General features: G+C 41.7%; 5 protein-coding genes across 7 annotated transcripts in view; 4 read left to right on the top strand and 1 right to left on the bottom strand.

Moving 5' to 3' along the window:
* The first annotated feature begins 9443 nt into the window (after positions 1 to 9443).
* LOC115812511 (integrin beta-1-like) lies at positions 9444 to 15486 on the top strand. Its single transcript, XM_030774988.1, has 13 exons — positions 9444 to 9630; positions 10060 to 10230; positions 10452 to 10696; positions 10932 to 11087; positions 11998 to 12093; positions 12562 to 12651; positions 12973 to 13113; positions 13223 to 13425; positions 13666 to 13907; positions 14000 to 14222; positions 14399 to 14625; positions 14813 to 14979; positions 15421 to 15486. The coding sequence occupies exons 1-13, from the start codon at positions 9456 to 9458 to the stop codon at positions 15484 to 15486; spliced, it is 2202 nt and encodes a 733-aa protein (XP_030630848.1). The 5' UTR covers positions 9444 to 9455.
* Positions 15487 to 28218: 12732 nt separating this feature from the next.
* epc1a (enhancer of polycomb 1a) lies at positions 28219 to 48414 on the top strand. Of its 2 annotated transcripts, XM_030775346.1 has the most exons (14): positions 28219 to 28401; positions 40248 to 40407; positions 41527 to 41672; positions 41785 to 41991; positions 42313 to 42461; positions 43479 to 43635; positions 43859 to 44017; positions 44211 to 44300; positions 44461 to 44609; positions 44822 to 45174; positions 47158 to 47267; positions 47426 to 47567; positions 47729 to 48089; positions 48186 to 48414. In XM_030775346.1, exons 1-14 carry the CDS (start codon positions 28249 to 28251, stop codon positions 48256 to 48258), a joined length of 2409 nt encoding a protein of 802 aa, XP_030631206.1. In that variant the 5' UTR covers positions 28219 to 28248; the 3' UTR covers positions 48259 to 48414. The 2 variants fall into 2 exon arrangements, with proteins under 2 accessions (XP_030631206.1, XP_030631207.1); XM_030775347.1 differs by lacking the exon at positions 48186 to 48414 and having other exon boundaries at positions 47729 to 48093.
* A 19329-nt stretch (positions 48415 to 67743) lies between these two features.
* kif5bb (kinesin family member 5B, b) lies at positions 67744 to 81376 on the top strand. Its single transcript, XM_030774987.1, has 25 exons — positions 67744 to 67869; positions 73410 to 73497; positions 73837 to 73910; positions 74095 to 74199; positions 74295 to 74343; positions 74632 to 74687; positions 75488 to 75575; positions 75695 to 75819; positions 75945 to 76049; positions 76178 to 76323; positions 76523 to 76671; positions 76873 to 77063; positions 77228 to 77296; positions 77397 to 77603; positions 77963 to 78106; positions 78344 to 78532; positions 78721 to 78838; positions 79213 to 79268; positions 79562 to 79671; positions 79762 to 79863; positions 79967 to 80027; positions 80120 to 80191; positions 80487 to 80591; positions 80880 to 81096; positions 81237 to 81376. The coding sequence occupies exons 1-25, from the start codon at positions 67744 to 67746 to the stop codon at positions 81374 to 81376; spliced, it is 2892 nt and encodes a 963-aa protein (XP_030630847.1).
* A 4317-nt stretch (positions 81377 to 85693) lies between these two features.
* arhgap12b (Rho GTPase activating protein 12b) lies at positions 85694 to 132615 on the top strand. Its single transcript, XM_030775745.1, has 18 exons — positions 85694 to 85999; positions 92450 to 93230; positions 119329 to 119589; positions 120604 to 120744; positions 121018 to 121098; positions 121886 to 122011; positions 123750 to 123824; positions 124388 to 124449; positions 124646 to 124727; positions 126408 to 126509; positions 126598 to 126696; positions 126847 to 126949; positions 127158 to 127277; positions 127582 to 127680; positions 127919 to 127996; positions 128157 to 128291; positions 128590 to 128695; positions 130590 to 132615. The coding sequence occupies exons 2-18, from the start codon at positions 92529 to 92531 to the stop codon at positions 130762 to 130764; spliced, it is 2547 nt and encodes an 848-aa protein (XP_030631605.1). The 5' UTR covers positions 85694 to 85999; positions 92450 to 92528; the 3' UTR covers positions 130765 to 132615.
* Positions 132616 to 143652: 11037 nt separating this feature from the next.
* Positions 143653 to 144179, bottom strand: part of zeb1b (zinc finger E-box binding homeobox 1b) — a 49946-nt gene continuing 49419 nt past the window's right edge. For both annotated transcript variants that reach the window (XM_030774356.1, XM_030774357.1), the window contains one exon: positions 143653 to 144179. This exon is cut by the window's right edge. In XM_030774356.1, coding sequence (XP_030630216.1) covers positions 143950 to 144179 — 230 coding nt within the window. In that variant the 3' untranslated portion in view covers positions 143653 to 143949.

The raw sequence follows: 144179 nt of genomic DNA, 5'->3' as shown, positions 1-144179 counted from the left end.
TTTACTCCTATTGTTTGAGTATTCACACTTTCAGTCTCTTTGAATAACCAATGTTACATTAAACATGACTGTCGTGTATTTTGCTCCAGTTAACAGCTGCTAATTCAATTTTCTCATGCATGACAAAGTTTGCAATAAAGGATTAGAGCATATTGTAAGAGGGTCAGTGGATCTTGTGAAGAGAAGCGTTTGTCTTTTACAAAGATAATTCATCAGCAGGCTGTGGATTTAGTCAGGTGTACCGAGCCCATTTTCAGAGGGCAAATATGTCTGCCTCTTGAAATCTGTGGTGGGTTATAACAAATGGCAAAAACTCAAAAATACACCTAACTAAAAGGTCTGTGTTACCTCCACACCCTCAGCATTAGTCACATAGATCCAAAGCCAAAGAACTTGTATTGTCATCCATGGTGTAAGTCTGGGCTGCTCATTGGGCTGATCTGTTGAGCTGCGGAAAGGGAAACAGAGGAAGGTGTTTTAGAGCAGGGTGGGAGAATTTACGTAATTGTGCAGATGGCAGGGATGGCAAAATGGGCTTTAATGATGGACAGAAGGTTAGCAGAGGTGGCATGGATTCGGCCTCAGGAACGTAGATGGAATTGGAGGCCAAGGCGGTTGAAAGACATTTGATTAAGGGTAGACCAGTGGGATGTGGAAACACAAATGATGCTATTTGTGGACGCAGGGCTGAGAAAGGCAGTAGCCATGTTGTATATTTTAGAGTTGTTTAAAGCACAGAAAGAGCCAATGAATATGAAGGAAGGGCAAGAGGTGTAGTGCTAGATGATAGGTTGATGGTTAGCGGTGAAGATGGAGACATGCTAGTGATGTCCAATTTGAAGGAAGAGAGAGTAGCTGCCATTCAGTTGAGGATAAAGGGCTTTTTAGCTCCTGCATAGGGATTGTGAGAGGCATTGTTGGAGGCAACTAGGATGCAGAGAGCTTTAAAGGGTGGTCATTGTGGATCCCCTATAGCATTTATGTGAATCTGGCCCCTGAAGTGGTTGCTAGGACACCAACCAGCTTTGAAGTGATCACATATGTAATTCATGACAGCTCTTGGCTCTACAGCTGCCATGGCAGACCCTGTCTCTCCATGACCATCATTAAGGATAGCGACAAGTTCCAGGGACAGCTCGTGGTTGTCCATCACTATATTGCACCCAGTCTCTCATTTTCCTCTTTTCTCCTTCTTCTTGCTCTTCAGAGTCTGAACAAATCGGTTGTGGACACAGCAGGAGGGGTGTTGGTATGGGTCTTTTTGGTTTGGTTTGTGCGTGTCTAGGCGTTTTTGTTTCCAGAAGAGTGGAAAAGTGCTAGATATCACATTCAGAATCAAATGCTTAAAATTCTCAGTTACTAAAAGAAGTCAGGGACAGTAGCTAAGTCAAATTGGGTAAAACGTTGGGGGGATGTGGGGGAAGGTCACCTGTCTAAAGAGCCTCGGGGCACCTGACCACGGATTTGTCCTCCGATGGTATGTTTCTCAGGCATGACTTTCCTAGCCTGTGGCGGTTTAGCAGCTGGAGGGTTGGGGGAGAGGACAGATTTAGAGAAACTAAGAAAGTGAGAGATAGGATAGAGAAAATAGATGGAAGGTACAGAAAAAAGGTGAGAGAGACACCAAGACGGCAAGTGAAGACGGGAAGAAATGTAGAGTGAGGAAGGGCATGAGAGTGTGAGAGAGTGAAACCAAGGAGTCAAGGAGAGGTGATAAAACAGGAGAAATGTGAAGAAGGGGGCGAGAAAAGAGAAGGCTCACTGTTCATCATCTTTAATTCAGACCTACCACATACACACAGTACAGAGCAGTGTAGTATACACTTCTTGTGCCCGTATACGTACTGTATGTGTATGCATGAATCCGTGTGGTGTGTGTGTGTGTGTGTGTGTGTGTGTGTGTGTGTGTGTGTGTGTGTGTGTGTGTGTGTGTGTGTGTGTGTGTGTGTGCGTGGCATGGAGACCACATTCTCATTTTGATTTTGGCACAAGTTTAACACATGTTGAGGTGAGCAATTCAGCATTGCCAGATGTACGATTATCGTATTTGTGCGATCATTTTGCCCTCTGTATGATGTACAATCAGTAATGCCAAAAGTGCCATAGTGTACGATAATTTGATCATTTTGTGACACTTAGTATTAGTAGTTGTAATCGGTCTAGGCTATCTCATTTAAATTTCCCAACATGATCAGGATAGATATTCACATGAGATCAGCCAAGGAATTACAGTATGCAATTTATTATACACTACAACACAGTGTCTTTACTTTTGTATTAACTTGCATAGCCCAGAATTCCTCTATGCTGTATAACCTTTTTAGTGTGCCACCCCAAGGTTTTCACTGGCCCCATCTGCCCCCCCCCCCCCCCCCCCCCCCCCCCCACTAAATATTCTGCAGGCACCACTGGTGTGTGTGTGTACGTGTGGGGGGGGGTGTTTCCGTTCTGAAATATATTCGTACTCTGCATTAAACATTAGACCACTAAACACTCAGCTGGAGTCATATTTGACATCAGACATTTGCACTGTGTTTCATCAGTCACATTAATGTGTAACAGTCTTTTAGGACCTCTTTTACATCTAGAAACTTCTCCCTGTGCGTGAGGGTTAGGTTCCAATGTCTCTAAGCAAGAAAGAAAGAGACAGGGTGTCTATTTCCTCTGTATTTCTATCCAGTCAATCTTTTTCTTTTTCCCAGTTCGCTCAGCAAAACAGATCACACTTGTATATACCATATAGAATGATGCTGGAATAATAAATAATGTTGAGTTAGTGTAAGTTTATTTAAATGTTTTAATCTCTTTCTCATTAACACTTTGCTGTGTTACTAGAAACAGTTTACCCACTGCTGACTTAATATCACACAGACAAAATGAGGATACTTTCAGTCCAGATGTCCAACAGTAGGAGTACAGAAAGATTTAACAAGATGAGTGATAGATAGCAAAGTGAGTCAGTCACTGAACCAGATTTTTCATTTATTTCAGTGTGTTTTTACAATGTTAGTTTTTGCTCATCACAAAAGAGATATTAAGACAGACCTTCACTAGAAAAATGACAAAGAAAGATTTATGGGAGAGGATTCTTATTTTTGTTCAGAAATATGCAGTCTTTTAAACCTGCTCTTTGAATTCCACTTGTCTGCACCCTTCTTGTGATTGTCAATTTCATGGCCGATTAATTGTTATTCTGTGTGTGTGTGTGTGTGTGTGTGTGTGTGTGTGTGTGTGTGTGTGTGTGTGTGTGTTTGTGTGTGTGTTTCTGTAACAGAGTCAGGGTAAGAAAGTAATGACTGAGGACAAGACTTGGCTGTCTGTTCCACAGGTCTGAAGCTCTGTGATAGCAGCTTCAGTCAGAAAGCTTATGAGTGTATGTTAATCTATGTGAGTGACGTGTAATGTAAAACACACTAAGAATGGCTGCTTAACCAGAGAAACAATGTACTGGACAAATACACAGCTCCTCCTCAAAGGTGTTGGTTACACATTTCATGTTACATACCCTTTTGGTTCATTAAGCCTTTGGATTCACAGATAATTCAGACCATAATACAGATGGTAAGTCAGATCATTCAGGACTACTGACATTTGTTGACTAATGCTCTCACATTCAGATGGTGGCAAGGCGAGAATGCCATGTTCTGGCTGTAATGCAAGTTAAGTATTCGAACATAATCCAACATAACAGGCCTGTAGCCTCATTCTGATGCTCTACTCTCTGTTCTGTTCATGCAGAAATGCTGTCTATGCAGCCAGTGACATTTAGCTCTTTGTTGTGCTGTGTTTAACTCAGAATGCCTGAACACAAAGTGATAGATCTCCTACCAGTACCAGGAGCCTCTGGGTCTCATCTGGAGGATTTCTACCATAAATTAGGTTTTAGAGTCCTGCCCAAAGTCAGTGTATAAGCACAGAGAACAATTTAAATGGGATGTAAATGTCAGACATTCAGATATACTGAGAGCCACCAGAGATTTACAAGAATAAAAACTGCTCATCACTCATTAGTCAACAGTACTGAATGTATCTAAGATATATATTTATTATGGACATTAAAGGCTGTTTTACACTGAAAAATCAGATTTAGGTGTTTGCCTTCTTATTCAGATATTCCCTCATCTTCCCTGCATACAAATATCCTCTCTCTCTCTCTCTCTCTCTCTCTCTCTTTCTCTCTCTCTCACACACACACACAGAAAGACTCTTCAGGTGTGAGGTGAAGTCACAGGTGTGAAAGCAGTGGAGACCCTGGAGAAAATGGGTTTTTGGGGGTTTTTTGGCAAATAAATAAATTAGTTGTTATGTAGCTTTAATGGATGTAAAATAACTCTCAGATGAATTCTGTGAGGCTACAGAAAACAATGACTGGGAAGCAACAGCTGCAAATTTGCTTGGCAGTGTTTTTAAATAAGTGTCTGCTTAAATGTAAATCTGAATTCTGTGCTATTTTCAAGGCTTCAGATGAAATATCAGTCAAAACAAAACAGGGATTTTAAATCTGCCGTCAGTCTCATTCCCAGATGAAAGCCTACATGTCAGCAAGTTGACATTCATAAAGCCTCTGTTTAAAAATGTTTAAAGCTGACGGGTCCATTTCATTTCAATATTTCAATCATAGCCTTTTGAAAACAGTGATTAATATAGTAATTAAATATATATATGTGTGTGTGTGTGTGTGTGTATACACACATGCATACATATATAAACACTAGTGGGGCAGATAGGCAAACCAATTGTGCATTTTATCATTTTATGACTAAAGCATAAAAGTTTTAGCATATAATCTACATACTCCAAGGTTTTAGTTCAGACATGGAGGCAATTTATATATACATATGTATGCCTCATCAGTTATGCAGAAAATCATGAACCTATTAAACAAGCGTTGTGGCTAGGCACACTTGTTAAAAGTTTTGGTATCATGAAAACTGATTCATTTACACTTCTCACACACAATGCGACAGTTTCCGTGGATAGGACATAAGGGGGATGTGCTAACGAAGCTCAGTTTTATCACTGCATTTATAAAAAAAAAAAATCCCAGAAGGTTTTTTTGTTTTTGTTTTTGTCTTTACTGCCTGTTTTCGCACTTATACTTATGAATGCTACAATGAGGATTTGAAGGTGTTGTTAGTGTGTGAGAGCCCCTTCCTGCTTTCAGTTAGATTTTAAGAACAAATGAATACCCTGTAATATGCTACATGGTTTTGGCCTCTAAAATGATCTGTTTAGAATATGGTGACATTCAGTTATATTAATTGCATCTAATGTCAGGTTCTATGATGACTCTTTATGTTTGTTGGTTTATATGTTTGTTTTTTGTTTTCTTTTCCCCTTCTAATTTGTTCTTTGTACTTCCATGTAATTTCATGTTCCAGTATGCACCTCACTTCCTTCACCACTAGAGGGCCAAGTAACCAGCTCGGTGTGTCATTATGCTGAAAAATGTCCCGTAAAATAAAATAATAAACAAGTGTATGAGTTTTGTCTTTGCTGTATTTTGCCTCTTCTCTCTGTAATTCATCTTTTTATTTTCATTGTCATCACTTCGGAATAAGAAGACAAAATGCTGATTACAAATAAGAGATACAGAAGACAGGATATGGTCACCCACTATACTATTTACAATCTGTACTTTTTGTAATCACTCTCTCTCTCTCTCTCTCTCTCTCTCTCTCAGCTTCTCAGCTCTGGACTGTATTCAGTTAGCTATTTCATCAAAAGAAAAAAAAAAAAAGAAAAAAACAGGAGGATACCTTTTTTTTTCATTCCCAGCATATCATTTTTCCTGTTCCTGTTCTACTGTTATCTCTACTGGAGAGGTGCTTCAGCACTACTGAGAACTCAGTGTGGAGTAAGTCTTTTAATTTAATGTTTGCTTTCCCAGCGTGCTGAGGTGCAAGACAAGTCTAGAATGGCCCAATGGTAAATCAGCCGGGTTTAATGGCAAAAATATCCTGTTTCACATTATTTTGGTAATATTTCTCATTAGAATTGTTGACCTCCATTTTTAAAACAAGTCGTCCATACTTAAACGAATGTTTGTTTGGCACAGCAGTCAGTCACATGACACACCATGGCTGAGGGCATGAGTTAGAATGTCAGCGATACCTCTGGCTGGGTTAGTTGATCCACGGGTCAGTCAGTCGAGTGTCCAGACTCTAGATTAAAAGCTGATTTTAAGAATCACAAACGTTGAGCCTTTTCAAAGGTTTAACTTAGCAAATGATGAACTAAGGACATGTGTTGCTTTGGACGGAAAAGAGACATGAGAAAAAAGTGAAAGAGACCTTTTATTTTCTGGATAAGTACAGCCATATGATTCAAAGTTATTTCTGTAATAATAAGAAACTGACTGCAACCTGGCTGGATATAGTCTGAGAAGACCTCCAGCTGGGTGCCTTCCTCCCTGTTACTGACAACATACAAAAAAAGAAACAAAACATCTATTGTATAAGTTCTCTCTCTTCACCCATGCATGTTCGGCGACACGCAACATAAATTCTGCCTAAGTACAGAAAATACAATTGCAGAATAACATTTCGTACTAGTCACTATTAAAATAATTAAGGACTTTTCAGAAGAACACCAAGGAGGAGGGAGGTGTGACCCAATACCAAGTAAACACTTTGCACCACTTCATCGGTTGAAAAACTCATGATGACTATCATTAGGCATGTTTGCTGAGCATAAAAGTGAGACAAGCAAGATCATAATAGATAAACTTGCATAAAAGTGAGACAAATAAGAAACTGAAACTTCTATGCAACAGGAAGGAAGCAAGGAGGGGAATAAAAGAGGAGGTGGAAGAGTGTTTCTTTCCTGTCTCTTGCTCTTCATACTGGAGTCAGCCCAGCATTTGAGGTCACTTAAGCACCTCTGTCCACTCTCTACTGGACTGGTTCTTCTCCTAAGAGAGGAGAACAGCAACTGTCCCTCTTCATCCTAAATCAGCACCACTTCCAGATTCTCCAGCATTAAGGTAAATGAGAAACTCACATCTCATTATTTCAGAGTCTGGTGTATTTGTTAATATTAACAGAAGTGTGAAGATGACAGAGGAGGTTGTGGTACTTCAGTTTTGATGTGAAACTTTGATATGACAGGAACAACAGCCACTCATTGGAGGTACAATTGTTTTACAATAGTTTAACATCAGAAACTTAATCTATAGCAGTATCTTTGTGGGTGCTGTGAGAGTGTTCTTGAGAAATGCAGTTCACTTTAGCTTTTTCATCAAAGAAAACCAGACATGTTATTACAGTTATTATATATATATATATATATATATCATTTTTCCTGTTCCTATTCTACCGTTATCCGTACTGGAGACATGTTTTTGTACCACTGAGAATTCAGTGTGGAATAACTCTTAATTTGATGTTTGCCTACCCATTGTTCTGAAGTGCAAGACAAATCTAGACTACAATAATGGTCAATCAGCCAGCTTTAATGGCAAATAAATCCTGTATCAAATCATTGTACTGACATTTCTCATCAGAACTGTTCACAGGGAAATGAGAAACTCACATCCCATATTTCAGAATCTGCCGTGCTTGTTAATATTTATGGAAATATGAAGAGGCGAGAGATTCTGATCATTCAAGTTTGACATAAAACTTTGACATGACTTTTGACAGGAAAGCGTGCTATCAGATCACTATAGACTGCAGTGTGTACCTTTTACATGCTCATTCACATGTTTCTGATGCCTCGTACTGCTTGTTATGGCTGTGCTAATATTGTGAGAGCTGTGTGTGAAGACTGTGATTCTGTGGGTTCTCTTCTGATTGCTGCTTTTCAAAAAACTTTGGCCAATCAGAAACAATTTTGCTGATTGCACACATTAAAGAGTTTCTTAAATCAGGTTCAAAGTGTTTCCGTCAAAGCCATGGCATAAATCTGTCTTTCTGTCAGATGGAGATGCTGATTCCACTGATTGTCTTACTTTGCTTCTGGGATAAAACTCAAGGCGATACTGGTAAGTCAGAGATCCAGAAAAAAAAAAAAAAAGCTGTTACACAGGAACAGAGGAACTGATGGAACTAAACACATGGCAGTGCCACTCATTCTGGTGTGGGCATTTGGTAGCCCATTAATGATTAACCTGAAGAATCACAACCTTTAGATCAACACAGAACAATCATAGCATTTCTTAGAATTTCATGGCACCCCTATTTCCTCCTGACAGACATTATCTGTGGAAAAACAGAACAATAGTATGAGAGATTCCCAAGGAGTTTGATGTTTTCAAGACTGTAATCCAACATGTGTAATGTATTCACAATCAAAAGCAAAAATCCAAAACAATTACGTTTCCATTTCATATCTGACATCATTTCATTAAAAGTATTTGTGAGTTATGCTTGAGTTTAGCAAAGTTAATACAACAAATAAAATGAAAAATGAAATATTGCAGCCAGCCATATGATTTAAAATATTATAAAAATGGTTATGTTCCACACTTAGAAAGGAATAAACAGTAAACTGACATTAAGTGGGACAGTTAGTTGGAAATGAACCAATTGGAAAAGCACTTAACAGTTATCGGTGGTGCAGGCTTTCAAAACATAGACTGTGACTAAAAACAAAATGTGTTCAAGATTAGATGTCACCACATTGAAAAATTATAGCGCATCCTTTCTGTAGACAGCCTGGTGGTACGATATAGAAAAACGGGTGATTTTGTCATATGTGAAATATATAGCCCCTGAGAATAACCACGGAAAGTAATAACATAAAAGGCTGATTCTGAATAATCTGAATAAAATATCAGATTTTACAGTGAGGCCTGAAAACAGAAATATCTCTCTCAACTGTTAAACCTATATGTGTACTTTGTCATACTTTGTTTAAAGTTTCAGTTCTTATCCGCAGTACTAATTTGACTGTGCTGTACAGTATAATGCATGTATAGCAGCAGGCCAGTGAAAATAAAATAGAAAGTGACCTGTCTGAGATAATTGTCTGTTTCCTGATCTTTTTTGGTACTGCTCTACTGTAATACAAAACTAGATGTGATAGAGAGAAAAAATTATCTTAGGCTTTTGTTTGTGTCAATGTAGCACCGAACAGAGGCTTATACCCGAGATGGTATTCATTCGCTGTCTGCCTCTTCCACCCATTCAGATGTATGCAAGAATGCCAATAGGTTCAGCTGAACTGATGACAGATTCTAGACCTCAGACATTTATTGGTTGTGTTTCTTCTCCAGATCACAAAGACGAGCTCTGCCTGGGTGAGAGAGTTAGCAGCTGTGGAGAGTGTCTAGCCAGAGGTCCGCACTGTGCGTGGTGTTCACATGAGGTTAGAAATTTGCCTCTTTTGACTCATTATGTTGTAGTAATCTGATGTATTCTTTTTTATGTCTGTTAATTAAACTAACTTTTTTTTTTTTTCAGAGTTTTGTAGGCCCAAGCGAGCAGACATGGAAACGTTGTGGCACTGCCAGCATGCTGTTGGAACAGGGTTGTCCAACCCATCACATCCAGAACCCCAGAGGTTCTGTGGAGCTGATCCAAAATAACAACATTACATCACACTCTCATCGACACCAGGGCCTAAAACACTCACACACTGGCATCACACAGCTTCAGCCTCAGAACATCCGTCTGCAGCTTCGGCCAGGTGTGTGTGTGTGTGTGTGCATCTGTGACCGTGTGCATATGAGAGAGAGAGACAGAGAGAGAGAGAGAGAGAGAGAGAGATGAAATACAGTTTCATTATTGCTGTTCAATACCAAATTCTCCCTGTGAGTGTTAGTAACTCATATTGTACTTCACTTTAAATAAAAACCTGTCACCATCTCGGAAATATTGCAGTTTATATGATTCTCACATAAACAAGTTAAGACTCTCCTGTTCCAATTATAATTCATATCATATCTGAGAGCTTGGAAAATATATGCAAGACATATTTATTGCAAGATATCTTCAAGCGCTGGTTTGATCAAATTTTCAGTTATATGGATAAACTACATTCCTTCTTTTTTTTCCTATCCAAACCTCAACTAGGAAAAGTTGTTTAACGTAACTGCTGTACTCTTGCTTTGTTCAGGTGAGCCTCAGATGTTCGAGGTGAAGTTTAAGCGAGTAGAGGATTACCCCATTGATCTGTATTACCTGATGGATCTGTCCTTCTCTATGGAAGATGACCTGGTCAATGTTAAAAAACTGGGCACTGATTTAATGGAAGAGATGAAGAACATCACAGGTGACTTCAGAATGGGTAAGGCTATGTCCTTCTGTATGTGTGTCCATGCATGAGTGTGATTTAGCAAACAATAACTGGAAACCCAGACTAAGTCATATTTTTTTTAGCAGCATCAGTTGAATTTAACATATGAAGCTCCTCTACAGTACTTCTTTTCTGTTATCAGGTGATATCTTGCGATTTCATCCACCCAAACTTTTTTGATGTAAAGCTCTTGTCTCTGTGTGTATCTGCAGGATTTGGGGCTTTTGTGGATAAGACAGTAATCCCCTATATCAGCACTACAGAGGAGATGCTTCAAAATCCCTGCAAAAGGACAGAGCCTATGCCCTGTGCCCCACCCTTCTCCTTTCAGAATGTTCTAAGCCTGACATGCAATGGCACTCTCTTCAGTCAGCTGGTAGGAGAGCAACGAATCTCAGGGAATCTGGATTCTCCTGAGGGAGGGTTGGACGCTCTCATGCAGGCAGCTGTGTGTGAGGTAAAAGTACTAGGGAGCAGGCAAGGAGGAGGATGTTGAATTGAAAAAAAAGGAAGGGAGTGGTTATGAAGCTTTTGTCTTCTCCAGGTTGTTTTCTGTTTTGGCCGGATGAAATCCAGCAGGTAGCTTCCTATGCCGTTGCTGTCCTATTTCATGCTGTACAGTACACTGGGTACACTCTCTCTCTCTCTCTCTCTCTCTCTCTCTTTGTCTTTTTCTCGCTACCTCATCTCAGGAGCACATTGGTTGGAGGAATGTGACTCGTCTGTTGGTGTTCTCCACAGACGCAGGTTTCCATTTTGCTGGGGATGGAAAACTGGGGGGGATTGTACTCCCTAATGATGGAAAATGTCACTTGGAGAATAACAGGTACACCATGGGAGACAGGCAGGTGAGATACTGTGACATATATAAACACAGTGATGTACCTTAAAATACTCTCACACTAATTAAATCTCCTCCAACTTTCATGAAGACTATTTTATAATAATCACACTCATCTGGTCCCTTAATCAGTCTTGTAGTTTGTCAGTCACACCACAACACCTTTGTATATGTTAAACACATTTGTCCTATAGAGAGGAACTGTGGAACACAATAATGTTACCCCATAGGCCAGTATATGTTCTGAATGAAAATAGAGGTATCTAATTTAATACTTGGTGCAGTTTCTTACTTTATATTGTTACTTTTCATTATTTGATGTACAGCACTACAGTACTATATAAATTGAGCTTGTGGTGGGAAGACATGTAGAATTTATTGAGACATTTCATTTTACCATTTCTCAACTCTCTTTTAGATGCAAACTGCACTATGCTATAATATACTACATGCGTTATCAGAGCCTTGTCTCCCCTCTTTAACAGAAAGGAGACTGTGACTACAGACCAAGTTTTAGAATTCAGGAAATTCAGCCTAATGCGCTTCAAATATATATAACAGATATAACTAATTTTTCACTGAGGTCAAGGGAGTGTCATTTCATACGCAGAGGACAGAAAAGCAGAGATTTTAACACATACTGACATTGAAATGATACAGCATGTGGTAGAGAGATCCTGGCAGACTACCATGAGCTTTAGACCGTGTTCCTGTAAGATCGCCCACCCAGGAATAATATGAAGTGTGATAGCGCCATGTCAGTCAGCACACATCTCTCTCTCTCTCTCTCTCTCTCTCTCTCTCTCTCTCTCTCTCTGCTCTCTGCTCTCGCTCCTCTCTGTTTTAAACAAAAAAGAACATTACATTCTAGATTTTTAGAGTGGATGTCGACACGTAAAGTTCTGTTTGTCCTTCAGGATTACCCATCCATCTCTCAGCTCGCTGAAAAACTGAGGGAGAAAAATATTCAAGTCATATTTACTGTCACCAGGGATGTGATACACCTGTATGAGGTCAGACTTTTTGTCAGCATTTGAGTTGTGCTATATTTATGTATGTTGCAATGAAGTCACTATGCATGCATGTAAACATGTAATCCTCTTACAGGGACATCTGCAGAGAGATGCACCACATCTGATCAGTGGTTATAGACTGAGCCTCTTCATCCATAATTTTTATCATTTGTTTAATTCTATCAGATTCAGCTCAGCTCTGAATCTACTTTGCCGTGTCTATAATGCAACATATCCGACAATTTTATTTTTTTTTTAATATACCAGATTTCCTCTTGATGTATTCCATGTGGAGGCTTTTTAGCATTTCCTGGTTGAACTTAAAAATGTGAAATGTTTACTGGTTTCTCTAAACTTATGAGGACTGATGATTCTCTAAACGTATTAAGACTGATGGTTTCTGTAAACTCTCTCTAAACTAATGGGGACTGATGATTCTCAGTGGTGGCCTTCTGCATAATTTGGCAGGGTCTGAAGGCTCTTCTCCCTAAGTCTACAGTAGGAACACTTTCAAACAACTCCCACAACGTCCGCCAGCTGATTGTGGAGGCCTATAATGTGAGGCAACATGCACACACACACACACACACACACACACACACACACACACACACATAGGGTCAAGTATTCAAATATATACCAAACAATTTTAGATGCAAGCAAAGTTATACACAAACAGAGAAAAACACTCTTACATTGTCTTATGTAAACATATGTACAAAGAACAACACATACAGCAGATGCTTGGTTACATGCTATACAAATGTACGTAGGGATACACATACGCTGTAGGAGGGACTGACCTTTCTGAGAGCTCTTTTCCTGTGTAGCGACACATTGTATGTCAAGAAGACGTTGTCAATTAATGTTTGACTCTAGGCCCTGACCTCTGAAGTTATCATGGACACCAGTGAACTTCCTGAAGGCTATGAAGTTTCCTTCAGCACTTTCTGTAAGGACCACATAGAGAGAAGTGGAGAGGAGGGAAAGAGGTGTTCCAATATCTCCATCGGAGACCAGGTAATGTGTGTATGTATGTTGTGTGTTACTGCTTTTTTTCAGGTGCAGTACTGAGCTGTCCCTCTAAAGGGGTTACCCTGAAAGTTTCTTCTCCTATGTTTGTGAACAGATTGTGTTTAAAGTGACGGTGTTAGCTCCTGCCTGTGTGTCCGGTACGGGACGTTCCCGGTTAGTGATCAGGCCCCAGGGGTACACTGAGGAGGTGGAGGTGGAGCTTTCAACCTTGTGCGAGTGCCCTTGCCAATCACACAGCATCCCAGAGAGTCCAGTCTGTAGTGACGGCAATGGTACACTGGAGTGTGGAGCCTGCAGGTCAGATGTTTACATCATCATCAACATAATGTCTCACATCTTCATACAGTGTACAGGCATAGACAGATGGATGGACGGATGCATGAACAGATGACTAAATGAATGAATAGATGAGTGACTGGATTCTAACAGATGCTTTAAGGACCACAATGAAAAAAGTTGTTAACTGTCGCAATAAAATTAGTCTGTGTTTATTGGTGGGGGTTTTTGGGTTTTGCTTTTTCTTTTTTTTTACTGTAGATGTAAGGAGGGACGTGCTGGCACATTTTGTGAGTGTCACTCAGATTTCTTCAGTCAGCTGTCAAAGAGAGACCTCTGTCGTCGTGATAACTTCTCAGAGGTCTGCAGCGGACATGGAGAATGTGTGTGTGGAAAGTGTATGTGTGGAAAGAGCCCTAAAAATATTGAACACATCTATTACGGGAGGTACTGTGAATGTGACAACTTCCGCTGTGACCAGTATCAGGGTCAAATCTGTGGAGGTGAGAACCTGAGACAAACTGATAAATCGCTATATATTTTTTGGACAGTTGATTAGTCAGACAGTAAATGTCTATATGTCTCTTTTCATCAGGGCGTGGTAATTGCGAGTGTGGAGTTTGTCAGTGTTTCCCAGGATTCACTGGGAGTAGATGTGAATGCTCACTTGCAATTGAACCATGTGTGTCAGAAAATGGCCTGGTATGTGCAGGCAGAGGGGTGTGTGAGTGTGGCATTTGCATCTGCGCAGACAAACGCTACCACGGCCCAACCTGCAGCATCTGCCCTTCCTGCCCAAACACATGCACCCAGCACAGGTAAGTGATATATGCCTGGCAGTCAAGCAGTCTTTCCTCCCATCCATCCATGCATCCATCCATGCATCCGTCCATCAAACCATCCAAACATCCATTCATTTGTACATTACAGTTCCGTTAGAGCACCTGAACATATGCATCTCCTCTCTCTCTTTCTCTCAATCCTTCCCCTCCAGGCAGTGTGTGCTATGTCGTGTGTTTAACCAGGAACTGTCAGAGGAGCAGTGTGAGCGAGAGTGTGGTCACATAAACATCACTTTGCTGCAGGAATCCAGACAGCTCCCTCAAGGCCTGAACCTTCAGCAGTGCAAAGAGAGAGATGCCGACCACTGCTGGGTTCATTTCACTTATCAGGAAATACAGAGAGGGAGCACAGTGTTCATCCACGCTGCTCTTAACAGAGGTGTCTCTTTAGCCCTGCGTGTCTTCTCCATTGCAATTTAGCAACGGAGACATGAGAAACCCCGGTCAATTGTTTCAATATTTAAGCTCTTACGGCAAGGTTTAAAACAACGCAGTGGTCATTTTACGACTGTTTACCTCATTACATTTTAATGTATTTCCAAATATGTCTTCCTCCTGTTTTTCAGAGTGCCCTTCAGGACCAGACATTGTGGTGATCACAGTGGTGTTGTCAGTTACTATAGTGATAGTGGGCGTGGCCCTGCTCCTGATGTGGAAGTTAATCACAACCATACAGGACCACAAAGAGTTCATCCGTTTTCAGAATGAGCTGGAGAAAGCACGTTGGGAGGCGGTAAGTACATGAACTTGCTAATAATTCTTTCTCAAAACGCACCAATAATCACAATATAATTTTGACAGAATCACTGACCGAATAATTGTGTATGTGTGTGATAACAATGTCACCTGTCACTCACTCATTTTAAGTTGGTTCACCTGCCAACAGGTAACCACAGTGTGCTGTGAAAATGCTATCTCAAATGCAGCAACACAAAAGTTAAATTGCTATGGTTTTTGTAAATAAAATGAAATGAGATGAATGTGGCATGAAAAACATACTCTTCTCATCATTAGCTCAGTAAGGAAAGAACAGCAGTGATACAACTAACCCTAACCTTAAACGGACAGTGAGATTTATTCCCATTAACAGTCTCTGAAGTGTTATGTGAAATATTAACAACATTAAGCTGGCAGCAATCTGTTTTTCTCTGGAAATATTCTGTGTCATTTGCAGGGAGACAACCCGATCTATCGGAGCGCTGTCACGATCACTCTCAATCCAAAGTACAAGGCTCAGTGACATACACCATGTCCCCAACCAGAAAGAGGGACAAGAGTTGGGAGCACACATTGTCATTCCTTGAATAAAGCTTCCATATCCTATTTTTTAAGTTTTGATAGCTTTTCTGATTTATGCCAAGGAGTCTCATTTTGGAATAAAGCACATTTCAATTGAGGACGACCGACATATATAATAATCAAAACACTTATCCATTGTTTCAGCTGCAAAACAGGCTGTCAGTCGGTGCAATTCTTCCCTAAAGTGGAGAGGGCACCTTGTCTTTGTTTGCAGACAGGACTGAAAAACTGAAACTGAGAGGACTGCATTGCCAGTACAAGCTAGTTCTAGTTTGACATACAGTTCAGTGCATGAGGAATTACTATTATACTCTGGGAAAAAAAAGGAAAATATATTCGGTCCAGATTTTCGTGAACGTACCAGTTATTCAATATGGTGGATCTTCAGATAGGTTTCAGTTGAAATTCTAAATTTTTACCTGGAACAAGAATACTGCAACAAAAAAACTGTTAAAAGCTGCATTGTTGCAGCTTGGTAAACAATATATATTATATCACCCTTAAGCATAATCAAATTCAAATTCAAACACAGACAGTAATGAAAGAAGTATACAGTGAAGCTAATTAACAAACAATGCAGAGAGTATACCACTGATTGTAATTAATGTGACTGCACCCCCAGTTTTTAGTCTGAGACAAGGTTGAGGGCATGTGAGATCAACAGCTTTCAGCTGCGAAGTGCTGAATTAATTTGCTTTCACAAGACATTTGTTGACATTTGGGTCAATTTAGAACAATTTGTTTTCATGCTTTTCCTAAAGTCCACTTTACATTTGCATTTTGTGTAAATGATTCAGTTTTGCAAAATATGCTAATGGCATTTTCATTTACCGTTAAACTGGCATGTCGCCTTTCAGAAGAGGTGGTAAAGCAGTTGAAATGTTTACTTCATACATCCAGAACACACAACACACACAGTGATTTCACAGTGCAATACTGCCCTCTAGAGTTTAGACATCAACCCAAACATTATGAAATGCTGTATTTTGTCAAGCAACCCATTTTAAATTATTTAGACCAGAATTTGCCATGAAAGTATAGGATAGTTTTATGATCTTGCCATTATCTGACAGCTAACTAACCACAGACTAACCACAGATAGTCTACACCCACTCATAATTCCTTAATCTTTAAGTCAGTGCTGAATACTGAAAGTATGTAAATTCTGCTGATCATCGCAAACGCTAAAGGAAACTGCTAAAGGAAGATTTAAAGACATCCAGAGCAATCACATAAGACCTCCACATTGTATTAACACAACACATTTAGGTGCATCATAAGGTTGTGTTTCCATCTGAAGCAGACTTAATTAATGTCTGCTTCTCAGTGCTCTCTTTGTAATGCTCAGCTCATGCTCATTTAACTATGATGCGTAGTATAGATGACAGTGATGTTAAGTTTTCATATATTTACATGAGTTATCAGTGATTCACTGTCCTGGTGTAAATCATATCCCTTGTTCATGTCAAAGACAACTGAATTACTACCCCCACACCCCCACCCACTCCACTATGTCCCAACAGACTTTTAAAGCAGGAGTTCCATCAGATATTCCATCACTTAATCCTGTACCAAAACAACGAGACATGGAGGGATAATATGAAAAGAAGGAGAGGACTGAGGGGAAAAGACATGAGGGGAGGGAGGAGGGTAAGAACTGTGCAAGGGACCCAGATAGGACATTACATAACACAGTAACAGTATTTCACTGTGTACAAGGTACACCCTAGACTCTAGCATTTAAACAACAGACCAAGGGAAAATGCACAAAATGGTGTGGAATCTGCACTGGTACATTTTGCATCTCTGGTCAGATCTATCAGATTTTATGCTTGCCGTTTAATAGCATCATCTGGATACATCCCTAGTGTGCTACCCGTCTCTCAGGTTATTTGTAAACACTGAACTCTTCAAGGGCTAGCTGCTGTGGCATTAGCACAGCATTTAGCCGCAGGTGAAAATGGGGTGCAGCTAAATCAGTCATTTTTGGGGTTTAAAACAGCATGAGTTTCGCTAAACCGGATAGGCTATACTATCAATTTATGTGAACAGAGCTGAAAAGAACGCAACATCGCACAATAATTACATATTCTCTAAATTTATAGGTCATTTCCTTGCCCCCTCAGTTCTCACAAATACATTATATATTATTAATATATAGCCTGCTAGTTTAAAAAGAATATACGTTTGTAACATTCTAAAACAATTTTGAGATTTTCAATAACTATACAAAATGGAATGTAAAATTCTGTCTTTCATCTTATGACATTGTGTCATTCACTTTTTTCTTTTTTTTTTCTAATGACCGCTGTGTGCGGGGGGGGGGGGGGGGGGGGGGGGGGGTGATCTGATTCGACTGAAAGAGCACCCATACTGCTGAAGAAAAAAAGAGAGTTTTGTTGTTCTGTCAGGGGCACGTCTGATTTTAGCCTGAATACTGATAATGAACAAAAACACAGGGCATCTCATATAGGCTACTGCGCTCCATGACGCGTCGGTTAATAGGTAATTGTTGTGTATGAGCAGTGGCATGCTTAGGGATGAGAAAGCATAAATCAATAACACAATATAACCTGCTCCCTGAATTTAAAGTTTATAAATGTAAGCTATTTAATCACACTTTTGCCTTCAGACTTACGTTAGAGTAGCCCACCTAACACTACACATAGTGAAAGATATTTAAGTTTTAAATATTAAATATATCTGGGTAGAGGCCGTGTTTGTATTGCTGCGGCCTAACTTTAAATATCAACTAAATCATGTGTACAGCAGGTTAAGATAAACCTCAGAAAAAGTGACATCTAGTGGCAGCTAGGTGATGTCTGAATGACACAGCAGTTGGGGCTAGCTCAATGCACAGGTGAGCTTTAAAATGTAGATTCCAAGGACAAAAGCAATCAAGTCTGAGATCTCACACTGAACACTCAAAAATTTGAAACATTAACAACTGTTAATTTCCCCTTGAATGGTGACACAATTTGTCATCAGTGCTATTCTCTCTCTCTCTCTCTCTCTCTCTCTCTCTCTCTCTCTGTATACTCGGTACCTCTGAGTTACTTTTAGATTACTTCAAAATCAAACACTGAAAAATACTGCACCTTATACTAAAAAATGGATGTACCCACAAAAATTTGAGTTCCACAAATATTCTTTTTTCTCTTTAAACATCTCAAAATATTTTCAATGCAAATAAAATGCATTTTGCATATTCAGCATTTACAGCTGGTCAAATCAAACTACACTCACAAAAACAGTACTGGCACAAACTAAAGATGTGTTGTGTGCATTCTACAACATGTTGGATGCTGTTTCTTTTGAGTAAGTTTTGGTTACTGCTGTTTTTTAATCAAAGGCCACATGGAGGACTTTGCTCTTATAATGGAAGAGGAGATTTTACTCAGAATGTTCATCTTCCATTTTCAATGTAAATAAAAAGGAATAAAAACTCCATTCTCCATAAATCATCATAAAAACAAAAAAACAAATATTAGTTAAGTCACCATCAACAAAACCGGCAACCTGGACTCCTGAGAGGAGTGACTTACTTTGACATACAGTAGAATATATTTGGCATTCAGAATTAGTCAAATCAAATTACCCTTACAAAAACATGCCGTCTACAGATGTCTCTTTTATTTAAGCTTTAAGTTTTGGTTATCATGAAAAAGGTTTCATAATTTTAAAATCCGTAATCCGTTACTACCCAACCCTATATAAATATGATTTTGGAGTATATATATATACTCCAAAATCAAGCTTTGAAACAAACATTGTATATATGTAAAGTGCTGTCGTTCTGACTATGTTCATGTTAACTTTGCACATAGAACATACTTTTACTGGAAAGAAACAAACAAACAAACAAAGAATATGTGATGCTGTAAAATGACAAATACTGTAAACATCTTTTATATCAGTCCTCCAGCAGATGTCCAATATGTACAATACTGAACTGTTGGGGTGCTATCAGCACTGCCTGAGAAGATCAAAGTATTAGAAATGTTGCCGATGAGAGCAGTATGAATGAACCAAGCAATCAAAGGCTATTTCACAGGGGGGCTCAGTGTCCACGTACCTCTTTGCACAAAGCACACAATAATATTGGGATTGCTGGACACGTAGTACACTTCAAGTAAAATACTTGGATCATTCAATCTATTCGTGATAGATTGCATCAGTTTCCAAGAGCGTGACATGAAACAGAACAGCTTTGTCCTCGTTGTGTTTTTAACTTAACAGTTTCTGTTTAGACATGTCTGCTCACACAACAACATCGACTACACTAAGTTTCGTACCCCTGCCTAGCAGATCTACCGTCTGTTTTCTACTTAGCTCACCAACCCCAGCGCTCTCTACAGGTGATTGGTGCCACTTGCCGTCCAATCAGAGTGCGTCTGATTGCCATTGCAAAGTTGTTAACCCCATATCAGACTACGTTTTTGACTCGGTCAGCTGTAACCAGTGGCCAGAGGCGCGTTAGGGTCCTTTAAATGACGACGGTTAACATTTATGGCAACGGATAAGAATATCTGTAACAATTGAGAAGCGATTAGACGGATAACGGGAAATATCAGCGAAGAAGTTGGACATATTTAACAATGACTCTGCTGCATGCCATTTGTTGCCTGTTAGCTATCAGCTCGAACCATGCAGTCGTCTTCTTATGGGTTGATAGCCTAGCTCGTCATGTTGAGCCCATTTGTCACCATCCACCATAGTGGTAAAATTGGTGAGTAGCCAGATCACATTTTCTTGCTTATGGCCTAATTTATGGAAAAGTTTGGATATGGTTTTATTTTCAAGTATTATTCGTTTTAGTCGGATTTATCTGATGTTTAGAGAAATAATCCCGTTAGCTTGCAATCTAAGGCTAACGTTAGCGAGTGAGCTAGCTTAGTGCAAAACCAATTCCGCCCATGGTGTCGCTTTAACCTTCGATTTCTTCACAAATGTTTGACCCAAAGTAATCAGTACTCGGATATCAGGTAAGTTGAAACTGACTCTGGTCATTTAAAACGGCATTAATTATTACATCCACATTAGTTGTTCTTTTGCTCTTAACTTAAATGTGCCATTCTAAGGTTTCTTGTATAGCAAAAACAGCTACTTTTTTCCGTGATATGAGGCTAACTTGTGTGGCTGGTCAGCTGAATAGCCGCAGCGCAAATTTGTGTACGTAGCACTTTTTCACTTCGTTTAAGTTTTGCTGCCTTCTCTCACGTTTTAATCAGTTTGCTTTAATATACTGCAGTGGGTTTTTTTTAATCACAGCTGGGACATTTTAACGACTTCGTACAGAATATAGGGAATATATTTTAATTATGAGATTTAAACTTAAACTAAGCCGACTGAGCTTGTGTTGCCATTTTATGTCAAAATATTTGCGGTTAATGTTTAATATCTATGTGTTGCAAAGCATCCATCGTAGACCGTACAACTTCCTCAATATCTGCTTTTAATCAGTGCGAAAGATGTGTTGGTCATCTTAAATCTAGTTCCTCCACTGTGGTTGTCAGACTTATGACAGTTTTGCTGTGGATTTATTTTTGGATGACTCCATTGTCTGGCTCTGATGTTCATTGGATCTATTTTGTGCTAAAGTCGACGGCATTATGGCGGTGTCGCTGTAGCAAGTTGATTCAGCTACATCCGGTACTTGTACTTTTGTCTCACATAATTAACACGAATTTTTAAAAAAAAATAATAAAAAAAAACGAACGTGAATATCAAATAGAGAGTGAGTTCTTTTGTTATTTGTACGTTACAGATGGAACGAGGGCCTTAATGTGTGGAGTCTTTGTTTAGGTGATTTCCCTGTTGGATAAATGTAACGGGATTGCCCCTTGGTCTAACCTCCCTCGCATTATCTAATTGCAGCTGATACAGTAGCTTTTTTAGAGGCGGGGCTGTTTCCTACTGTATCTATAACTACAGAAACGCATAATAAAAAATGAAATGTCATTGTAAACTGTGTAGTTAAAATTTAAATATACCGATCGAATCATCACAGAGAGCCGACTAATTAAAAGTAATTTGATCCGAATCGTCCTATAGACGTGATTCCCTCTATATTGTACAGTCTTCCGTGGCATTGGCAATGCCCTTTGCGTTAATCCTGAATCGTCCTCAGTATTGCCAGTAGAAATACGACATTTTTTTTACATTTTGGTTTAGATCGCTCTTATTTTGATGTAAGATAAGCTCCGATAGTCTTGACCAGTTGTCCTTCTGGCATAGTGTTAAGATTTTAAAAGACATGTCTGTTTGAAATCAGTGGAGCAGGCACAGTAATGAGTTAAGAGATGGTGGTTGTTCCTGTGGGGTGGGGGCTGTTAACACAATTACATCATTATAGCATCAAGTGAGTTACCTAATGGATCCCACAAATGCCTTCATCATTAAAATCCATTGTTGCTGTTTAGTCTGTAAACTTTGAAATAACCATCTTAGTGTATTCTTAATATTTGTGAAAAACGTAAACGTAATTTTATCATTAGCCTCACAAAAGACACTGCATGGTCTGATTTTTATTTTCCCTGGAAACAAAAATAATGTCTTTTGTTACGTGCATGTCACTGTCCCTAGTTTACCAAAATGACGTGAATGACTCAGTGTCTGGGTTGTCAGCATCGAGGCAGTGGACTACAATATCAACCTAGAGTCCACTGTGGTCATGAGGAGCAAGCTTGTCTGCATTTGCAGTAAACCTTGACTCCAGGCATCTAGTCAAAGGTCAAGAGTGTCTGTTTTCCAGATTGATTCACAATCAGTGTTCACTAATCCATTGCTAAAATTATAAAAGAAATAGCTGCCTGTTATGTAGTAAGGCTACCTAACATTTACCAGAAGACAAGCATGTAGGCTATATGAAATGGTATAGCCTAATCTTTTCAAAGATTTAATGCCACACATTTAATTGCTTAAGCACAAATCTGCTAAACGGAGCTGTGACAACTATGTAAAATTCCACCTCTCTGCAGTATTGTAAGCAAAACGCTGTGTCTGCAACTTGTGGCGGTCCAAACCTTTTGCATTTCTGTAGTAAGAATGGATAGTACAAGAGTGTTTTAAATTATTCAGAGCAACATAGTAGGCATAATGCTCAGCCTGTCTAACTACAGTGCTCAGTGGTGTTACTGAGTTCATTAGTAAGACTGAAATATCTCTACTCATGTATATACTGCTGTAAGCGAGCTCTTAAAGATTTTCACATATCCAGTGCAGTGTGTTTCTGACCGTCTGACACTGGTGCAGCAAGCATTGAATCTAGAGGTCCAGAGGTATTGCACAAGTGTCTCTCTCATTTTTTTCACAGATATATCCCCAAATCTTTTTAGAGAGAGAGAGAGAAAGAAAGACTGAAAATAATGGAGTTGACATATCTAAAGGTCATATCCAAATGTTAAAGCCACTCCAGCAAGGCCTCTAGCAGATCAGACAGTTTACACTGTAATCAGGCCTATGTGTGCCTGGTCCCTTGGAGCAGTTGGTTGTGTGAAGTATACCACATGATTCAGTCGTGACAAAGGAAGAAAACAGCCTTAACAATCACAACTTCAACTTAAGTGTATTTTACAAGCACTATGTAAATCTAACAGGAATCAGACATTGTTAGGTTTGTGTTTTCAAGATCACCTTATCTAAATTTCCAAAAACTCACACTTAACACAGCACAAAGTTGGACAAGATATGTAAGTGGTAAGCGGTCTCCTTACAAACTTCAAATTAAAGAAGGAGCTGAGTTTAGGCAGTCTGTGTATTTTTGGATATTACAAGTGAAGTGTATGTATCACATTAAAATATCCTAATTGGTAATCCACTAACTTTTGTGGAATGTGCGTTTGGTTGCTTTAACTTCCGAGCAGACTGATGTAATATTAGTATGGGTGTGATGTTTGAAGGCCATATCACCCAACCCTAGTCTTTTCCAAGGAACTAGCTGTTACACTGAACTACAGAATTTTGACCATGATCACCTGTGGTTGCCTGTAGCAGCCTCCTCCTAAATAAGAAATATTAGATGTAGTCATTCTTTTATCTGCTTTTATCACCAATCCGCGACAGCTGCGGATGCTCTCAACTCCATTCCATGCAAGAGAGCATACGTATGAAAATGTCTGGATGAGTGAAGCAGGCAAAACCAGCTCTGGTGGCACCGCCCTGTTTCTGTCTGTCTGTCTGTCTGTCTGTCTATCTGTGGCCTATGCTGCAGTGAATAGCCTGGTGAAACGTTAGCGGGGCCAGCTGGAGCCCTGCCCTGCCCTGGCCCGGCCTGGCCTCGCCCAGCCCTGCCTCAGAGGCAAAACCACAGCTCCAGCAATGAGCCGCACTTCTGCTCCGTCACCCATGACATGGCCTATTGCTCATTAACATCCAGCCGTTCCTCTCCTCTCCACCGCTTCCCTCCACTCTCTTACACCGCCTGAATTCATGGTCTCTCCTTTCCTCGATCTCTCCTTCTTCCAAGTGCAAGTAAGGATTTAAAAAAATAATAATATGTACAATAACATGATTCACTTTTATTTGGGGATTTTTTGTGACACCTTTGACTGTGGATAACACAGTGAATGTATGTCACTGTATGTTGCATTTTAAAGAAAATGAGTTTCTTAGCCAAAAGATATAAGCAAATGATAAAAAACAAAAAAAAAAACGAAGGAACCGACAAACAAAGGTAAGTGTAATAATGGCCTAGTTTGTGTGGTGTTGCACTCTTCCCCTCTAAATCCAGTGGAGTGTAATTCCACACAAAACTGGGCTTGGAGGGTTTAAATGTCACAGGAAATGAACCACCAGAATTCAGATTTATTTGTTGAGACATGGAAAAGCATTACCAAAATTGAAAACGAAGACGGACATTTCCACCCCATCTAGGTGAAGCTCAGAATCATGTGATTCAATGTTAAAATTTAGACTAGGCTTTATAGTATTTTCATCTCTTCTTTTGCCTCAAGCATTATTAATGCCATTATTGAATATCAGTATTTTGATCTAGGAATTAATTTAATAGATCTTGTGAAAGTATAACACAAAGAACGGTCCTTTTCAGAACTGCTTGGTGAAACGTGCACAAAAGAAATGGTTGAATATCCATTTGTGGATTGAAATTGTGCTTTGGATGTCAAACCTGTCTTGAACCTAGTTTAGTAATGGTATATTAAGAATTCATGGATGTCTGAAAGAAAACCCACAGACAGAACTGGACAAAGAAAGAATGGCTGTGTGTCAAGGAAATGTGTCACAGCCAGACAGGTCAAATAACTGTTTTTCACTAATCAGAATTTTATTCTGCCTGTCTTTTACAAACGCTGTGTTTCATTTAATCAAATAACTGTGTAAGACTTTGCCTCTGTTATTCAAGATGCCTCATGGTATATACACCTGTGTGATATGGTCTATGAATTGAGTTTGTTTTGAGGTTCAACTATAGAAATCATTAAGCAAATTGTCTTGAACTTCAAATAGTTAACTCAGAGTAAGTAGTACACCTCCTAACAGAAGAGCCCCATGGCTTTGTTTTGCTAGGAGAATGAAGCTGTAGGGCTCTTCTATTAGGAGGTGTACTACTTACTCTGAGTTAACTAACTCTGAATTTTCACTAAACCTGCTTTCTGGAATACCCCCCAGGTCTGTAAGCAATCTGCAGAGAGAGTTGTTTACTGTTTGTTGTCATTGCTAAATTACTAATGTAACATGAAGCTACAAAAGCTTACCTTTCCTTTGTTACGAAGGAGGGGTTGAAGTTTGGTTTAAAGATGCAAGGAATACAAATGGGTACCCAGTGCATCAAAAGCCTTGAATGCTCCCTTCTGATATTTCGCCTATATCCAGTCATTTTGCCTGACCATTTACATCCACTTTTCACTGTATCATTTTTTAGATAGGAGTCACAGTAATGTAAACAGTAATGTGCTTTAACACATGCCGTTTTATCTATAAATGTTTTGGTGATTTTTCTGGAGTGGGGTCATGTGTGAACACAAGATGGAATCAAAATGCCAGAAAAGTTGACCCAGCAATTATCTGGTACCAGACCTAGTAACGTTTCCTGAAAAGTTTCAGATATGTTTTTGAAGTGGTCTGCAGCTGTATGTGAGCAGCAGTCTACACAGCTGGTGTAGGCTCAGATTTAAAACAAACAAGAATGACAACAAAAGGATATGACAGTGTTGTATCCTGAGTGGCGTGTAAATTCTGAGTTATGAGGAACTCTGATCTGGGCATTTAGATGTAGGTGGCACATAACAAATATCAGATATATACTGAATATTATCAAAGTTAAAGGGGTGACATGCACCACGTGGTTCAAATACACACAGCAGTTGGTGATGTGTGCATCTCCCTTTTCTTAAATTTGTGATTTCATAAACCAGCACTTTTCATCGGGATTGTGTCTTTTTTTTTTTTTTAGATTTGTTTATCATTTAGTACTATAAATTAATGTGTACCAAAATGGATCTTGCCGTATCAAATTCCAAAAGGAATTTAAGAAAAAAAAATTGGATCAAATTTGGGTTATTGTTCCTGGCAACGTAAACATGGCCTTAACAAGATACTTCCCACTACTGTGACTGAGAGAAAAGCGAAAAGTGGTGCTCTCATTGTCACTGAAGGTTATGGTAAATTATGTAATTCCATTGAAATAAATTATGAAAGTGCTTGAATAAGACATAAATAAATCTGCTTATTAAATTATGGGGCACTACAGTTTTGACACCTCCTGCAGATGTATTACAACCCAAGGAATGTTAGAACTGATTCAGAGGCCAGGGTAGATTGTAAAACAGTATTATGCATATTTGATTGAGAATCATTCATTGTTTCATCACTTTATGTTGTCAGGAACTAGCTCATACTAGATTGTTGTTTCTATACATAGTGGTCCACACAGTATCTGATAAACGGTGAACGGTGTGACAGCCAACCTCAATGCCCTTACAGTAAATTATGAGCAATGAAAAAAAATAATAATGCATAGGGGTCTTAACCCTAAGCAAATAAGTACTACAGTTTTTAAGTACCTTAAGACCTCATATAAGGGTTATTAATTGGTATAACGTGTGTGTTCAGTGTTTCATGCATTTTTTCACCCTTAAATTTCCATCTCACTGTTTGAAATTTCCTCATTCCTTTTTGCAGGCATACACTGAATGGTCTGTACAACTGGATATTACACATGGACCTGTTTGGATTTTATTTTTCAAAAGGACTATTCGCCACAGTTTGGACAATGGTGTGTCTTATAAAAGGTGAGCTACATGGATTTTTAACGTTATTAGCGCCAAAGAATGTCTTGTGATGTAGTGGGAACATTAAATATCTGGGCATTATGGACCATTGATGTTTTCTGCTGAATTCTAATCTGATTTGTCCTAAAAAAAGAAAAAAAAGGGTTTCTTGACTAACCCTATCGAATCACTAATTCATTAATTAACATAATAATTTACAATTATTTCCCGATGTAACTTTCTTTAGACTTCTTGATTTAGCAAGGGTTAGAATGAACAATTTAGAACATTATGATTTTGAATATTAAATAGCCTGCTTGTTTTTGAGATGTTACCAGATGAAGTTATTTAAGCATAATCTTATTTCGTGTTACCCGTTTTATCTTTATGATGGAAAGAGGGTGTTGAGATTTTGAGGGGAGTGAAGCACCATTAAAAAGTTTCCTTCCCCGACTGATAATTAGTACCTATGTATTAAGTGTGTCGCTCCACAAGAGGGCGATGTATCCCAAAGCTTGAAACAACTGTTGGTTTCCAAGTTTGATCAATGCTTTAAATGTGTTATATTGGCTACGTTATGCACGTTACCTCCATATTTTATGTAATGCTTCCTGCAAAATATAATGTAGACAAGAAATTAATTCCCCCAAAATGCCCAAAGTGCACCTGTGCCCCCTACCTTTTATACCTGATGCAGCTAGTTAAAGGACTTCTAACGAGTTTATAAAGATTCTCAACGTCAAATGGACTTGCAGCACCGATGCCTCAAGACCAAGACGCAACTATCTACCTATATCTGTCTAACTATCTATCTGTCTATCTACCTATCTGTGTATTTAGAATCTGGCGAAAAGCGTATTTGGCTTTCTTATGTGAGCTCCGTCGTAACTATTTACCATCGGAGAAACTCCTTCTGAAATGTGTATCCACACAGCGCTCCCGATAGTGCCAAATGTCTACTTGTCATGACTGTGTCTTGGGGCAAACGAATCATATGCACCCGAAAGGTTCGCGTTCTCTGCGCTGTTCGTGAAATAGGACCGGGTTGATGAGCCGGTTTAGGATCTTGTTTGTGTGTTAGCGTGCAGTTCTTCCCATCCCCCCACCGCCTCCTCCCCTTAGGGCGTCGCGGACGCGCACGCGTGCTAAACTGTGTGGGAATGGCTGGTGTGTGATCGGGGGGGTTGGGCCGCAGGAAGCGAACGGAGAGTTAAAGAGTTTTTAATGTCCGCCATGTTGGCCATGGCGCACTGAACCGGGGAGCGAGAGCGGAGCCACGGAAAAAAGAGACCCAGAGAGAGCGACCAAGATCCGGGCCTTCCCGGCTCTGTTCTTATCGCCATAACCTTATGGTATAACTAATCGAACGGCTGACAACTGGAGAACATCACAGATTCATCCATGATAGCTCAAAACAGTTCAGTTCTGAATCTTAGGGGATCGGATAGATTTATGCTGCATCTTTTAATATAAAAATGAGTAAATTGTCGTTTCGGGCACGGGCGCTGGACGCTACCAAGCCTTTACCCGTCTTCCGCTGCGAGGACTTGCCAGACCTGCACGAATATGCCTCAATTAACCGGGCAGTACCGCAGATGCCGACGGGGATGGAGAAAGAGGAGGAATCGGTACGTTTTTGCCATGAAATGTTATCGTGCCATCTTACTATATTTTCCCCATTATAAGGTGCGCCCCATTCTTGCCTGCGCAAGTTGTCACAAAATGGCCGCCATTTCGATTTCGCATTGAACATAATAATTCACGAGGAAAAATGGGTGACACACGTTAAATTGCGTCCTGCATGCAGTCATAAGGATAATTTTGTTCGATTTTGGGTACGACAGTCGAGTTGCATGGTGGTGTTTGGCTTAGAATTCGTTTGCAAAACACAAAGGAATCACGTGACATTGGCTCAATCCGCCATTTTGTTGACTTGACTTTGCTTTGGGATGGGCTTTCGGTGTTTGCAAATGCTAAGAAGTGTAGCCAGAGGGCGCAATTGAGCCGAAAAAACTGTACCAGAGACTTGTATGCGTTTTGTAGTGACAGAACTGTGCCCACGTGCGTTTCGACACAGCTTTGGTACCTCAGTGACAACGGAATGTAAACACTTGGAGTCCTACTGTATAGAACTACATAGAGAAGTGAGGTCTCAAAGATCGTGTTAACTTTAAATATGGTTTACGGGTATTCAAATACGTGATGCATTTTTGAATTAAACAGAATGCTCGCTTTTCAGATTGCGATTAAACAGTTCTCCGTCATTAAAGCTACCCCTTGGTGAATTTTATGTAGGAGACGAGTTTCTTTAAAGAGGACGTGCAGTTGGCTCGTTCGTTGACATTGCACCTGGCATTGTATTAAGGAAAACGTAACACTGGGTTCTGTAATATTTGGTAACAGATTTGTTGTTTTTAAAACGAAACTCATTAAAATACATTTGGTGGAACTGATTGCAAAAGCCAAACCAAATCATTTTTTTCCTGTCCCCGGCTTTTGTAATGGATATTGGCAGAAAGGACCTTTATGGAATATCTGCTCCGCAAATCCGGTGCCCAGGCTTCAAACGACAAGTGTTCAGGAAAAATCTCCTTTTGATCATAACTGAGATGAGATCGTTGTAACCTATATGTGCCCGCGTGAACCATTGCTGTCTCGAACGTTGCGGTGGAAGCACGCTCGTGGTTTTTCGGAGGGCGTAACTACCAGCAACTTAGTTCGAGTTTCTGGTAGCAGTCCAAAATAAAACGTCCCTATTCGGTTAATCCTAAAAGTTCTGCAGTTGGCAGTTTACATGATAACGGTGCACTTACATATGGAGATGTGCCTCTGTGTCATTTTTTTATTCTGTCATTTACGGCAAATGGAGAAACGTCCTGGGAATCCATGCAGCAAATATTCTTCGGCTGCATCTATATTTTACCGCCTCTGAATCACTTTGCTGAGTCCACATCTAAGAAGCACCTCTCTGACACATTCACGAAGTTTAAGTTTGTGTATAATCAATGGGTTGTATTCTGAGGTTACTATTCTAAGGTATTCTAATGTCACCCAGTTCCATCGATCCCTCAGAGAGCTTGTACATGAAATCAGAGGTACATATACATGCACTCTCAGACTTTGGGTTCACAACAGTGGCATTTGTCCCTGTGTCAAATGGCTTTACATCAGATGTGCTCTTTAAGGCTTTATAACCTTTTGTCCTTGTTTTGTTTTCAGCTTTCACCAAAGTCCTGAATTACTTATTAATTTGCATTGACATTTGGGGAAGTAATTGAATTAGTCTTATTTCCTTTGCTGTTGTGTTGTCTTGGAAGTTGCATTTGCATAAAATTGAGGAAATGAATGTGAATGTGCAACTTGCCTGTAGTAAGTGAGTGGATACGTGGTCTATATGTCTACCTTGCTGATACAAATACAGACCCTCAAAGGAATTATATATCAGTGGGCAGTTATGAAAATCTACATAAGATTTCAGTTGTCAGTATAACAGTGATGAGAATTTTAATGTGTAGACAGCTTGGGTTGGATTTAAGCACTCCAAATGTTCCATGAAAATCAGTCATGCATATTTTCTCAGTTGCGGAATGAAGAATTGTCATGCTGGTTTTGGTCTACTCAGTCTCGTCCATCTTCTCCAAAATGGATGAGTTCTTGTTGCTTCATGAGCGTGGGTAACGGTACACTCTGACCATAGGTAATCTGCTGGCAGTAGTTGAAAGGGGTGGAGGGGTTACAGGGACATGGGTGGAGTAACAGAGTGACGGAGCTGTGTAAGTAACAGGGCTTCATGATTTGGTCCAAAAATCATAAGATTAACATCTCATATGGCTGTTTAGTTATCAAAGTGCACAAAGTCATAAAACCATCCTGAGAAGGACATTTTGAAATGTCAATCCGATAGAACTATAAATAACTCGGCCGAATAACGGAATGATACAAACTGCGCAAAGAAGTTTTCTCATACAACATCACATTTGTAAAGCTGTTAGTTTTTGGTTCAGGCTGGCTTTTGTACGCTGTGAAATGTGGGCCATCTCACATGGGCCATTTTTTTGCTATAAGTTCATCATGAAGCTCTGTGTTGTCCAAGATGTAAGGAGTAATACTTGACAAGGTGTCCAGATACAGAAAATAATAAACAGGAGGGAGGCGAAGAACTCCACCTTGCAAAGTGGAATGGAGCTTTCCTCTGCTGAGGCCATTGTGTTCCTACATTGGAATGTTTCGGAGGCCACTTACCAATTTTTTTTTTTTTTTTTTTGTAAGTTCTTTGGTGCCTTTGCGTGTATTTGCTCATGCATAGTTGAAAGTGTTAACATTTGTTTGCCATTTTAATATTATGTTGTCATGGTAACAACCTTCCAGTCTCCCCTCCATTGAGCCCTAAGCTCAAACAGTACGTGGACATTGCCCCACTAAAGTAGCCTGTAGCATCTGTAAACATGAGACTGCTTACCCAGGGCAGTCTCCTCACCACTGAAATGTTCCTGAAAAGAAGTTCATGCCACAGTAAGGGGGTGGTGTAAGGATTCATTTCTTGACAGTAATCTTGTTGTGACGTTTTCTTTTAGTGTGAATGCAAGATGTGGCCAGCACTTTTTTTAGCAGGGTATCCTCACGGGGTTACCTCATTCAAAACGTATGATAATATGCTAAAATAAAGCTAATTTTGAGTTTCCCCAAGCAAATTAAAATGTTATGAAAATCCTGATGCATTTTTGTTCATTTTGGTAAGGTGACCAAAAGTAATTTAAATTCTAAATGATAAATGTTGACCAGATCTATGTTTGGCTAGTAACCATATGCAAGTTTAATAGGTGTCTAGCTGATCAGAAATGAGTGTTTTTCTGTGGTCATGGGATGTAGAAATAAAGGGAGAAAAAACGTGTGTGTGTGTATATGTATGTGTTATATATATATATATAATGTGTGTGTGTGTGAAGCTTTCTTTGTAACTATGGTAATAAGACCGTCAGGTTCAGCCATTCTCTTATTCTGAACCATCTCTGTTTCAGATGTTGCAATAATCTTACATTCCCCCTTTATTTATATATATATATATATATGTGTGTGTGTGTGTGTGTATGGAGAGAGAGAGAGAAAGATATATAGATATAGAATTATATTTCCTTAAAGCAGAGCCTTTTGTAGTTTTGTTATTGTATAGTGATTTTAGTTTGAATTTGATTAATTGTGCAGCCCATGTCATGGTTAAGTTTCCAGAATGAGGAAACTGTTTGGAAATTGAACGGTCCATTAAAAATTTTAATGACTATTTAGAACAACTAATAAAAGAGAGACTGAACAACCCCAGTTAATGTTTTCTGTGTCTGGCGACAATTATCTAAACAAAACTATGCAATGAATGAAGGCAAGCATATTAATGAGGGTTTAAAGTGTCTCGCTGAGCACACAGTATATTGAGTCTGCTTCATACACGACTACATATGGCTGCATCTGCTGGTGCCAGTTGGAGCTGCATAGGCAAAGATGAGAGAAAGCAGTTTGATTAGATAGAGATATAGGTAACATAGACAGTGGCCTGGACAACAGTCATATCATTTGTCAATTTCATAGACTTCTGGGGACACATTTAAGGCCAAGCGCTGCGTGTGTTTCTGTTTGTAGATGTGTAGTAGTCCTAAGGAGCACAGTATGCTTGCAGGAAAGCACTGTTGTCTTGTCAGTAGCCACCACTACATAGACTTGTGAAGTGAGTGAACAGTGTTGGGCGCTATGAAAGATGGCAACCCTGGCTGACAAGCCAAACCAAGGGAGGGAGTCCAGTTGGGCTCAGATGTGCAAAGGTTTAAACTTTGAATCCCAGATGTTGGATTTTTGTGGCACCATGTGATAGCGCCTTAACCCTACTAAGGCACACACGTTGTACCGATGGCACTTTAAGAATTAAGTGTATGTGAGATTTTTAAAGGTACTGTTCTGATTCTTTGACATCTGTGTACTTAGAATCCATTGATTTTGTTTTCATGTTTAGACTGGCAAGTTGTGTCAGGTAATAAAGCTGGTTTTGTCTTGTGTTTGTAATAATCAGTGTGAGTGTGATGGTATATAATTTTTTCCTCCCTAAACCAGAACTTCTTGTTTTCTATAGGTAACAGTATGAGATGAGAACAGATTGCTATGCTCTGGTGACAGTGGTTAGCTCTGACTTGACTTTTTTGTCAAAACACCTAAGGACTGAATTTGAGGCAGTTTCCTGCACAGCTGTAGAGATGCTGCAATTTTTAACACGACACATTGCAAAACAAAGGGTTAGTGACTGTTTTCAGTTGGTCACCTTTTACTGCAATGTAATGAAACCACTTTAGTAAATGCTTGAACATGTCAGTAGCATGTAGACCCAATGTATATGGTGTAACAGCAGTGTCTTACATTTTACCTCACTATCTTACCAGAGCTCATATCAAATGGGGTGTGTGTGTGTGCGCCTGTGTGTATGTTTGCACCAGTTTCTGTGTGCAACTTGACATGGACTGCATCTAGTGAGGAGATGTTTGGGCCATCACTTATCGTTTGTGCTTCTTCAGTTTTGTTTTTGATGTCGATTGGCTGTGTGTGATTGGAGCTATTGTGACGGTACCTACCTTTTACCTATTGTGGTTTAACCACTAATCTTGTTAAGCCTCTTTTTCTGATGTTTCATGTGTGGCTCAAAATTACAAAGAAGCCATGACTCATCAGGGATAACTGAGGGAGCAGAGACGTTTGCTATATAGGCTGTTTGGTCCTGTACATTTTCTGTAGCTTTGACAAAGAGCCTGTTTTTCTTGATCTCTGTCCCCCTGCTTAGTGTTACATACCCTTCCACATTCAGAAACACTCAGATTAGAACTGCTGGCAACCTTTACTCTGTTACTAGAATCTGTCAGGATATATGGAAAGAGAGCAGGGGAATCCGTTCAGAAACAGAGATGAATAATGGCTTTTTTGTGTTGTATCATAGGGAATTATCTGATTGCAGATAATTAGTTTGGAAAAGTTCATACTTGGGTGACAAAAGGCTATGACGCAGTTTTGGAACGGTATTTTAATTGAGTTGGCTCGTCACGACGCGGCGATTGTTTTTGAAGTGGGTGGAATGGTTTCTTACCCCTCTTGTCTTCGCTCCCACAACATAACCTCAAAAAAATCTACTGATTAACGCTTTCTCCCCCTCCTTCTTCACAAGCACTTCAGCCATGGTGGCTCAGTTGTTAGCACTGTTGCCTCACAGCAAGAACGCCCCTGGTTTGAACCCCGACCGTCCCAGGTCCTGTGTGGTGTGTGCACTTTCTCCCTGTGTTTGCATGGGTTTCCCCCGGGAGCTCCGGTTTCCTCCCACCACCAGAGACATGCATGCTAGGATTAGTACTCCTGTCAGTGACCTCGACCTGGGCACTGGCAAAAAAGACCCGTAGTTTGTCCCCGGGGGGCTGCCCAGCTCGTAGCGTGTGTGTTCTCTGGTGTTAGGATGGGTTAAACGCAGAGGGTGCAGCTCACTGCTCAGTGTGTGTGTGACAAAGTACTTCTCTCACTTCTCAATTAGTCATCTGTAAATATATTCATGAGCAATTTGTGCTTAATTTGAGTTCCTGCAAAGCTTGGTGATACTGAAGAAATTAAAGTTTCGCTACTTAAGCCTGCAGCAGCGAAAATGTTCATCAGTTTGATGTGCAGTTGGGGGCAATATGGCCAATAGAGTCTGCAGGTTCAAAAATGTCTGAAGTCATAAATGAGAAGTATGAAAATATAGGTGTGGGGAGAAGTCTAGAGATGTGAATGGGAACTGTATGGGGATCCTGTGAGGGAGACAAACAAGTTCTGGCTTGTCATTTTCACCCACTGACTGATAGAGAGACTGCTCCACTGTGATAAGAGCATTCAAAATGCATTTTACTCTAGCATGTTGAATAAGTCTGAAATGTGACCAGAAACCATTTTTAAGACACTTTGGGTCTGGGATGACAATATGACCTGTGTCTTGTTTTATGTGATTTGTCCGTGCGAAAGTTGCCCATAGCAGTGTAAGGTTTTGTTCACTTTTGTTAACCTTTGCCCGATGACAAATTGTTCCATTCATATTGCATTCAAAATCATGAATACTGTAATAAAGTCACTTCAGTGAAGTGGTGATGCATGACTTTCTTTTGAAAATGAAAACACGCTTAGGTTGTTGTCAAGTGCTCCCAGAGCTTTTCATATGGTGGTGTCATTTTTGCAGTATTTGGGTTTAAGTCGGTCCTCTGTTGACTGCCTGGCCTCCTGTTTGCTGGTTTTTATATAGTGCTCAGGAGGTCTGGAGAATGAACTCTTGTACTGGTACAGAGTGTACACTCTGTGCTGATCACAGAATTGTGATCCTGTTAAAACTGCTGGTTAGTGCTTTATCCTGGATCTGTTTCATAGATCATTCCAGTAAGTCCACAGCAGATAATTGTGCTTTTTCTGATGTAGAGTCTTGGCCAGTGGGGAGAACAGTGAGGTTTTGAGCCTCCACAGATCGTGGTTTAGAGTGGTACATCAGTGTAGATAAGAGTGAATGAACCAGTAACTGTATGTTGGAGCACTATTGGCACAGCCCATTTAGTGCTACATTTTTATTTTATTTATTTTTCAAATTGAGTGACTGCAATCTTTTAGTTACTGTCTTGCGCACAATACATTGATACTTCACGTATTTTCGTATTGATTACGCATTCCAAGCATACGTTTCTCCCCTATTTCAGCATTACACATGAGGCTATTGTTTGGCCAGGGGTCTAAATTGGATTTGGCATAATGGTTTTTGCCTGTTGCCAGGAACAATAATGATATGATTTGTGTTTCTGTAAGAGAAAATTTCATTTGCTCCTGCTTAAACACTAGCGGGATTCCTTATACAATAATGCAGATTGGTGTGCATCTGTTTGTCTTTGTTGTTTAATTCAGTGTGCTTGGCCTTCTCTGCTCTCATCGTGGTGACTGTCTTCAGAATGCAGAGTGATGTTTTGGAGAGAAGTCTACAGATGAACGGCTTGAGTTTGACACGGATCAGTAGTAAAGTACACTCCACTTCCAAGGTGGGGGGGGGGAAAAAAAAAAGATCCATGGTTCACTGCACACATACTGTGGACTCAACCGCAAACTGCCAAACTGCCGTTTTCAGATACAAACCCGTGACACTGTCAATAAGCAGGAGAAAGGACAGCGAGTCATAGGTACCGTAATTTGCAGTTGTTGCCGTTTTATTTTCACACACTGATTTGAGCATCTGTGATAATGAAGATGTTTGCCATGATCTACCGACATGTCAGTCCCAAAATAAGCAAGGTATCCCAGTTTTATACAACAAATGTTTTTCAGATATCCATTCATCCATCCATCCATCCATCCAGTACCCAGCCCTAACTGTTTTGCCAGTCAAGTCATTATTATGCTGTGATCCATTAAGGTTTTCATGCTTGTTAGTTTGTGCCCCAAATAATTTGTTCATTCCAGCCGATGATTAGACAGCCATGAAGAATCAGACTTGTGCACATCCCCACTGGCAACAGGCTCAGTTGGCTCCAGTGTTTTGTTGTTGTTATTTTTTTTCTCAGAGGTTCAGGGTATTAAGTTTGTTTATTTGTTCCAGAGTAAGGCCCGTAACCACTGGCTCATCTAAAACTCCACAAACTCATCATTTAGCCTTTCTCCCCTCTCTCTCTGTGTCAGGGTCACCATCCTTACCCTGATGCTCTGCTTTTTCAGTACATTACTGTAGTGCTGTCGCTGTCGTCGCATAGCCAGCCTGTTCTCAGTCTCTCCATCTGACAACCTCTCTTCTGTCCTCCTCTCTTTCTCCTCTCTGTATCTCAGCTGTGAGTTATTAACATGTGCTGGTGTTTGGGCCCTGGGGTTCAGACTGAGTGGGAGAAATTTTTTTTGGTGTTTTTTTTTGCAAGCAATGTTGAACATTATGTAGAGCAACACGCCAGTGAAGTTTGGCTCTAAGCTCAGGCTAATTGCTTCCTTATGCAAGAGCCCTTTGCAGAGCGAAGCACTGACTCATGTGAAGGTGTGGTGCTAGGTGACGGAGTGTGAGGATGGGAGAGAGGTGTGATGGGTGTTGTATTTTTGGCTGGTGTGGATGTCGGGTGTCAGTTTGTATAGAAGGAGTGGGAATGCAAGAGTTTGTGTTTCCAAGTGGAAAAGATAGATTGGGGGTCGTCAGGGGGAGTTAGGATAAGGATATTTCTGTAAAGCTGTTGTATGGTTCTATACTATACTGATGTTTCGCGGGAGAAGTTTGGTATTGATGCTTTGAGACTGTGAAGGGGGAGAGGTGAGGCGGCTCAGTCAGTCCATCCTCAGACTTGACTGTGATTGTCAAGGTGGCGTGCAGTCATGGCGTGATTGGAAAGCCAATACAAACACTTATCATAGCTGAGGCTTCTTTATTGTCTCAAGAGTGTGTTTTGGCAGCTAGCTGGGGTAGTTTTTAATAACCTGCTTAACCTACCCAGGGTTTAAAAAAAAAAGAGAGAGAGAGAGATGCGTAAAACAAAAATCTTAATGGTAAACAGAGCTGTAACAATTCCAAATGTTGCCATACAATTTGTCTCAGAAGCAATTGCAATTAACAATATACTTGTCTCTTTAGGCCATTTTAAAAAATATTTATTTATTATTTTCCAATCAAATTAAAGTTTTGAATGGATCCCAGGATACACCTTTTGGTTATTTCACTATTATGTGACCCTGATAGTGTAATAAGACAAGCACACAGCCTATGAAGTAGAGCACGCCTCTTTATTATCATAAAACATTGTACTGATGTTATAATCTGTCTGTCCCTCTACTCCCCAAATGATGGATTGTCCAGTCGTGGTTTAGCTGACCTCAGTTGGGCTTTTGGACTCCCCACATGTTGACAGGACCAAAGGGACCGTGTCAAGCTTTTTTTTTTTTTTTTTTTTTTTTACCAACACTAAATGAAAACCAAACGTTTAATGTTATGGGCATTTCTCGAAAGTACAACACCACTTCTCGCAAAACTGACCAATTTTGTTTGGATTTCTAACATTCGAATTTAGCCGACTTGACTTCGCAGCTGTCGTGACCTTCGTGTGCTATCAGAAATATCATAATTACGAGTTCCAAGCACATAAACGGTCAAACAAAGTTGTAATTACTAGTGGGAAACTCAAATTTTTCTGCGATTCCCGAGTTGTGATGTAGAGAGTTGGATGGCACTAACAAACATGGTGCTAGGCATCAGTAGATAGTAAGAACTAATTTATTTAATACTGTCATGTTGTAGGCCTACATGTTAAATGTGTGTGTATATGTCAATGTTTCAGCAGAGTTCATTTCATATATAAACAAAAAGTCAGGTTGAGGTGAACGTGATTTTCTGAACCTCCGTTTGAGGTTATTTTCCTGCATTAAATTAACGTAGTTAATTAATTGTGCTAATTTTATCCTAAAGCCTAAATGCCTCACCTGATGCGCATCCTCTCCACTTCAATCTGTCTCTGTCGCCCAAGACCACTTCGTTCTGTTTTTTTGAGAAAACATCAGCCATGAAAACAGTCATTTTGACCGGTAGTACATATTTTTTTAAGCTGCCTCCTTATTTATGCCAGATTTCCAGCCACGAATGCATGACAGATTGTAATTGCAATTTTCTAACTCAGCAGTAGGATCTTAAGACAAGCATTTGAAGGCAGCATGTTAATCAATGCAGGCGGGCGTCCTCTGAGAGGATAGGATAGCTACAGTTCTGTTGCACTACAGGGTGCGCGCGGGCATTGGAAGTGTTTGATGGATGCAAACAAAAGTATGACCATGCTTTGACCCATCTCATTAAGGGAAAAAATGCTTTAACAGTGGTTCAGCAATGAAACTGTGATCAGGTCAAAAAATTGAAATAATTGTTACAGGCCTAATGGTAAACATTCGCAACAGTCAATACCAGCTACATATGCAATGTTGCACCATTAGCCCACAGATTACTGCTTTTGGAAATGTCTCCACATCCCCAAAAATGTGTTGAATTACATTCGAACGAAAAGAGAGAAAATGGTTTGGGTCACTTTTACTGCCGTTATTGTAACTTGGAGCACCCAAGAGCCTAAAACAGTACACATGGTCAGACACTGTTCACACCTGTGATTCACTCAACTAGTGACTGAATTTACGCTGGTGGTGTTTTGTCAAGCTGACTCATCTCCATACTCTAGTGACATGTGTGTTAATATTGTGGTTTGACGTGTGACGGAGTTTAATGCCGCTGTTCTTACAACAGTAGAGGAGTAGATTTCTGCACTGATCTGGCATCTCTGTCCTGTGAGAAAGTCACCCTCTCTTGGTGACTTGGTGACATATTATCAAGCTAAATCCTACATTTTCAACTCTTCATTGCATTGGTTGAATCTTTTTAATTCTATAATGGATCACACCTTGATTTATATCTCTTCACATGTTCATTTGTGCACTGCACAAATGCCAAACTACCATTTCTTTTAATCCGTCTCCTTGATGGACTTGAATCGTGAGTTGTCTGTTCAGTGACACATTAGCAGTCCAGAGCACCACTCCATTCTGTCTGCATTAGTATGAACTATTGCCTCAGTGCTGGGTGAATAGCATGAGCTTCTTGTGAGATCAGCCTGTGGAGGAATTTCCAACTGACTACATCCCCACCAATACTACTGCACGTTGTCTTTTCTCTCTGTGTATCTCTCCCTATGATGACTTAGTCTCACTATCCGCATTCCCAACTCACTGTTCAGTATCTGGCTTAGCCTCAGAGCAAAACACAATTCACACTCCTTTGTAGTTGCATTCAAAAACACCCACCTGAAAAATTGACATACCAGTCAGGTGTCTGAAGAACAGGCAGGTGACTGACGCACACGATTCACTGACGGCACTAACTTTCTGCCTCCTTATGGACAATGCTTTTTAATAAATCATTCAGGTTTGAAAATGACCTCAAATTACTCTAGTAAATATGAATACATTCTGTGAACAACACGCGTGTATGCTTATTGTATGAAGTATTTTTTTGGCTGTGTGGCGATTTAAAAGAAGTTCTGTTTCGAAAAGTTGTTTCGTTATGTAGGCTAGGTTGTAAAAGCGTCTTAACCCCTATAAATAACGGTGTGTGGTAGAAGTGTTTTGGTGGCGTGTTTCAGACATCTGTCTAATCTAGCAGGCTGCATTCCCATATCAACATTTACAGCAGCGTACATTGGCTCTCTCAAAGAAGTGACTTTTTGTATTCCTCTTTGTCTTCAGTGAGCTCTGGTGTTAGTTAGAAAACCAGATCTCGGCACTCTAACGTTCGAGTCTAGCCTAGCATGCCAAATGGTTATAAATCAAAAGGAATAAGTACATTTTACTCTTTCAGCGGTTTGACTGTTTCTGACCCTTTTGTGTTCTTGAACTGGGTTAGATGTGAGGAGACAGAATTAACGGTTCCTTTCATGTCCCTTGGTTCTCTCAGGAACACCATCTCCAGCGGGCCATCTCAGCGCAGCAGGTGTACGGGGAGAAGCGGGACAACATGGTGATCCCCGTCCCCGAAGCCGAGAGCAACATCGCCTACTACGAGTCCCTCTATCCCGGGGACTTCAAGATGCCAAAGCAGCTCATTCACATACAGCGTAAGTCCAGCAGGGCTACAGCTCTGTCAGGCCATTCGTCTGGACAAGAGCATTTTCCTACGTGTGACTGGGTTTGAGAAAGAAAGGGGAACGGGCCACGCCTAAACAAATCTTGTCTGTCGGTACTCCATTTGTGTGCTGCCGGTGCCCTGTTTTTAAGGGCCTTGTTTTTTAATGAGCATCATCTTAAACTCTGGAGTATGGTTCTCTTGCTTGTAACAGAATATGATGCATGGTTTGGAATATGCGGATTCAGTGAACCCATGCCCTTTTGAGCGCGTGTTTGGCTGTCAGTACTTGTCAGTACAGAATGTTTAAGTGTTAAAACAGTCACAGACAGCATGATGTGATAGGGGGCCTGCATGTGTGTGTGTATGTGTGTGTGTGTTTTTACAGTCTTATCTATAGTGAGGGCAGTCATGTCAGGATGGCTGGGCTTTACATCGGTTTCAGTTTCAGGGACTCTTCGTGTGACACGTTTCAGTCTGGACGAGGCATGTTTGTACTTGATTGTAGCAGCTAGAAGTGCAGAGAGTCTGCCGTATGTCTAAATGTGTCTTGAATGCGTGTGTGTGTGTATGCGCGTGTGTGAGTGGACTGAGCGTAAGCGATTGTGACAGCCCCCGGGGTGTCTGTAATAGCAGCCCTGTGATGTGGGAGGTGTCCCTCTGTCACAGAGTGTCTGCACACACACATCACAGAGATGGAGGGAGGGAGGGAGTTGGTGCAGATGGGGAGAAAAGGGTCGGGGTGGACGGCAGCGCAAGAGAGAATGAAGGAGATGGAAAGTGAGGTGGGGGGTAGCAAATGGCTTCTCTATACCCATGGGAACTCTGTCAGCCCCTGTGCATGTCTCCTTCACTTTTCTAAAAGCCCCCCAAAGCGTGTGTGTGTTTGTGTGGCCACAGTTTCCTCACCCATCTGGAGAAACAGAAGTCACACAGTACGGTTTCTCCGTATTTATTAGGTTTTGACGCTTACTTTACCAACGTGACATTGGCAGCATGATTCTCTATTACGGTTGTGTGTGTGTGTGTGTGCGCACTATGCTTCAGGGAATTGGGTGTTAACATTTAGAGGGTATACGTAACACGAGTCTTCTGCCCTCTTCCTGTTCAGCTTTCAGTCTGGACACAGAGCAACCAGACTACGACCTGGACTCTGAGGATGAGGCATTTGTGACGAAGCTGAAGAGGAAGATGGAGGTTGGCGCTCTGCAGTTTGAGGAGATGATCGACCGCCTGGAAAAAGGCAGCGGCCAGCAGGTACCAAAACAAGTCTAGGATACAGGCTGCGCGAGCCTCAAAGCCAAACTATCCAGTGCCTTTCTAATGTGCCTCTTTTAAGAACTACATTTCCCATGTGTCTTGCCCTCAGCTGGTGACTCTCCAGGAGGCAAAACTCTTGCTCAAGGAGGATGACGAGCTTATCAGAGAGGTGTTTGAGTACTGGAGCAGGAAGAGGAAATCCTGTAAGAGCGGCTCACTCATCCCCACCGTCAAACAGGAGAAGCGCGACGGCTCCAGCACCAGCGATCCCTACGTCGCCTTCAGACGCAGGACCGAGAAGATGCAGACCAGAAAGGTGAGTGTGTCTGGCCTTAGACCTGACCTGGAGACACAACCATCGATATGCAGGTCAACCAGAAGATATTTATACCCAAGTCCGTCAGCCTAGAAAATGATAAATTACATGCAACCATGTTTGTTTTGTAAAGCATGATCTTAAGTAGTGGATAATACAATGCGAGACAGTAGCGCAGATGTGGTTTACAAAGTTTGTTTCCGGGGGGCCTTTTGCATAACTTCTACAATCTTTCAAACGCATGTAGCTGCATGAAGTGTCACTGATTGGACTTTAGATTCACCAGAGGGGTGAGCGCTAACGGTTTTTTCTCTCTCACAGAACCGTAAGAACGACGAGGCATCGTACGAGAAGATGCTCAAGCTGAGAAGGGACCTTAGCCGGGCTGTCACCATCCTGGAGATGATCAAGAGACGAGAGAAGAGCAAGAGAGAGCTGCTGCACCTCACACTGGAGATAGTGGAGAAGAGGTGAGAGAGCACACTCAAATAGATAGAGAGAGAGAGGGAGAGAGAGAGAGAGAGAGATAGATATATGTGTGTATATATATATATATATATATAGTTATAGATATAGATAGATAGAGATAGATATATAGATGGATATATATATATATATAGATATATAGATGGATATATATATATATATATATATATATATATATATATATATATATATATATATATATATATATATGCATATGCGCACACATTACACGTTTCTCTTCTGCTTTCCTTCCCCTCCCCAGGCTTTGACTGAACCGGCGCTGTTTATTTTTTACAGCGTTTTCCTGTTTCAGTTTTGGCATGAATAACGTCTGTTATTAAAATAAGATCTGTAAACATTTGAATATTTGTTAATTAGAGCAGACAAAGAGATCCTGTCTTTGTGCTATCCAGCAGACTTGCTGTTAAATACCGAACAATACGTGGCTTATTGTTACGCTGGAACAACTGGAACTGTCCAAACACATTGCTCTTTGTGTGTGGCTGCGTTTAATCTGCGATTTTAGACTCCCCCCCTGCAGTACCATATCAGTTTCATCTCACCTCCATACAGCAGGGTCAAAAGTCGCGTCACCTCTGTGTACCGTCCTGCTTAGATATTCCAGCTATACTACATGCTTGTTGAAGGGAAAGAGAAATGGAGAAGCTTATAGTTAGATTTTCTGCCTTTTATAGGCCATGAAATGACAGTGGACCATCTGAACATGAATTACAAACAGGAAAAAAAAATGCTGTGCTGTGTTTGGAGAATATTGCATTTTTTTCTCCTCCTTTTGAGGTTTCTGTTGATTTACGGGAACATTTCGTGTTTGTCTAGTCAATGAACCAGTATCTGTACAGGTTTAGACCTTTTAGTGGAATTTCCTGTGCTCCCTCAGACGTGGCTGAGTCGTTGCATTTTTAAATATGCGTGCCGTGTGTGCTTTGCTCTGGGTTTGCGGTATGGTGTCTGACAGAGCGACTGTCGTGTGTTTTCCTCAGGAACAGCATGCCAGACTTCGGCTGTGATGTGATGGCGGAGGCTATAGCTCAGAGGGCGTTGGTCAAGCCAGTTTACACAATACCCATCATTCCTCTCTCCAGCGGAGGCCAGTACCGCCACCAGGACCACATGGAGCTTAAGGACTTCAAGACTAAGGTCAGGACACATCCACCGATTCCTATGCCACCTGCACACGGAACCCCGCTGTTAACGATGAGAAATGTTTAGGCCCGGTGTTCGAACATGTGTTATTCCTACCTTTAGTATTACCATCGCTGTTTAGCACAAAAACATGATAAAGGGAATCTAAATTTGGCTGAGTAAACCTTAAAGTGTGGGAAAGTGGAACTAATGTGTGTGTCTTTCCTCTCTCACACAGCCTGAAAAGACGGAGGTGGTCAGGACAAAGAGGAAGTATGAGAAGAAACCCAAGGTTCCTCCTCTGTCTGCGCCCCTGCAGTCAGGCCCTTCTGTCTTCAACCCTAAGGACCTCAACCAGTACGACTTCCCCAGTTCCGACGACGAGCCCTTCTCTCAGGTACCCCCAGCCTGACCCTGCCGACACATCTGCACACATCTGCCCTAGTGACATTTTCTCAGTCATATCAATACTGTCATAGGGTTCAGTGAGATGGCTTCAAGATTCAGAAGGAGTCATTGGCCGTGTCTCTGAAATGGACTTGGTGTCGTGGGGTTGGGACTTGGCATTAATGCTGTGTTTGTGTGTTCAGATGCATTCTGGCTCGTCAGATGCCGAGGAGGAGAATGACCCAGATGGAGCGTTTGCTTTCAGGCGAAAGGCTGGCTGTTTTTACCACGCCGTGAGTCACCACCTTACTCCTCACACAACCTCCTCCTCACACCTGAACGTCTTTTATTAAAAACTGAGCCAGCCCTCTTTAGGAGGCAGAGAAATTCCCTTCCAGCTGATTGTTCTGCTGGTGCATTGACTGATGCCTGGCTCTCTGGCTGTGTGTCTAGGCCCGGTCGGGACGGCAGGGGAGCTGGCCGTGGTGTAGCGAGGCGGAGGGAGGATCGTGTGATCCACGCTTTCGCTACTCTCTCACCACGCTCACAGTACCGCGCCGCTGCCTCGGGTTGGCACGGCGACGAGTGGGACGAGGCGGCAGGTAAATTTGAGCTTCAGTGTGACAGCCTGTGCTTGTGCAAACACACACACACACACACCATTTTTCTCAGGGATGTGGACAGGTTTTTTTTTTTTTTTTTTTGCAAGTCAGACACATCAGTCTCATCTAAAGGCTGTCATTCGGTCTGTAGATGTTTTTCCTTTGCATTAGCAGTATATATGTAATGTTTCACTCCGGTCCTCTCTCTTTAGAACTCTGCTCGACAGAGCCCACTCCAATCTGGACGGCATTTCCCACAATCTGGATTCTGACTCGGAACCAGAGCCCTCGTCTCCTGCCCCGTCGCGCCCCTCAGAGAGTACCTCACACGCCAATACCTCCAACTCCTCATCTTCCTCTGCCCCGGACCTGAAGCAGATCCTGCGCAACATTAAAGCATGTCGCTGGAGGCACTTTAGACCACGGACACTAAACAACCAGTCAGGCTCAGGTGACGGCTCGCAATGGAGACCGTTCAGGGGCTTCGCCCGGACCCCCTCCAGTACTCTCAAATCAAACACAAGCTCCCAGAGCCGAGGAGGAGCCGGAGGGCCCCCTTCCGTTGGTAAGGACGGCTTGTTTTTTTTGTTTTTGTTTTGTTTGTCCTCCCCCTCACATAGACGTTAACCTGCTCACAGGCACAGCTCAGCGAGGATGGTGACATATGAATAGTAATAACGGAGCGCTCCAAATCAAAAAAGCAACTAAAGGGATTTAGTATAGAGGACCTTTATTCATCGGTCCACGCACGCACGCTTGATTTTTCTCGTGGCTCTGAGCTCGAGTGTGCGTCGTAGTTGACCCGTGCACTAGGGTTCAGAGGATTTGGCCGTCTGTTTTTGGCCGATATGAAATGATGTGAATTCTTTTGTTGGCTCCTGTTAATTCAGAGTGTTTCATTTGGTTTGTGGAAGTTGGGGGTAGAGAGCGGGAGGTGGTAGTGGTATAATTGGAAAGTTTTCATGCATGAAATTATGGAAAACTATTGTTTCATTGATTTAGCTTGCGTGTGTGTTTCTTGAGGGTGTGTGTGTAGAACAGGTCGTGGTTCAGTTTTGGCTTCTGGGCTGTGCTCGTATGCGATTTCTTTTGTTGAGCACTTGTCTTTATTCATTGACGACAGTGAGTCCCTTTAAGGAGAATGCTCACAGTGTCTGAGTGTCCTTCCTTTCTCATCCTACTGATTTAAGTGCTTATGACCAGGGGCACTTTCCCAGGCAGGCGTGAGGTTCCCCAACCTGCTAATAAGTGACTGTAGGCAATGGCAAGTTAGCCAGTAACCCAACATGTTAGTGTTTAGTTCTGGCCTCCGTAAGGATGTCATACAGCATCGATAACTTACATATCTTACAGTATGCTTGTTCACCCTCTCATTTGACCCGATTTGATCTGATTTAAAGAGTTTCTGCTAATGAGCTATGGTCTCAAAATGGGCAGAGAGTGTTTTAGAACAAAGGGCTGTTTTCCAGAAAGCGGTCAGTCCAGTCATTTATTTATTTATTTATTTATTTATGTGTTTATATACACGTAATGCTGGTCAATTAAGGCTTACGTGTGTCAAAGCACACTTTCCAAATAATCAAGTGTTCATTCACTATTCCGCCGATTAGTCGGCCATGAAAAATTACACTCGCACACGCGGCACGGTTCAGACGCACACCTGCTCACTCGTGCCTGTGAGAGTAAGTTGAGTTTTGGATGGCGGGCAGAGTGTGACGCTGAACCAAATCAGTCAGTGTGAGAGTGCTCGACTGCTGGCTTTCCACTGAAACATATGGAGCACTCCCACTGCAGCTGAGACAGCAGCGAAGCTTATCCCAGTCACTCAATCAGCTTTAATGTGATGACTCAATAGATGAGTTACAGGCCTCTATAAAAGCCTGGAAGGGGGGATGGGGAACATTGTAAAAATCAATATTCATGCTTAACGAAATGGCTGAAGCTGAGTTTTAGTACATCTGTGCGTGGACTCTGCATTGTTTTTGTGTGTTTGGAAGAAGGAAAAGAAAAACAATGTTGGATGTATCGTAATTCAGTAATGTTGGCTGAAATTAGTGTCTAGAACTCCATGTTCCTGATCATTCACTGGTTTTACTTCCGCGGTGAAGGCCACTGTAGGTTTGTGAGCACTGGCACAGAATACTGTTGCCATGGATTCCTGACAGTCAACACTGGTCAAGAGGCTCTTTTTGTAACTATTCAGGTTTACAGTTTAACTGGAATTTGGCCCGCAGCACTCAGTCACCACTAGCAAAACGTTACTGCATTCATGTTTCACACAATGCCAATGAAAAGACTGATTTGGGGAATTCAGATATGCCCGTGTGAAAGACACAAGGACAGGTTTGGAGACGCCTGTGTAGTGAGGATGGCATAGAAATGGCTTTGTGTGTGTGTGTGTTTAGTTCTAAATGCTGAGGACTGAAAACATCTCGTACAATATTTCCCTTTTGTGCTGAAACTAACAAGCAGTGAGGCCCAAGCTGTGTTGCTGGTGTGTGTTTGCTGCAGACCACTGATGGAGTGTGTGTGCGTGTGTGTGTTTCAGCATTCACAGCTGAGCAGTACCAGCAGCACCAGGAACAGCTGGCTCTCATGCAGAAACAACAGCTGGAACAGATTCAGCAGCAGGCTAATGACACCTCCACCAACACACAGGTAAGTGTGTGTGTGAGGTTTTTCTTATTGGCGCATGTGCCGAGTAAAAGATTTTCTCATCTGTTTCTCCCTCTTTTGATTCTTCAGCACATGTTTTTGGTGTTTATGTAGACCCGATTGTTGTCTGATTAATGATGGTTATAATTTTGTCGCTCTAGCCTTTGTTGTCAAAGACGCTGGATTCAGTCAGTGCCCAGTTTGCTGCCTCTGCGCTGGTGACCTCTGACCAGCTCCTGACCTTGAAGGTGAAAGAGGATGGAGTTGTGGGAAGTGGAGTGAACGGGGTCCTTCAAGCCTCAGGTTAGTGTTAAAGATTTAAACCAACTCTTTATCTGCAGATGGCGACAACCGCATTTCAACAGAAGTCTTTTTTTTTTTTCCCTCTCAGTGGTAAATACCAGAGATATGTACAATCTTAATTCCCCTTCATTACAAATGTCCTTTGTCTTTTTTTCATTTAGGGGTTTACAAGGGCTTACACCTCCCCACCACCACATCAGCTTCTCCCCACTCCGGCCTGTCCTCCTCCACAACCCTGGCCTCCACAGCGACTGCCGCCCCGCCCACCTTCTCCACTGCCAATAGTAACAGCCCCAACACAGGCCCCTCCCACAATGCCCTCAACTTGCTCGGCAACCATAGCAATGCCACCAGCTCAGCCCCGGTCCTCATTGGTAGTAGCCTACGCCTGAGCGTGGCCACGCCCCCTATCACTAGCCTCAACGCCCGCCACCTTCCCAGAAGCCTCGGGACTGTGCCACCTGCCGCCTTAAAGCTTGCCGCTGCCGCCAACAACTGTCAGCTCCCTAAAGTCACTACTGGGTGAGTGCTAGAGAAAACATACCTAAACAAGACATTCACCTGCACACTCAAGGATCTGATCTGATCTTTTGCATCTGCTGTTTCTTTTATTAACAGGGAAAATCGTGAGCAGGAGAAACAGTCCCTTAACAGTATAGCGGAGAACACAGTCGCCATGGAAGTGACGTAGTGATCGTTACTAGGGTGTGTCCCCTCACCCTACCCAGTCTAGGCTTTTGGTGCTGTGCACCAAACGCGTTTTGGGGATGCAAAGGGACAGTGGGTTTCCGTGGCAGCTGTCTGTACTCGACAGCAAAATATCATCTCTCGTCTTTCCCCCCCCACCCCCCCCGTTTTCTTTAAAACCATGCATATATATTCGTTACTGTTGATAAGAGATATTGTCATCTGTAAAGTATGAATATGGCAAATATTCTGTGTACAGTAACTACATATTTGTAATTCTTCTCCCACCCCTTGTATATACGTTACTTGAATACAGAACTGTTCATTTGTGATGTTTTGCACTTGGGAAAGGAAAAAAAAAAAACACAAGCGAAATGGGGGAGGGGGGGGTGTAAAGTGAGGCTATGAGTGTGACTGTTGGATGTGAGTCTCTGATTGGGATGACTGGAGTGAGCAAGTTGGTGAAAATCATCACATTGTGCATGGTTAGGAACCTGCTGTTTTACCTATTTATTGTGCTGTGTTTACAGTTTTGGTTTTGTTGTTTTTTTGAGGGGGTTTGTTATGTTTGTTTATTTTTCACCTTCCTTTTTTATTATTGTTTTTTGTACACTGTACCTTCATTTCTTTCTGTGATGTAGGTGTCAAGGTAGCTGTTTTGTTTTTTGTTTTGTTTTGGGGGTTTTTTTTGTTTTTTTTTTAAATTGGTAAATCTCTAAGTTCTACTGGATCCCCCGTGGGCTGGGTCATGTGGACTTCCCCTCTCCCCCCAGGGTTTGGGGTTACACGTGGGTTTAGGGGAGGGGGTGGGGGCCTTGGGAATCTACCGGGTTATTTTTCTTTGTGTTTTGTTTTGTTTTGTTTTTTTTTAAGTGCACACCCCCACCCCAACCCCCACCACAAATAAAGACAAACAACGGATGAAGTCTCCACGCAGAAGCATCCACAGCTTCTGTCTCAACTAAGCACTAGTATTTGATTGTTTTATTTCATTATGGTTTCAGTGATGGTTGCTGCTTTTTTTCCTTTTTTTATAATTGTGGTCCCTAATTTTCATGTCATGGAACTTCTGGAAAAAAAAGATATTTTTTTTAAAATCCCCTTTGTTATTTGTACAACAAAGACTTAAGTTATTTTTGTACCTTTTTTTTTCTCTCTCTCTCTCTTCCCCCATGTCTTCAGTTCAGTGTGGTGACTGTGCGTTGCATATTGGCAGACTTCATTCTTTGGTTGCTTGTTGTTGAACTTGGTTTTGAGAGTGAGATGTCCTATATCACAGAAGCTAATGTCATTTATTCCGGTTTAATAATTAATCCAACATGACCAAGAGGGAGGGGGTAGAGAAGGAGGGGGAAGACATGACTCTCATCCTCTCGTCAGCCCCTCTCTAAACATATACCCGATAGACTCCAGACGTCAAGGCCTGACAAAAAAAAAAAACAAACAAACAAAAAAAAAACACAAAAAGCAAGGTGTGCCTCCCACCCGGGGAATACTGCTGTGTCTCTTCTGTGAAGAGGATGGCGTTCGGACAAGGCTGCAGTAGGGCAGCTCTGATTGGCCGTCGCCCAGACCTCATTTACCCAATCCCCACTGACTGAACTCATCCCTCCAGGGTTTTCTACTCCGAACCTGGAGGCTGGAAAAAAAAAAAAAAAAAAAAGAAGAAGAAAAATTAAAATGAAAAGAAAAAAAAAAGATATTGAATAAAAAAAGAACTGTGACAGCTCAAACAGGAATCAGAAAATAAAAGCCCAGGTTATTACATGTGAATTATGCGTCTGTGTCTTTTGTTTAATCGGAGCAATGTGTGAGAGATTCTGTTCTTATTGATTTTGTAATCTGTACATGAATAAACATAAACAGGTATCTCACAATGAGACATTAAAAAACTGAGCAATTAAATCTGTGTGTGTGATTGAGTTACTGAGGTGCATTTCTCACATCCCTCATACAAAGACGTTTTCATATATTTAGGGAACAAACTCAGCCTAGTGAACTAATGAACAGCTCCACACAGTGAGAAATAATAAGCCGTGAGGTTTGCTGTGTAAATCGATTTTTTTTGTGCCCAGATTTCTCAAGAGGACTTGAGTTCTCTTTTGTTATAACGTTCTCATTTCTGTGGTCATTCAGAAATGGGATATTCCAAAACACACACAAGTACCTTTCGTCTCTTCGGAGGGTTTCAAAAGAGAATACATGAATACAAGCTCAGCTGAATGTATGTCCTTAGATATTTGAGGAGGGGGGGGGGGCAGAAAAAAGAACGTTTTGTTTGTTTTTGAAGTTTTTTTGGCTGGCAGTACGCAGCTGAGCTTTTGTACGCGTTTAGGTTGCCCTTGCTTTCGATTAGCCTCCATCACGCAATCAGAAGTGAAACATTTATTTTTATTCTCATCTCTGCATCTCCCCTGAGAATCTAGAAGCAAGAAATTTGCTGTCACGCATGTTGGGTCTCTGCCCGGGTTGGTATTTTTGTATGGCGCTTGGTGCAAAGCAAGGAACAAACGTTATGAAGAAACCAGAGACACTAGGGGAACCGAACGAAAACACGTTGCAGCTGTTGCGACCACTGGATCGGATATCTCAAGAGCCAGACTCTCAGGCTCACTGTACAAGGCCAACGCCACAACAGCGATGCCTTGTCCCTCTTATCCTCTTTTTTTTTTTTTTCCTCACTACACCTACACGCTTTCCTTCACGCCCTCTGATTTTCTGACTTAATAATCTGTATGTGAAAGCTCTGTGACTGACAGCTGAAGCTGGCTGGGGTGATTTTTGTCCCCGCTCTTCCGTCTTCTCTGGTTCGTGGAGAAAAAGGAGCCAGGCTCGCTCCTCCGGGGTTTCATGGAACTGATGGAGCTCTGAGAGACCATGGAAAGAGGCTGGCACTGTGAAAAACCATAAATCAGATCAAAATGTTCGTCAGCTTACGTCACCCCGCGTGAAACAAATCAATTACGTGACCTTAAAGGTGCGCTTATATGTTTTTCAAAGCTTGTAGATCCTAAAATCTGTCATTGGCAACTTTGCAGTGTTTTCGTTTTCGGTCGCGAATAGGAACAGCTGCGCTGCAGTTTCTGACACAGGCGCTTGGACCAATGAGAATCAGATTTCTCTACCTAAGCCCTATCATTAAAAATCACAAGCAAAGGCAAGTTACAGGTCCTGGATCAGTATGTAAAGGATACACAGGAGATAAATTTCATGACAAACAGCTGCGGTTTCCACACAACTGCTGATAGATATGTGGCCCTACTACTACCAGTAAAGCGCATACAGACAAGCTTTAAATGTAAGTGCAGTCAGCTGAGGTTATATATAAGATTTTTTCAATTTGTCTGTTGTCTCATGGTAGAGCACTGTCTGTGCCATTTTGAAGCATTTCACGGAAAAGAGGCCCCTGAGTGTCCACAAATGAGACACTGTCCTTGATCTGAAATATCCAAATAACTAAGACTAGGAACTAAACACTGTGAGGATTTGATCCGAGACATCTGCCTACTGATGGCTTGATTTTTGATCATTGTTATTATCATTATTATGATCAGTTTTCCTGTGTCATTTTTACGTGTCACAGTTATGAGGGTTATGACGGTGTCGGTGTCTTATATCAGACTTTCATATGTGTTGTTATATTTTATTAGACCTTTATTTCATAAATAAAATCTATTGAATCGCTTTTCGGTGGTTATTTGCCAAAGAATTACACCACAAATTCAAGAGACTCTCTATAGCCGTATCAAATACATTCTCATTTTAAAAGGTCAACAAAAATTGGGAATTCACAAAGAACCAACTAAAATATAATTTAGCAAGGTACACTCATTTGGATAAATAGCTTTGTCTTTTATTTTACCTGTCTTTGTCAGGCAGTGAGTAGAATGAAAAGTAAAGATCATGAAGCGTTTCAAGATGAGTATGAGTAGCCAATCAGATTTCTGTGCGGTAAAAGTAGCCGATTGGCTATGAATGGACTGAAACATGATTGTAATCTTCTCTGGGTGTTTTTGCATTCCTTCCGTTTTCTCTTCACATGAGCAGAGCCCAGTCTATTTTGAAGTATGTAAACATACAAAACATGTGTATACAGAAGCCAGCTTAGAGTTCTACAAACCAAGTTCTCACTCACTCTCTAAGCTGCTTATCCTAGTTAGGGTCACGCAGCCAGGGATTCAAACCCAGAACCTTCTTGCTGTGAGGTGACAGCACTACCCACTGTTCCACCCTACAAAGCAAACTGTTTTAATAATTTAACAGATCCTTACTTAAGACATGTTATGTCCCGTATGACTAACTTGGTCTAGTGTGGGAAATTCAGGAGAAGGGGAGGAGGGGGGGGGGGTAACAGATGGAATCATTTTGGATATTTTAGGCTAATCTATTTTTAATGCTCTGGTAACTCTTTACATCAAAAATGGGGAAGAATGGAAATGTGGTCTTTGTTGAGGTGCAGATGGACTCTCTATTTAATACTCATCACAGGGTAAGACAGTGTACTGCCCCCATGGAAATAAACAAAATATTTCAATGCCTTTTACGCTTTTTCATTCTTCAACAGATTCCCTTATGCCATTTTTTTTTCTTTTTTTCCACTCAGGTGCATTTATGTGACTTCATCCGTAAAATGCCAAAACAATAATCTCTGTCCAAAGTACTGTGTGTGTGTGTGTGTGTGTGTGTGTGTGTGTGTGTGTGAGTGTGTGTGTGACCCCTCGGCTAAATCAGGAATCCATAATTTGCCATCATCTGTAGTGAACCGACATAATAACATGTTTGTGCAGTCATCACATATATTCAGTGAATGTTATCTAATCTATAATCAAAACAGCCACCAACTCACAACATCATATCACTTATCACTATCAAGAGTTATTACTGTCCTATTCACCTATTTTAACTGTGGCCTTCCATTGCATTATTTCCTTGCTCAGTATACTGGAAATAAATCTCTCATGCCCTTCTCCAGATGAATGAGAGGTGTTACTGTGGGTTTTCATGCTTGAGCAACAATGCTGTTCTATTGTAAAGATTAGCTTTCTTCCCAAAATGAACACACTTTTTCTTTTTTTCCACCTCATGCTGACAGCAAGGTATCCACTGGGCTTCAAAGGTTGCTGTATTTTCATTTTCACCTGTCATGAAGAAAATATCAGCTGCAGCTTGGCTACAGAAGACATGTCTCTATCAAATGTCAGTAGTTTACTGCAATGGAGAACAGATTAAAAAAAATTCACCCCTGAACTTCCAAATGCCCGTCATTCCTTATTCAGTTCTGTTCAGGTGCCCTTTGTGCTGAATCAGTGCTCTGTCAATGGCACCTGTTGAAATCTTAAAGCACAAGAACATTTAAGAGAAAAAGTCTGATGAAAATTTTAAATGGTTCAGTTTAACGGGACTGTACAGAGCCGATAGAACACAGTGATAAGGTATATGTGAGATACAGTCCGTTATGGAAATTTACAACAATGTCCCTAGCTACATAAGAAATGCCACGACGCCCCCCCCCCCCCCCCCCCCCCCCCCCCCCCCGTCCCTCCCAATACAAATTTATGGTTGTTGGCAAAAGCGGTTGTGAATTTGTATGCAAAGCTCAATGTTGTTATGAGGGCTTACGCAAATGTATGTTCTTAATGAAATACCTCACAGGTCGATTTATCCTTCAATCAATCCACACATTTCAGCGCTGATTTTCTGACATCTCTCTGCATACCAGTGTTGCATTCACATACTCGGTTGGTTTATATGCTCTGAACAGTACGCTCGCTCTGTGAGGTCTTTGATCTGAGGAAAGAAACTTGATGAGCAAACGGCAGGGCAGAGATCAAAGAACCGCACACCCCTGCACTGTACAGACTGCGCACACACTAATACACTCACAAAAACAGACACGCAAGCAAGTCAAGCTACCAAGCTGCAAATCAATAAGCCGTTCTTATTGGGAATACATGAATACAATCAGTGTAGTTTGTGCTTAGGGGTCTGTGTGATAAAGCGAGACAGAGAGAGAGAAGACCAGATTGTCCTTGCCGTTGATTGAAGAATGACAACAATGAAAGATGGTGTGACCCTTTGGTCTTTCCTAAGAGAAAGCGAGAGGGAGTGACTTCTCTGTCACAAAAGGAAGGACAACATGCATCCCTGTTGCCATGGTATCCAGGCCTTTTCTTTGACTGTACATTAACAATACAGACAGATGGTGAATACTAGTCAAAAGTTCAAAATGTTTCTCTGAAATATCAGCAAATGGTTACATTCTGCTGTGTGTTGAAACTTGTGATGCGCTTTGAAGAATATGCAGAAAAGCCTGCTGTACAAACCTCAGAGGAAAGAGATACTTTGATTTATTGAAATGCCTTTGTCAGTGTGCCCTCCAACTTCCTGTGATGAGTCATCAGACTCACAAAGGAGCTGAGAAGATGAGAACAAAAAGAAGAACTTCAAAACTGAATAAGTACAAAAGCTTAAAATAAAATGGATTGAAATTCTGTAATTGTTTTTCAGTTAAAGCAGATAATCCTATTTGTCTCTAATCTTTGGGCGGCTTTGCTGAATGATTGATTAAATGCTATGTTACGAGCTATTCATCAATGCCGAGGCAAAATGGCAGTTTGATTTTTCTCTGAAAGAGCTTTACTGCTCAAGTCAGAGCATATTACCCGTGATGACACCATGGCAACAGCTTTTCTGTCTAAGGTGATTGGTCCAGTACAAACAGGGGACAAAATAAGGTGATTGGCCCTGATCAATAATATGTCAAAGACACATATAATATATATGTATAGATGAATGAATGGATCTTTGGATGGATGTGTGTGCTTGAGTGCATCTCTGTGTGTGTGTGTGTGTGTGTGTGTGTGTGTGTGTGTGTGTGTGTGTGTGTGTGTACTGTACATGTATGTTCCTACTGAAACTGATATTTTGAACATTTAGGTTTAAGTTTAAAACGTTTGGTATCTTTAGAAAGGACTGTGTGAAAATGTGACTATTTGTGTGTTTGTGACATTTGGCAGAGTGTATTGCTTTGGCATTCAGAGGGAGGATTTGCATACACCTGTTCAAAGAGACAAATACAGAGGGAGAGGAGACAAGGAGCGGATAGACTGATCACCGAGAGAACTCACAACAGACTCTCTGTCTCTAATGCACCTGCCTTTCCCCATCTATCCGGATAGACATAAGAGGGATGGAAAGAGAGAGAGAGAGAAAGGAGAGATGGGGGTGGATTCTATCCCTCTCTCTCTCTCTCTCTCTCTCTCTCTCTTTTTTTTTCCTTTTTTTTTTTTGAACAGGCAGATATAGGAAGAAACAAAGAGGCTCTTTTAGCGCTGAGATTAAAGCAGGGGGAAAAAATATTCTAAATACCTCTTCAAGACCCTCCTTTTTCCCACTGTCCGTCTCTCCCTCCTGCTTCTACTTGTTGCTGTTTTCTCTTTCCCTAACTTTCTGTCATTCGAATTCGCTTTTCTCAACAGTTTTTCCTCCTCTATTGTGTTTTCATCCCATAATTTTCTCTTTTCTTCCTCCATTTGTATTTTCTCATATTCTCTTATAAAAACATTTTGAGCGCTCTTTTTCATCTGTTACCTCTCACTGATGTATTTTCACACTACAATACGGACGTACATACATCACAAACAAAATCCTTTAACATTCCTTTCATCTCTGTTAAACTGCAAAACATTATCAGAATATGACTTGCCATGCTAATACAGCAAGGGTGAATAAAAATAATGGAAGCGATAAATCATTAATTAATATCTGGTCGCTACCGGAGCAACTGAATCACCGAAAGGCCTACAGACCATTTACAAAGTTTCCTTGAAGTGTGGTTCTGTAAGCTCTGAAGTGTGTCTGGTGGGATCTTGGACCACTCTTCAAGTGGAAACTTTCTTTTTGGTATGAAAGAGGTGGAAATCTAGCCTGCAATCTGTGCAATCAGTGGATGTAGTGACTGAGGAAACAATGGAGATCTTTTAGCTTTAGATCCCTTTGTTGATGAGGCCACTTTTAAATTTGATTAGCGATGTGTATGGGGTTGTTATCTCCTTGAAATATGCATCTTCAGGACACAGTGATTGCACCAGAGGTTAGATCTGGATATGTAAAATGACTTAGTTTCCTTTGGCTGTGGTTATAGTCTGTAGAGGAAGTTAAAGTATGTTAGAGAAAGTTACAGATACTATGACAGACCAGCTGCTAAGTAGAACTGTGGGTTTTCTCCAAATGTAAACATGTCTGGATGTAGGAGAGAAAAACTAAAAGATCACATTACCTTTCCCCACAACTAAGTCCAGGTATCTTTTTTTTCTTTCTTTCTTTTTTGCCATTGTAAAAACAAAAGCATAAAAACAATGCCGTCTTGGGACCCATTGCATAAACGTGAAGTTCATGGCATGCAGTTTTTGTTCAGTCTAGGTCATAGAGGAGTCCATTATGTTCTTTGGTCATTTGTTTGGCGTATACTATCATGATTTTCCACATAGTAGCCCTTGCCATATAACATTGCAGTTTTGACTCTATTAAATATCTTATGTTGCTTTAGAAAACCACATATTGCAATGCTCTTTGTCAGTCCTCTGTTGTGGCTAACACATATTGATAATTCCTCTTTAATTTAATATGACCTCATAGTATAGCTGCCTTTCTTACAGCAGTGTAATCACATTAGAAACTGAATGCTCTTTCATGTGGTGATTCCATTATTTTTTTAACTCCATCAATGGAAAAGAACACAGTTCTATGGGAGATTATTTGATATATTATGAATAAAGCTTTAGATCTTTCAAAGCACATCATATACACACGTTCATGGACCATGTCCACCACGGCTCTCTATTGTCTTCAACACATTTTATGGTATATGAGATATATGTTTTTTCTATGGTATAACCTCTTATAAGGGCTACACAATTATCTACTGAGGGCCGCTGAGATGATCTTTACATTAATAAGTATGAAACCGTGTGGCTAGGAGAGAGATGAAGAGGTAAAAATCTATCAAAACTAATGTTTCACACAAACACGACAGCCTGATCAATACAGAACGCAATCAGTATTATTGAACCTGCATGTACACTTTGTTTCTTTGGTGCTTTTTAATTTATTTTTTAAAAGATTTTTTTCCACCAAAGGCACATCTAGTCTCTAGTGTACACTGAAGAGAGCTCGGTTAAAAGGAATGAATGAAAGCGGAACCTTAGGAGAAAGGTGAAATACAGTAAGTACATGTAATAAGAGATTATGACAGAGTATTGTTAGTGTGTGTGTCGAGGGGGTGATAGGGCTATACATAAATAGAGGGGGGCGGGGGCGGGGGGGGGGGGGGTGAACCAAAGACTGGCAGCACTGTTCCTGGAGAGCCACTTTGTATGCAGCACATTAGTTTGAGGATAACCGTGGGATTAACAGGAGCTGATTTCCCTGGGTTTGGATATATGATAGAATTGCAGAATTGTTGCCATGGATTTATGTAGGGCTCACAGGTTTTACTCATAGAGTTTATTTATAGAGCTCTGACACAAAAGCTTTGTTTTTCTTGTACGCCCACACACACCAAAAGAAGCTCAAAATTATGGTGTGTGTCCCATTTACACACTGCTTTCAGCTCAGAGGATGAAGAACACCAACTGCTTCCAAATACAATATTCTGAAGTCTGGCCCACACATGCAGTCAGTGATATTACTCATCTTAGTGAAGAATTCATTTATGGTTAAAGCCCCCTCTAATGTGCAGTGTATGTACACTAGTAGTATAGTGTGTGTGCGTGTGTGCGTGTGTGTGTGTGTCTGTGGCTACATCTGTGAGTGAGTGTGAGTGCTATAGTTGCATTACAGGCTGCATTACAGGTCTTCAGGAATCTAATACCCTTGAGTCATATTGTGTGTGTGTGTGTGTGTGTGTGTGTGTGTGTGTGTGTGTGTTTGTTGTTAGTTTCTATTTAATGATTCGCCTCTGTGACTGTAATGGGCCACATCTGGGATTCCCTGCAGTCCTCAGAGATATTCAACATGCATGCACTCATATATGCTCTCTCTCTCTCTCTCTCTCTCTCTCTCTCTCGCCCCCTCTCTCTCTCTCTCTCTCTCTCTCTCTCTCTCTGTCTCTCTGTCTCTCTATCTGTTGCTCTGGGATACACTGCCAGCTGGAGGCCCTCTCTCACACCTAATCTCCCTTCCTTTACCACCCCTTCCCCCTCACCCTCTCCAAATCGCATTAATTTAACTTCCTTCCCGCTGTTGTTGTTGTTTTTATTTGTTCTTGTTTTGTTTTTGGTTTTCTTTTTTTTTGTTTGTTTGTTTTTCCCAGACCCTCTCATCCATTTCGTTTCCTTTCTCTCTGCTCCTCGATGCTCTTTGACCGCACTTGTCACACTCATATGGTTTATTTTGTACAGTCATTGTGTGTGTGTGTGTGTGTGTGTGTGGACAGAAGCTTAAGCTAAAGGTACGCTAAAACTAACTCCCCATCCTCTCTGAACATGTAAGCCCCTCTGTCACACAAGTGGATGGCACCATATGAGGTGTGTTTGAGCTTGGATTAGCCCCCCCCCCCCCCCCCCCCCCCCCCCCCGCTAAGATGTGTTCCTATTATCAGGCCTGAGCTGCGTGGATCGCTCTGGGTAGGCTTAGCCATGGAGAATGGGATTTGGGTTGAAATCCTAAAATCATTGTACCTGACCTTGTTATGCTTTTCTTGAGATGGTGATACATCCACAAGCAGATTAAAAAGCCTCTACAAACGTTACAACAGTGATCACTGTTATACGTGCCCATACATACACATTTCAATAGCTTATAACCATTAGGCGATCTAAAGCTTAGTTGCTTGGACAGACATTGCAGCTTGTGAGTTGGTTATTAACATTTGATATAATGAGGGTGATAGTAGTGTTATGATAATATAACAGTTGGTGCTGGTAATGGTAATGGTTATGCTTTTACGACACATTTCATACATTTCAACTGTAGACCATCACCCTCCTACCAGCCCCTCTCTCTCTTGCTGTTATGAATTTGATTATTTTTAAAACAGTGATTCTCAACTCCAGTCCTGGGGGCCCACTGTCCTGCATGTCTTTGTTTTAACTCTTCATTATCACAGTTAGTTGAGCTAATCAAGGGCTTGATGATTAACTGATCAGTGGAATCAGGTGTGTCAGTCCTGAGGTAAAACAAAGACGTGCAGGACAGTAGGTTCCCAAGACTGGAGTTGAGAATCACTGTTTAAAAGAACCTGGGGCAGGTGTTTGGCGCCCCCTATGGTTCATTTTTGAGTTTATTCACACAAATTGGGGGGCAGTTCACTTAAAACCAGTAAAGTTCAGGGAGAGAGCTTACCATAATCTGCCCTCTTCATTTTAAGTGATGAATTCTCTGATTCACTCGCCAGTTCATTCCTTAACTTGAACAATGAGCTTTGTGCTCTGGGATCAATATCACACATTTGTCTTGAATATGATAGTGATCGTTTTGTTGTGTTACACAGACGCATAAAAGATCAAATTTTTGGCTCTATGGTAAACACTAACGTTTTGAATAATGAATGTTTGACTTTCAAGTTTTAGCTGAGTAATGTAAATCTAGTCCCAAAACTGTTTTAACACGCTGATTAGTGCTAATCTGTAGCTACCATATGCCAGTTAGATTAAGCTAGTCTAAGGCCTAATACCAGTTGCATCTTGACAGGCATTAATGGGTGCCACACCATGTAAGAAAAGAGATGACCAGTGACATTTTTCAGGTCACTAAAATAACCCTTATCTATCTCCCATGGCCTCTTCATCCAGGGGGAATCCAACTGTCTAATGCTTTTCATGAGCTTAGATATGCAAACACAATACAATAACTGATTCTGCCATTTCAGTTGGATCTCTCATGTTGCCTTAGAAACCCACATATTAAAGTATTGATTTTCAATATGTATTCCATTGCAGTAGCATATTAGTAAATAGCACTGATGTTAATATGAAACATGTAGAATCCTTTTCCATTGTTTTGTAGTTAGTTCTCTCTCTCCCCTCCATTCCTCTCTCTCAAACACACACACACACACACACACACTCACAGGGGTGTGTGTGTGTGTGTGTGCTTATCTGTATTTTATAGTTATTGTACATATAGTTTCAAACACACATTTCTCAAGAACACTGTGTCCTGTATAGCTTTACAACTGATGCATCTGGTTTCTTTTCATACTGGAGTTCATCTACATCCTCTATGCAGGCCTGTCTGTTATGTTCAGGAAACTGACAGTGATCTGACAGATGGACAGAATATAAATATTTTAAATCAGTTTACATAGATTAATTGATGAAATATTTCCCGTGTTACAGCTTACACATACCCTTCTCTTCTCATATGATGAATTCTCTCTTGGTGAAAAAAAAAAAAAATTCTGCAGTACTGTCACTTGTAGCCAAGTCATCATTTATGTACAATGCCTTTGCAAGGACATCTTTTAAAAATTACATAACCTGGATTCCTACATGTTATAAGAGAAATAGAATTTCACAGCACAGATTTTGAGCATGCAAGTGTGAAAAGAACTGAGAGAAAAGAGGTGGAAAGAACAGAGGAGAGAGAGATGGAGAAGTGAGAAATCAAGTGGCAAGTTCGCCCAGAGAGCTCTCATCTGCCCAACCAAGAAAAACAGAAAAATACACTCTTCTTCTGTGAACATTTGTTAGGAACACTCTGATTGTGGAGAGAGAGAGAGAGAGAGAGAGAGAGAGAGTTTCAATGACTGTCCGAATGTCTCTGTTCCTGAGAAAATTGTGAAACTATGTGAAAACTTCAGAGACTATCACACATAAGAATTCAAAGGACCATTAACACCCAGGACACAAAAATTGAGGTGTATATATTAGATGTATTACAATACAGAGCTCCAAAAATACCAAACAAAAGTAACAACAACAAAGACAACCACCAAATGGACTGGTTGGTTGATTGCTTGATTGCTTGCTTCATTCATGCCTTTACTGGAATATACAACCAAGTAATAGAATAATACAGTATTGTGTACATATTTTTCTAAAATGTCTTTTAGATTGTCTTGACAATTGTATTTCCTCAGAGATATCGTCTTTGGCATGATGTAACAGATTGCTGAGATAACAGTTATTACGACAACAGGAATATGCATTGTTGATTTCAACTGTTTTAGAATTTTAACTGGGTAGGCTACTTTAGGGAGAGATCCGAGAGGTGAGGGTGTTATAACATGATACAGTTTTTATATCGTCTTTTACGTCACCTTAGCATGGATTCTACAAGTACGTCAAACGATATTTTCAGTGCTGCTTACTGAAGACGAATAAATACTCGTTAAATACGTTTTGCGCATTATCGTGTAAATAAAATTGACAATTGACATACATAAATTATGGCTGAGTGTATGCGCAACCGAACTGTGTGTCACAGGCATGATCCACCTTGTCTGAACTAAAGGAATGGAACTACATTCAGCTAATGTCATAGACTATATGTACAGGAGCGAACCTGTACCAGCAGCACACAACCAGCACTGGAAAACCATTTGTTGAGATTTCGCAACATACCTAAACGTCTGTTTTTTAACTCTACTAATTGGCCGTCTGAGTAAGCGTAGCGTTAGCGTAGAGGTTATTCTAAAGACAATAGGCGTACCTATAGTGTAATGTGCGTATTTTATTGATTTTCAACAAGGCTAAGAAGCGCGATCACAGTTGTGAGTGTATTAATTATGCATAAATATTTAATTCACGAAAATTAGATAAGTATTTTTAGATACAGTGGAAGAGTTTTACGATTCATAAGGCTGCTTTGCCTTGTTACTGATTTATCGCCTTGTCACCTTTACAGCACTGTACCTGCCCAAGGGATTCTTCCCGCCCGCGCTGCAGGTGTGAATCAGCATTCAGACAGTCCTTTCAAAACTCTTGCTTGGAGTGTTTGGAGTTTTGTGATTTTATTCTCTATAAATTAATTAGATTGTTGATTTTTAATATGGACAAGCAACACATTGCGTGCAAATGCACATTCTGTTTCATGTCGCTTCTCGTTTTTTTTAACAAGGCCTAAAAAAGTATGGCCTGACACCCTTGTTTTCTGTTTGAAAATGTTGGGAATGTTGGAAAATAAATAGAGCGTGTTTGGTTTAATGAAACACCTAATGCTCCAGTCTCTCGGCACAGTAAAAGTCATCATCCTTCTGTCATTCAGGAGCACACGCACACACACATACAGAGAGAGAGAGAGAGAGAGAGAACAGCCATGACAACAGCCGTCATCGCTGGCCTGACACAAAAACCCAGGGATGCTTGCTTTTGTGGTCCACTGTGCTCTGGGGATAATGGTGTTAGTGGGGCGGCGAAATGGGTAATTAAACCGTGGTGAGAGGGACTGAGTGAAGAGGGAAAATACAGAGATAATGAGCTGGCTGCACTAAAAACGACATGATTGATTTTTAGCCCAAAAGATGCTCCACGGTGCATCATTAAATGGAGCTCATAGTATGTTTATATCACAAAAATGTGTATTGAACAACCACGAAAAGCGAAAACTGAAAACACAAAAAAGATTTTTAGAATGTAATAAAAGCTAGAAAAGAACCTTCTTGATCTGTTTCATGCTTATCGTCACTTGGCATTTTTATAACTGTATGACAGCGAGCGACTATTAAAAAAAAAACATTATTTCACCAAGCATTTTCCTCTTTAATTCCTTGCATTCATGTAACATTTCTGAGGGTCCTTAACTTCACTAATCAGAGTTCACCACTGACATTAGGTTCTCAAAAAGAACCACGTAATTCGCAAAAAGAACCACATATGCCATCTAGCGGTGGTTGGAAGTAATAGCGTATGGATAAACATTTTTAAGTAAATGAATTATCGTGTTGAACAGCTCATTTCTCTTGTTTTAAATAAACATTAGCACTGCCAGTAACACTTAAGAGCCACAGACGTCAAAACCATAATACAAAATTTAGACAAACGAGACCATAACACAAGAAAGAGCTTTCCCCTAAAATGTCCCAAGGTTTCGAACAATATTTCCAGTGACAGGAGCATAAAGACCATTTAACACACTATTTGCCCACAACATGTTGCATATTATTTTTGGTGCATTGCAGATGTCTTCTTCATATTAAACTTAAAAAAAAGCACTAGATATAGTACTAGCTAGGTTGATCTAACTACACTGTCATGTACCCTGTGAGGGTCAAACAATTAACCTTCAGAATATTGGAGGCAACAGGAGAATGCTAACACCAAATCGACAATGAAATATAGCTGGTGTTGCCATAGTAACATCTGTGGGAATTGGATGGCAACTATTTAGAGAGTTTGTGCATTCACATTATTTCTGTTGCTGAGGAATGTTATTCATTCATCATTCTGAATAGAGAAGAAAATACAAAAGAACACTCAGAAGAGGAAAAGCCTTGAAAATAAAAATGTATTTGACATGCCGACTACCTCTGATTAATGAAGGCTAAGAGTGCATGATTGAAAATTCCTAAGAGAAAATTGCTATGTTCTTGAATATATATGATTGTGTCTATTGGTTTGTTCATGTCTGTTCATGTTTCAACAGAGCAGAGAGTATATACTTAGCATTATACTAACATTTAGGATTAAAACCTCTGAAACAGTTCACAGATCTGATCATTTTCATTCATTAATATCTTGATCTTTCCACCTGAAATTTCTTTATCTACTGCTATCAATTCACAAAAGTCAGTTTATGGTGTCTTGTGTGCTTGCTCTGTTCCAGTTGTAACAAACCTAACTCATTTTGTTGACTAGTCCTGAATAACTTGATTAGTATTATCAGACACCTCTGGGTTTGGGAGAAAGTCAGTAAACAGGTCATACGGCTGGAGCGACTGGAGAGGTTGGAACATGCCGCATTGTGAAAACGCATGGCTGGTCTGAAAGCCGCAAACAGTGTGTCTGTAATGTGTAGCATACTGCAGTTTAGTGACTCAAAAAGGTTAAAAGCTATGGATGAGGTCCAAGGGGTATAATTATAATCAACAACACACTGCAATGTGTGTAACATTGTTTCATTCTTTCCTGACACCTCTTGTGTAATAACATTTGTGATGTACCTATTACATACTCATGAGAGTGGAAAAATGTGTGTGTGTGTGTGTGTGTGTGTGTGTGTGTGTGTGTGTGTGTGTGTGAGTGTGTGTGTGTGTGTGTGCGCGCACGTGCGTGTGCATGTGTCTGTGTCTGTGTCTGTGTCTGTGTCCATGTTTTAAGTGGTTCATATGCTCTTCTCACACACACAGACACACACAGACACATTAGCACACGCATACACACACACACACACACACACACACACACACACACACACACAGGCCAGAGAACTTTGCAGTGTTCCTTCAGGAGCTGCAGTCATTATGAGTCAGTGAGCAGCTGAGGGAAAAGCACCACTGAGACTTAATGGCAGAATGGAGCTCCGCTTTGATTTAAAAAAGACAAAAGGAACAAAAAAAAGAGAATGAGGGAAGTAGAGATGAGTCACTCTTCAAATAGAAGCCTCACATACACACCGAGAACTAAAATCTCCCCCTCTCTTTCTCCATGCAGCTATTGTTACAACAAAACCAGCCTGATGACTGATATGTAACTGTGAATGTGTCAGGGTTTTTTGTCCTGCGTTTTTTTGAATGTGTGTGTGTGTGTGTGTGTGTGTGTGTGTGTCTGTGTCTGTGTCTGTGTTTGTAAAAGCACCTGTGAGACTAAGCTCTAATTACCTGCTGCAGTGGTTCCTCTATAATTATGAGATTGTAATAGCAGTCAGGCTGAGAGGAACAAATCAACACAGACAGTCTGTAATGAATGCAGAATATGCATGTAATGAATCTTCCCACCCTGACTATGTGAATATCCACACACTCTCATTCTCTCTCTCTCTCTCTCTCTCTCTCTCTCACACACACACACAAATTCCTCTCTGTGTCTTTATTTGTGTCTTTTCAAATACAAATCTCTCTATGTCAGTCCCTTTCCACTGACAGAGAGAGAGAGAGAGAGAGAGAGAGAGAGAGAGAGATGGAAAGAGTGAGAGTAATATATGTTCTCTGTAAATTTTCCCATAACAGAATTGTCCCTAACAAACTGACAGAGCTGTATTTAACAGCCTGGTAAAATGGACATGGGTATCTTCGTTTTGGATGGCAGTGTGGTATTATCACCACATGAGGGCACTGTTTCCCTGAGCGAACACAGAATGGGAGCTAATCTATGGAATGATTCCAGTAGAGCTGTGTGAGATGTACTGAGGAAGGTCAAAACCAAAGGAGGTGTTCACCATTGTAATAAACACAGACATAACCTCCAACCCACTCTTCTAAATATAACTTCTGTCTCAGTCTGTGCTTCATAAATTATGCTTTGTAAGAGATATATGTACATCTTCTAATGCCATACAATGCTATTGTTACTCTAAGTAAATAAAAAATATAAAGCTAAACCAAACTCTTGTCTTAACCAATCCTTTGCTTTTGTCTTTTGTTTACTTACTGGTATATGACTTTATCAAGTGTAATTTTGTCCTTGAAACAACTTACAGGAAAAATTTTTTTTTTTAGCATTTCTTTTCAGTCTTTGTCATCTGCATTATCTCTTTCTGTCTGTCTGTCTATCTTTCTCTCTCACACACACACACACGTGCGCACACACAAACACACACACAACCAGAGACCAGTGGGGACTGAGGTGCTTTAGGACATTGCTTTGGAAAAATTAGTCTCACTCTAAGTGATTATCCATTAGCCTGACAGTATGCCTAGCCAAAAAATGGCTCCATTGGTTTTCTGTTGAAAGCTTGTTTAGCTGAAAACTTCAAAACATTGAAATGGTACCATATTTTACCTCCCTATTGATTATGATGTTAGCAGATATGAAAAAGGGGGATATTGACATTTTTTTTGCATTAAGCTTTGCACTTAAAAACCAAGACAAGTGAAATCTTATAGTGTAGTCCAGTGTGCTCTCCCACAGCCTGAAATACATTAAAGAGAGTTGCCACTGTTGTTTTATTGATGATTTAGGATTAATGTGATCACAAAGTACAATATTGTGTCTCTGGTACACGTGGAATTGCTTTCCTCTCATATTAACCTCTACATGTCATAATTTACCGAACAAAGGTGGTGTTTTTGTAGGGGAACACAATATTCTTTTCTGTTGTTTACACACATGGGCATTTACTCTCTTACCATGCAGCTAAGAACCCTGGGTCTCTCTCTCTCTCTCTCTGTCTGTCTGTCTGTCTCTCCCAGCTGTTTTATTTGCCAACTTCCTGTTCCTTGCCATAATTTTATATTGATTGCCGACGGCAACAATAGACATGACTGGGCCACAAATTGTATGGTCCTGAGATAAGAAGACAGCCTCCTCAGTTTACACACACACACACACACACACACACACACACACACACACACTAAATTATGCTATTTACTTATGTAAAATAGATGAGTGCACACATGCCCACCCAAAAGACAGTGAGAGAGAGAAAGAAAGAGAGAGCGAGAGAGAGAGCAAACAGGGGTAGAAATGTTTTTAGGGCTCACTGGTTCTATTGAGAGATGCTTTGTTTCTCATATGACAACTTGGATTCTTGGATCCGTGGCTGCTCAATACTGCCATTTTTCAGCGATACTAACTGAATCAAACCTCTCAATGCAATCACCCCCATCTGCCCATTTAAATGGAGGAGGAGGGTGGGTTGATATTTTAACCATATGTCCTCTGTTACCTCTCCTCACTGATGACAAGAGAAAAAGCTCTTGATCATAAGAAGTTCACCTCCTGTGTATATTTGAAATTGTTAGCTAGTGTGACGGACAGACACCAGTGCACTCAGAATACCTCTGCCATATGTTTGCCCTTCCCAAGTACCAGTGTCCACAACACCTGTTTTTATAATGTCTGGAGCATTCCATAATGATGACATCTGCTTGAGGTCATTCCCTCAACCGAGGACAAACTGTAAGCAAGCCTACAGTTTTTTGATGCGTCTGCAGTTTTCAGGCGGTAGTAGGAGGAGACAATAGCATATATTGGCAATTTTACTTGAGATGGTATGTAAGTTAGTTATATTTTTAATGGGTGGGTACTCCTAGAGAAATTCACAGATGACGAACGAGAGCCTTGACGCATCCGTTATACTGGCCCGCCTGAGCCGAGCTACAACCTCCAGCTTTGGATGCAACGGTGACGTCATTGGGCACTGGCCATCCTCTGGTAGGCACAGAAAGATTCTGTTGCGAGAGCGAGACTATCCCGTGATGGCTGTGACGATCGGGTGAGAGTGAATCCAGGATCCAAGAGATTTTGGCGATATATACCGTCAATCAAGTTGCACGCAAAACAAGTTAAATTCGAGGGGTCCAGATCATCTGGTGCAACCCCCGTTTAGATCCCGATTGCAGGATCTATCTGGTGTTGTGACACCCCATCCCAATTCTTCGGGAAAGATGGCGGACCCGGCGGAGTGCACCATCAAAGTGATGTGCCGTTTCAGGCCATTGAATAGTGCGGAGGTCATGAGAGGCGATAAATATATCCCGAAGTTTCAAGGAGATGACAGTGTGGTAATTGGGGTAAGTCTATATTAATCTTCGAACTAAAACCATTGGAAACACCCATCTTGTAGCCTATGAATGACTGCTAACGCTAGCTGGCTTAGTTAGCGTTAACGCCAGCTAAGGGCTTGTGACTTATGCTAGCCTGTTTGCTAGCATAACTGGTCCCGTGAAACAACTCAAGATATTGCTTGTCATTCGTACAGATAGCAACAGTCTCTCCGATTTATTTTATATATTTAGGGCTATGTATTGATTGATATGGTCAAAACTACAGAGAAGGGTTAAAAATACAGAATCGTGGCCTATATTTGTTATTAATGAGGTGGATACGTTGTAAAACGTCTGCATCCCGATATAAATTTGTAAATCTAACGTTTACTTGGTCCAGTCATAGTAACCTTGAGAGTATAATGTGTAACGTTAACATAAAGCGATCACTTGTACAGGAACAATATTAATTCAGCAGATCTGATTTTGATAACTACCGATAGTTCACCATTGTTCACTATCTGCTACCATTCCACCCAGTGATGTGCGCATCGACACCAACTGTTGGTAACTGGTAGATAGGTTAGCAAGGTAGCTGGCTAATTTAAATAATTCCAGAGGTCCCCTTGTCTGATGTTAGCCAATCGTAACTGTTAAATATATATCTTATCAGTCATCGATTTATGACGCATTCTAAAGTGAATTCGGGTGGCTAACCATTTAAGTTGCTGTCATTTAGTTGATGTTTTCATTCAGTCGCTGTCCGGACAAGCAGAAATAAATCACGGCAGCTCATGATTCGTCGTATAATGCAGGACCCATATTTATCGAGAAGCTCGTATTTTCCAGTGTTTGATTTGTGAAATAACAGAGATTACAGAAATTAATATTTTAACCCAGTGGTTAGCTAGTTAGCACGATGTTTTAGCATCCCATCATGACATGTCCCGATTTGATCAGACATGCGTAACTAAACAAAGCCAGAAGGAGACAAACTATGTGTTGACACTGTCTGTATTTCCAGTCAGTGAGTTATAAGAGACAGTATTTAAAACAATAGCGCAGAAACTTGTAACACAGATTAGCAGCCTCGCTAGTCAGGTTATTTATCTCATTTCCCATCACAGATTGTCAGCCAGTTTTCATCAGATATGTAAATAAATTATATTTTTGTAGTCAAATTTATTTCACTTGATAAAACGCTTTCCGCATATAGTTCTGCAACTGTCATTTGATTACGATGGCCTTCCTCTCATCACATCGCCTGAAAATGGTGGGGGCGTCTATTGACAGCTGCCCTGGGATTAGAGAACTCATTGCATGTCAGCAAGATTACCCCTCGTGGCTTCTTTGTTAATTTGTATATTCCGACACATTTCAGTTGGGTGGCTTTTTGTTAGTTAACAGTTCAGGTTTTTGATGATATTGCCTGATTTGGTCTGATATCACCGTGCATCTTTTTAAGCTTGTTTTTAATGAACATGGTCACAGTTCACTCATGCCCACACACCCTGACTTTTTTTTTCTTTTCGTGGAAAAGAATGGCAAATGTTTAGTTTAAAAATAGACCTATCACATCAACCTACAGGGATAGCATTGAATAGCTGTCACTGCTGTTTGTGGATTTTTAGCTTTTCAGTTATAATTTAGGCTCCTCTCATTACTTCAATCAGTATGTCTATTTTTATTGCATGTTGAGTTTAGATGGTATTGTGATATGAAGGGCTGGGCCTTGGTTTGGCTGAGCAGGGATTAAGATATCTGAGGAAGGTCTGTCTGAAGAGAGACACATTTCTTTGTAGGAGTCCTTTGTCTTTTTGCATATGTTGTTGCGTCTTTCAGTGCAGCCAGACCGTAAGGGAACGTGGTGAGGAATGGAAGGCCTAGTGCGTCATACACATGGAGAGGAAGAGTTCCTTGGATTCATCGGTTTTACATGTTGTTTGGCTAATTGGCAGTTCAACTGAACTATTGCACTGTACTTTTGAACAGTGTTCATTTTCATTTCCGTGGTCCTTATAATTGGCATGCACTGTGACTAGCCCACAAAGACAGTGAGACCAACACTCAACCCTTTGTGCACTTGTGTGTGTGGTGTGTGGTGTATGGTGTGTGTGGAGAGAAGTCACTGGTCATCTGCCAAATAAGATAGATCCTCCAGCTGTTTTGGCCTGTCAGCATCAAACTGAATAACTGCCTACCCTACAAAGTTTGATCAGTCTGTAATGAGGTCTGTGTGTCTCTGTGTGTTTATCTAATGGCCTGCAGAAGACAGGTAGCACAGGGATAAACAGGATACAAATTGGGTAGTTTGTCTTACAGTAATGGAGGAACTCAGACCAGTCTCTCCAAGTGGGATGTTCACTGTCACACACATACACACACGCACACGCACGCGCGCGCATGCTCAGCAGTTACCTATTAGTTCATTACAGCCTAACACTTTTATTTAATTACTATAAATAATTTAACTCTCTCTGCTGAAAAACCTCTCTGAGTCGTTTAAAAGTTCTCCACTGGGCCCGTGTTTTCCCAGAGGTGTGTCCCCACACATTTTTTTGTGTCTCACACATTTTCTGTGCATAACGGTTTACCTCATTCTATAATACTAGCTCATTTGAGCCTGTACTTTATCTCAGCAACAGAAACAGGCATGCGTACTTAATCTCAATACCGAACACAAGCCATTAATAAGCTCACTTACGTCTTGAAACTGCACACAAGCAGCTTCGTTGGCTGTTTGGTTACTAAGCCTACAGCAGTGGCATATTTCACTCAGATAGTCCTCATGATACAGATTCCTTTGAGGATGTGCTGAAGTCTGTGAGAGGAGCAAGGGACGTGAATTATTCATGCTTGAGTTTCTGTCTCCTATTCTCACTCACGCAGCACTGTGGTAGTTCATTTTTGGGGTCATGCAGATTCTTCATCTCCTGTGTGTGTGTGTGTGTGTGTGTTTTTGTAAATTCTCATTCCATTAAAGGGGTATAAAAGCACATTATTAAAAGGTCAGAACAATTAGGATATATCAACAAGACTGCTGTGGTTAATGGTTTGAGGCTGATGTTCTCTTGTGAAGTTCTGCTTTTGTGACTTAGAACGCGTTCATTCTTAAAGTAGTTGTTACGGTCGGAGTCGTAGAGCTTTGAATAGATTTGGTCTTAACGGTCGCATACGTTAGAATCTCCTAATTGTAAAGGCCTGAAGTGACACGCCTTTGCTGTTGCTGTTTATAAAGTTGACTTGGGTAATCACCTTAGATCTGTTTAACTTCCAGATGTGTCTTGTTCTTGCTAATCTCTTCTTGCTCAGAGATGGCAGTGTGACAGGGCTTCGTGAACATATCACAAAAGGGATTAAATAACAGAACAGAGCAGAGATTTGGAGGAGAGAGGGTGTGTCAGGTTAACAAGCTTAGTTATAATGAAACCACTGACAACACAAAGTAAAGCCGTCCATTACCGTCAGCCCTGATTTATGCCGCTGACGAGAGAGGAGAACAGACTGAGGCAGCCCGTGGGGGGGGGGGGGGGGGGGGTCACCTGTGCTTCTTGACCAGTTTGTCACTATAGTCAGAGATGGTCTTGGATAATGTCTTAACTTCAGGTGAAGCTCTCTGGCTCTCTCTTACCGATGAACCAAAATGTTAAATTGCCCGATAAACAGATCAACAGTTTGGCAGGATAGAATTTACCACAGCAATTGTTCCTGTTGGTGTTTCGAAACCAGTAACATTGCTTTATGCTCTAGAATCAGGCGTCACAGCGTTAGCAGTTCATATTTGAATCTGTAATTCCAACATATATCTTTCCTCTCCACTTCTCCCTCTCACCGCTCCTTCAGAGTCTGTACACACCCAGTCTCTCCTCTCTCTGTCTCTCTGTTCCCTTCCTTGTCCTCTGGGCGTAATGTGGATCTTTAATTAGGAGCACACAGCGTCCCAATGTTGAGACAGACCCAGAGGGCTGTGTGTGCATGTGACGTTGTTTATTTTCGATACCGGTCATAATGAAGACCTTTTGCATCATCCATGGTGCTGTAATAAACGTTTGATAAGGTAGTTATGCCCTCATTTCATAACCAGGGCTCCGTGCTGGCAGTGGTTGTGTCTTTCCCATGGCTGTGAATGACAGGAGAAGTGTGATCTTAATGAATGAAAGTCCTCTTTTCTTACTCCACTTTCCACTTCAGCTCATCTCGCCCTCTCTATGTGTTTACACTGCAGATCTTAATCAGGTAACTGACAGGGCACCAGTCAGCCAGAATGATGATGATGATGATGATGATGATGATGATTCTTATTATTTCAACATGCTCGGTAATATTGGGCTGCTATTGGTCAGATTTCCTTCTAAATACACATTACATCAGTTACTCTCAAGACAACATTCAGAACATGCCGATATACTTCAATGTAAGCAGCTTAGCTTAAGTGTGTGGTGTTGGTGGTGTTTTTTTTTTTTTTTTGTTTGTTTGTTTTTTCCCTCAAGCCAAGTACAATGAAAGCATGATGATGATGATGATGACAGAAATCTGTAGCCATGCTGGGATTTTTATGATGAAATGTCTTTTCCTCTGACTAGCAGCTGTAAGCGGCTTAGGCAGCGTGAATAATCGTACCTGAATGAGCAGGAGGATTAGAAGACACTCTTCACCTTTATGAAGACCTGCCTACATTCATTAGACTCTAACATTCTCTCATCTTTCATTAAGACCTGTGTCTTCTGTAATCTTATTATAGAATACTCACTACAACAGCACTCCCAACACAATCACAATGAAGATGCTCCGGATTAATCAGATTAAACCAACAGTTTTCAAAGTGTTGTTTTGTTTGTTTGTGAAAGACTGAGGCCTGTTTGTGTGTGTTTTTCACCCTCCTTTTTTCTTTCCTGTTGTATTGTAACATCTTTTTTGGATAATGTCATAGCAGAACCATGATTAAACTATTAAGTCACCCCCCCACCCCCCATGTCTGTTTGTTAATATATTTTCAGCTGGTGTTGTCATCTTAGTCAGTTGCAGAGTGGCAGCAGACACAGTTTTGGGCTATAGTAATCCTACAGTTTAAATCTATTCATGGTTTTTTTTTTTTATTAACATGCGTGTAGGGGAAAGACATAGAGACAGCTTTTGAAGAACACTGAGACCCAGGCCTATGTTTAATCTGACTGTGTGCTATCTGAGGTTAGAGTTCACTCCTCTAGAAGTGCTGTTCTCTCAGTCTTATGACTGGGGTCAGCTGATTGCATTATGGTACAATACTGCCCCAAGCCAACAGAGCTCTCAGCTTAGCATGGACCACACAGGCCTAACAAAGACACTTTACAGAGCTTCTGTAAACCAGACAGAGCATGCGCACGCACACACGCACACGCACACACACACACACACACATAAAGACACACACACGCACAGCACCAAGCACTGTATATAGTCACTGGACAGCACTGCTCCCTGTTTTGACACACAGTGACAGACTAATTCATTCTGTCTCTCTCTCTCTCTCTCTCTCTCTCTCTCTCTCTCTCTCTGTCTCTCTGTGTCCCTCTGTCATTCTCTCCCAGGGGAAGCCGTATATATTTGACCGTGTTTTCCAGTCCAGCACCACACAGGAGCAGGTGTATAACGCCTGTGCTCAGAAGATTGTTAAAGGTGGGAACTCAGACCTTTAGATGGTCAGGCAACACTAGGGGGCGCTAGGGAGAATATAATGCTTTTGATAAACTGTGATAAAGACTACCTTAAAATATTCCTTCACAAATGATTATGCAGTTGGATAATTACCAACAGTTATGAAATCTGAATAAGATGAATTGAAAGCAGCTTTGCTCCAGTTAATTTGGAACCGTTTGCATTAATGCTCTCGGCCTTATGGTAAAGACCTAATGGTATTGATGTGATTTGTGTTACTGTGGTTAAGAGGAATTTGTGAGTATCTGTATTGGAAGCTGTTTCTGAAGTTTACATGCCTCTTTGTGGCTCTACCCACAGATGTGCTTGAAGGATACAACGGTACTATATTTGCCTATGGACAGACCTCTTCTGGCAAAACGCACACCATGGAGGTGAGACTATATGTTTCCCCCTAAAAAACAAACCAACAAAAAGACCCAGGGCCTCAGATGTACTGCTAAGATTACATTTTACCGCTACATTTTCATTTCATAAACAAGCAGATTGTGTCAGTAGATATCTCTTCTTATTTGCTATTTTGACTATAAAAAAAATTACGGTTTTGTGTTTGCCCAGGGGAACCTGCATGATCCAGATGCAATGGGGATAATTCCAAGGATTGTCCAGGACATATTTAACTATATTTATTCCATGGATGAGAACCTGGAGTTTCATATCAAGGTACCAGTTTAACTTGGAATGAATAAATGAATGCATGAATGAATATGTTTCTGGTGTTTCCTATCTGTGACTGACTGTTTGTTTTGCTTTGACAGGTGTCATATTTTGAGATTTATCTGGATAAAATCAGAGACTTGCTGGATGGTGAGTAAGATGTTGGACCTCAGTTCTGTTTGGTTTCTGTGTGTGGTAGTTGTTATCGTGACTCCACCTGAACAGAACGTCTAGCTGCAGTTCTGTTTGGAGACGGGCCGGAACACTGATTGACCCTTGGGTGTCCTTCCACGTTATAACAGGTTTAGTTAGTTATCTGATACCAACATTTAGAGAACCTTATGCAGCCTTCTTTTTGCGTTTTTGTGTTTAATTAATTGAGTAAGTAATTAATGACTTAGTGTTAAACCATGCATTGTCTTTTTCTCTGTTATGCAGTTTCTAAGACTAATCTGTCAGTGCATGAAGACAAGAACAGAGTCCCATATGTCAAGGTGAGATTTACTTTACAGCCACAACTGAATTGACATGGGGTGAGATCAGTGTAGTTACCTGATCCGGAAAGTTCTTGTCTTCAAGACCACTCACCATTCTCTCTCTCTCTCTCTCTCTCTCTCTCGCACGCTCTCTCTGTCTCCCTCCCTCTCTCTCTCTCTCTCTCTCTCTCTCTCTCTCTCTCTCTCTCTCCCTCTCTCTCACACGCTCTCTCTGTCTCCCTCCCTCTCTCTCTCTCTCTCTCTCTCTCCCTCTCTCTCACATGCTCTCTCTGTCTCCCTCCCTCTCTCTCTCTCTCTTTCTCTCTCTCTCTCTCTCCCTCTCTCTCACACGCTCTCTCTGTCTCCCTCCCTCTCTCTCTCTCTCTCTCTCCCTCTCTCTCACATGCTCTCTCTGTCTCCCTCCCTCTCTCCCTCTCTCTCTCTCTTTCTCTCTCTCTCTCTCTCTCCCTCTCTCTCACACACTCTCTCTGTCTCCCTCCCTCTCTCTCTCTCTCCCTCTCTCTCGCACTCTCTCTCTCTCTCTCTCTCTCTCTCTCGCTCTCTCTCTCTCTCTCTCTCTCTCTCTCGCACTCTCTCTGTCTCCCTCTCTCTCTCTCGCTCTCGCTCGCTCTCTCTCTCTCTCTCCCTCTCTCTCTCTCTCTCTCTCTCTCTCTCTCTCTCGCACTCTCTCTCCCTCCCTCCCTCCCTCTCTCTCACACGCTCTCTCTGTCTCCCTCTCTCTCGCTCCCTCTCTCTCGCACTCTCTCTCTCTCACTCTCTCTCTCTCTCTCTCTCTCTCTCGCGTGCTCTGTCTGCAGGGTTGCACTGAGCGGTTTGTCTGCAGTCCAGAAGAAGTGATGGACACTATTGATGAGGGCAAATCCAACAGACACGTGGCTGTCACAAGTTAGTGGAGACAGACTCATATATGAACTATGAACATAAACATGATCCTACTGATATGAACTATGAACATGACTGTCATCCTTAGCCTGATTGGTAAATGGCTTTTGTCTGCCTGTTAGATATGAATGAACACAGCTCCAGGAGTCACAGTATTTTCCTCATCAACGTCAAGCAGGAGAACACTCAGACCGAGCAGAAACTCAGTGGCAAACTCTACCTGGTCGACTTGGCCGGCAGCGAGAAGGTAAAGCTGCTCTAACCCCCTTCTTTTATCACCGTTCTTCCCCTTTTCCGTTCCTGTGCGTTTTCCACTCTTTAATGTCGCTTTTTGCCCGTTCATTTGTGGGGCACGTATCTGTGTTGATATAGGTCAGTAAGACGGGAGCTGAAGGAGCCGTGCTGGATGAAGCCAAAAACATCAACAAATCCCTCTCAGCTCTGGGCAATGTTATCTCTGCACTGGCCGAGGCAACGGTACGTCCTTTAAAACCTGTATGCCCTCTCGATGTGTGGGACTTTTACCTTTCTGGTTGTGTGTTCTGTGTGGTTTTTTTTCTTCAGGTATATTAACATCTCTCTCTCTCTGTCTCGCTGTGTGTCAGACGTACGTTCCCTACAGAGACAGTAAGATGACGAGGATTCTGCAGGACTCTCTGGGAGGGAACTGCAGGACGACCATCGTTATCTGCTGCTCTCCTTCCTCTTTCAATGAGGCTGAAACCAAATCCACACTGCTGTTTGGACAGAGGTGAGAATAGACACACACACACACACTCTCTCACACATTTCTCCTTTCAGCAGAGTGATCACAAAGTCATGTCTATGAGTAGTACGTACAAACATTTTCTTTTACTGCAATTTTTTTTGTGTTAACTTGTATGGATCGTATGTGCACCTGAATGTATGTTGGAATGTGATGGTCACGTTGTTGTTTTCTGTGTCCTCAGAGCAAAGACCATTAAGAACACAGTGACCGTGAATGTGGAGCTGACTGCTGAACAGTGGAAGAGCAAATACGAGAAGGAGAAAGAGAAAAATAAGACACTACGCAGCACCATCACTTGGCTGGAGAACGAACTTAACCGCTGGAGAAATGGTGAGACGCGCACACTTACACTCACTCACACAGGCACGCTCCATACACTGTGACACAGAGCATCATCTCTGTCAGTTTGAACACACTCAAATGTCCCTGTGTGTGCTCCTTAAGAACATAGGGGCTAGTGCTAAGACAGACGGACACACACACACACACGCTCACACACACTCACTCATTTATGTTGTGTTTGTGCATTAGGTGAGACGGTACCCACTGAGGAGCAGTACGATAAAGAGAAAGCCAACGCCGAAGTTCTCGCTCTGGACAACATGGTGAATAACGACAAGATCGCTTCCACTCCCAACATCCCCGGAGTCAAACTGACCGACGCAGAAAAAGAGAAATGTGAAGCAGAGCTTGCCAAACTCTACAAACAGCTGGACGACAAGGTGAGAAAAGACACTCTCGTTATACGCATTCTTTCCACTAACGAGAAGACTTTTCTCTCAATGTCACTGCACCTCACAGCGGCGTACGCCAAACGAGAAGAAGTTCTATTTTTCTGGGCTTGTTAGAGAATCCGCTCGTAATCATTCATCCTTTTCTCCTTTAGGATGATGAGATTAATCAGCAGTCTCAGCTGGCCGAGAAACTCAAGCAGCAGATGCTAGAACAGGAGGAGGTGAGAGTCTGAACTATTTTAATAATATTTACACTGTGCAGGGAGTTCCTAATATACAGAAATGAGGATTAATAGAAATATTATTTCTGTCTGTTTATAGCTGTTGGCGTCGACGCGGCGAGACCACGACAACCTGCAGGCTGAGCTGACTCGTCTGCAGCTGGAGAACGAGGCGTCAAAGGAGGAGGTTAAGGAGGTGCTTCAGGCTCTGGAAGAATTAGCTGTCAACTATGACCAGAAGAGTCAAGAGGTGGAAGACAAGACCAAAGAGTTTGAGACTCTCAGCGAGGAACTCAACCAGAAATCTGTATGAACCTTTTGTGTTTCTCGTACCATTTGACATTCTGCTTGGTTTTTATGACATTATCGCTCGACCCATTATTCGAGAAAAAAATGCTGCTTCCCAAAAATGATATCCTCAGTTCATTATAAACCGTTGAGAAGCATTAGACAGTGTACAGATATTGAAGGAAGATTGACTGAAGCCAGGGTCAAAGGTCTGGGTTTACTACAGTCTTGATTTCTGAGCAGTTTCGTGCAATGGAATTGAGCTCGGCTTAAAACTAAATCAACCCCAAAACCTTCAGTGGATGTTGAATGACTGTAGCCTTTACCACTACTTTTTCCTAACTGGTGTCTGTTTTGTGTTTGTCTTGATTTTCTCAGAGTATTCTGGCCTCTATAGACTCAGAGCTTCAGAAGTTAAAGGAGATGACGAACCACCAGAAGAAGAGGGTTACAGAGATGATGTCCTCCCTTCTCAAAGACCTGGCAGAAATTGGCATCGCTGTAGGAAGCAATGACCTCAAGGTAAAAGCCAAAGGCTACGGTCATTTTTACCATAACTACCATATTTTACCATAATTATATCTGTGCCACAGTAATGTCATCTTTACCAGGACATCATAAATTATTTTTCTTTCATGCGAACCACTTCAGCTATTGACATTTGTTAACCTATAATTGTGATCTTTCTGCTGTTTATTTTCCATCTTTTCCCCGCCACGTTCTGTTTCTTTTCCCCGCTCTCCCCGCGGTGTCTCTCAGCAGCATGAGGGCAGTGGTGTGATTGATGAGGAGTTCACCGTGGCGAGGCTGTACATCAGTAAACTCAAGTCGGAGGTCAAGACTCTGGTCAAGCGCAGTAAGCAGCTGGAGAGCGCTCAGGCCGACAGCAACAAGAAGATGGACGAGAACGAGAAGGAGCTGGCCGCGTGCCAGCTGCGCATCTCCCAGGTAACGACGCCGGCCCGCTACGCCGGGCCCGTGGGGGCGGGGGGGGACAAGTGTGGCACGTTTACAGTCAAATTGTGATTGACACACTGAATCACTCAGTACTCCCCATCCTGCTTCTCTCTCTGTCTCTCTCTCACTCTCTCTGTGTCTCTCTCTCTCTCTCTCTCTCTCTCTTTCTCTCTCTCTAGCATGAGGCGAAGATCAAGTCTTTGACGGAGTATCTGCAGAATGTGGAGCAGAAGAAGAGGCAGCTGGAGGAGAATGTGGATGCACTTAACGAGGAGCTTGTCAAACTCAGTGCTCAGGGTAAACACACACACACACACACACACACACACACACAAAAATCAGCTGATGTTTGTCCTCCTTGTTGAGTTATTCTCTTAAACACTTTATTCACTGAAACGCTTAAACTGGGCTTTTGCAATCAGCGATCATCTGAACCTGATCACGACTGATTTGTAATTCATATCTTATTATTTATTATGTATACTGAGAACACCTCAGTGATTTCTTTTTTATGAATATTGCATAGGTTTGCATGAATATTGCATAGTTTTTGCCTTGAGTTTAGTTTTCCCTGATCTAGTAAAGACACAATTCCCAGGCAGAGTGTAGAGCCCACTGGTGGTGAGTCATTGTAACAGTGAGTGTGATAGCGTGATGTTTTCGCCCCACAGAGAAAGTTCATGCTATGGAGAAGGAGAATGAGATCCAGACAGCCAATGAAGTTAAGGTATGTCTGTCATAATGACAGATCATTAAATGCTCTCAGCCATAACCCTAAAATATTGCACAAAATGAATTCACATCTAGTGAGACAACGACCTTCACTATGATGTCTTGTCAGGCTGTAATTAGGTACTCTGTGATGGTGAATTTTCTAGGGGCTAATCTAGTTTTTAATTACAGTTTTTTTGCCTGGCTGAAAGTTATCTATTGTATGAGTGTGTATGAGCGTTTCTCCTGTGTGCTTTTACATGTATATCCAGTACACTAATAGGTCTGTGTGTGTGTTTTTCATCTCAGGAGGCAGTGGAAAAACAAATCCAGGGCCACAGAGAGGCCCATCAGAAACAGATCAGCAGCCTTAGAGATGAACTGGACGTCAAAGAGAAACTCATCACTGAACTACAGGAGTAAGACACACACACACACACACAATATTGTGTAGTTGTGTGAAGTTCCGGTGGCCTTTAATTGCTGTGTGTCTCTGTGTGCGTGTGCAGTTTGAATCAGAAGATCATGCTGGAGCAGGAGCGTCTTAGAGTGGAGCATGAGAAACTCAAAACCACTGACCAGGAGAAGAGCCGCAAACTCCACGAGCTCACGTACGTTTAGCATTCTTTCTGATTTCATACTTTAAGAGTTATATTCACATTGCTCTGAACTGACTCTGTATGTGCGTCTGCGTCTGCGTGTGTGTGTATGCAGGGTGATGCAGGATAGAAGGGAGCAGGCCAGACAGGACCTTAAAGGATTAGAGGAGACAGTGGTGAGTGAAACATTGTTATGTTTGTGTGTTTATGTGTTTGTGCGCCTGTGTGTGCGTGTATGTATACTCAGCGTGGCCTGTTCCCTCTCCAGGCAAAGGAGCTACAGACCCTTCACAACCTGAGGAAGCTGTTTGTGCAGGATCTGGCCACAAGAGTCAAGAAGGTGTGTCACAAGCTGATTGGCTGGTGCAGATTGGAATTCACAGCTTCCTTTATGACATCACTGAATTCTTCCCTAGCATCCTCCTCTAAACATATTCTAATCTCAAACTGCCTCCCTTTCTTTCATTAAGTATGTTCAGTTTCTACCTTCTCAGATCAGATTTTTTTTTACCCACTGAAATTTTCATTCACATTGTACATTTAGCAAAGATTGTGTGTAGCGCAGTTGAAGTCAAACAAAAGAATGTGTCTGTTTTTTGAGAATGTATAATGTTACTGCTGTTGTGATAATACAGAGTGCTGAGATGGACTCAGATGACACTGGAGGCAGTGCTGCTCAGAAACAGAAGATATCTTTCCTGGAGAACAACCTGGAGCAGCTCACCAAAGTCCACAAACAGGTACACAACCACATACAGAAGCCTGCCTCTCCAAAGTCCACACAGCGATACATATGTAGGAACTCACTCCCTTATTTAGTTACGATGTGTGTAGATGTATGTGGAAGACAACATGATATGATGTTCATTTAACCCAGAAAAGTGTCACATCAACTTGACTTGACATCAACTTGACTTGAGGTTGTAGATTTGCGGTGAGACTGTTTGAGCTGTTGAAAGAGCTAATAAGCATTTTGGTAATCATATTAAGATTTTTTTTCCCCTCCGTCTCTGTGACTGTATGTGTAGCTGGTGCGTGATAATGCAGATCTGCGTTGCGAGCTGCCTAAACTGGAGAAGCGTCTGCGTGCGACGGCTGAGAGGGTGAAGGCTTTGGAGACGGCTCTGAAAGAGGCCAAAGAGAACGCCGCTCGTGACCGCAAGCGTTACCAACAGGAGGTGGACCGCATCAAAGAGGCTGTCAGAGCCAAGAACATGGCTCGCAGGGGACACTCTGCACAGATAGGTTAGGACACACACACACACACACAAAGCGGAACCCGTTTCTAAAATCTTCTTTGACTTCAGAATGCAGACAGACAATCAGATCTGACCGATCAGATGGCCTGTCCATGTGGTTTAATATATCACATGCTCTCCTTGCAGCCAAACCCATCAGGCCTGGCCAGCCCCCCGTGGCCTCCCCCACCCACCCCAACGTCAACCGCTCTGGAACCGGGCTCTTCCAGAATAACCAGTCAGGCGGCATCCGTGGAGGAGGTGCAGTCAAACAGGACAAGAAGTGAGCAGGCACTGGTCAACCAATCAGACATCAGCCTATTTTATCTCTGCACAAGATGAATGTAAACTAAAAGCCGTCAAGCATCATGGGTATTTTAGAAGTGATGAGGAGATTAAGTGGAGCTGTTTTCCAAGCCCACGCAAACAGCTCTAATGGGAACCAACTGATATATATAATGATCTACAATGAAATATTTGTCATTTGTGTTATTAATACATCTCTCTTTCTTTCTCCTCTGTGTCTAGCTGCTGAATACTGAAAAAAAGAGATGACCCAGAAGAACTGAATTGGCATTCCAAAAATCATAGGGCAGTTCTAAGGATGAATGTCCACACTGACAAATATATACATATGAATATAAGTATTTATATATATGTATGTATGAAATTAGAAACCTACCTGGGCTGTACAGATCCCCTTTCCATTAATCTCCCATTAAAGGCCTCTCTGTCCCTTCAAAAGCATAGGACAAAACTATAAAAAAAGAAAAAGAGAACGGTCCAGTGCAACCCTAGGCCTCTGTTGCATTTCCATAAACTTTGTAACTTTGTAACTAGTGTGTAGCGTTCCACTGTTGCACAGTTCATTTTCACTCACGTTCTGCAATTTTAGTCCTGCACTGTTCCAAGTTGAATGTATGTTACAAAATTTTAAAAAGTCGGAATGGGGGAGGGAAAAAAAAGAAAAAAAAAACAGGAAACAAACATAATTAGTTGAAACCTCATCTTAGCCTCCATTTATGTACAGTGTATTCTACTTTTGTTTTGGAGAGACTGGTCTTGTTCTCTCGTGCTCTTGTTTACTAGATTTGCTAAGCTTGAAGGATTGAGTTGAAAGTACACACAACACACTACAGCTCCACTGTACTGGAGGAACACTGGACTGGCTTTATTATTTTTGAACTGGTGGAATTAGGGTCACTGAATATAGTTGAGCATGTAGCATACTTGTATGAGGAAGTAAGATGAGCAAACTGAAAAAAAAGAGAAGAAAGTATAGAAAGAAAAGGGTTTTTTGTATAGGACAGAACGAGATAGGTGAAAAATGATTTTTTTTTTTCTTTTTTTTTTTTTTTTAAAAAAAAGCTGCTTTTAAAAGTTACACACCTTTATACACAAGTATATTGAAACACTGTATGAAAGCGTAATGTTTTAAGTGTACTGTAAGCGAAGGAGAAATATCAGCATATTTAAACGTGTATTTATGCTCTGTCTCAGTGGACATGAAAGGCTTCTTATTTGTGGTCTGATGTTATTATCATTGATGTTGTTTTTTGGAGCTGATGGGTTTAATTGTGTACTGAATAAGGCAAAAGGGTATCAGCACCACTGAAAATGTCAATTCTATTTATGAATAACTATAAACTGATTATGTACGGTGACTTTTCCCCCCCTTAAAATAAGTGGGTTCAATGAGATTCTTGACATAAAGCTAGCCATCGTTTGTTTTTGTTTTTGTTTTTGTTGTTTTTTTCAGTGAACGATCTTTATACAATTAGGCACGGCATATCAGATGTGTCTGGAATAGAGTTAGAGAGATTTTCTCTTACTGTGCAGTTTTGTCATTACGATAATATCGTTGCTCCTTTTAAAGGAAGGATGACCTTCATGGGCTCGCAACTCCCTCTGAGTGCACATTCTGTCTCTGTGCCTGAGTAGGAATTGTATGTAATGAACATATAATTCAGGAGAATTATACTGTTACATTAACACTCCTTTATTGTCTAGATCCAAGCCAAGGCGCCACCTGTAAGAATATGCTCATAAGCAGTACATGTCTTATTCAATTAATCATGTCAACCAGTATCACATACGCCTGAGCAGTACTGATGTGAATTTGGTAACCCAGTTTCGTTTAGTGACTTAAAAGAATGTTTATGGGTTGTCATTTAGTCGGTACAAAGGGGTAATACAGCGGTTATTGTAGCCTTTCAACCAAATTCAAAGGCAGTGAATAGCTGTATGTTACATAGCGAGGCAGATGCAGGGTTGTGGTTGACCATTTTGGTAACTGGATCCGACAGAGTATCAGAGACTTTTGGTCTTTATCTCTGTAAGAGGACATCGACCAAATGATTTGATACGAAACAAAATGTCTGCTTCCTGTCTGCCTTCCATTGGCTAGTCTGATCTGAAAAGGTGGAGCTTAGTTTGGGTTGAAGTCTCTTAAATAATTTGGTGGCATAATTTCTTTTTTGTCATATTTGGAAGTAGGCTTTGTTGATTTATTTATTGCTGTTTGCTGTAGACAGAAGTTTTGACTTCTGTTATTGCTGTTTTGTTTTTTTTTTATGACTGACGTTGTTTTGATTTCTCTTGTGTTGTTATTTTAGGATCCACTGGTGTTTGTTGTTGTTGTTGGGGTTTTTTTTTTTTTTGGTTTTTTTTTTGGGCCTCTGGAGAAACCACCACAGAAATTCGATCTGGAATTTGTGTACTCTCATAGTGTACTTTTTTTTTTTTTTTTTTGTCGTAGTTGTAGCAAGGCAATAGCCAAAAGGTGGTGTAAATTCCTGGCTTGGTATGTGCTATATTGATCAAACATGATACCGATTATCAATATTCCCCTTTCAAAGGGAAGAAATGGGATTTTGCTTTTAAAACGTGTTCAAATGACAAAACATAACAGTCCCCAGATTTTTGGTTTTTATTTTTTTATTTTTTTCCCCCCCTCCCACAGTTTTACACCATATCCCTTTACAAGCACTTTAAACTATATCATCTCGTTTGCAAACTGCACTTAGCAAAAACTGAGAAAAAAAAAAGAGCATCTCAAATACCACACTGATGCATTCTTCCATGCTTTTTGTTTTTTTAATCTATAACTTCTTAGTTTCTAATGCCAGGGTAATGTATCTAAAAGATTGCTGATAAGCATCGACTACCTTTGAGTAGTTGTTGGGAATGTGTCTCTCTTGATATAAACGAGAATGATTAAGAGGGAGGTTGGTTTGTGTACAGTCATTTCCCAAATATGTGTGTAATCTTAGATAGAACTGAACTGCTGTGGATATTTCCTCAAATTGCTTACTGTAGGCTCAAATTTTCACCCCTTGACATGAAGCTTGAATAAAATTTAGAAGTAAACAGGGTAACTGTGTGGAGTTTTTCCTTGTTCTTCGTGTATGTGTGTATCTAAAAGATAAACAGTGTATGCATTGGGGGCTTTCTTATAGAGTTTAACATGACGTGAACATCAAGGCCATGCTATGTAAATGTATTTTGTTGGAGGTTGTAGTACAGTTTTACACCGGCAGATGGCAAATGTAGCAAAAATGAGGACCGTCCTCTTCTGTCCAGCATACGTTATGAAGCCTTCTGCAGAGTTACAGAGACAAAAAAAAAACAAACAAACCTATGAATACTGGACGGTGTTCCATAAGCAATCATTTTAATTGGTATAATATCAGTAATAAGTTTGCTCATGTGAAATGTATTTTGAATATAATTTGATTTCGAATTGTTTTAAAATGGAATTTGTCCATCTATATGAACTGATTTGATGTACTCAGCCTAAATCTTTAGAAAGGGATTTTATTTTCAACCACCCCAAAGATAGATTTCTTTTCCCCGAAATACTGTGTAAAATAACAATCGTCTATGTTACTTTTCAATCCGTGCAAATCGTCAGCGCAGGTTTAATTACACCGAAGCAAGTCCATTGAGCAGGAACGCAGAGCTCGCAAAATCCTGCAAAAATGTGCTCTCCTGATGCACATGAGATGTGTCTTGAATTTAATTATTCGTCACTTTGATGTTGTCCTTCTCGGGCAAACACATCCTGGCGTAACCGAGACCTAAAAATGGGGACACTCCTTGCTCCGTCAATGGTATCAACCGTACTGTAACTGTGCAGCACCGCTGCCCTCACAATAGTCTAAATTTACCACCGATTTTTCGTTTACTTCTCTGCACATGACGGTGGTCAATACCACCAGAGAGACGAAAGGTGGCGACATTGCGTCGTTAACATCTTCAGAATCGTTGACCCCTATTATGTAATTGTACAGCTCGATTTTTTTATCTTGAAAAAATACACTCACTTATCTATTAATGCAAACCAGGACAGCGAACTTTGCCATATGAACTCCAGTAACCAGTAGTCTTTAAACTCAAATCTGTTCAGAAGTACTGACCCAACTGCTCGCTTATTATACTGATCGTCTTGTAAAATACACAAATCTTTAACAGAACAATGATTTCAATTGGAGTTGGGTCCAAGTAAAAATAGATTAGGAGCTCATAACTGGATGACTGGGATTAAAATTCTGTGTGTAAAAATATAGATAGCCAAAACATTTCTGCGTAAGGATAGGAGAGTTTATGTTCGATTCTACTCAAAGGGTGGCGCAATCGCTTTGTGGCGCCGTGAGGGGGCTTTGAGTGGATTCGGTCATCCAGCAACACCGTCCATCAAAGTTGTCAGACAAGGCGAGGCGGGAGAGCCCAGACACGCGAACGCGCAGATACTGGATGGGAACGAGGCGTTAGAGTGGTGTGTTGACCTGAGCGCGCAGTAGCCTGGAGTTACCGTGTCAGAGAGTACGAGGCAACAAAAAAGTTTATTCCTAAACCTCTCCGATAAAATAGGCTTTTTGGGAAGAGCGCCGAACACAGCTGATAGAGAGGTGAGTGTTATGAGCTTCTGTAATTATGCGTTTTCAATCCAACGGCGGATGGTTATTGCATGAACTGCATTGTTACCACTGATTGTCGCACAACGGCTTGCTACATTGCGGCTAACCACTTTCGACTGGGGAAACTCTGTTACTACCCCATAGAACAAGAACTTGCACCGGTGCGGGAAAATATAGCCTATTTTCAGTTGCATGCAAGCGCATTTTTATTAACCCTTCATTCCCAGATATGTTGGAGTATGCTCTAAATAATGTGTAATAACTATGATGATGGTTATCGCGATAGTAACCATGGATATTATGCTCATCTTTTAGATTGAATTATATCACGTATAGTGTGAACACACCGTCAGTGAAAATAAGCAACACCGTCTTTGTTTTTATTTATTGTTTAAGGCTCTGTACTCCGGTAAATACTGCGTCCTGCTTAGAAGCTGAGTGTAACTGATCTTCAGTCGGTGAAATCTGAGTTTAAACATAACCCAATACTATGGTTTCTCTCAAAGTTAAACTGAGGGACGGATAATAGCAAGCAATTTCTCTTACAAGCCAGTGGCCCTTTTTGTTTGGATCCACATCTCATCAACAACCCATTGAAACTTATGCAGCTCGAAGACCCTGCCCCCACCTTAAAGGCTTGCCGAAAGAGTGCGTTCCTGGTCGGGTTAGTGATCAGCTCAGCTTCTCCCTGCATTGATGCAGGTCCGAATGAAGTCAGGTAGAATGGTGGAAGAATGTTATGGCTTTGCATTTTTATTCTATTTAATTGGACAAGATAGGGGTTTAACTACCCTTAGAAACAACAAGTTTAACGTCAAACGGCATGAAATAAAAACAGTGGCGGTGCACATGTTTGGCTCGTACCATAGGGCAGCTCGTTGGTCGCATCTGTTTTGAATGAGCCGCTGGAACAAAGACATGCGGGAGCGCTCATGGAATTCCGCTGCTCATAGTGCCCAATGGAGCAGATGTGTGAAAACCCGAAAGGAAAAAAGCTCTTCACATAATGGCGATAATGCTTTGGCCTCTACTCTCGTAAGGTCACCTAGTCTGTGTCCGCGACAGCAAAGTAGCTCAGGAGATTAGCCTATGGCAAAGACTTGTTTGCATCCTGAAAAACGTTCTTTGTTTATTTTTTAAAATTGGTTTAACATTGCAACCATCCAGAACGTTATTCGGCGTTTCATTTCGATTAGCATGTTTGTGAACGCGTGAGTGTGTGTTTTTAAAAAGTTACACTGCAAAAGAGGAGAGCAACTTCCCAAAACCTCGAACCCACAGGTGTTGAGCTACCTACACCAAAACCGCAGGGGAAAAAAGCTCGCATCTACTTTGAACATCGTCGGCACGATTCAGCGATCTGACGTTCTCACATAACACTATATTACCTGGACATCTGCAATAAGACTGAATTAACTGAGTCCGGGGATCTTTTTAACACATTCGATAGTTTTACCGAAACAGCCTTACAGATATGCTTTTTTTAATTCGAGTGGTTCAAGTTGTACTGTCCAGTTTGGTCAGGTTCCCTAGGCGATTATGTAACAAGCCTGTATGAAGTTTTCTTTCTTTCAAGAACGCACTACACTCTGGTTAATCACTTTCATCATTGCTATCATCGTGTGAAAAATATCGGTCAGTCATTGCCAGATTATTTTGGATTTACGCATAGCATTCCATGGCCGTTCAAATTCGTACCGGAGGAACAGAGGAGTCAAGACAAAATGTTCTGCTTGTTGCCCTTAAAGTTTAAATGACTGATTATATTCCAGTTTTACAGATTGCATAACAAAAGCAGTAATGTAAGATGTTTTGCTGTTTAATCATGTTAAATCTGAAAATGAGTTTGCTAGTACTCATGGACTAGTCTCTGCCATTGAATGCCCTGCTCTAGAACATCCTATCAAAGCATATTGTCAAAGACTTCAGTTAGCAAGTCTCTTGAATCAGTATCATTGCAGGCTTTAGCCTTGGACTCTGCTATGTTCTTAAACATCGTCCAGGGACCTTACATGTTGTGCCAAAGACCTCCATGTTAAAATCATGCATGGAAATGCTTAAATGAATGAGGGATAAAAAACATATTAAAAAAGTGGATGCTACCACACAGACCTGGTTCCTGAGTTAGTAAAGCACTCAACATCCCATTGTGCTTAGGCTCATGTGTAAAAATGCGTTGTTTACCAATATTAGCGAATTAAGAGGGAAGGGGGTTGATTGCTGGGGCACAGTTGACAGAGGTGTTAGTAGAAGGGCTGTTTAACTCGCTTATGTTTCAGGAGGAACAGTAAGTGGGATGGTGTAGGCATGGAAATTTGAGGATGATGAAAAGACATCATCAGCTTAGGTCATTTGTGCACAAAAGTATATACTTCCTTACTTCTGATGTCTTTGCTCTGGTTCGAGATGCAGGGTGGAACAGACAGGCAACTCTGACTGCTTATATTGATCAAGGACACAAACCAAAAACATTTAGAAGTGGTGCAAAGGGAACAGGCAGTGGTGTGGGATCTTTATTCCTGCTTTTCTCTTCTTTTCAAAAAGGTCTTTTCCATGACAACAGCATTCCCATCCACAGGACATGAGTGTCATCCGATGCTTTCATGAACGTGAAAACACTGTAAACCGTATGCCACGTCCATATCAGTCACCAGAACTCAACTCGGTCGAACAATTATGGAAAATTTCTCATGGAAGAATGCCGTCGTATCCCTCCACTACGGTTTCGGACGTTTGGCAAATGCATGCCAAGCCACACTGAAGCACGTCTTATGGCTCATACAGGCCCAGTGCCCTGTTAAGACTCTGTGCATTGATATTTCCTCAAATTGGCAGGTACTTGTTTCAGCTGTCACAGTACAGCTTAGATGTAAAGCTCTGAAGCCTCCATATTCAAAGCTTGTAAGAGGGTAGCAGCCATGACCTAATGAAATGTAGGGACATGCTTCCAAAACAGAATCGTTAAACAAAGAGGATCCACAAGTTTATATTCCTCTGAATATGTGTGTTGTGACGCCTCATTATCTCATTTATTTATTTGGTTTTTTTGGACGGTTTGCAACCGGGTCAATTTTTGAGGTTACTGTGGGTTTTTGATTCAGAGGAAGTTAATACAACACTTGATACCAAATATTAAAAAAAGGAAGGTTACCTATTGTTTGAGTTTGTGCCAAAGCAGTGGTGATAAGGCTTTCTCTTCAAGATCCTTCCTTCTGCTTGATTTAGCCCCCAAAGATCTAGATTTGCAGGACCAGGTGAATCAGCTATTGGATTAGGGCTAGAAAAATATTAAATGAAATGTAAAAAAACACCCCAAAAAAACAACCCTCTATTTCTTTTAGACTTCTTTGGTGTCCACACACTCGAATGGAATTGTTGTTTAGTTTCTCTGATTGGTTATCATGAAACCATCCTCAGTGCATACTGGCCGTCTGTTGTGCGCTCAAGCCCCCTGCTGTGGCCAACAGTCAAATCAAGAAATGAGGCTTATACAAATCTCAGAATATTTTTCATTAAATTAGGCTGTTGTCTCTCTTAAGGGAAGCATGCCTTGTCTTGAGTGTTATTTTCAACATGGCTGGTGAGCAGTGACAGACAGTTTGCCAGCTGGCATGAAAAGGACCCGAGCCAATCAAGAGCCCTAAGGTCTGTACTAGAATGTTCTGTGACGTTTTCATGCAGAGATGAATAAGGTGATGAATTGTCAGTTGATTGCCCTCTTGTTGCCATGGTGAAAAGGAAATATCCTTCTCTGACTAGATCTAGACGTAACTGTTGTGTGTGCTCTAGAAGTGAGCTCTAGAAAATGTCATAGTCAGTGAGTTAAGTCGGTCAGAACTGTAGATTCTGTTTTGATTTATGAGTTGACCATATATTCTTTTGATTTTGTAAAACAGTTATGCCTCAGTGTCCTCATTTTTGTCAGGGTTTTAAAGGTCTTCAAATTCTCTTTCCAGAGGTGATGAGCAGAATTTCAGGCAACCTCTGCTTCTCAGTACATTATCTCTTTGAATTTCAAGAACCATTTCTTTCAGCACCTTGATGTTTCGGAAATACCAATGCCAAAGTGTGCGTGTGCGTGTGTGTGTGCACGTGTGTGTGTGCACGTGTGTGTGTGTGTGTGTGTGTTACAGGAGGGGGGGTGGGGGTGGGGTCCAACTAAAGGAAGAGAGAACCCCTGAGGGAGCCTCCACTCTAAATTTAGCTCTCAGGATGAAAGATGAGCGTTATGGATTAACAAGTTTGCTTTGTTTTTTGAAGAATTCGTTCCTTTTGTCTTATCCTGTTCTGAATGCAGAGCTTTCCACAAATGGAATCGTGAAATTAAAGCCCTGGAGGTGTTGACAGTATTTACTGACGTCAGGTTGTTGAGTGAATTAAAGGAAAGATTACACCACCTGAAATGCATCATTTCGTAGAAACTTCCACCTGCCAAGAAAGAGCCACATTTGGTTATTTGAAGATTCCAGAAATGAGAATGTGATTCGATGCACACTCCAAACAAGCTCAGATATATATTTTGCGTCCAATTTTGGGAACTGCGTCTCACCTGCATTCTGGCATGTGGTTGAACAAGCTGACAGGTCATTTTGCAGAACCACTTAGGATTTTTCTTTCTCTTTTTCTTTCATTCTCTCTCTCCATTTTTTTTCCTTTCTTTTTTTATATTATAAAAATTGCTGTAGCTCTCATTGTTCCAAGGTCGTTTGTCGAGGGTCACACATAATTTCACATCAAATGTGCGTAAGTGAGCCTTTGAGCTTACTGCCAAGAAAACGAGAACAGTGCCAGTTATACAGAATATATGAGTTGGTGGGGGAATACGCCTTGATTTGAACAAACTGCTCTTCAAATTGACGTTGAGTTTTAAAGATTTGTGTACCTTTCAGTCGAGTCATAAGTGTCAGTACAGTTACAGATGCTAAATAATTAACCTGAAAGCTTTGATCTCACATTCCTCCTTGCCTCTGTGCATAGGCATACGTACATCCCAGGGAGCCAGCTCTAGCTAACTCTCGTGTGTGTGTGTCTTATTTGTCCAAGTAGTGGATTGCATTTGAAGAGGCCTCTTGTAGACTAAATAGGTGAATAATGCAGTACACGGTGTGCCAGAATCCACTTATGGCCAACACATTCTTATCACACAGAAGAATGACGGCGTCTTGCCATTATCACATCCAGCGATGTCGCAGGCCTTCTGCATTTTCCAGACTGTTAGAGCCAAGCAGGGCTGCTCCCTGTTCAGGCGACGTTTGTCATAGTTAAAACAGTGTCCGAACGTGGTTATGAGGTATTCACGGGCGGTACGCACAAACACTCGAGTTTATCAGCGGCTCGACAGAAAACAGCATTTGCAGGCACCAGTCAAACTGCAGAGTTGGTGCGTGCGAGTGTGAATGAATCGCGAACAATCTCTTAGGACATTACAGAAAAGGAAGACGCGTTCCGTAGACTAGGACGCTGGTCGTGACGGACTCAGAATGCGCATGACGCAGTGTTGAATGACTGACTGACTGTTTGTCTCCTCTAGCTTTAAGAGGAAGCATTACCACTCTCTGCCAGTGTGTATATGTGTCCGATTACAGTATTCAGTTACAGTATGAGCGGTCTCCTCTTTTTAGATCCAACTCACGCCCGTACACCTGTTTCTCTATCCGTGGTTGTGTATACGTAAACCCTCATCCTATGTGGACAGCGCTTCTATTTAAGGAAAGTCAGAAGGCCCCTGCTTGACATAAAATAGAGAGAGAGGGTTATGGAGAGATCGGAGAGCGAGACAGAAATCACGGAGTGTCCTAACCCCCTTTTTTATTTTCGGCTCGTTCGGCCTGGATAATCCCCTGCATCACCGCACAGAAGGGTGTCATCATTCCCGCTGTTTAACAATGAGGAAATTAGAGAGAGAGAGAAATGTGAGATGATTGCTTATAGTTGTGTAATGTTGTCAGTGTAGGTTTAAATCAGAAATACCCCGAGAGAGAGAGAGCACACGGTGCTGTAGGACACCCCAGAGGTGTTCTGGAAAATGTCACTCCGTTCAAATCCTGTCAGTTTCATTTGATCTCTGTGTGTGTGTGTGTGTGTGTGTGTGTGTGTGTGTGAGAGTGAGAGAGAGAGCCCTGTCATTGTAATTTGATCATTTGGTCAGTGATCTGTTTGTTGCCATGGAGTCCTCATGCATGATTTGGTTACCATGTGGATGCCTTCGGAACTCCAGGGAACAGTATCGCCTCCTCTCAAAACAGCTGCTTGTGTGTGACAGTCTGTGTATACGTGTCTGAAATAATGCGTCTACACACACTCGTGTGCGTGCGCACGCACGAGCGCCTGTGTGTTCAGCCCTAGCCCCGTGTCTGTGTAAAGTGTGCTATTAATGAGGTGTGCCCTTAGTTTTCAAGGTGTGTGAAATCATCGTGGTGCAATATTCTTTCTCTTCCCCAGAACTGTGCAGAGGAACCCAGTGAGATGTGGACCCTTCCAGCCCCTGGACTGTGAGACCCACACAGACCCAGTGTGAGTCATGTCAGAGAGGGATGGGCACTATGACCGGCCAATGGCTCCAGGCCAGGTCTACATTGAGGTGGAGTATGATTACGAATACAAGGCTAAAGACAGACTCATCTCCATAAGACAGGGAGAATGCTACCAGCTAGTGCGCAAAACCAACGAGGACTGGTGGCAGGTCCGTGGAGAGGAGGGCACCAAAGCCTTCTACGTGCCAGCCCAGTATGTCCGAGAGGTACGGCGGGCGCTCATGCCGCCCCTGAAACCTCTGCTCCCGCCGGGAGCGCTCCGACCCAAACCCACCATGCTGGATCTCAGCCGATCGTCCAATGAGAATCTCAGCCAACGCTCGGGGGAAATGTCCAGCTTCGGGCGTCCGTCTCCCTCGAACACACCCTCCCCGTCTCCCGGGCAGCACACCCCCCCTTCGCTGCTGCGGGACGCCAATCAAAACCCGGGCATGAAGGGCGTGCTGGCAGAGCTTTCCCTCCTTAGCAACTATAACCATCACCATGGTAACACGTTGCCCCGCACGCGGGCAGAGTCACCGCCAGACGGTGAGCGGGGTAGCCAGGGTAACCTTCCGGGCGGGTTGCCGTTGGATACGGACACGTGCGCGTCCCTTCACGGTGACTCACCTGGGGAAGGATCGGAAAAACTGCGGAACGATTCGGAGTCTGGAGATGAGCTTAGCAGTAGCTCCACAGAGCACATGCAGGTAAGACACAATCTCTCTCTCTCTCTCTCTCTCTCTCTCTCTCCCCCCCCCCCCAGTCTCCTTGTGTTTTTCTTCAGACACTTAGGGATGAGTGTTCTCTCCCCTGTCAGGTTAAATCAGGAGCGATGGAGTATCTCGCTCCGTCCCTGTGTCCCTGGCTTCCTGCTGCGTATCGCTCTGCCGTCAGGAGGCTGCTGATTTTTCTTCCTTTGGTGCCGTTATTTCTTTTTGTGTCCTCCTGTGTGTCGTGACGGGCGCTCTTTTCATTCAGCTCCCTCTTTTCAAATCACACACACATACACACACATGATTTCACACACCTGTTGTGTTTTGCAGCAAACTGTTGAATGGTTACAACTCTGACAGTGTGGAAGTGTATGGTTTTTGGTTAGCCACAGTGTGTGTGTGTGTGTGTGTGTGTGTGAGCATGTGTCTGTGTGCGACAGCCTCTGAGAAGCAAGAGGATATTTTCCTCTTCCTGGTACATTTGATTTTAAAAGAAAAGAAATTACATTTCTCTCTCTTGTCATGACGATTCCTCAGCTGTTGTGTTGTCACGTCGAGCAAATGCTCATATTCAACATCAGTGGGAGATTTGTGAGTTTGTAAGGTAAATGTTGGCGGGGAGATATGTAGGTTCATTGGTGTAAGCTTTAAAGACTTGTTGTGCATTTTTGAAGATATGTATAGCATTTTTGAGATTGTGACAAGACAGTTGGCATTCTCATTTATGAGACACATTCGGAGAACGACCTTGGTGCTAACGGGCGGGTAATAATCCCACTTTTTTTTTTTTTGGGGTTTATTTCCAGCGTCTCCTCTCACTCTTTCCATCGGCCAGAGAGGAGATGGGTCGGTGCTTATGTACGGGTGAACGCGTTCATTTGCGTTAGAAAGAGAGATTAGTACGCGTTGTCAGATGACGGCGTAGAGCAGATGATAATGGCAAATTAAAACACGGGCGATACTAGTTTTACGTTCATAAGCATCTTTTGATGTCTGCACAGATGAGTGATTACAGAGAGAGTCAGATATGAAGAGACAGGAGAAGAGAAGGAGGGATGGAGAGGAAGCTGTGACCAGACGTGCTAAGCAGATCATCCTGGTCTGGGGGGGGGGGGGGGTGCTGGGGTTCCACAGGGTGGCTTGTGTGAAAAGCTGGGCTAAAATTCTTTGTTCCCCCCCACACACCACCCCCCCCCCTTCTTTCTCTCTCTCTCTCTCTCTCTCTCTCTCCCTCTCTCTCCCCCTCTGATGAAAGAGGGGAACAAAGGGATTGTGGGAGAGTAGAAAGTAGGTCATATCTGGCAGGGATCAGGCTGCTACCCCCCTGTGTGTGTGTGTGTGCGTGCGTGCGTGGTGTGTGGAGGAGGAAGTGGGGTACAGTGGGCCATGCAGAGACTACGTCGTCAGGAAGCAGAAACTCTTGTAGCAGTCTCTGACCTGTAGCTCATTTTGACAGTTAAGCACAGCTCCAAATGCTCAACGTGTCTGACAAATGTCAACATTTCTCCCGCACTCCTGTACTCACAGTAATCTGAAAGCTGTGCTTAATTCTGTTCATCGTGCCGCGTTTGCGCAGGTGCTCTGGTTTTCCTCACTGGCTGGAAAACAGAAGAGTTTCCAGACAAAAAAAAAACATCTTACACTGATACTTCCCTGGACACATGGTTATTGACATGTCAGACTTTGCTTTGAGCAGATCCTCTGTAGATCTTGATTAGATGGAAGGCTTAAGGGGGGGATTTTTTTTTATCTAATGGGGTGGGGGGTGGTAAGATGAATAGAGATGATTGAATTAGTTTAGGACTTTGAGACCTGAGCCTGCTGGTTTTAACCGGGGCTTTGTGCTTCTGTTTACCTGAAAGAGTCCGTGGACAGAGCCCCAGAGCGCCAGTCACTGTGTTTGCCCCCCTGTGCTTTCAGTGCTAAAGCACTTCACCCAGTACATGGCTCTTTTGTTGTCATGAAGACCCTGATTGTGTTGGGAAGTAATGAGGTTGTGTGGAGTTTGTGGCATTGGCCTGTAGCAGAAATTGCCGTGGTGTTTGACTTCTGACATTGAAAATGACTCTAACTGTTGTCTACAATAATCGTAAGTATGCAGAGATGGAATTTAAAGTTCAACAGGAAGTGCAGGCTAACCTGCAAGGATGCTTAACAGACAGTACAAATAAACAAAGCGAAAACTGAAAGCGAGAGGTTTTGGGTCGTGAGGCGTGTGGTTTGTGGCTGAGGATGAAAAACCTTGCTCTGACTCTCTGGGTTAAAGGCTGCGTCTTAAAGGCTTCTTAAAAGATTTAGGCTAAAGCTCTCAGGTCTGCCCTGCCATCACACTGTGGAGTGTAATATAGCACCAGTCTATGAAACCATACAAGATCATATTAAACCATACAGGTTCATACAAAACCATACAGGATCATATAACACCATACAGGTTCATACAAAACCATACAGGATCATTTAGCACCATACAGGTTCATACAAAACCATACAGGATCATATAACACCATACACAATCATACAAAACCATACAGGATCATACAAAACCATACAGGTTCATAAAAAACCATACAGGATCATATAACACCATACAAGATCATATAACACCATACTCAATTATACAAAACCATACAGGACCATATAACACCATACAAGATCATACAAAACCATACACAATCATACAAAACCATGCAGGTTCATACAAAACCATACAGGTTCATATAGCACCATACAGGTTCATATAATACCATACAGGATCATATAACACCATACAGGATCATACAAAACCATACACAATCGTACAAAACCATACAGGATCATACAAAACCATGCAGGTTCATACAAAACCATACACAATCATACAAAACCATACATGATCATATAAAACCATACAAGAGCATACAAAACCATACAGGATCATACAAAACCATACACAATCATACAAAACCATACAGGATCATATAACACCATACAAGATCATATAACACCATACTCAATTATACAAAACCATACAGGATCATATAACACCATACAGGATCATACAAAACCATACACAATCATACAAAACCATACAGGATCATACAAAACCATACAGGATCATACAAAACCATACAGGTTCATACAAAACCATACAGGATCATATAACACCATACAAGATCATATAACACCATACTCAATTATACAAAACCATACAGGATCATATAACACCATACACAATCATGCAAAACCATACACAATCATACAAAACCATACAGGATCATACAAAACCATACACAATCATACAAAACCATACACAATCATACAAAACCATACAGGATCATACAAAACCATACAGGTTCATACAAAACCATACAGGATCATATAACACCATACAAGATCATATAACACCATACTCAATTATACAAAACCATACAGGATCATATAACACCATACACAATCATGCAAAACCATACACAATCATACAAAACCATACAGGATCATATAAAACCATACAGGTTCATACAAAACCATACAGGATCATATAACACCATACAGGTTCATACAAAACCATACACAATCATACAAAACCATACAGGATCATACAAAACCATGCAGGTTCATACAAAACCATACACAATCATACAAAACCATACATGATCATACAAAACCATACAGGATCATACAAAACCATACACAATCATACAAAACCATACAGGATCATATAAAACCAAACAGGATGGGTGTGTCTTCATGATCAGTAGCTGATCTTATGCTAATTAATGGATATGTGTATGGTCCTCACGGTATTACAGTGGAGATCTACTAAATGAATTGGGGTAGGATAGCTGTTTTTTTTTTTTGTTTGTTTGTTTTGCCTTTGTTTTTAATTGTTTGTGTGGATGTTTACATGTATCTCTGTCAGTTTTGTGTATTTGGATTAGACTGGTAGCTGGGTTGCACTGTGCTGTTTGTTATAAGTTTGATGTCTAGTTTTAGTTTTCAAACCTGTGTGTGTGTGTGTTGGTGTGTTTGTCTGTGTGTTTGTCTGTTAGGGTTATAGTCATGGCTGTGTTTGTATGTTTACCAAAAGTCAGTACTATATTTATGTAATATGACCTCTCTCGCTTTTTTTTCCGACAGTTGAATGTACATGTTCCACTCCCAGATGAGTGGGTTTTTCGGTTTTGTTTTGTTTTTTTTCAGTGTGAGTTTCTGGGAGGCGTGTGTGCATGCTGGTGTGTTAGCCGGTGCCAGACTGTGGTTGGCGTATGTTCAGTCTCACTGCACTGTTTGCAGACTTTTGAAACAGAACAAAGGTTGAAGTAGTGTTACAGAGGTAGCATGCCCCCCCCCCCCCCCCCACACACACACACACTTCTCTTTCTGCCTGTTCTTGCATTCTTTCATTTTTTTTCTTTCTCTGTTGATTCTCTTTAACTTTAAGCCCCTCACATGCTTAGAGGATTCTGAGATTATGCACATAGCAAGTGCATAAAGGCAGTCTTTACACACTCAACCCCTTCTCAGTTTTCTTCACTGTGATTGTCTTCTTAAACTTTATGAATGGACTTAATATAAACTGCTCTGGTTCACTAAACAAGAGTCTAAGATGAGTATGTGTTAAGGTGGGTTTCATTGTCTGTCTGTCTGCCTGCCTGTGCGCGTGTGTCCGTGTGTGTGTGTGTCCGCGCGTGCGTGTTTGTGCGTGCGTGCGCGTGTGCGTGCGCGCGAGTGTGTGTGTGTGTGTGTGTGTGTGTGTGTGTGTGTGTACGTCCTCTCCATCACCAAACTGTAAAGGAGGCCCATGATTTTTCTCCAGAGCATTCTTGTCATTCCTGTCCCTTGTGAACTTACACACACACACACCCACACACCCACACACTTGTACATACACACATAGTCAGCTAACTCAATAAAGCCCTGCTGATCCAGGACGAGAAGAACGTTTGAGTAACACTAATCTAATATTTACTAAAGTATCAAAAGAAACTCTCTGTCTCTCTGACTCAGTCTCTCTCTTTCTCACACACACACACACACACACACACACAAACACAAACGCTGCTCTCCTCTGCTGATGCTTTGTGTTTTTTGGCAGTAGCGTAGAGAGGACATTGCGCTATGTTTGTTTAAGAGTAGATGGTTTTGTAACACTTTGTGCTTAGGTTTGGACAGATGGGATGGCCCATACACACACACACACACACACAAGTCAGTGATTTTGCTGTATGGTTGTGCCATTGCCCTGTGGATGAAAATGGGAATTTTTAAGGGGACAGTAGGCCCTCTGCCCTCTGACATATGTAATTCACTCAGAACTTTTACCTTGGATAGAAACACAGACAGAGAGACAGACAGACAGGCATGCAGTGACAGCAGCCACTTTAATTCATTCACTCCCCACCCTCTCTCTCTCTCTCTCTCTCTCTCTCTCTCTCTCACACTCACACACACACACACACACACACACACACACACACACGCTTTATCACTGTCACTTGTTTTCCCTCTCTTTGCTCCCTCTCTCTGTTGCCGACAAATGACAGAGTTTGTGTGGATGGGACAGCGTGTACCCTAATAATAAGGTAAGTTATACTTTACCTGACCCTGTACTGTCTCCTCTCGACTCTTCAGGACAAGCGTCCACAACATCATACCAATCTTATCATCTTCTGTTTGTTTATTTGTGACATATTTCCACCTTGTTACATGTTCCATAGATTAGAGACTGAAATTTGAGTTGAGATTTGAATTGGGCGATGTGGCTGGTTCTGAAAGTTTCCATGTAGAGTGATGTCTTTTGTTTTGGGCATGTGTGTATGTGTAAAGATGTTTGGCTTAATCAGACCTGGCATTTGTGTGTAAAGGAGCTGAAATGAAGTGTCTGCATTCTCTAAGAGTGATCATAACCACCTCACTGGAACTGCTGTGTTACACTGCTGTTAATGCGCACACACACAGACACATTGGTCTGTAATCTTTCCTCTAAACTTATATCTCATATCTGACATCTCCCAACTCTTTTCCTGTGTCTCACTTCCCCTCGTGTGTAGAGTGGAAAAATGGAGGCAGAGAGTCTGAGAGAGACACAGAGAGGGAGTGGGAGAGAGAAACAGAGGGAGAGAGAGAGAAACAGAGTGAAAGACTGAGAGGTTAATGAGTAAAAGTCAGTGGTCTGTGTAACTCGGGGACAGTGGAGTCTTGTGATGGTAAGAAGAGCACAGCGTGGATGTGTGTATGGACCTTCCAGAAAAGCCCAGCTTTTTTGTTTGGAAGAACGTTCCACGGCTCAGACTGCTGAGCCGAGGTGCCGCTCGGGGGACAAAAGAGGACAGCGGGACACTGTAGAACGATCCAGAATCATCTACTCTGTGTTTGTTCAGAGCTGACTCTGGTTAAACCGTTGATTCTGCACCACAAATCAGTACGGCGTGTAATACACACCCACTGCTTACTGTCACACGTTAACAGTCACACACACACACACACACACACACACACACACACAGAGTGAACACCCAGAAACAGAGAAAATTTAAGGAAGTAGTCGAGGTGACTAAAATGCTTGAGACACAGTTCATAAAGTGCTATATACAGACAAACACATACCCACATGTGTTTACTCACATATTTTGATACTCTTTTGGAAGTCCCATGCCAATAAACATTACAGGGGCTTCATGTAGCCTAAATATAACAGTGACTGGCTGTCAACAGTCCTCTGTGTGTGTGTGTGTGTGTGTGTGTGTGTGTGTGTGTGTGTGTGTGTGTGTGTGTGTGTGTGTGTGTGTGTGAATGTGTCCGTGCTTGTGCGTGCGTGTGCCTGTGTGTTGCGTGTGTTTGTGCGAGAGGGAATAGTAGCAACAAGGCCAAAGGCCTTTGGTGTCCTTGCCTCTGATTGGATAATAATAGTTTCTGGTCTTCTTGCTTTCTCTCTACACAGGGCCGTTAATGAAATAGATATGTTTGTGGACAGAGGCTGGTGCTACAGTCTTTTCTGTACATCTCAATGTCTCAGTGGTCACTGGCTCTGTCATTCCCCTCTCCCCAGGATGATTGACACAGGGGTGCTGCTTCTGCTGAAAGGCAATAAAAGATTTTGTCAGGTAGCTGACAGTCTTTTTAAACAATAACTAGACATTGGTATAATTCTTGAGATGTTTTGAGTATGTTCGCAAGTTGCGACTTGGTCAGAAGAGTCCGTGTTTTGTAGCTGAACTGTTTATGAACGTACGATCATTTTCCAAAGTACACACAACAAAACTGGGAGGACAGATTGGGTTTAAAAGGACTGTTGGTATGGATTCATGTCTAAGTGTATTCATGTATAAATGAGAAGGGATTTCTTGCTCTTGACACACATAATGTATGTGTGTGTGAGGGTTTTTTTTTTTTTCCATGAAGTCAGTCTTGATTGGAGTGAAGGTCACTCTCTCTCTTTCATTTGTCCCTTAGTCAGAATCAGTCAGTCAGGCTTAAAGGACACGGAGAAACACTTACAGTCAACTCATCCGTTACTCAATACTTCCTCAAACCAGCCACTGCCAGACACTTTCATTCTTACTCTGCTCCGTGTGTGTGTGTGTGTGTGTGTGTGTGTGTGTGTGTGTGTGTGTGTGTACACTACCCCTGAGCTGACTGGTGCTTTTGATATTATCAGAAGTTAACATATTTTCACAGTAATGTTTCTGTTTGTTGTTTTGAAGGTATCCTGAGCATAAACATGCTATACCTCTACGTGCATGTCCGACATATTAACCTCGTCTCTTATACCAGAAAATCCAAGTGTGTAAGTGGATTATAACGCATCTTGCATCTGATGAGAGTTGGATGGTTGCAGAAAGAGAGTCATCCAACATCATGCTATTTCAGTGATCCACAGAACTTTGTGACTGTGCGACACACACAAACAGGAGGTAACCCAGCCCCCCCACCACCACACACACACACACACACACACACAGTACAACTGTCCTCAGATCAGGCATCCATCAAATCCATTCCAACCCTCAGCTTTGGGCCATGAATTCAGACTGATCCCACATCAGAGCTTTGGCATGTTGCCCATGTCACCTTAACAGTGTCTTTGTTCAGTCTTACCTAACATTTAGTAATGCATTTTGTGATCAACCTTACATAAGATCACAGATTAGAAACTTGGTCTGTCTGTGCTGACTCACTGTCAGATGAGTTCATGTTCTTTTGACCCTTGTAAAGAGTCAGAAATACAGAAATAGAGCGAGTCATGTGACGTGGAGCTGGCGGAAATGAGACCCGTTCCACGAGCGCTGCGTTGTAGTGCTTGATTTCAGTCAGTGAGTGAGAGAATGAAGTGTTTAAGACTCCTGAGAAGGCCACAGACTCCTGAAGGGCAGGTTCAGACTGACAAGTCTGTGAGCTGATTAGCAATTACTCATCCACAGACATACACAGGTAACAAGTGCAGGAGACATTTAATGAGACCATATCAAAATATAGAGGGGCTGTGTGTGTGCGCGCATGCCTGTCTGTGTGTGTGTCTGTCTTCCTGTACGTACAAGAGAGCAGTCAGGCAGACAAGAAATCTTTAGAGGCTGAATGTTATGTAAAAACTCTGACACTGTAAACATCACAACAGCAACACAAGCTTTATCTGTGTCTGGAAATCTTGTGGATCAGAAATAATAACTGCACAATGTAAGCTGAGTCAGAAACAAGCACTGCACATGTAACGGCACAAATTAATTTTTACATTCATAATTCATGGAATTATTAAATGTTAAATAGTTTGGTTCCTCATTGTTCCCTCAGGCTATAACGTAGCAGTCTGCTCTTTCCTACTGTTTAGATGTTGGAAAATGTTCAGAGAGCATTAAAGTTAGTGCATCTTGAAAATGTGTTGTCTGCAAGATGATAAATTTTCAATTTTGCACAACCAAACTTTTGTTTTCAATACATGTCCTCATCCCATATTTTTGCACTTTACCCTGTCATGCTGTTATTGGGATGTGTGTGTCTGTGTGTGTCTGTGCGTGCGTGTGCGTGCGTGTGCGTGCGTGTGCGTGCGTGTGCGTGCGTGTGTGTGCGTGTGTGTCTGTGTGAGAAGGTCAAGGCTTTGTCTGTGTGGATTAGAGAATCGTAGACCGGGCTTGTGTAATCGTCTGAACAGAGTGTCGGTATTAATGTTGATGTGACAGTAGGCCAGCAGGCCTGAGATGCACCAGACACACACACACACACACACACACACACACACACACACGCGTGCACACACACGCACACACACAAAACACACACACATGCGCGTGCGTGCGTGCACACACACTCTTACATGTATACCGACTCACCCAAACATAGCCCCACACCCTGCATTGAAATCTTCTTATAGTCTGTGTGTTGAGTATGGGAGAGATGGGGGTTGGTGGAGCAGACCAGGATTAAAGGGTGTGTATGTACACTGTCTTTTCTACACCATGTGTGTTTGGCCCTGAGGAAACCCTTCCCCTTCATGTGCTTTCCTGCTCAACGCTGGCGCTGAACGTTTTAGTTCAGTAGAGAGCCCTTTGGTGGCCGGCTAGCGCCTTTGTGTAAATGTTATTTGAAGCAGGAGATGGCTGCCAAGCAAAAACAGGCCTAAAACTCCCTGAACGTACATAGCTGAATCAACTTGGATCTTTTGAATACTTTGAATTTTGAACATCAGCCTCTCTCTCTCTCTCTCTCTCTCTCTCTCTCTCTCTCTCTCTCTCTCTCTCTCTCTCTCGTTCTCGTTCAATCTCTTCATTTCCCCCGTCTATTAAAAGATGTAGAATCTGTCTTTCTCTGCCCATTTAGCTGTGTAGTGGTCCATTGGCCCCCTAATGGAGAGATGGAGAGAGCTGTAGTGTCTGCCAGCAGCCACCCATCGCCCCTGAAAATGCCCCCCCAAAAAAACGCTCCTTTATGTGGGTACACAGGAGGCCAAGGCTGTGTCTGCCAGTCTAAACACTCAAAGCACTGTTTGTTTATTTTTTGTTTTTTTGTTGTTTTTTTTTTACCCACTGTGGCACTTTGACAAAATTGAGTTTGTGTTTGAAAGCAGACCTCCTTTTTTCGTGTGTTCTTCTCTTGGAGCGACAGAGACACTCCTCATAGTGTCAGTCTGAAAAGCCACACCGCCTCTCTACCCTTGACAAAAGACAAATCAGCTCACAGCTGCCAAGTAAGAAAAAGGCTTTAGGGCTCTTAATTAGAGCTGTGTATGTGTGCTAGACTTTAAAGTGTCTTCTGCCGCACCGTGTCATAGGGAATAACCACTGTAGCTCATGGAACTCAAACCTCACAGCGGGGAAACGTTTAACCAGAGGACAACTTGGATGGGAAGTTTTTAATATAACAAATGTGAGAACAGTCATGGTGGAAAAACGTCTTGTAATCTATTATTTACAATGACTTGTTTTTGTTTTTTTTTTTTTAATGCAGTTCCTCTCAAGCGTGCCTCGTAGATTATCTCAGGTTTTAGACCAGTCAGCTGTCATGCGGTGCATGTGGTCACACACACAGAGAGAGAGAGAGAGAGAGAGAGAGAGAGAACTTAAAGGACACGGCGCAGTGCGCTCTGGGACGCGGCCAGCAACGTCGGAGGGCTGTGTGTCATGGGTACGGCTTTGGGGACAAAAGCTCTATTCTGAGACAGGAGGCAAGATGTGCCCGGGCAGAAGTCTGTCTCTCTGCCGTTCTGTGTGAATAGGTCAGCCAGAGGATGAGGGAGGCAGAGGGATGGTGGGGTCGGGTGGAGCCGTGCCGACACCACCATGACTCAGAGGGAGCGTACAGGGTGTAGTTACGATCTGATGTTACTGAATCATTTCTGAGAGAAAAGTGAGGGTACTACTTTAGTTACTCTAATCAATAAGCCTGCATGGTTTTATACAGCGCTGTATTCTCACGTACAGACATAAAGACACACACACACACACACACACACACACACACACAGGGCTTTGGGCTGGCTGTAGAGGGGGAGACAGACAGCTCTGTGTTTGACCCTGGCTCTAGCAGTGACCAGTGGGATGGCTGATCTCTGATTCAGATGGCAGGACTCTCACTAGCTCTGACATTACAAAGCTCCTCTGTCCCGCTGCCCTCTCTCTCTCTCTGTCTGTCTCTCTGTTCCACTCCTCTCCTCTCTTCACTCACTCCCCCTATCCCATTCTTTCTCTGTCTCCTTCAATTTCTCTCACTCCCTCTCTGTACATCGTGTTACTATTCTCTGAAGCAGAATAAGATTCTTATGTGCAGACGAAAAGGAAATAACAAGGAAAAGAAGGAATGCGTTGGAAAAGATGAGTGGAACGTAACTCATGTCTAATTTTTTTTTTTTTTTTACACAGCTTGATAAGTTTTCTGTTTTGTTGCCATGGCAACAACGTCCCACCCTCTCCTCTAGCTCTGAACCTGTGGAATCAGGCAGATCTCCTACACACTCCACAAAGACTACATAACAGAACTTGTAGAAGTCCATGCAGACAGCGGTTTAGTCACGTGTGGTGTCTTATGTATGAGCTGACGTGAATCTGACTGATTCAGAGGGAAAGAGGAGAATGAGCTATCAGCTCCGTACATGGAGCTGTCAGTTTCCTGGACATCTCATTCACTCTTATCCAGTAAGAGCGAGCACAGCTGTGCTGCTAGTTCAAAGAGGTTGAGACATCACCGGGCCTTTCTGCAAAGGCCTGTTCGGTGCCTCATCCTAAAACAGATGCTTTTCTCAGTTCAGTTCTGCTTGCTAATTATTTTCTTTCTTTCTTTCTTTCTCTCTTTCTCTCTTTCTCTCTCCATCCCTCAAGGTCATTGTGTGAGTAGACATGGTTAAAGCTTTTTCTCTGCAGTGTCAAGATGACAAGGAGAGAACAGGCAGAAACCAAACAGTTGAGCATGTTTTGTTTGTCTGACCATCTCTGACATTCCTATGCAACTGACACCCAGTTTTCAGAATGGGACGGAGAACAAGCACCAGGAGTTTCACCACGGCCTGCGATGGTTTGAAACTACGGCCATTGCCTGTGTCTCTCTCTCTCTCTCTCTCTCTCTCTCTCTTTGTCTCTATCTCTCTCTCTTTGTCCCTATCTCTCCCTTTGTGTCTTCACGACTGTGGCTAAGCTGTGTTTTCTGTCTGTGACCTCGCTAACCGTCTGAATGTATTCCTGTGTGTGTGTGGGTGGGTGCGTCGGCGTGTGTGTGTGGTTGCGCGTAAACGTCTGTCACAAAGCTATGTGGCATACATAATGTCAACATAGACTATAAATTACTTCAGCACGGCTGTGTCACAGAAACAAAGCCACTGTGGTGAAGCCAGACCACAGAATACCAGGCAACTGGGTTTACCGTTTGCTTTTTGTTCCCATTCACAGTAGATGGCAATTTGACCTTCTTGTAGTAGTCGCACACAACAAAAAGAACACGGGTTTGATAATTGTGGTTTTGCCTGAGACCATTTTAAAGGGACTTGTGCACTAAACCACTTGCTTTTTTTGTTGTAGTCTTTGTTCTAGAGCGTGGTGTGCAGGTTAATGTTTCGACATTGTGCAGAAGTCACAGGTCAGGGAAAGAAGCAGCCTCTTGTCAGCTCTCTGGAAGTGTGTGGTGTCTGATTACACTGTGAAGTGCTGCTCTAAACCTGAGAGCTGTTAAAAGGCCAATGGGAGCGAAGCTGTGAAATGCTAAAGCAGATTTTACTCCGTGTCCGAGTGCATTATGGGAGGAGAGGAATATTTTTATTAAGACTGCCTGCGAGGGGAAGGGCTAACTGGGTTATGATTAGGCTTTTAGTGTGTGTGTGTGTGTGTGTGTGTGTGTGTGTGTGTGTGGGGTTGTGGTGGGGTGGGGAAGCATGAGAATCATTTTGCCTAATGGTCTGTTATCATTATACAGGAAGTGTTCATATGCACACCTTCAAGGGAGATAAGAGACTGTTTCTCTCTCTCTCACTCACAGACACTCACAGACACACACACACACACACACACACACACGGTCTGGATTCTCTCTCTAATCTCAGCTCTCGCTTATCTTGACTTCTGGAAATTAAAACTATTAGATAAAAGCTCAGTAATTCAAAGTGTTCCAGTTTCAATTAGCCTGAATGTCACACATACTGTAATTCAGTGGGCATGATACAGAGGGATCAAACTGGCTTCATCTGAATTCTGATGAGTCATCCTCAGCCCAAAAATGCAAACACTATAGATGTCAGTTAATTGCCAAAGTTACATCTCTAAAGTCCTTTTTCGATGGACTAGAGAGAGTGAGAGGGTGAATCTTTCCCTCCCATATTTAAGTGTGCTCACTCACCCTCTCTCTGTTCACATTAGCGCAGGTTACTTAGACATGAGTCACTGTATACCAGTCCTCACTCAGTTTTTTTCCTAGAAAAAAAGAGCCAGTGTGAATGAGTAACTGTGTGTGTGTGTGTGTGTGTGTGTGTGTGTGCGTGCGTGTGCGTGAGGGGAGAATTCAGGCCTACAGTGATCTGACAGCATTCTTAGAATAGTGCAAGCCTAGGTTTACAACAAGGAATGTTCATGTGCGGAAGTTTTTGTGTCCTCTCTTTCTCACACACGCGCACACACACACACACATTCTCATTCACACACATGTTTTAACTAAATAATTTCCATTGACCGTCTTTCACCAAGGAGTGTTAAGCATGTAGCAGCCAAGACTTTTGCTGTCTGTTTTGTGTCGTGGTACAGTAAGTGTGTGTGTGGAATTAGTTAACGTGGGGAAGCCGGTAAAAATTTAAATGTAGGCATTAACTGATTAGCTCTATCAGTGGTACAACGGTGTTGTCCATTTCTGAGGCATTTGTAACTAAAAATGTCCAAACAGTCATAAATTCACAGCTCCTTTTGCTTCAAAGGCATTTATACAGCTGGTAGGACAATGGCCTAGATTAATAAATTAAATGCGGTCATAACTACAATGTCTGTGATGTCATCTCCTCTACTGTTTCTTACATACACATTGAGAAAATACATCTACAAATTCATTCGTTTGTTGGATTCATAATTATAATGACGTTATTATACTCTATTGCTCTCGCTTTCACTCTCGCACTCTCTCTCACTCACACACACACACACACACACACACACACACACACACTCACATACACACACACACACACACACTCTCTCTCTCTCTCTCTCTCTCTCTCTCTCTCGCACTCTCTCTCTCTCTCTCTCTCTCTCTCTCTCTCTCTCTCTCTCTCTCTCGCACTCTCTCTCAAAGACTGCAGGTGATCAAATGCCTGCTTGTGTCTGAAGAGCGTGTGAACTGCAGATCCAGTGACCTGTAGGCCACAACCTCTGACCTCTCTAGACTGCTGGCAGACCTTCAACACATACGGCCACCCATCCAGCTTTCTCTCTCTCTCTCTCTCTCTCTCCCTCTCTCTCTCTCTCTCTCAGACGTACATGTCCCACACCCCCACCTTCCGTTCTTCTGCGGTTAAGGCCAGTGTCCTAATGAGTGAGCCTATTTAAAGAGAACTCCATTGGTGTCTAAATATAACCCCTTAAGATGCTCTGTCTAAGCACTGCACAGGCTCCTGTGTCTTTGTGGCTTTTGGCTGAACACCGTCACTGTCCCAGCTCTTTCTCTCTCTCTCGCTCTCTCTCTCTCTCTCTCTCTCTCTCTCTCTCTCTCGCTCTCTCTCTCTCTCTGTGTATCTCTCCCTCACTTTCTCTCTATCCTCTGCTCTGTCTTTATCTCTCACATGCTTTCTGTCTTTCATTCTCTTAGGTGCTCTCTCTCTCTCTCTCTTGCTCTCTCGCTCTTTCTCGTTCCTCTTTCTCGGTCTTTTTCCTCTTTCTCTTTGGAAGCATAAAAGGACACTCCTTGCTCTACTAAAGGGGCCACATCAGGCCCCTCATCCTCGGGAGGAAACATGTTCTCGTATCTGCGCTCCCCGCACTACCTGGTGAGTGGTTGAGAGAGGAGATGGGGGAGTGAGAGGAAAGAGGGGGGGAAGTGGAGTGCATGGGCTGAGGTTGCGGTCACTGTCAGCGCGGTGCTTTGGTGTTTTCCGTGGTTTCCGTATGGTCACGGCAGATGGTGTTTGTCTGTAGCTGCTGTGATATTGCGGGTTTGTACTGTGTAAAGAAGGCTTTAAGACACCTGCTGGCGTCAGATTTATCTTTGTACGGAAAGTTATGGTCCTTATTTTAAAGGAGCTCAATTAAAATGCGTGTCTGAGTAAACAGTAGAAATGAGACAGAAGGACCTAATGTGTCCTGTTGACAGTTAGCTTGATTGGCAGATAGACCATGGAATACCATCTGTATTCTCTCACCATCGTAACCAGGCCCTGTACGTGTGTGTACTTCTGTGTCTCCATGTGTATATGTTCACGTAGTGTAGTGCAGTGTGCGTCACGTGTTCTGTGCGTTCTTGTGTGTGCTTGTGCTTTTAAGAGAACTGACGCAATGGAAGGTAAAGAGCAATTGTATTGAAGCTTGGCTGGAAGTTTTCTTTCTGTCCTTGGTGCCTATTCAAGGTGTTTTAATCCCAGTGAAAAGGGTTTTGATGGAAAGCATTACTCAGCGCACAGACGGTCAGAGGTTGAAGGTTTTGTCATGAACAACACTCTTAGTGATGTTGCTTGATTAGTATACAGTGCTTTTTAAACTCTTTTTCTCTCTTTCTCTCTCTCGCGCTCTCTCTCCTCTGTCTGTTCTCTCTCTGTCGTTCTCCTCTTTTCTTCATTGTGTTGTGTGAGTTGCTCTGAGGGCAGGCTGTATTGTTTGAATGGCCATTGTTCAGTCTGTACCAGGAGCTGTTGTTCTCTTCACACCATGTCAGAGAGCATCAGTGAACCCTTACCCAGCTGCCTCCTACCTATTGTCTGTCTGTCTGTCTCTCTGTCTGTCTGTCTGTCTGTTGCACAGGTCAGTCACTGCTTCCATAATTAAAATTAAAGGCACTCTTGGCTGATTCCTGGCTAGACAACTGTAGTCAAATCTGAAGTAAAAGGCAGAAGTACATACTTTTTTTTTTTTTAAAGAGAATCAGTAAGTGAGGAACTGGGACAGTCCTATTAATACTCTTGATGAGAAAAAGATTTTTCTGTTAGGATGTCTGTACTGGGCTGTCCTTTCTGTGCTGTGTGATATTCATGGTTGTAAACATTACTAAGGCTTGGAGCGTGAAGCTGGGAAAGTGTGCGGCGATGGGTTTCCATGGTGACCCGATGTTTCAGAGTGGTATTATTCCTGAGACGCATCCAGCTGACAGGATGAATGTGTGTTTTTGTTTCAACTCTGACAAATATTACAAGCTCCCGAGTTCCCAGTCTGGATTATCAAAGTGTGTGTGTGTGTGTGCGCCTGTGTGTGTGTGTGTGCGCGCGCGCCTGTGTGTGTGCACGTGCGTGCTTGCTCATTTTTCTGTGTCTGAATCCATCACAGTGCTCAAAAAAATGAAATTTGTTGGATCCATTGAGCGGTTACATTACGCCTCCTCTCTGAGAAAGCCTTCCTCATTTTGATGACATTCATTCCTCGAGTTTTGGCACTTAAAAATCAGACATGTCAAGTTGGTGTAACTGTCTAGGAATGTATTCAAAGAAAAAAAAAAAAGGAACATAAACATTGCATTGAACAAAAACACGTTTGATTAAGAGCTAGCACAGCGGACAAGAGGAATTGTCGTGTAGACTATAAAAACGTAATCATGAAACTCTCCAGGCTTTGGAATGGTAACAGTAGTAATCATGTGAATCACAAAGGCCTAACTGTCCCTATGTTATTGCAGTGTTCCTGTCAGGGTACTGTTACTGTGGTTTAGGGCTTCCCTTGGCTGAACTGTGACTCTGTGTATGGTTTGGTATGGTCGTGATTTCAAAGACTGCGCTGTTGCTCTGTAAACACTATGTAATATACTCTTATCTTTCAAAACACAGATTAGAAGACATCAACCAGACAGGAGGTAATCTCATTTTAGAAGTTATTTTAAATCTCTCTCTGCCTGTTTCTACATAAACAATAATCACTTCTGGTACTTTTGTGTAACGGGATAAATATTGCAGCCTGCCAGTTATAAAGTAGCTATTGGCTGGTTGAGAGTATGGGTGGGTGGGGCCAGTGCTTTGGGGTGAAGAAGTGTATAACTATGCTCTAAATGTGTTGCTTATTAGCTGTATGTAACCTTATGGTACTGGCTGATGTTGGCTGTTAAACCAACCAGTTAAAGGCAACCTACTCTTATACTGGGAAAACTACAGCTCTCCAGATACAGTGCCACTCTGCTCCTTGCTCTCTGTGAGTATAGTTCATATGAGAGTATGTGTGTCTGTCTGTTTATACCTCCATGTGTCCGGTCGGTGGACTTTATTTGCCCACTTTCTAAAGCAGGTTATCAGAGTGACATACTGTTACCGTGCACTGTCAGACCTGTGTACGTCTGACCCACACGGAGCTCTCTGACCGCCTGTCTTTACGTAACACCTTAAAACATGACAGCACCACCCTGCACACAACAACCTCCACCACTCCGTAGCCTGGCAGGTCAAAGCGGAGGTGCGGTAATTAGCTTCAGCCAATCCCGTCAGAGGAATTAAGTAAGGATTACCCATTAGCCCAGAAGGCTTAGCTAAGACAGGGTTATGTATGAAGTATGTCTGTCAATCCAGCCAAAGAGCAGCGCCATAGAGAAAAAGTGTGCCTGCTTTTCTCCATTCAACTGTTTCGTCAATACGTAGAAGAAAAGCGTATCCTTGATATGCTGAATGCAGTGAAGCATTCGGTTTATTGGGTCACCTAAAAAAAAAGTTTTGCGTGTGTGTCTGTGTGTGCGTGTTTGGCCTCGTTAAGATGGGCCCGGCTCTGTCCCTGACAGCCTTGACCATCCAGCTCACTCATAGTTTTATCGCCGTCCTGCATGACTGCTAACACACAAAGTGCTCTGACACGTCTAGCTTCCGCACGGTAAATGAAGTAGTTCTCTTCTATTTCAAATTCATTGCGAGTGGCTACACTCAGTGTGACTGTCTCTCTCCGTCTGTTCCTCTGGGTGTCTGTCCTGTGCCCATCTGTTGGGATCGGGGGTTTTCCATAGAGACATTGAGGGCGCCTCAGTCTACGTTCTGCTTTAGATCAGACACATCAGGTCAGAGCTCAACCTTAAAGGTTGGCAAAAGGTCAAAGAGGTCAAGATTGGATCCAGCTGCTGCTGTTATTCCTATCCTACATTCATAGCTCATAGTTTTGAAAGAGTAAAAGAGAGAGATAAGAAGCAAATGGAACACTTACTGGAGTCAAAGAGAGAAGATCTTGTCTGTACCCCCCCCCCCCCCCACAGTTTTTTTTAACATTTTATTTGAGACAGAAAGAAGGAGAAGAGAAACTGAAAAAAATGAAAATCTGGAGACAGACAGTCTAGGAATATCTTTAACACATAGCCTGTGCTTCCTCCTCTCGCTCACACACACAAACACTAACACAACAACAGCACGCATGCACACAGGCACACACACACACGCTCAAGCTCACACTCTTTTTCCCACTCACTAGGAGGGAGTGACAATCTCACAAGTGTTTTCAACTGACACCTTGTAATGTGATGTGTATTGCATGAAAAGTGAATGAGCACTGCTGTGTAGTTTCAGCCTGTTAAATATAGGATTGGATTGTTGTCATCTTAATGTCAACTCTTTGTCCTTTTGAGTCTCATCTGGGTATTGGTATTTTGATAAAACACTCCCCCTGAAGTCACGCAGAGTGATTTTTTTTTATGATATTCTAAGTAGACAGGAAGAGCATCTGTCTCTTTCACTCACTCACATGCGCGCACACACACACACACACACACACACACGCACACGCGCACACACACACACACACACAGAACACAGCAATTTTGGAACAGAGATGACTGCATACGCACTTTGGTTCCTGGCACACTGATCACAGAACAGAATGTCTCACCAGGAGTCCTGTCTCTCACTCATGAATATTTAATGATCACTTTTTGGGGGAGAGGAGGAGAGCCAATTAGAAACAAGAGAATTCATCCACAGAGAGATACACACCTTCTGCTTTAGGAGAGTAGGGACTACCATCAAAGGAAGTTGTATTCCCCTCCACATGCACGTGTGCTCACACACAGACACACACACACACAAGCAAGCACAAGCACAAGCATGCTCTCAATCTGTGTCAGCTCTCTCTCTCTCTCTGTAGGTCACAGACTTTTTGCAGTGTTGCCATCTATCCTAGTTCTTTTTGACGGCGTATCTATAGAGAATCCCTATGAGAAACCAGTTAGTCACAAGTATGCAGCAGAAGATTGCTTCTAAGGTCTTTAGCCGTGTGTGTTTGTTGCCCTGTTTGTGTATGTTTGTGAGAGAGTGAAAGAGAGAGATTTTTGTCCGTAGCGCTGAGCCCTGAGCTGGGAACTGAAAGGTTAATTGGCTGTCTGATGCCGGCGTGGCTAAACTCAATGTGGCGTGAAATGGAACAAGGCAAAAAAAAAAAAAAAAGTCATTCTGAACTTTCCTGCTGACCACACAATAAATCAGCTCCCTCCAAACTTCCTCTTTCTCTCAGAATGAGCTCCCACATCAGTGTGGCCAAAAACACGTGTTAAAATGATGGCACTATTTGTCCTGAAGTAGTAATTTAGGACATGTATTCTTTGGTTTGACAGGTTATGATTTGAATCAAGAGCAGTTCATTTCAGACCCCCCCCCCCAAACACACACCCACACACACACATACACACAATTGGAAGCCATGAGTTTGATATGAATTCATACGCGAAAGTGATACACGCATATTATATATGTTATGAGGTGACACAGAGTGACACGAGGGCCACATCTCACACACACACACACACACACACACACACTCTCTCTCTCTCTCTCTCTGTAGGGGTGTATGGAAGGAGTGTTGGTGGATATGTAAGACGTCAGAGATGTGCTAAAACTGTTGGTGGTGTGAGTGGATGTGTTCTGACTGCTGTCACTGAGGTGGAAATGTGGGTTAAGTCAGTCATACATCCTCCACACCATACAGGAGGGGAGGGGGGGAGGGGGAGGGGGAGGTGGCCTGGGGAAAACGGAGGAGTTTGAATGGAAGGATGAAAGACAGCAGAAATGTGTGTGTAGAGATGAGAGAAGAGAAAGGAATGGACACGTGTCTCAGAGGGATGAGGAGGAGGAGGGTGACCAGGTGAAGACAGAATATGACAGAGATACAAACAGCAGAGAATCACTTCCCTCAACAACCCGATCACTCTTTACATGTTACACAGCCGTCTCACACTGCTGACTGGGTCAGAGGGTCACACACACACACACACACATACACTCTCTCTCTCCAGCTTCGATATGTGTGTTTCATAGGTAACATGCTGTTAGTGACTGAGAGAGTAGATGAAGGAAGAATACTACGGTTCAATGTGAACATGATGGGTGGTTTTCCAGAAGCAGATAAAGCCTTAACTCATTTGAAATCCTTTGTAGTCCTAGGCAAGGCTAATTTTTGTCCAGAAAACTGCCCCAAAGAGAGTTTTTCTCCCCCCCCCCCCCCCCCCCCCCCCCCCCCCTCTCTCACTCTCTCTAAAACTTCTCGCAGTAACTTGCGTTTAATTTATGCTAATTTTTACTTTATGTATTATAAACACCGTAAAAATTCAAATTCAGGTCGTTCCATACAGAAGGGTTTTGTCATGTTAATGAAGGCTGTATGAATATTAATCTGAATTTTGCATGAGAGGTTGAATTATTCTCTGGGTTATGTATGCATTGAATCCCTCCCTTTGGCACTGCAGTGACAGGTTCCCCTTTTTGACTGGTGTGGCATTAGAGCACTCTAGTGGCTGTTAAGATAAATGGAACAGTAGACAAACTTGCCTCACAGGCTTTCATCTGCTTTCTTACATTGCAAGTATTGAGAGCATTGGTACCTACGTGTATATCTACATACATGTAAATTTATACGTAGGATTCAGCTTTTGTCATTTCTCTACTCTTTTACGCAGAAATATCAATACTTTCAAATCATTGTGTTGTAGTCCAATAACCACCCATCTGTTTTCTCCCTCTTTCTCTCTCATGTGTACTCTTCGTGAGTGTGTGCGCGTGCATGTGCATGTGTGTGTGGCTGTTCTGAAGCGATAACCACAGAGGTCCTTATTAGCATCAGTTACTCCAAAACATCTTGGAGGCAACAGGCATGTCTGATACACAATTCACAAGCCTCAATGAATATACTTGTGCTAAGGTGAGAGAAACACACACAAGAACACACACACACACACACACACACACACACTTCTCTTTGTGAGGACACTCATTGACATAATGCATTCCCTAGCCCTCTGCCATAACCGCAAACTGGTCCTCACAAGGATAGCTGTACAGGTACACACACACACACACACACACACACACAATCTCTGGCTCTTTCTTCTAACTGATTTGTAGAGCAGTATGACAAAAAAGCCCATTTACCTCAGTGATAATACATACAGTTGCTGAAACAGAAAACCTCAGTGCTTTTGGTTTGGGGACATTTTTGATCCACCATCTGGCTAAGGTTCAGTTGGTTTGTCATTTTTGTGCTCGTGTTTGAGAAACTGCAGTGATGTGTTTGGCTCTTTGTTTTTATCCACTGAATATCTGCAGTGCAGAGACTGCAGGCAAACACTGCCCAGTTTGACTTAACCACTGCCTTCTGCTGGAGCAGGCGCTCTGGTAATGTTTGACAGGCACATCTCACAGGGACTTTCTGCTCTTTTTTTCTCTCCTGGCTTTTTTAATCTTTTGTTCCTGCCAAACATCCACTGTGAAGTTGATTGAATGAAAAGGTGCGTGTGTGGGTGTGGGTGTGTGTGTGTCTGTATGTCTGTGTGTGTTTGCCTGTGCGTGTGTCTCTGTGTGTGGGTGTGTTGGCCTGTTAACTTGATTTTAGTGGAGAAATACAGAAAACGGGGACTGTTTTAAAGTTGTCAGTATAGCCTCTCTCACTGTCCTGGTCAGCTTGACAGAAGCCTACATAATCAATAGAGGTCTGTGAAATTGTCTGCTGCCCTTCAATGGGAGGAAGTCTGGGGGATGGTCACTTCAGTTTCACTTCCTGTTTTAGGTAGAACTGTGTGTGGATGAGAGAGAGAGAGAGAGAGGGATCATGTTACCTCCCTATGCCTTTTTGTTTCATTCCTTTGCGAACGGACAGGGTGTAAGAGACAGACAAACTGATTGTGAAGTAGACAGATACAGAGAGCGGAGGAAGGTCTGGACCTTTTGTCATTTACTTCAACATGCTGCGCTTCAGGACGTTTAAAGACTACCCCAGAGAGGAGGATGAAGAGGAGGAAGATGATGTGTTTGTGTGTAGCCCTGGATTTAAGGTGAAACAGTCTTAATCTGTAATCTACTCTGTTGGACTGATCTGTCAGATCTTTAGACAGAACATAAATCTAATCCAACCAAATTCATGCATTCAGTCCTAATTTTGAAAAGGTTTGGATAAAGGTTTGGATAAGTGGGAAAATTGCTTTATGTTTTGTTGCTCACTATGGCAACAACTAAGAAAAACCTTCAGTAAACACTTATTTTGAGGTTGTTGTAGTCTAGACCCATTTTGTAAATGGGAACACCTCGTTTTTGCTGCATGTTAACTGTGCTGTTCTAGTTTACAGCGATGTTTAGAGAGAGAGAGTGTTGCCCTCCGTCCTAGCCCAGATTTTAGGCTGCAGTGAAGTGTAATTTAGTATGCAAATGAGCTCTCAAGAGGGTCAGAAGCCTGCTTTGAATGTTGCCTTACTAATCTTTCTCTCTCTCCATCTCTCTCCCCTTTTCTCCATGGTTTAAGTGCATGCTTCTTTCATACAAAAGTGAAAGTGTGCCTCTTTTAATGGACTCCTGCTTGGACACTCACATTGCATACAGTGTGTTACATAGGCGTTGGAAAGAACTGCTCTTGGAGCAGAACGTGGACAGTATGTGATGTAGCACACAATATTAAGGCCTCAATATTGAAATGGTTGTCTCATAAGAGGAAGCTTGAGGAATTTTCGCCGCCTGTGTTTGTTTATGCCGTCCGTTCAGTCGGACAGGATATTAAAGCATTTCCAATGGAATTGCTTCGGAACACATGTCCGCTATCACTGGAATTATTATTACTGCAGGACAGGAAGTTTCGTCTGTTTTCATGAATGTGGCTGGAATTTCTCCCTCTGGATACCAGCGCATCCTTCTTCCTCCCCAAATTCCCCACCTGCAGGGGGAGGGACGTGACTGGTAGATTTTTAATAAACCTGAGAATTTCAGTGGCGTGTTTTCCTTTTCCCATTTTGGTGCATTAGTATGGGTTTGCTTCTAAGCTAAGTCCTGTATCATTGGACTTTTCACATTCTGTTAGTCAGGTTTCCGTGCAGTGTGATCTGCACTTGGTCCCAGTGCAGTTAGAAAGTTCCTCTGCACTAAGTGCTAATGGATTCACACATTTGTAAGAAACATACAGCATCTTCCTGATGGGTAAATGGTAGGAGGCGTGTAAGCGGTGGAAAGCAAGGCTGGTAGAGGCTTTGGTTGTATAATGAGGTCCTGTGCAGGAGACTAGTGGTGCCCGTCGGCTGTTTTTAAGAGGAGAGAGAGAGAGAACTGGGACTATTTCTGTCTTGTATAGATGTCTGCTCTGTTCACGTAGTTACATTGTGCGGTTTGTTTTCTTTACCTGACTCCTCAAAATGCCAGACTTGCCAGTGACTCCAAAGCTTACTGCCCTGTCTATGTGCAGCACACATAACAACAAAGAGAGACCAGTGACCCGCCCGTTTCTTCTGGATCTTTCTCTCCTGTCATTCCTCTGCTTCACTCTCTCTTTCTCTCCTCCGCCACGCTCTGTATTTTGTTTCCCATCCAGTCATCTAGTTCTGTAGTGAAACCGACTATGGTTTGTTTCCTGTCTGTAGTATTTTTGAATTAGTTCCTCTCTGGTCAAGGTGGTTTTTGTCTGATAAGTGTGTTTCAGTCATGCAGCTCCAAGCAGTCTGTTGATTTGACATGAGTGCTCACTTCACTCCTCTGCTCTCATGTGTAGAGGTTTCTCTGCTTCTTTTCTCCATCCGTGGCGGGGGTCTGTCGTTCCTGGAGCACCCTGTTTCTGTGGTACCTCTTCCAAGCCTTCAGTACCACATTCCCCCTTTTTTAACTGTAACGCTCTCTTTTGATCCACTCTTCTCCATTCTTTTGATTCATGTTCTGTGTTGTATTATTTAACTGATTTAGCGTGTGGATGATAAAGTGCCTTTCATGTGTTGTAACAAATTGGAGCTAAATGGCACATGAAACGCCTTTAAAATACATTTTTTTTTAGTTAACACAATCTAAAGACCGGCAGTATAACTATAAAACGGAAGGTAATTGAGTGAAAGCGTGAATGTTCTTTCACTAACACTTGTATAACTGCTAAACCGACCAGATAGTGGAGAAAACGGGTAGGTTTTGGGTGCTACTTTTTAATGCAGCAGAGCAGTGTGTGAAGACAAGAAACCTGTAGTCTGCAATAAACTCCGAAGTCTGAGTCCAGAGCAGAATACGGACCAGACGTTTTTTGTTTTTTTTTTTCCAGACTGAGTGTAGGCATCGCATCATGCCTCAGTATTCAGTACACAGCCTTCAGGACTTCATAGGCATGGGCACTCTCTTTAGATATGTATTGAACACTTAGGCTAATTTCCAGGGTGAAAGGTTTGAAATTTTGGTGGGGTTTTAATGCGTGTAGTTAAGATGTATGAAGCTGGGGTTTCCAGAAGGACATTGGATGTCCAAAAGGCTTTATGTAAATGTTCTAAGTAATAGTCTAAAGTGGTATGTTGGAGACTACAGTAACTTGCAAGATGAGTGGAGAGGTCTGGAGGCAACTTTTAGATAACGTTTTATTATTATTATTATTATTATTATTATTATTATTATTATTGTTATTATTATTATTATTACTGTATTATAACAGTCTGCGTCCAATCAAAACTCATTTTATATATATATATACTCATTTACTCTTTTGTGAGAGCTTGATTTCTGTTTCAAACTAGAGTCTTGTTTTTCAGATTGAGCATATGGAGTTGTGCTCTTAACTTTGTGTCACTTTGATCAGACAGAAATTCAACATTCATGTGAAGGAGATGGACATAGTGTGCTGAAATGTTCTGCCAGGTCATGTGATGTCTGGTTGCTATAGAGGCACATCCTCTTTTTCTCATATTCTCTTTCCTGTTGTGCAGACTGTTTTGATTGGTCCATACCCACCAACTGCTCTCTTATCTGAACTAATTAAAACAGGAAGAGTAGCCATCAGATCATGTACAAATAGATGAATGAATGAAATGAATGCTTTTTTTATTTTTGCCTCCTTAAAATCTTGCTGATAATTTATTATAGGGCCTGGGTTTAGCTTAATCTGTCAGCAAGCTGTTGGCTTTCGTGTGTTCATAAAAGTGACGGCCAGCATTCCTTGGACTGATATGAGTGAAAGTGCTGAATCTGTCTTGCTGAAGTTTTCACGGCTGTCAGATCTGGCCGAAGTTTTAGGATGGATCAGTTGATGTTCCTCAGTTCTTAACTGTTAGTTAAACTCAGTCAAAGGCTTCAGGGCTGCTGAAGTTTTAGGATAGGACGGCTTATGTTCCTCAGCAGCTCCATGCTGGTTAAATTTAGCCAAAGACTTCAGGCCCTCTTCATTGTCACACATACTGCTCGTGATTTTACTGATAGTGTCAACTCTCCTCCGTACACTGCTTTCACAGTTCATTTGTAACTCACTTCTGTTTTTTTGAGAACTTTAAATCTCTTTTGAGATTTATTTGCTCCTGTTCCCGTCTGCTCGACCTCCAGGCTGTACTGTAATCTGGTCTGTTCTCTGAGACTGGTGAACCAGCAGCAGTTGGCTGTGGGCTGATGGGTCATTTTACTGTGACAGGATTAGCCATTCTGAGAGGAAAATTCCTATCAGTTTTTAAGAATTAAGGTCATCGGCAGTTTGTCAGTGAAAGCCGCATAACAAATGTAAAGTGAACTGGATTTATTTTATGGCCAAATGCTTGGCTATCCAAAACCGGAACTAATTATCCTCCCTCACCCTCTCCACAGACGGTGTCTCCCACCGGGCAGGGTCGTGCTGAATCTCCTGTCTACACGAACCTGCAGGAGCTGAAGATCTCCCAGTCTAGCCTGCCACCCCTGCCCTCCTCCTCTCCCCTGCACATACTGGGAGACTGGGAGACGCATAAGGACCAGAGCGGACGGCACTTCTACTACAACCGCACTACGCAAGAGAGGACCTGGAAACCACCTCGCATGAGAGACGCAGGGGGCAGCCGCGGGGACACAGCCAGCACGGGGGACATGGAGGTAACACACACACACACGCTCTCACACACACATTCACACACACAGTTTCACATATACTCACACAGAATTAACACAGATTTTCTTCAGAGTTACATTTTGCTCCCATGACTGGTCACTGATCTTCTTATTGCAAGGGTGAAGTACAGAAGTCCACCTTCCAAATGACCCACACACACAGCTTTCATTCAAGTCCTCTGTCTCTGTGTGTCTGTCTGTCTGTCCATGTGTGTGTGTGTGTGTGTCTGTGTGTTTGTGTGTGCAGTTAACACCTAACTAGGCCAGGGTTGAAGTAGGCCTCCGTTCTATACTTACTCACAGGAAAATGCCATGTGGATATTTAAGATTCAGCGTATTTTAACTGACCTAGCTGCAAGTGGAGCAGCCCACTAACACGCGTGCACGCGCGCGCATATTCATGCTAGTTAGCGCGGAGACCTCATAGAGAAAAGGCGGGCACTCTTAAACTGCTTTAAAAGTTTTGCTTTCCCACAGCAGTAACACAGGGAAACAAGCAAATAAGTCAGTGGCATTCTTAATAAGGAAAACGTGTTTGTTCATCCAGATCATTCAGATCATTAGATGTCTCTCAGGCTTGTGATGAGATTTGATTTACATGCGCTCACTGTTGTCTTGTACTGCCACCCAGTGGTTAAGTATTGAACTACACCATCCAATCTCTTCATGCGCCAGTTTCCAATGACAGATTGGCCTGGGCTGTCTTTAAACACTTGGTGGATTTAGTTTAAGGGCTTTAATCTCACATTTAATTACTGATCTTTATTTATCAGATGGTGTTTTCCTAGAGTGCATTCTTTTTTCTGAAGGGTTTCAGCGTCAACTTTCATGTAAACTCTGATTTCATTCCCTTGTCTCTCCCTTTTCCCTTCTCTCTCTCTCTCTCTCTCTCTCTCTCTCTCACACACTCTCTCTCTCTCTCTCACTCACTCACTCACTCTCTCTCTCTCTCGATCTTTCTCTCTTTCTCTTTCTCTCTCTCTCTCCCTCTCTTTCCAGCCACTATCATCTGAAGAGAACTGTCCCAGCACTCACTCTAGTCAGTCAGACAGTCAGTATGGATCGCCCCCTAGAGGCTGGTCAGAGGAACTGGATGAGCACGGACACACACTCTATGTGTGCGAATATACCAATGAGAAGGTAGGGACACCTCCAAGGCCCCTCTCACACGAGACTTTCATAAGCTTCTGGAAGCTGTCATTAGAAGCATACCAAACAGCCAAAACTCTTTTTAAAGTCAAAGTGAAGGGAAGTTAGCTTAAACGCTTAACAACTTTATATAGATACAAGAACTTTTGTGCTTCCAGTCATAATAACCAAGAAGATGAATGCATTACTCCTCTTTGGTCTGTCACTCACATGAACTATAGTCAGTCTTCATAAGAGTCCTTTACTCTGTCTTGTGTCTTTCAGTGGATAAAACACGTGGATGAGCAGGGAAGGCCGTATTACTACAGCGCAGATGGGTCGCGTTCAGAATGGGAACTGCCCAAAGTAAGTCCTGTCATCTGGCCTCTACCACAGGTCTCAAAACTGTTAGTCAGAGGACAGGAGTAGCATGAGTAAGGTTTTAACTGCTATCAGACGTCGCTATTTACGGCCCAGGTTTAAATGTCCCTCTTGCAGGCACGGTCAGACGAACACCCGTAGACTCCTGGCTGTTCATTGACCGTGCCAGGTTCTGATCTGTGGGGTTGGTCTGAAAGTAATCCTGCTCTGTAATCTGTTAATACAGATCAGAGATGTAGGCACACTGAGACATCCTCTCACTGCTTTCTGTCTTTGAGTGGCAGACAAACACATACACACACACACTCACTCACTCACACTCACACATTCAGAGGCACAGGGGGGCCGCGGTCCCTTTGGGCCAGCAGGCTGTGGTCGCTCTCGGGTCGGGGGGTTCAATCAAGCTGGAACGTCAGAACACGGATGGTTCTGTGGCCAGTGAAAGGAGAGGTAACGGCCAGTCTCTGGTTTCTCTGTCTTTCTGCCTTTCTTTCCTTTTGTTGTTTTTTTCTTTTTTTACTTCATTTTTACTTTCAGTCTTTTCTTTTTGTTTTTTCTTCTTCTCTCTGTCTTTCTCAGGGATGGTAAGAATTTGTTGTTGTTTATTGCAACTGTTTGCGGTCTCTTTCTGGCCCATTCGTTATGGTCTTTTCCTAGAAACCCTTTCCTACTTATTTCAGGTTTCTGCTGACTTTCTGTTTGTCTTTTAGGATTTCTGTTTTCTTTTTTTTGTTTGTTCTGTCATTTATATGCACACTTTTTCTTTCCTCAGTACAATCTCTCTCCACCAAACCCTGGAGACAGTGCGAAGAGTCGCAGCCTGGACAGGAAGCAGCCTGATCCCATTGTCCTGACCAAGTGGAGACACAGCACTTATGTACTGGAGCTTAACGACAAGGTACACACACACACCTTTTAGTAAACACTCAGATGTAGATGTTGTTCAATATAAACAAAAAACTAATGCTATGCTATTTAGTAGACATGATGTTTATGTAAAGACCTAAAATGTTAATGTGTTTAGTAGCATTAACCTGTGGTGTTTCTGAGGAGTTTATTTGGTCAATTGGTCAGCCTGTGCACCTTAATATAAACTTTAGAGAGGATTACTCTCTCTAAGTAATCCATTTTTTTCAGACTCCAAGTCTTTGAGAGTTTGTTTGCAAATACTGTTTGTGGACCAGAATTCATTCACCTATGGTGTAAAACTAGAACCAGAACCTCAGTGAAAATCATGAAAGGTGTGTGTACAGTAACCATAGATTTGGAATGCTTTGCACAAGGTTTCGTTTCTGGGGTTCGTTTTTTTTTTTTTTAAAGCTTTTGACTATCTATGAAACGTTGGTCAAAGATCAGCTGTATGTGATGTATTGTTTACACTCATTAAAATGGTCAGTTCGATTTTGACATGTTATGGCCCTGATAGCTTTTGCGGTTTGTCATAGCCAGAGAAGGTGTAACTAACTGTTGCGTGTTCCTGTCTTACCTGGAATGTCAGCATGGGGTCCCAAAGCCAATTACTGGCCTCCTTTACCCGTCACTGTTCTTTTATTATCCCACTCACCCGTCTGAGGTCTCTGGGCAGACTAGCACAGCCCTCACCAGGCTTCCCTCAACCGGACGCGCTTTCAGGGATGAAAGACTTAACATTGGAGGACCCGGCTATTGTGTTTTTTTTTGTTTGTTTGTTTGTTTTGCTCTTTTGGCTTTTCTTTTTTGTAACTTTCTTTTTATCAGACAAAAAAAAATGAGCAGCTTCTCCAACTCAGTTAATGAGAGTTACATCAGCATTCCTGTGGGATTTCTCTGACAGATTTTGCCTTATTATTTTAGCGCTGTTGTTATCTTTAGTTAAGTTCTTGAGTTTAATACTCTTTGTTTAAAGAGCCCAGTTGTGATAGTTTGTGTGGTTTTGTTGCAGCTGTCATTCAAACACAAACGCTCGAGTACAAACTTTCACTCGATGAGCTGCAGACTGTCACTGTACAAACACCAAGTTAGTGCACTCTCCCCGCCAAGCCTCGACCAATCAGATTTGTTCATTTTTTTTCCTGATTGTAACAGTGGGTGTCCGAGAGAATCACTGAACCAAATCAAAACAAATCAAATCAGTGCTGCTGTCACAGAGGATGTTTCCTTGCTGGATAATCTGTGTGTGTGTGTGTGTGTGTGTCTGTGCGTGTGTCTGACAGTGTTTGTGTGAGTGAGACTAATACCTGTATGTGCATATTAACTTAATCTGTTAGCCTGTACTAATTTATCACCCAGTGAAATCACCTGAGAGTGTGTCACACCCTCCTTGTTCTTACACATGATATTCTCTGACATAATACTCTCCTGGCAGCTGATCAATATCAGCTCAGGCTTTGAATTATTTTTTGTGAACATTTTGTGATCATGATAACCCTGGAGCCAGTGCTGGGGCATTTAGGCTGTCATTTGTCCAGCCGAAAATGACCAACACAAAAATGTATTAAAACACCTCTGTCACAGTTTGTGGCCTTTTTAATTTGGGATGGAGGGAGTGATGCGCTTTCAGTCTGGGTGAAATTTCATTGGCTTTTCGTTTTGGTGCTCTTTTCCTCCGCTGAGCTCTGCAGAGACGCTCACGCTGTTTTTCTCATTTTACATTGTAGGAGTCTGGGAATGTGCCCAAACAGAGCTCCCCTGACTCAGACTACTGCCCCTCATCACCTAAACACCCCTCCACCGTTAGTATCCACACTAATATCTGTCTGTGCCTGTCTGTCTGTCTGTCTGTGTGTACGTACCTGGATGTAGATTTCAATCATTCAGAGTACTCATCTGACATTGCGTCTTAATGGTCCCCTCAGAGTCTCTGATCCTCCGCTGTAATGTCTTTGCTATTTCCTTACTGACATGTTGAGCTCTGTTTGATGCATATGGCCAGCTGGGCGTGTTCACCTTTACTGTGTGTATTCTAACTGAATTATGTCCATTATAATGTCAGCCTGAGCACTGATCAGGGCATATGCATAGAGCTCGTCTCTCTGGGGTTACTGTCTTACTCTCCTCTGTACCTCTGTCTGTAGGTGTCTAAGCACCGTTCTGATGTGTGTGTTTGTGTGCTTGAAATTTCTAGTGTTGTTTGGGTTTGATTTTTCTTTGCTCCTCCATAGTTTGTAAATTATGCTTGTGAAAATTCCATTTCCAAATTTATTCGGTGATTTCAGATTTTCCTCAGCACACAGCACTCGTATTTATATGAAAATCGTTTTTTTTTTTTTTCTTCATGTCCTCCTGTCTCTCTCAGCCATCTGAGAAATGTGGAGTCCTCAACGTCACCAAGATCACTGAAAATGGCAAAAAAGTCAGGTAAAGAAACCAAATGTAAAAACCCGACAGGCAAACTGAAGCTCTTTGTTTTGTTCAGACACAGTGAGCTCTTTTTGAAATGTGAGATGAATGGGGCTGATACTGCTCTGAGATTCTAATATTAGGATCAGTTCTTTGAGTTACAGAAAGTCTCTCTCTCCCCCTCTCTCTCTCTCTCTCTGACTCTGTTCCACAGGAAAAACTGGGCCTCAACATGGACGGTTCTACAGGGTTCTACTCTGCTCTTTGCTAAGGGTCAGGGTAGTGGCACTAGTTGGGTACGTATCCCATCACACACTGTGACCGTTCTGTCTTTTAGAAAACACCAGAAATCGATCATGAGTGTACACCAGTGAGGATAGCTTTTACATTTATTGCACGCTCCAGTAGCTACAAAAATCCATCTGCGTTTCTCCTTTAAAACGTCATATGAGCTAATCAGCCTCCTCCAACTTCGGTCTGTTTGTTAAATGTTGGAAAGTTAGACATGAATGACTTACTATGAATAGAGTTGAATCTTTTCCCATGTCCTCTGTGATGTAGATAGCTGGATATAGTTGTGCCCTGACCAGACCAGTGCCTGAGTAGTTGTCTATGTCAGAGAGCTAATGAATGTAGCTGTCTGGCCCTTTGTTTCCTTTCTGCATTACTTTATTTTTTTATCATCGTTTCTCTCCTTCATTTTGTTCTCTTTCTCTCCTCTGTGGATTGTGAACCTGTTTTCATATGTCATTCTTTACTTTTCTTTCCCTCCTGTCCTCTTCCTGTCCCCTCTCTCTCTTCCTTGAAGTCGTACTACCGCAGTGGCTCCTTCCCCGAGCTCCTCCTCTCGTTGCTAAGCAACTGGAAGCGTTCGGTTAAGCCCCGCCCGGCGGTATCCTATGTGCGCTCTGGGCGTGGCCAGGCTGCCTCTGTATGTGCCACTCTTGAGGCAGGAAGTTACTTTAATGCTGATCTGAGATCAGATTGTTCTTGGTTTGAGGTTTCCGTAACTGTTCACAGAAAAACCTCTCGTGTCTACTTTGACTGTTGAAGCTGTTGCTCATCTAAGCACTTAATTGTGTAAAAGTTCTGTTCATCTTTCAGCATTAATTTACCATTATTTCAAACTCAGCTTCAATTAGAGTGGATATAAGAGGTTTTTCCACTGGACTCAATCCAAGTTAAACTGATCTGAGACTTGCTGTGAAGAAAAACTTCCTACCAACACTTTTCACATCTCCTTTGCACACCCCACCCTCTGCTTGTCTGTCTTGCTCTTTCTGCTCTGTCATTGGTTGTTTCCAAGAAAGAAGGCAGGCTTTGCTAAAACATACATTTTGAAAATGGCTGTGATGAACACCTATGTTTGTTGGCATGCACTTCTGTCAAAGACATGTTTCAGTTTGGGACAATATGGGTGCCAAATGCTTAATGTCTAAGAGCATCAGAATCAATTCACATACCTACTGAAACATGTCTTCAGTCTGCTGGCCTGAACTCATGTAAGACTAGGGGAAGTTGGAGGTTGGTTGTGCTTTGCATCATTCAGAGACATCTGATGGACTGCTTCGCCCTGGCCAAACTCTGGAATCATTACAATGCATTTTGAGTCAGGGGGAGATAAATATGTGTATGAATGAGAGAGAAATGCAGTTTGTGTGTGTGTGTGTGTGTGTGTGTGTGTGAAAGGGGGGGGGGCATGCATGAAAGCGTGTGTCACTGTATCCACAATATGAGCATAACTGTCCCTTGACCTTTCATATGAATCTAAACTAATCTGTCAACTAAATTCCACTGGAGGTGTGTTCAGTAACCTGACTTTACACTATAATTTAGCAGCCTCCAATAATAACCTATAACAGTTTTGAACCCTGGATTTAACTCAGTGGAGATGTACTAACCCACTCCCTGTCACCATTTCACAGAGCCCAACCTAATACAGAATGTATCCTTTAATCCCACCTTTCTTCCAGAAGTTTGGAGGAAACCAGTCCAAACCAGAATTTACCATTGACCTTCGAGGAGGTTCAGTGGAATGGGCATCCAAAGACAAATCCAGCAAGAAACATGTTATTGAGGTAAAGCGCCGTGCTCACGTGTTTATAGTCGTAAATTCACCTTGACCTTTAACCATCTGCATTGACCTTTTTGTCCTTTGACCTCCAGCTGAAAACCCGACAGGGCACAGAACTGCTGATTCAGTCTGAGATTGATAGTGTTATCAATGACTGGTACAGAGCCCTCACTGAAACAGTCAATACACATGTGAGTATCTTTCTCTCTCTCTCTCTCTCTCTCTCTCTCTCTCTCTCTCTCTCTCACTCACACACACACACACACACGCGCACACACTTACAAAGTACACTTACATATATGCAGTCTCTGCAGTAGGAGTGTGTTTGTGTGTGTTTTCAGGCCTGGGAGTCTGATGAAGCTATTGAAGAAGACATGCCAGAATCTCCAGGAACAGAGAAACAAGACAAAGAAAAAGATCACAGAGACTCAAAGAAATCCAGAGGTATGCCTGAACACACACACACACAGACTGAGACAGACGGAGAAAAAAAGACACCGTGAAGCAGTGGTGGACAGTGTGCACTGAGGGAAGTGATAAAACAGACCTCAGCGTCTGGGAGAAAAAAAAAAAAAAAGATTTTTTGAGAAAAAGCACAAGTCAAACAGAGACATTGTTCTGACTATAATGCTTTGGTCTCTCCTGTGTTCAGCCATGAAGAATTCTGCCAGCATGGAATCATCAGAGCAGAAGAAGACGAGAGTCAAACTAAAGAAGTTTCTCACACGCAGACCTACTCTACAAGCTGTCAGAGACAAGGGTTACATCAAAGGTACACACACACACACACACACAGAGCACACCACTCTCAACACAGCCATGCAGAGCCCACAATTCAACACACACTTGTCAGCTGTCAACTCATGCACACATACCAGACAACTTTGTGAGGGAAATGAAGAGGGAGTGAGCTCCCCATGGTTTAGTTTTGATATGTTTTCAAATTTCAGTCCCTCTTTTTTTGTTTGTGTTTGAAAAGTAACCCAAACACCTGGTCTAAGTGTCTCTGTGATACAGCCCCCTCCGCCCTGAACCCCTGATTGACCCCCTGTGCCCTTTCACCCCTGTGCTCTCAGATCAGGTGTTTGGTTCCAGTCTGACCAGTCTGTGTCAGAGAGAGGGGACACTGGTGCCCAACTTTGTCAAGATGTGCATTGATCATGTTGAGAACACAGGTAAAGCCTGATATCTGTTTGGCCTCTTGCCTCATATGGTTAATAATATGTAATAATAATATGTACCGTTGGTAGAAAAGGCTCTAATCCTCTCTTTCTCAATTACTCCTTTTTCCATTTCTCTTCCTGTGTCCAACTTCTTTTTTACATCTCCTTACACTACTTGTCCTCTACCACCTCTCTCTCTCTCTCTCTCTCTCTCTCTCTCTCTCTCTATGTCTCTCTCTGTGTCTTACAGGGTTGAATATTGATGGCTTGTACAGAGTCAGTGGGAATCTAGCAGTTATTCAGAAACTGCGCTTTGCAGTCAATCACGGTAGGGCTTATGACAATGTGAATTTTTGTCTGCCTGTGTGCATATAAAGATGTGATAAGAATATAAATTTGTAATATGGCTTTTTTATCCCACTTTATGTCTATATGATCCACATGCATGCGCTCTCTCTCTCTCTCTCTCTGTCTATCTAACAACTCAGATGAGAAGGTGAACCTGGACGACAGTAAGTGGGAAGACATCCATGTTACTACAGGTGCTCTCAAGATGTTCTTCCGTGAGCTTCCGGAACCTCTCTTCACTTACAGCTCTTTCAATGACTTTGTCAATGCCATCAGTGAGTACCTGTCTTTCGCTTTTGCTTTTTCTTTCTCTCTCCCTGTGAGTTTTTCAATGCCACTTGTGCATTCAAAATCATTCAACTCAACAGGATTTGTTGAAAAAAGCCTAAATAGAGAGTGAGACATAAACACAGAGAAACTCCTGTGGTGCCCAGGGATACTGATAGTATATCAGATATGCAATGCCTGATACAGCCACTAGAGGGTAGTATGGAACAGAGGGAGAATGTCTGTTATGGCCTCTATGTATAAAAAAATTGTTTAGCATTTGCTTTTGTTTTCATTACTCCTCAGAATGTCCAGACTACAAGCAACGTGTCCAGTCAATAAAAGATTTAATAAAGCTGTTGCCGAAACCAAATCAAGAAACAATGCAAGTTCTGTTCAAACACCTGAGAAGGTAAGCATAGACAGTACTGCTCTCTTCACTGTGACAAGACTCAGTAAAGTCTGTGTCTTCAGTTATTCAAACTGGATAATTTTGACATAATATCATATCATATCCTAAACATAATTAGCCTAAGAGAGAGGAGGAGGTCATATTTTTGTGTTGTGGGGGTGTATGTTTTAGTATTGGTGAACTACATTGTGAGGTGAGCTGACATCATGTTGCTCAGCTGTGTGTGTGTGTGTGTGTGTGTGTGTGTGTATGTGTGTTAGGTGTGAGTAGGGTGTGGTCTCTGTGCTGTACAGAAGGGCTTTATTGAGTTATCTCACTCTATCCATTACTGATGTCAGCCTGGACTCCCGCCAACTATATCATTAGAACAGTGCCAGAGAGCGGGAGGGAGAGAGAGAGGGAGGGAGGGAGGGCGAGAGAGGGAGGGAGGGAGGGCGAGAGAGAGAGGGAGGGAGGGCGACAGAGAGGGAGGGAGAGGTGGGCTGCTGGAGAGGAAGAGAGAGAGAAAGAAAGAGAGAGGCACTTAAGGTAGGCCACACTGTTTAGAGAAAGAGCGTCCCTCGCTCCGTCCTGTCCAGTTAGAGGGAGAGTCAGTGACTCAGAGCAGAGAGAAGCTGAATAAGCCAGTATCAGTGTGTTATATTAATCATGTGGAGTTGATTTCAGGACTACGGTTACATCCTCACAGGTGACTCGAACCCTGTCAGTGTAGTTTTGCCTAGCATTAAAAACCCTAACTAAATGATCATAGATCGGATGATTTGTTAATGAGCTGAATCAGGTATGTCAGCATTAGGATGAAGTAAAAGTGCAAAAACAGGGAACACCAAAAAAAGAACCCATCACAAAACGGCGTCATAATACACATTATATATATATATATATATATATGGAAGTTGCTGATATAGTCCAGTATAATAAGGCAGAGGAAAGGGAAATCTGTGTTATTTGGTGAATAGAATATATAGATGCAGTGAAAAGAGCAGAGTTGAAGCGAAGCCTCATTTATCAGGCAGACTGCTCTATCTCTCACTGAAATAAACATGAGAGCTAAAGATGCTGGACTCCCAGCCAAATGACGGCATGAATCTTTCAGCAGGCTGAGGTTTATAATGCAGCCTGGTCGACTTCCTTTTTAGATACTGCATGTCCACCTTGACAAGACTTTTACTTTTACTCCCTCCACAACACACACGCTCTCAGCTTTTTAATAACACTCTCTTTACTCCCTATTGTTTTCCCATTCCAGTTTGGTTAGTGTGAGGCAAGATCCCGAGTTCTCTCAGTGTCTGAGGTAGAGCTGCATGTTAGGATCACAGGAAGTGGACAGCACGAATCCTGTTTCTGTGTGTGTCCTTGTCTGTGTGTGTGTCTGTGTCTGTGAGGGTCTGTGTGTGTGTGTGTGTGTGTGTGTATGAATATTTGATTTGACCAGTTTCTCTTCATTACAAAGAAATCTGTATGACTTTCTCAGTATAGATGGTTTCACACATGTTTTTTGATATTGGCTTTTTTTATGGCTAACTCTAACTATATACTCAGTAAATTGAGTACAGGCTACCACGGAGTCAAACACACACCATGACATTTGCCTTGGGCTCCATTTGCATGCAAATGATTCTCAGGGCGCCGCAATTCAAGATGGAGGCCGCAGGTCTATTGTTGCAGAAAAAATTACAGTCTGACATTTCAGGCCCTGACAGAGAGATGTGATTTGTGTAGATTTATTTACAATGTGTAAGATCTCCTCACCCCTAGGCTGTTGTTTTTCATATAAAAAAAAAAATAGTTTTATTGTGTTGGCATTGTAAGCTGCAAATATACATAATGCACTTATTTGAGTAACATTTTCTTTCTTTCTTTCCTTCTCTTTCTCTCTCTCTTTCTCTCTCAGAGTGATGGAGCATGGGGAGATGAACAGAATGACGTCTCAGAGTGTGGCCATTGTGTTTGGACCGACGCTGCTGAGGCCAGAGACGGAAACGGGCAACATGGCCGTACACATGGTCTATCAGAACCAGATTGTGGAGCTCATCCTCCTGGAGTACGAAAACATTTTCGGCAGGTAGAGAAGACACCCCCGGCCCGCGCCAGGGAGACATCAGAAATATCACCGCAAACGCAAAAACCACATCCAGGCCTTTTGACGAGCGTTCCCATTGCTTTGGACCAAGCCTATGAGATACCATAGAGAGGATGTGCATGAGCAGCTGTGATTCATGAGGAGTTTAAGTGATTAATACAGGAAACTAGTGAAGGACTCTATGCACTTAATATTTTGAGCTTCGAAGATGTACAGATATCAGTTTTCTCTCTCTTTTTTTTTTTTAATTCGGTTTGCCATTCCTGAGTGGTAGCTACCTCTGCTCATGGCTGTGAATAAGTCAGAATGGACATTGGGCAGCGTTGGACAGTACATTGTTTAATTGAGGACCTTTGGTGTGTGTGTGTGTGTGTGTGTGTATGTGTGTGTAGTGTGTTTAAGTCAAAATCAGGGTTGCTCATCCTGCACTGGACTCGTAGTTTGGCCAGTATTGACAAAATGGAGAGGACTTTGTATGGACTCAGTGGACGAGAGAGAGAGAGAGAATTGTTGCGTGCTTTTTCTGAGGCATGATAACAGTTCAGGGTGAGAGAGATGTTTGGGCAGATGGGAATGACATACATTTCAGTCTGGTGTACTCTGTCATATGGGCGGAGCTGGACACGCACTCTCTGGGTTTCCTCAGTCTTTTGGGAATACGCTGCAAATGAATGGCATTGGAAATCAGCATTACTGGACTTTAACTACTGATTCGCAAGAATAAAGAGCATGGCTCCAAAAAAAGACTGTGGCTAACTATCAGTATTAGGACTAAGATTTACTCTGCCCAGTGGAAAAGTCCAGAAAATGTCACTGGTTCTCTTCTCCTCCTCCCTTCAATTTAAAATAGCCTTTCTCCTAAAAGACTGCATTTCCACATTTCTTCCCTATTTCCACCCCCCCGCCCTCCTTCTTTCCCAGACTACTGGACAACAAATACGCTCATCTCAGTGTCTTCATCCTGTCATCCAATGGGATTACAGAATGGATACAACAGACTTTAGTGACAGAAGTGACCCATGGAGAGACGTGAACGACATGCTTGTGATACGTGGCCTGTGGAGCCAGTTGTGTGTTTGGGTGTATAGTGTTCATCTGTGGACTGTATTGGCCCTCACTGCTTGGACAGTCACATGGTGTATAGTGTAACATGCTGCCTAATTCCACTGTCTAAACATTACAGGCCAGAATTAAAGAACCGACTGGAAGATTTTTTTTTTTTTTGCGTGAAAAATAGAAACGTTTTTCTTTTTTTCCTCTCTGTTTTTTTTTTTTTCTTCCTTTGCTGGAAAAGCTACTGGAAAGGGAAACGGGAGATGCTTTTGGTTCAGTCCTAACATTATCAACTCAAAATCAGTACTGTGTTTCTCTTTTCTATTATTTTCTTCCTGCATCTTTACATCTCTGTCCTAAGCCTAAATATGAACTGACTCTGGACAGTCAGGACGGTACCAGAAAAAGTATTACATCATGTTCTGATGAAAGATATAAATGCATATGTAAAAAAAAAAAAAGCCTTTTGTAATGAAAATCTTCAAAGAGCTTCTGTACAGATGACCTTTAAAAAGACTTGATGAAAGCCAGTTGTACAAGGAAAAAAAAAAAAAAGAAAAAATCAAGAATAACTGAAACGTGTTTGTTTTGATGGAATGTTACAGTAACAGCTGAAAAAAAGTGCTCTAATTTTACAGATGTATACAGAAAGAAAATATTAAAAAATTCCAATATTGATTGCTTTAAAAGGAGGAATTGAGCTGGATTTTGATGCATTTTGATCTTCACATTTTGAATGTAATATTCAGACTAACTGCTGTTTGTGACATTGACTTGTCTAATCTTAATTAAAAAAAAAAAAAATCTCATGGACAAATAACATACCAAGCCTCACTTGTCTTATTTCTTTCAGTTTTGTGGGAGAGGTTGACATGGGGCTGATGGCTGGGTTTACAGCCCTGTATCATATCTATGCGTGTTCTTCACTCATTTAGAGCCTTTATTAGCCATAACTCTAAGACATGTGAAAATCAATAATGTATTTCAGAAAAACCTCTTCACAATTTCAAAAAAAAGTATAGTTTTAGGAAAATGTTGTCTGTTTTATGATTTTTGCTCTTTATATAAGTTGACTAGCATGTGGCCTTCCCTGCTTTTCTCAGTATGGATCAAATTTAATGTGGAAAAAGAGGGACAGAAAAATAACATGAAAGAAAATGTCAAATCATATGCCTGCTTTAAAAGGCTGTAAAAGTGCAAAGTGAACTCAAATCCGAAATATCCAAATGAGAAAACAATTAGCTCATATCTATAATTCATAGCCTAGACCACAATCTCCAGAACTGCAGCCCCAGAGGTGTCTGAAGTGCACACCATATGCTGCTGCCTGTTCAGGGCTGACTGTGCCAGGAAAGGCCCAGGTCTTGCATGTCCATGGAGGCCAAAGTGTGGGCAGGTAATTTGAACAAGCCATTATGGCCCATAAAACATTCATGATTCTCCCTCTCACTCTTTTTCTCTTTCACTCACTCACTGTCTGCTCTGTTCTCTCTCACGCCCAGGCTTTCCTTTTCTGTCCTCCAGGTATGCTTTTACAAGTACCTTTTATTTCAATATAGTAATTTTCTTATAGTAAGTCATATTACTTGCTTGAAATATTAGTAGTTCAGAAGTTCCAAAGTATTGCTCATGTAACTGCCTTACACCTCTCTCCTCAGTTCTAGCCTTTTTTCCCCCACTCATTTTTCTCTTGTACACAAAAAAAAACATTTTTCCCTCTAATACACTGAGCTGGCATCTCGTACAGCTTCTCTCATTCAATCACACACACACAAACACACTCATTTAAAGAGCTCTTTTTGTTATTTTCTCTACTATAGATATTCTCGCAAAATCACTTCATCATGGAGTCATATTTGTGTAGGGTGCTTTGATACCTCCAGTAACATTTTAATCACAAAACTGTTTCAGTCACCCTAAAAAGTCCAGATTCAGTGCTGTGCTAAAAAGGATACAAACAAAACCCACTGGTGTACAGTATGCTCTACCTCTGCCTGGATCGCTTTAGCTTTCCATATCTGACGGACTGTGAAGGAGACCACACAGCTTGCTTTATGAAGATAAGTTTTTAGAGCTATGGGACGTTTCACTTTGATAGAACTACGGCTTAGAAGTTTCATTTACATGCACGGTTGGGGTTGGGGTGGAGGAGAGGGCATTTTATTTGACAAGCTTATTGCTTTTACAGAGACATATAAATGTAAACCGTTTGTGGGCAGTATTTTTCCAGTCAAGATGCCTCACTGACACTTACGGGAGTGTTTCACCAGCCAGTAAGCATCCGTCTCCATCAGCAATGGCTTAAGTATTTAGTGAGTTAACTGACTAACGGTCATATTAAAAGCTTGTTTTGCTAGCGCAAGGAGTTTTACAACCATCGGTTTTCTGTACATTTGTAAAATTCATAGCACATAACTGTTTAATGTCAACAGATGCACAGAAAGTGACAGTCACGTTTGCCTGTGGAGGTGATAAACCTGAACTGCCTTTAACACAACTACAGGTTGTGACAAGACTCTTTTCCATATACTGTGTTAAAGTTAGTTTTAAACCGTTTCTCGTGTTTGTTTTTCTTTCTTCTTCTTCTTCTAAGTACGGCAGCAATGTTGGAGAAAAAGAGAATGCTAATACGTTTTAAACCCTTCTCAACTTGAAGAAATTGCTTTTTTCCATTGAGTGCGAGTTTAATTCAACCTCTTGTAGATTCTCTCTCTCGAGTGAACATAAGAGTGAACTTGACATACAGGCCAATGAAACTAAATAATCATGTAAGTATTCCAAATGTCATCGGATTGTAGCTTGTAGCTGGCCTTAATGAAGGTTTTGTGCATGCAGTCCTGATAGTTTGCCATGGAAATCCAATGCATTTTAAACAGCGCTAGCTGAACATTCTCTATCCCGGATTTACATAAGGTAATTGCAGAATTCTGGAACCGCCACATTGGCGTTGCTCACTCCTCTCGCCATCCTTAATACAATAAAGCCCATTAAGTAGGCAATAAATATAAGGTGTAGTGTGTATCAAAGCAACGTGACAGATAATGGAACCTCTCCAGATATCCATTTAGTGCTTTTGTGAGGCTTGATTGGTTTAGCCATGCAGCATCATCTGGTTTACGCTACGCAGTAAATTCTGCCAGGAACAACACCTGAAGGGTTTTGGCAAAGTTAAACAGAGGAGGTGGTGGCAGAAACACTCACAAAGAAAAAGAAATGAAAGTGAGTGGGTGAAGGGACAGTTTTGAGGAGAGCTAAGGAGAATTTATTCAAAATAATATGTCCTAGGTCTTCCCCAAACACACCTAAAATGTTCAGCCGTGATAATGGGAACGGTAATTTCGGTGGCACTGATCACGCGTAAATCTGTGAAAATTCAATCAAATGAAATTATATTATTACCTTCCCTGACTGTTCATTGTATTCCCAGTTGCTAATTAGTTGTCTTCAACTAGTAATTTATGCCTAGGTCTTATATAGTGTGCTTGTGCGGTAGGTCTCTTTATGCAGTATTGTTAATCTTGCTTTAGGCCTCTGGTGGGTGACTAGGCCCAGTCAGCAGCTTATTAACATGCGACCTGTTCATTATTAGTGTCTAAGTCCTTGGAGAATTAATGACATGTGTTTCCCCAGGAAAAGTCCTTATTAGGGCTACTAAGTGATGATCAGACATATAAATAGCGCACTGTGCTACTTAATTAAAGCCTGTGAAACCAAAGAGATGCCCCTCACTGTGTGTTTGTGTGTGTGTATGTGTGTTAGAAAGAGAGAGAGAGAGAGAGAGAGAGAGAGTGATAAATGAGGCGTCTCTGTGCTTGTATTATGACTGCTTTTCCCCTGAGTTTATTTCACACTTATGCTCACACAACAAACACAAGTGTACACACGCGTGCACATGCACACACACACACACATGTGCAATGATTTCCAATTTGGCATTTTCGTTCTAGTAAATTCCTAATACACCTGAATAAGGTACATGTCACCAGGCTGTTAACTAGTTATCAAACAGTACTGCTAGAACAGCGCTGGAGTCTTAGCTGACTTAGGAATTACTGTTACAGTGGGTTTAGATTCAAGGACAAAGAATAGAGGCTGTATCATTTAATTAAAATCTAAAAGTGCAAATATAAATGCCATGGCGATGAAACACAGACACACAATGGTGATGGACATGGTGTTACAGGGTCAGTGTTGTGTGTGTGTGAGGGGGGGATTTGATGATAATCATGTAGAAGAAAGTGACATGGGCCATTTTGACAGCAAAAGGAAATTCAATGTTCTTAATAAGCTGAATATTGTGTATGTACGGCGTATTGTTTTGAATAAATCAAATTTACTCACTGATCAGTCACCACATGCTCGTGAACCCATGCCCTACCCTCCAGTGCTCTACATATCCTCTTCAAACCAAGCCAGAGCTCAGAGACACATTTTCTGCTTTCTAGCTCTCTCTCTTCCCTCCTTCCTCCCCTCTCTCCCTCCCTCTTGCCAGCAACTGTTCTGTTTCATTTGCTCAAACACGAATGTGTGTGCATGTGAAACAGAACTTTACTCTGCTGCATGAAAGGCAACTACAGTAAGAGCAGCAATGGCAAATTAGGTCAACTGTATATTTTAGGTGTTGTTTTTCAGTTTATGCTGTTTACGTTAAAAGAGCTGAATTAACAATACATGTTCATCCAGATGATCTTCTGTACTGTGCTAATAGTTTTGATTCAGTTTGCAGTCAGTGATGTCTTGAAAAATGAGAATCTTGGAGGGATTGGAGATGATGTAATGATATGCGGTTTAGAGTGATGTAGAAAAAGAAAATCGATTTAATATGGCATTCTGCTAGTCCACACTATAAAATGAGCTGATAAGTAATAAAGATATGAACTGTGTAGATGACCATACAGATTCAGAGGCATTAGACTCAATAATGGAAATATCCTATGATCCATACAACTGAAAGTCACTGAAAGCAATTGTGTTGGAAATACCATAAATAATTTTTTTGTTGTAATAGAGTTCAATTTCATTACATGTTATTAGAAAATTAAGTGGATATGTAATGGATAAATTCATACTGGAAACACTAAAGCAGTAATACTGTACAATAACGTTTTAATTTTTGAAATGTTTGTTTAACTACCTCCAGATAGCTTCATGTTATAATAATGTCAGTTCATTTTTGACTGTAATGATCTAGGACAACCACTAGTGTGTGGTGAAGAGCTTTTTTCTCACCCTCTTTTTTTTTTTTTTTTTTTTCTTAATCTTTTTTTGGTACTTTCTTTTTCAACTCACAGTAGGTGCCATCGGCTATATTCTTTCTTTTTTCTTTTTTTTTACTCAGATTATCTTCTTCTCCTAATCCATGTCCACTTCTCCTCCTGCCTCTCTCTATCTTTCTCACTCGGCAGTCAGAGCTGGCAGGTTTTTCCAGTGCAGAGTAAATCCATTTTGATGTTTCCTTCCAGCCCACCTTCTTTCTCCCTCTTTTCTTCTCCCTCATGCTGTGCATCATTTGTGTTTGTAATTTGTATATTTCCGTGATTCGTGTAGTTCCAGATAAAGAGTATGCCTCATTTCTGCCACCCCGTTTTTCTGTGACTGAGGTGGGTTGAGAGGAAGGAGAGAGAGAGAGAGAGGTGGAAAAAGAGGTAGATTAGTGTTTGGGATATGGAGAGCTACAAGCTAAAGTGCAGAGATGGTCATCCTGTGCCCAGGTTTGGAGTGGTTGCTTTGGGGTCAGATTTGGGTGACTGTCCTGCTCCAGAGTTGGAGGCCTAATTGATTTTTGTTCTCCCAGCCATCTGTCTCTTTCCCTTTGTGTGTGTGTGTGTGTGTGTGTGTACACTCTGCCAGCACCGCATGATGGGTAAGTATGACATCATTGGTCAGGGATGGCAGCAGTGAGCAGATTATTAGGAGTTGATCTGTCATGTGGAGGAAAGATCAGAGGACATGTAAAGTAACAGCCAAGTACAGGAATAACATGAGCTGATTAACTGACCATCTAAAAGAGTGAGAAAAGAATGAGTGAAAGGAGGAATGGGGTGTCTAAAGAAATAAAAAAAGAGAATGGCAAGAGAGAATGATCGTGATGAGGGACAGCTGAAAGAAGAAAGCTGGTAAATAGATTTAGTGTTGTCATAGTCAGAGAGAGAGAGAGAGAGAGAGAGGGAGGCCGTCGTAATGGGTTAAAAGGGTCCTAGTGTTATTATCTCACTCAGTTTTCCCATGAGGCTTAGAATGGCCTTCTAGCAGCTCTCCAGACACAACATGAGCAACATAAGAGCCAATGAACACACACACGCACACACACAGCTGCTCACATTTTAACCTGTGCAATGCACATCCCAATTAGCGTCCTGAGACCTGGTGTTGGACATGAGACAGTGGAGACAGACAGAGAGAGAGAGAGAGAGAGAGTAGGGATGGAAGTGATAGGGCGATGCCCAAAAAAGGAGGGATAAGGTTGCATGCACATCACTATGTAACAGATGCCAACAAATAGATCCCTGATATTAGCTATTAGTGAATTTCTCATGTTAAACAGACTGTATGAATATGTTTTTTTAATACGTATGTCTATTTCATCTGTGTCTGTAGGTCCACATTCATATATGTGTGTGTGTGGGTGTGGGTGTGTCTGTGTGTGGGTAGGTGGGTGGTGTGACAGTGTTAATAGTCGGCTTTGGCTGTGTAATTGAATCCAGTGAGAGGGCTGGCTGCTTTTCCTGTCAGGATTGAGCACAGGCAGTGTTTTTACAGTGGAGTGAGATGGAGACCACACCTGCGCATGCCTGCGTGCACGCGCGCACGCACACACACACACACACACAGTGGAGGGTGTGGTGAGCAGTTGTGGTCATTTTATGAAGCATGAGTACACAAAATCAACATTCTATATTATATTATGTGAGATTTATACATAAGATTTTTAACATTAGACTTATATCAGCTTGATAGGTTACAACTTAGGTTAGGTTGAATAATTCAGTAAAAAAATATATGTATATATATACAGATATACAGCATTTTCCTATTTGTTGTGTCATCCAAAAAATCCTCAGAGAACAGGTTAAAAATTTTAAATAGAGCACAGGCAGAAAAAAACAGAAAGAGAAAAGCAAAAACAGACAGGGGAGATAGAAAAGAGGTAGAGGAGTGGTTAAGACAGAAAGACACAGAGAAAAGAAAGGGATGGAGTTAAGGAGAGTTACAATTAGATTGTCATGGTCTGGTTGGAGATGTATGCAGACAGTGTGTAATAGAACAATATTGTGGCTGGACAATTACCGGCAAGGCCAGACTCCCCTTAACGACAGAACATCAATTATATTCACTGATACATTTCACCAGCCCTTATCTCTGTCAAACACTGTAAGAGGATCTGCCTGCACAGGAGATGGTGGTACGGTATCTATGTGTGTGAGCACGTGTGTGTGTGTATGAGACAGAGAGAGAGAGAGAGATGTGCAAAACACCAAAAAAAGAGTATGAATATAGGTATGTATGAGGGTAGAAATCACAGACACACATATATACACAATCTCTCACTTTTTCCTCAGTCTGCAGAAGTGTTTGTTTTAGAGCCTGAGAGCTGGCCCTTTACCTAAAGCCTCAGATACAAAATCATGGAAAGATAGATCAACAAATTAAGATTAACATTAAGATAATAAAGATTTAGTGAAAGAAAGGCTATAAAAGATCAGGCAGTATTATAACAAACTGCAAAACTGATAACTGTACGTTCCTATACCTATAAAACATTTAACAGAAACATTTAGATTCGCACCAAAGTTAACACATCTTTAACTCAGTCACACACACTCGACCGTAATCTAACATCTCTCCATCACCTTACATGACATAACCTTAACAGAGTGAAACAATCCATCTAGAAGTAAAGCATTTTCTGTGATGATTTTACTTTTATGTTGTGTCATAAATATCGACCCAAACCAGTGTTCATCAAGAGACAACCCATTTAGAATGGGTATGGATATCTACAGAACTTTCTAGAGAGATTAGTATTTTCTGTTCAGAAAGATTTACTGTCCAGTTGAAAGCAGTAGCGCTTATTGGTGATTAGAGAGGTTTTTGGGGGTGTTCCTTTTTCTGGGCAAGCTCTTGGTTGTATGACAGGTATGTCAAACTAACTGCAGCCAAAAAGCAGCGCTCAATCTATTCAACGATACTCTGCCATGACAAGCATTCCAGCTTCTCAGGGAGAGAGAGTGGATATCATTTAACACACACACACACACACACTGCACCATCTCTCTCTTGCTTTCAATATTTAGCACTGAAGTAAATTAACATGTTATTGAAGTCAGGCTAATTTCCTGAATACAGATTTTGTGTGTGTGTGTGTGTGGGTGTGTGTGTGCTTTTCCCTAAATTTCCCTGGGGATGTTATGCCCTCTGGCTGGGCTTCCTCTCCTGGCCTGAATATCCACCCTTCTTCATCAAGCTCCTCCAGCAGTATTGGCAGCAGCACTCCTATTGCACTCAGCACATATACATCTCCAGGCTTACTCCAGAGTCACACACACACGCACACGCACACACACACACACACACACTTAATCTGCTTGGCCAAGATTTGTGATAGTCTCTCTGTCTTTCTCTCTCTCATGCACACGCACATCTGCCTTAACGCTGTATGGACAGAACAAAAGCACTGAAAAGTACCATCTGTATTATCAGCCATGAACTCAGTAAATGCACTGTCACAGAGAGAAGACAAGACATGTGACAGTATTGCCACTATCCATCAATCATCCACCCATTACTCCTTACAGCATGTCCAAGTCACCAAAGCTATCCCTGGTCTGATAACAGTGATGTGAAAAGTGAGGGCTGTTTCCTCTTTATTTTATGTTCAGGCTTTCATCAAAAACATCTGAAAACATTCAGTCACATAAACCTGTGCTACGGTTGGGTTTTTAAAGATGTCCTCCTAAAATACAGACCGTTTTCCTGCAGTTTTCCCGTTTGATGTTGCAATGCCTTCCTATTTCCCTCTTTCAAATCTCCGTCCATTTTAACCGCCTGGCCCATCTCCAGCTGGACGTTTGTCAGTGGAAGGAGGGAAGAGAAACAAAGCATGAGAAAATCGGATTATAAATGAGAGAAGGAAGAAGAAGAAGAAAAAAAAACCATCTTTTTTGGCATGTGCATTAGTAAATTTGGTCTCGGGGAGCTATTGGATATCAGAGCGTTATGGTGTAATGCTTGACTGTAAGAATTACTATTATGTATCCCGTTCTCTCCCCCAAAAACCATTTAAAGACTCCCTGTACTGTAGAGATGAATAGATTCTACAGTTTAAGTATCATGAGTGAGAGATTGCTTATTCCATTCCGTCTTTCTCCCTCTCTCTCTCTCTCTCTCTCTCTCTCTCACACACACACACACAGATCTACAGTGGAAGGTACACAAGTTCAGCCCATACCATGATAGCTATTCCACTGTCTGCTGGACTTGAGAGAGATCAGAGGGAGACACTGGTATTGTAGTGTTCTCAGACTCCCATAAGGTTATTGATTTCTGGTCCTGTGCATTACTAATTCATGCTTTCACTCATAAAACCTGCACGGTAACCTGACCCAGATCAATGCAAATGACCTTGGAGGAGAGCAGTGGGTGCCAACTGATCTCATCTGCCTTTTGTTATTACTCTCTTCTTTTTCTTCTCCTCTTTTTCTCTACTCATTCTGCCCTTCCCTGTAATCCACTCCTCCGCCCTGTTAACTCTGACCTAGTGTGATAGAGAGAGATACACCAAAACTCACGCAGCAGTTTACAAGCCAGGGAGTCAGATGAGGACTTTCACATGTAGTGACCGAGGTAAAGAACAGGTCTGAAGAAGTCAGTCGTATTGTGATGTATTTTATTGTGAGATGGGGAGTCATTAAAAAAAAAAAAAACCTGAAACAAAAACTATTGCTATAAAAAAAATTAACCATAGATTAGAACAGGGACATATAAAAGAAGTTGTGGGCTCGACGTAGACAAAGAAACAAATTGGCACAAATAAAGTGTAAAAAAAAAAAAAAAAAGGTTGATGTCAATATCATTTTGGCTTTGCAAAAAAAGGGCAACACAGTTTCATGGTTAAGAACAATCCTTCAATACAACAGCAAAGAGTCATGCATGTAAAATAAAGAATTAGTTAACAACGCTCAGTAGCTTCAAAGTAGAGTGGGGCAAAAAGACAATCACATGAATATCAATGGTAAGAAAAAGTAACACAGTTCCAATGTTGCATTTCGTGGGTGTTTATGCACTGAAATTATTTGAACATAATACTTTTTCTGTTTTTAAACACTTCAAAATGCCAGAGTTTTGTCCCTGGCTTTGTATTCATTTGTTTTTGTTTTTTGAAATTATTCTTCATACTAAAATATATTATTGTATTAATACAAACTACAGTATTGTACACTACATCGTGTAATAAATAACCATAAAGAAATATAAAAATAAGACACATAAATATAAAAGGTATCTAAAACTAAACCGGTAACATTATACAGGTGAAGGGTTGACGGGGTAATACTGCCATTACTGAAAACAAACAAAACCACCATGTTCACAAACAAAACACAACAAAAACATTTGTCAAAACAAAATAAAAGTCAAAATTAATACTGAAAGGTAAAAAGTTAGACGAAAAAACAAAGCAACTGAAAGTGAATCGTAATTCTGGGATCATACTTGCTGTCATGTGTTTTTTTTTTTTTTACTTTTTGTTTACCTGAAGAAAAAAGTGTACGTGCAGCTAACAGGTTCATTAAGTGCACTGAACAAAGAAGAGGATAAACATTTCAAGGCTGGACATACAAGAACATTTTTGAACATATTTTTTTTTTCCTTTCCTGATTTTTGTATGCAATGTAGTCCTTTTGTTTGTTTGTTTTTTTTTTGTTTAAATTGATTAAAAAAAGAGGCAGTCATGTCCTTAAATCCGGACTAGTGGTTCGGGTTCAGGGATTAAAATTTGCTACCAAAAGAAAGACAGCGTAAGCCCCCCATGTGAACATGCTGCCTAGCAACAGCGTCATAGAAACAGATCAGCATTGTTCAAATGGCACTTACAACATGCATGTTTTTGCATAAGGGAAGGGAGGGGGGGTTATTGGAGGTTTTGGAAAAGCTTAGTATGATCCATCTCATCTTCCTTTTGAACCTGAAATTTGATGATTTGTTCCATACATTTTTCAGAATCAACCCATCGGAAATTCTTACTTAGGCCTGGGGTTGCAGACTCTGTAATCTTTGTTCTCAAGAGAGTTTATTTGGATTGGAAATAACTAACCTTTCCCAGTCCAATCCCAATCCCACCTCATCTTTTTAATCTTAAGGCTCACAATTCACTTCAAAACAATCAACAGACAAACAAAGAAATGATCTTCTAGCGCTGGCTAAGACTAGTGCGCTAATACTGAAAGGTAGACAAACAACAACACGCGGCCCACACAGGTGTTCCAAAAGGTAAACTGGGAATATGGTAGTGCACAGGATATTTTTTTCTTTCCTTCTTTCAAACGCAATAAAATACTGAATTTTGTTCATTGGCAATAAAAATGTATAGAAATCTCTCTCCCAACTGTACAGGTTTTTAGGTTAAAACAAAAGTGACAAAAAATTAGTAACACTGATAAAAAGAAATGATCCAAGGTGTTTTAGTAATAAAACAATTATTAGCTAAAACGTGTCGACTGTAGCTTTTCAGTCTTTAGAAGCATTTTTTTTGTTGTTGTTGTTGTTGTCGTCGCTGTTGTTATTAAACTTTGCATTTTTACAAACCATATTTATAACACTGAAAATTGCTCACACGTGGAAAAAGTAACTTGTTTTTTTTTTTTGTTGTCTTTTTCAGGCACACCTGGGGGTTTGTACACAGTAGTGGGCTAAAATGCAGCGTCAGAGCATACAAGCGCTCTCTCTCTTTCTTCTTCTGTCTTTTTTTTTTTTGCTCTCCAGAACCATCAAGTCCATTCTCTGAAGAGAAAGACAGATCTGCAAGCTTTCATTTTGTTCCTTCAAATGACTACATAAGTCAATGTAGCAAATAATAAAGGCAATACAAAACACAGTTGTCGGGCGATCTTCATTTCATCTCTCACTTGCCATTCTCACTCGTGTGTTTCTTCTTCTCAGTAACACTGTTTTCCTGAATTCCATCTTTATTATTCTCCTTCATAATCTCTCCGTTTTCATTTTCACAGTCCTTTTTATCATCTGTTTGGTCTGATGCTACACTCCCATCTGCATTCATGGCCTCCTCCTCCTCTTCTTCCTCCTCCTCCTCTGTTCGTTCTTCCTTTCCTCCTTTCTCCTCCTCCACCTCAC

The sequence above is a fragment of the Chanos chanos genome, chromosome 5 (assembly GCF_902362185.1).
Source record: "Chanos chanos chromosome 5, fChaCha1.1, whole genome shotgun sequence".
Taxonomy (NCBI): Eukaryota; Metazoa; Chordata; class Actinopteri; order Gonorynchiformes; family Chanidae; genus Chanos; species Chanos chanos.
The sequence above is the reverse complement of the archived record's forward strand: the minus strand, read 5'-3'. Positions and strand labels throughout refer to the sequence as shown.

Coding starts and splice junctions, on each gene's coding strand:
- LOC115812511 (XM_030774988.1), top strand. CDS start 9,456: ATGCTGTTGGAACAGGGTTGTCCAACCCATCACATCCAGAACCCCAGA. Junction 9,631..10,059: donor CCGTCTGCAGCTTCGGCCAG/GTGTGTGTGTGT, acceptor TGCTTTGTTCAG/GTGAGCCTCAGATGTTCGAG. Junction 13,426..13,665: donor CTGGAGTGTGGAGCCTGCAG/GTCAGATGTTTA, acceptor TTTTTACTGTAG/ATGTAAGGAGGGACGTGCTG.
- epc1a (XM_030775346.1), top strand. CDS start 28,249: ATGAGTAAATTGTCGTTTCGGGCACGGGCGCTGGACGCTACCAAGCCT. Junction 28,402..40,247: donor TGGAGAAAGAGGAGGAATCG/GTACGTTTTTGC, acceptor TGGTTCTCTCAG/GAACACCATCTCCAGCGGGC. Junction 44,301..44,460: donor CTGGCTGTTTTTACCACGCC/GTGAGTCACCAC, acceptor CTGTGTGTCTAG/GCCCGGTCGGGACGGCAGGG.
- kif5bb (XM_030774987.1), top strand. CDS start 67,744: ATGGCGGACCCGGCGGAGTGCACCATCAAAGTGATGTGCCGTTTCAGG. Junction 78,839..79,212: donor TGTCAAACTCAGTGCTCAGG/GTAAACACACAC, acceptor TTCGCCCCACAG/AGAAAGTTCATGCTATGGAG. Junction 80,592..80,879: donor TCACCAAAGTCCACAAACAG/GTACACAACCAC, acceptor CTGTATGTGTAG/CTGGTGCGTGATAATGCAGA.
- arhgap12b (XM_030775745.1), top strand. CDS start 92,529: ATGTCAGAGAGGGATGGGCACTATGACCGGCCAATGGCTCCAGGCCAG. Junction 119,590..120,603: donor CCAGCACGGGGGACATGGAG/GTAACACACACA, acceptor CTCTCTTTCCAG/CCACTATCATCTGAAGAGAA. Junction 122,012..123,749: donor TACTGGAGCTTAACGACAAG/GTACACACACAC, acceptor TTTACATTGTAG/GAGTCTGGGAATGTGCCCAA.